Consider the following 139,534-nt stretch of genomic DNA (forward strand, 5'->3'; position numbering starts at 1 on the left):
GCCCTTGCTGCCTGTGTTTCTCAAAGAACAAGTCCCTGCAGGGGGGTGGAACGTGGCCGTCCTGGGAGCTGATGTGTGGCGGGAACCAGCCAGGACAAGGCACAGGGGGTGGGGGTCGGGGCTGGCAAGGGGACGACTGAGCTGGGCACCCCCAGGGCTGCCTCTCCCCTGCCCTCCGGCTCCGGGCCCCCGCTGGGTCTGGGGTTATACCAGTTTGACAGCCTTGGATCTGGGGGCGGGCGTGGGGGGCTTTGGGGTGGGGGGCTTGTGGCGTGTGGGAGGACGTCCCATGGGGTGTGGCATCAGGAGTTGATGTCTGAGGGTGAGATGGTCTCAAGAGGTCTCTCTTCCACCCCACCCCCATCCACCTGCTCCCCTCCCCTCTGGACTCACAGGCGATTAAGTATAGAGGAGTTCTCGAGGGTGGGGCCCCGTGATGGGATTAGCGTCCTAATAAGAAGAGGGAGAGACACCAGGGCTCTCTCTCTCTCTCTCTCTCTGTGTCTCTGCCGCGTGAAGACCCAGCCAGAAAGTGGCCATCTGCAAGCCTCGAGGAGGCCTCTCACCAGGAGCTGAACTTGCCGGCACCTTGACCTCGGACTTCCAGCCTCTAGAACTGTGAGCGATGAATGTCTGGCGTCTAAGCCCCCCCGTCTGCCGTATGCCGTCACAGCAGCCTGAGCTGAGCTGACCAACCCGGGTTCCCCAGACCGTCGTTCCTTAGGGAAGTAAAACCACCAGACTGCCCGCCGTGCACCTCCTATCACGGCCAAGTTGAAGAGTCTGACGATATCAAGTGTGGGCAAGGACGTGGAGCCCCGGGACCTGGCACACGTCGCGGGTGGGGGTGCGGGTTCGGCAAGGAGTTCGGCGGTTTCCTTCCGGACTAAAACAGACCCTCATCGTCCGGCCCGGCCGATTCACGGCTAGGCGTTCATCCGAGAGAAATGAAAACGTACGTCTACGCGAAGACCTGCACGCACATGGCGGTGCTGTTCACAGGCGCCTCAGATCGGGAAGGACTCAGACGCCCGTCGCTGGCAAAGGCATACACGGGTCACAGGGCGTCCGCGCACTGGGTCCTGCGTGGCCCCGAGGGAGGGGGTGCCGATACAGAACCAGCGGGCGGGACCCCAGGAGCACGGGGCAGGTGACAGACGGGAGGCCCAGCAGGCGATGCGCTGATGCTACAGTTTGTAAGAAATTCTAGAAAAGGCCAAACTGCGGTGGGGGGGGGGGGGGGGCCGGGGGCGGTTCCCAGGGGGGCTTGGGGAAGGGTTCCGACACCAAAGAGGCACGAAGGGACCTTTGCGGGAGGCGGCACTGCCCTGCGTCATGAGGGTTGGGGCGGCGGTTACGTGACTATATGCCTTCATCAGAACTCATCAAATTGTGCACTTAAAACGCTGGGGGGCCTTTCCTTTTATAGGTTACCCCTCGATAAGGCTACAGAAAACTAACGGACACGTTTAAATTTGCCGTGACACTGCACAGGGGTCAACGTTGTCCACCTGCACGAGCGAGGCAAGACGGCTGGGGCGGCCCTGACTCGTGCTTTCTGGAAGCCTGGTGTGAAGGGGACCAGGGCCAAGGGCCGAGGCGGGGAGTGCAGAGGACCTGGCCCTATTAAAGGCCTGCTGGGGACGGCAGGGATCGCCTGGTGGCTCTTGGGTTAAGTGTCTCCCTCTTGGTTTCGGCTCAGGTCGTGATCTCACGGTTCGTGGGTTCAGGCCCCGCGTCGGGCTCCGTGCTGGCAATGCGGAGCCTGCTTGTGATTCTCTCTCTCCCTCTCCACCCCTCCCTCTCTACCCCTCCCCTGCTCCCTCTCTCTGTCTTGCTTGAAATGAATCAATAAACTTAAAAACGATTTTTTACATAAAAAATAAATGACTGCTGGAAGGTTCTGGATGAGAGAAGGGGGTGGGGGAAGAGGGAGACGTTCAAAGTGTGGGAGGGGGCGACAGGCGCAGGGAGGGCGGGAGGGGCGGGTGTGGGAGCAGGCGGACAGGATGCTCACCTGGGGCTCCCCGGGGAGTGCCGTCTGTGCTCTCCTTGTCCCCTGGAGTGTCTCCTGCGCTGAAACCTTTGTCTGATGTTAACACAGCGAGCTGTCACCCATCTTGCTACACTGTGTCTCTGTATGTAATGAGGATTCCTTGCAGACACAAATAGCCGCGTCCTTCTGGCCAATCTGAACAGCTCTGCCTTTTAATTGCACCGTTCCGTCGCTTTATTGTGGAAAAATGCACCTGACGTCTGGAGGGCACCGATCAGTGGCATTAAGGTCCTTCACGTTGTCCCGCGACCATCCCCACCATCCGTCCCCAGAACTCCTTCCGTCTCGCCAAACTGACCCTCGGTCCCCCTTGGACGGTAACTCCAGCCCCCACCCCCCAGCCCCTGACACCCACCATCCGCCTTCCCGACCACACCCCCGTTTCCAACTGCCCAGGGCCCGGCGTCCCTTGGGTGGGGGAGGGGGACCCGCCCAACTCACCAAATCCAGGTCAGCCTCGCCCCTCCCCTGTCCGACCGCCTGCCTCCCCATCTCCAGCCTCCTGGCCGCCAGACTCCAGACCCCTCTAGACGCTCCCTTCCCCCCCTTCCCGGGGAACCAAGTCTTGCCCTTGCCTCAGTCTAGCTCCCTGGTCCTGGCCCCCCACCCCCTCCACCCCGGGGAGTCTGGCTCCTACAGAGGAGGAAGCAGGAAGCAGGATGATGACAGTGGCTGAACAGGAGGCCCTGAGGCCTGAGAAGGAGCTGGCAGTCTGGGGGCTGCGTGTGCAAACAGCTTCGGAGCGACGGGAAATGCCTCGAAGGACGGCCGGGGTGCTGCGGAGTTGAGCCGCTTCCCGAAATAATCCAGGGGGCAGCTGTCTCCGATTCTGAAACTGGGTCTGGCTGCCTGAGCTACAGGAAGCCCCGGGCCCCACACCAGCCCCGCTCTGGGAACAGATGGCACTAGGAATATTTTTTCTTTTACCAAAGTCAGCTGGGAAGCAAACAGCTTGTCTGGGGAAAAGTGTGTTCCTCCCCCCCTCTCTCTGGCAACAGACCAAAGCCCCCACCTCCCTCCTCCAGTCCCCACCCCCGTGGGCTTTCTTTCCCTGTAAGACCCAGGCAGCGGAGGAAGGGGGCATCATGGGCCTCTCTCACCTGGGAGATCAAATGGGTCCTCATATCCCCCCCGATGGGTTTATCCTAGGGGCAGCGGGGGCTGGTCGGTCTGTGGGGGCTCGGGCTGAGCTGGCACAGGAGGTTCTGGGAGGCCCGGCTGCTTGGAAAATGGGCAGCAGGGATGGCCCAGGCATGCTTCTCCCGGGAAGAGCCGGCCAGCTGATCTGGGTTGGCCAACAACTGCAGGAATTCATTCATTCATCCGTGCGCATTTCGGATGGGTTGGTATGCTTCCTGTCTGCAGGGGTATCATCAAGGCACAGGTGGGATTTCACATCCGTACAAATCACTGTGCACAAACCGTTCCTAACAGACCTTCCCCGCGCACCTACCCTACGCAGGCCCTGGGCTCAGAGCCGGGGATACAGACGGCCTGTTGGAGGCTCTGTCCAGGAGGAGCTCAGTGCCTCTCTCGGGGCATCGGCTGCCCTGCAATGCTGGAGTCAGGTCCCAGGGCGTGAATCCTGGGTGCAGCCTCCACCTGCCCTGTGACGCAGGGGGAATCGCTCACTCCTTGGAGCCCCGGTTTCCTTCTCTGGTCAAATGGAAGCGAGAAGGGAATTTGCGTTTCGTCGGGTTATGACGAAAGTTAAAGAGGGTCCGTCTCCCACCCAGGCACTGCCGGGCGCACAGCGTTCAGGATTGTCGGATAACATCGCTGCCGTCACCAGAGTCAACTTCACCATTGTCGTCCCTATACCTGCAAAAACAGAACTGAAAGTCCTTCCTTCCGTGGGTCCTGGTGAAAATGCTGTGCCGTGAGGTCAGGGCCCCAGCTCGTGGTGGGAGTTCGGGCGCTAAAACTCTAGCTCATCAGGTAAGCCCTACCTGGGTTTCGCATGTCTCCTGCTCCCAGGCTCTGCTTGTTGAAACCTACAACACTACCCACTGACACGGACCTCTTAGCTGCACTGGGGTGGGGCAGATGCCGACCCTGGGGCCCAGGCCGGCCACCCTGATGCCCCAGGGAGCTGGTGTTAGAGCTGAGCTCAACTCTAGGCTCACGGCCCTGACCTCCGATCAGTTTCCTCAGCCCCTGGGTCCACTGGAGCCTAAGCTGGGGGGGTTCACCAACTCAGCTGAACACACAGAGGCCAACGGAGGACCCCTGGCTCCACGATCCCTCTCCTTTCCCCTGGTTGTCCGGAGAGAGAGGCAACGGTGTGATGTGGCGGGAAGTCCTGGACTCCGATCCCAAGCTCGGCCTCTCAGCAGCTGTGTAATCTTGGGCAAGTCACTGCCCTTCTCTGAGCATGAGTTTCCTCATTTGGAAAATGGGAAGGCTGCTCCCCGCTTAGCTCCATCCCCAGGGTGGGAGTCACGAGGATTAACGGAAGTAACGATGGGCAAGGTTTTCAAGAGTGCTGTTAGCTAAATAATGGCTGTGGCTGACACTTACTGGACCTTCATGTTTCTTCACCTGCCGTGGTCCAGACGGCCTGGCCGCTCAGCAGACCCACTTTCTTTTCCTGCTGGGAGCACAGCTAGCCCACATCTCCCAGCCATGGAACAGACTCCAAGTCACCGAAATGTGAGTGAAGCAAGATGTACCCTTGCGGGGCCTGGTCCCCAAACCTGGTCCCCGTATGACCCTTGGTGCTCATACGGGGATGTTCATCCAGGAGGCCCGGGTGATGCCCTGGTGCGCAGGCAATGGGGTGACATTGGTAGCCACGTGCTGGAAGATGGCGGGGCCACAGATGGAATCGTTCTGGGAGGGAGGGCTGCCGGGTAGGAACACCCGCTTTGAACTTTCTTGAGCAAGAAATGTGTGAACTCACCCCTTGGATGGGCGTTGCAGTAGCTGGGGGTGGGGGTGGAGGAGGGGACCTTGACCACAACGGCTACATTGACTCTGCTGTTTACTTCATTTTATTATTGAGCTGGCGCCTGAAGCCTGGTCTGCGGCGGCTGCCTCTTGTTTGCGTGGACGCTTGCTCATGGTGCTTTTTCCCTTGTGTGTCTTCTGTGAGCTTTGCCGGTGGTCGTTTCTACCTGCTGAGAGTCACTTCCATGTGGGTCCCTTTCACTAGAGTCTTAGTTTGAGCTTTGTGGTCCACATGGCTAGGTATAAAATCCACACGAGGGCTGCTTTGTGGTTATGACTTCAGGGGAGAGTGTTTTTCCTTTTGTCCTGTGCCAGGATGGATAAAGTAAGTGTTCTCTTCAAGTTTCCCCTCTAATTAAAAAAAAAAAAATCTGTATCTATATCATCTATCTATACATATATATGTTATTGTTTATTTTTTGAGAGAGAGAGAGCGAGGGAAATGCAAAGAGAGGAGACACCGAATCCAAAGCAGGCTCCAGGCTCCGAGCTGTCAGCACAGACGTGGGGCCCGAACCCATGAACGGTGAGCTCATGACCTGAGTCAAAGTCAGATGCTTAACCGACAGAGCCACCCAGGCGCCCCACCCCCTGCCAACTTATTTCAACAGTGACATCATAGCCCTTTGGAAAACCGGGCTTTACGTGGGCTCCCTGACTCTTGAGCAGGACAGGCCCAGGCTTTCCTTCCCACCCCAGCGCCGTGAGTGGTCCTGACAAAGGAAGGTCAAGGTGACTGGGCTTGGCAAATGCTCCCGCTGGGCAAAACCAGCTTAGGCAGTGGCTTACCTCTGGAGAATTCCAATTCCATTTTTAGTTCCTTGGCTCGTGAGGGTCTTCCTTGCTCTTGCTTGCTCTGTGTGATGCATATTAATCTGTCCATTATCCATATCTGTATGAGTATATGCACACAGAAAAAAATACCTTCACACGCACGCATACACATGGCACTTTTCTGTTGCTTTGCAGCGTGGCTCGTGCTCAGCGACTCAGTCCATCGTACTGTGGGATGGGGACGTTGTTCTCTGGTCTCACGTAACAGATTTCTAATAGGCAGCAACGTATCTTCACCGATCCCTTTCGCCGTGTTGGCCCCTCCTGGAGTCTCCACATGGAGGGAGGGATCTGCTCCCCCATCACCCCCTGTTCCTTGTCGAGACCCACTCCCCTTGCCCGGGCCTCTCATCCTGGACCCTGACCCAGGCCGCTTTTGTCCGTGAATCATCTCCATCACGGCAGTATACGTCACTAACAAAAGGCTTTGGGTGCTTCCTTCTAGGGACACAATTAGCGTGGTGTTAGCAAGCTGGAATCTTCTCGAACGGCCGGTCCTGGTTGGTCGGGGGGACAGGTCCCACCCGGGGAACAGTGGGGGGCGGGGTGCTGAGGCAGCAGCTCGGGAGGAAAGAAATCGGCCTAAAGGTCCCAGGCAGAGGGAGACAAGGTGCTGGGGAGCAGACACCCTGAGGTGGAGACCTGGCCCCGGCAGCTCACCCGGGGGAGTCAGAGGCCGGGGAACCCTGCGTCGGATCCGGTAGAACTTTCTAACAGGCAAGGCCCATGGAAGGAAGGTATGGGCTGCACAGGGTCCCAGCATCCCATGGCAAGGTGGGAACAGAGCACGCCTAATGGGGCCAGGTGCCCCGCTCAGACCACCCTGGGTCATCCAAATCTGGGCCGTGATGGTCAGACGGGCCGGCCAGCTCATGTCCATCCGCCACTCGGGGCCTCCGGGGACAGGAAGTACACCTGGGTTTCACGCCATGCACCAGGCAGCGGCTCGGAATGCACATGTGCGTTGCTCACCCCGGTGATAGACGCAGACTCTGGATGGCTAACGCGCTCTGGGAGGCCCGGAAGCTGCCGGTCCACGGACCACCCTTTGAGAAGCTCCAGGAAGGCGGTTCCCATCTTGGCTGCACTTGGACTTCTGATCCTGGGCCTTACCTGTGCCCGTTCTCGGTCCCTGGGCTGGGTGCGGGTTGGGCGCTGGGAGGTCTGGACCCTGTCCGGGTGATTCTAACGGGCAGTTGAGCCTCAGAACCATAGTTCTAAAGGCCACCGAGAACGGGGAACTCATAGGCCCTCCCGTTCATCTTCCATCGACAGAGGTTTGGGTGTGGAGAAACACCTGTCTGCTCTGAGAAAAAGTGGCACAGAGCTAGTGACCGGCTGGCTAGGACACAGAGACCCAGAGAGGGGCCCCCCACAGACCCTCAGGGCCTTGTACGGCCACCGTAGGCAGGAAGGAAGCCTCGGGCCTGGCTGGGGTTTATCTCCTCACTGCGTGTTGCAAGTTGCCCTGTCCCGCCTCCGTTCCTGTCCTGCCACGTCTGGGTCAACAGTTCTTGAACTTGAACCCACACCACATGTGAGCTCTCTGTGCCTTGACCCGCTCTGCTGGAGCCCGAGTTCCGGGGCACAGAGCCCTGCTCTGAGAGTGCGGTGCCCACGGCTGGGCCTGTCTTCCCCGGCCGGTGGGCTACTTCAGGGCAGGGCCTGAATCTGCCTCCCTACTGAGTGCCCAGCGCCCAGCAAGGTGGGCACGGGCAGTGGCCGGTGAGGATCTGCTGAGTGAGTGCGTAATGGGCACGCTCTCCCCTCCCTCCCTCCCTCTTCCACCTCCCCTTCTCCCTTCTCTCTTCCCTTCCCTTTTCCTTCTTCCTTCCTTCCCTCCTCTTTTCCCGTCTTTCAGACTCCTTCCCTCCCATTCACGCGACAGCCCCATGGGGCACAATGCCCAGGGACACCAAAGCAGACAGACTAGCCCCTAACCTCAGGGGTTGTCATTCCAGGCGACAGGACCCTTCCCCTCAGTCTCCCCACCTTTAAGGCCAGGTGCTCCGAACTTGGGATTCCCGTGGGATCACCCTCCCTGCTTTGGAACTCTTAGAAGGGCCCCTCCTACCCCATCTCAGACCCCGTGTTTGTGGGGGGCAGCAGGCCCCAGGGGGATTTTCTGGGCATGTGTGGTCTGTGATGCGGTTTGGACAGGGCAGTGACGAATCCTGGTGACACAGTGATGGTTTCTGGAACAAAGGTTAGCCTTTTTTTTTTTTTTTAATGTTTATTTATTTTGAGGCAGGGAGGGACAGAGAGAGAGAGACAGAGACAGAGAGAATCCCAAGCAGGCTCCGCACTGTCGGTGCAGAGCCTGACTCGGAGCTCGAACTCACGAACCCTGAGAGCGTGAAGGCTCTGGGCCTTCTCCCTCCTCAACTCACACCTCCCTCCCTGCCTTCCCACAGCCTGGGGGTCCTGCACGTCTAATCCAGTCCCTTGACTCAGCCACCAAACTGCCCTCTCGCAACGGGGTGCGTAGGGGAGGGTGGAGCTTTAAAGGCGGGACTTCTGGGGCGCCTGGGTGGCTCAGTCGGTTAAGCGTCCAACTTCGGCCCAGGTCACGATCTCGCGGTCCGTGAGTTCGAGCCCCGCGTCGGGCTCTGGGCTGATGGCTCGGAGCCTGGAGCCTGCTTCCGATTCTGTGTCTCCCTCTCTCTCTGTCCCCGTTCGTGCTCTGTCTCTCTCTGTCTCAAAAATAAATAAACGTTAAAAAAAATTAAAAAAAATAATAAAGGCAAGACTTCTATTAAAATCGTGCTCTGCCCTTTATCTGCCTTGACCTTGGGGAGGGGACTGGAGTTTTCAAAGTCATATTTCCTCATTTTTTTGGGGGGGGGAGGAATCTATTAATAACACTTCTTCCCTTACAGTTTCCATGGCTCTCTGGTCACCCCCCGCTTACCTGCGGGTCAACCCAGCAGCAGGAGAGGACCACTCTTGTTAGGCTCCTGGCCTCTGCAGGGGTGAGCTCAGATGGGCCAGCCCACCGCTCTGCCGTGGGAGGAGGGCTAGAAAGGCTGGGGGTGTCACCTGAGGTGTCTCAGGGGCATGCCCGGTCCCCCGCTGGGCTTGGCTGGCCCCGCCGATGGGCCGGTGCCCGAGCACGGCGGCTGCTGGGCACCTTGGGATTCTCCTGGCAGGAGATCGGGCTTCTGAGTGTCCCAGGAGGAAGCTGGTGGCCTTTGGTGACCCGGACTGGAAGTCAGGCGGCGGGAGTCCTCCATGTCTGTAGCTGACACCGTCACCGGCCACCGTGGACTCGGCCACGCTGAGCGTGAGATGTAAGAAGCGGGTGTTTCTAGCTTTTGCTCGTGCGAGGCCGAGACAGAGACCCCCGAGGAGACGCGCAGAGCAAATCGACCTGGAGACAGGCTCCGGCCTGAGATGAACCGGGCCAGTGAGCCCGGCAGGGGAAGGGGCCTCAGGCAGGCCCCGGGCCCAGTGTGGCCGTGTCAGGCTGGCCTCTGGTGGTGGACAAGCCAGGTCCTCTCCCGGGTGAGGACAGAATGTTTTAACGGCAGTTTTCCTGACAAGAAGGCTTCTTCTGGGCCAGCTTGGCACGCCCGGGGGGAGCTGGAGGAGGAGGGCCGGATGCTGGCACAGAGAGGTTGGCCTTGGCAGGCGGAGAGGGGACAGGGTCTGGGGCCGCACCCTGCGACCGGTTCCCGTAGCCCCGCTCCTGCGGGCGGTCCGACAAAGGATGTGCCCCTCCATCTGCGAGTGAGTTTTCGGGGAAAACCTCCCCCAGGTGCGAAGTGCATTTTACAAGCTGCCACCATTGATAATAAAATTACACACAAGAAACATCAGCTTTAGGGGCGCCTGGGTGGCTCGGTCGGGTGAGCGTCTGACTTCGGCTCAGGTCACGATCTCGCGGTTCGTGGGTTCGAGCCCCGCGTCGGGCCCTGTGCCGACGGCTCGGAGCCTGGAGCCTGCCTCGGATTCTGTGTCTCCCTCTCTGCCCCTTGTCTGCTCACATGCTCTCTCTCTCTCTCTCTCTCTCAAAAATAAACATAGAAAAAAAACAACACAGTAGAAACATCCGTTTGGGGCAAAAATACCCTCCGGTCAGCACACGTCAATTCAGTCACTTGCCGTTGGGACTGAAGGCTCATGGGCGTGTTTGGACGTAGGGGCCACTCCCCGAGCGCCAGGTCCTGGCTGTGTGGCCTGGGAATATTGTTTCCAAGCCTCCCGATAACGTGAAATGGGAGTTCTCACACTCGCATGTGGCAAGAGCCCAGAGAGGTGGATGGCAGGCTCCAGGCCACACAGCTGTGGCCTGACAGAGCCAGGAGCCCCAAGTGTGGCCCAGGGCGGGGACTGGGGGCTGGAGCCGGAAGCTCAGAGTCACACGACGTGCAGAGGCACAGGGTGAGGGCCCCCCGCCCCCGCCCCTGCCCTGGGCCAGTCCCCTCTCCGCCCGTTCCGCTAGGGTTCGGCCGAATCTGCACCTGAACGTGTCCCAAATCACCACGCACTGGGTGCCTTAACATAACATTTATCGTCTCCGTCTGCACATCGGGGTCAGAACAAGATGCGGTGGGGTCGGCCCTCCTGGAGGCTCTGAGGGAGGATCCGTCCCAGGCTTTCTCCAGGCTCCCGATGCACCCCGCCACCCTCAGCATCCCTGGCGAGGCCGCACCCTTCCTCTCTTCTCGTCCTCACAGCCTCCCCTGGGCGTCTCTTCTGCGTCCGTGTCTCAAATGTCCCTCTTCTTTCTCCTTGAAGGACACGCCAGTCATTGGACGTGGGGCCCACCCTAGATCTAGGATGACCTCATTTTAATTCTATCCGCAAAGACCCTATATCCAAATAAGGTCACGTTCACAGGGACCGGGGGTTAGGAGGCAGACGTCTCTTTCTGGGGGCTCTTTTCAGCCCACTACCACAGGGAGGGGAGCCTCTCTGGGGCTGACCCGTGGCAGGAAGTAATCCTGAGGGTCCCGGGGAACAAGGCTGGGCCAGGGGGTGAGGCTGCAGGGGCTGGGAGTCATACAAGGGCAGCTGTAGAATGCCCAATAAGCCTAAGCCGGGGCCTCCGAGGCTGCCGGGAAGGAGGGTCCCCAGGGGTGGGGAGGGGTGGGGAGAGCAGGTTCGGCTCAGGCTCCTGCCACAGAGACCTTGAGGGGGCGGGGGGCGGGGAGGGGACAGGAGGGAAACGCAAGCCCGAGGGTGGCACACACTCGCAGGGCCCCTCTGGGCTCAGGGCGGAGGCGCAGGGCCCTGCCACCAAATGCCCCATCGCCCCTTGTCCAATTTCTGCTCCTGGGACTGACTCTCCCCAAGAAGGACATTGAAGATGGCCACCCACCTCAGGGGGTGGCCCCCCCCATCCTCAGAGGCCAGCTGGATCCCGCCACCCCCCCCCCCCCCGCCCCCGCCACTCCGTCCTCTGTCCGGAATGCTGTCCTCTGATAGTCACACGTACGTGACCCGGGTCTCTGAAGTTGTCACGGCTCCGGGTCACCCGTGCGAACCGCCCTGTCACTATCTCACGCCGCCCAGAGCCCCTGCATTGCCCCACACTAGCTGGTAGCTGTCTCCTCCTGCCCCTCCTTCGGCCGTCTGCGTGGGTTCCTGTCGGTCCACTGAGGGCAGGGGCCCTGTGGGCCTTACTGCATCCTGCACCGAGAGCAGTGGTCAACACATTATAGGCACGCAAAAGAGAAGTTGTTCAGAGAAAAAAACTTTCTAACGTGTTGAACCATCTCACGATGATGCTTGTGATAGTGAGCTGCCCGTCACGGGTGGCATTCAAGCAGTAGCTGGATGGGCGCTTGTCAGGGCGTGTTGGACGGACAAAGGCAGGGGGGAAAGCCGAAGCGGAGGGCGGCCCCAGATGCCCTGCAAGGGCTCTGACCCTCCTGCGCTCCCTCCCTGTCTGCCACCACCTTTCTGTGGGATGCTGGGTAATGCCCCCGCCCCCCAACCGGGCCCCAGTCTCTCCACACTTCTAGAAAACAAGAGGTGGCCGTATCTATTTGATTGAACCACCCAGAAGGAAAAGGCTGCAGAAGGAAAGAACAATATTTATTCATGATCATGTTCAGAAATTAGGCTGGGGAGCCACAAACAGGCGTTTCCGACGACAGCCCGTCTTGCCCTGCCTCTCGGGCTCATGCGGCAGATTCCTCGCTCATGTCACGTCCTGCAGCCTCAAGATGGGTTTGGCTCATCTGCCAGCCGCTCGGGTTGTCCTCCGAGGCGACGAATGGGGAGATGGGGCGTCCGACGGCCATCAGGGTGCGTGCCGCTTGAGGCCCCACCTGGGGGCTGGCTGAGCCTCCGTGCGGTTCGGGGACTCCCCCCACGGAGGGGACCGTGCCCGCTGGACCAGGGCAGGTGCGGTGAGGGTGCCGGCTGGGACGGGGGCTCGGCAGATGTCCCCCCCACCAGGACGGCTTCGGCACTCGGGCACCCAGCTCGCTCTCCGTTTTCAACGGGCCTTCGGCCCTCTCTTGAGAGCAAAGCTCCCCGTAGGAGCAAAACCCCTCCCTGTCTTTTGTGAATTCCCCCCCCCCCAGAGCCCTCCAAGCGGGCTCTTGACCCCATGGGTTCCCTGAAACGGCTCTGGATGAACTCAGCAGCGACCCCCACCCTGAAACCTGCTATCAGCTGTCAGATTTCGGCTCTGTCAGCAGTACCCAGCTCTGTGCATGGGTACCTCTCTCCTCCTGGTCGCCCTCCCTCCCCTGGCTGTCCCCTCTTCCCCTGGCTGTCCCTTCCTCCCCTGGCTGTCCCCTCCTCACCTGACTGTCCCCTCCTCCCCTGGCTGTCCCTTCCTCCCCTGGCTGTCCCCTCCTCACCTGGATGTCCTCTCCTCACTTGGATGTCCCCTCCTCACCTGACTGTCCCCTCCTCCTGGCTGTCTCCTCCTCCCCTGGCTGTCCACCCCTCCCCTGGCTGTCCCCTCCTCACCTGGCTGTCCTCTCTTCCCCTGGCTGTCCCCTCCTCACCTGAATGTCCTCTCCTCACTTGGCTGTCCCCTCCTCACCTGAATGTCCTCTCCTCACCTGGCTGTCCTCTCCTCCCCTGGATGTCCCCTCCTCCCCTGGATGTCCCCTCCTCCCCTGGATGTCCTCCCCTCCCCTGGCTGTCCCCTCCTCTCCTGGCTGTCCCCTCCTCTCCTGGCTGTCCCCTCCTCCTCTGGCTGTCCCCTCCTCACCTGGATGTCCCCTCCTCCCCTGGCTGTCCCCTCCTCACCTGGATGTCCCCTCCTCTCCTGGCTGTCCCCTCCTCTCCTGGTTGTCCCCTCCTCACCTGTCTGTCCCCTCCTCACTTGACTGTCCCCTCCTCCTGGCTGTCCCCTCCTCCCCTGGCTGTCCTCCCCTCCCCTGGCTGTCCCCTCCTCCTCTGGCTGTCCCCTCCTCACCTGGATGTCCCCTCCTCCCCTGGCTGTCCCCTCCTCACCTGGATGTCCTCCCCTCCCCTGGCTGTCCTCTCCTCACCTGGCTGTCCTCTCTTCCCCTGGCTGTCCCCTCCTCCCCTGGCTGTCCCCTCCTCCCCTGGCTGTCCTCCCCTCCCCTGGCTGTCCCCTCCTCTCCTGGCTGTCCCCTCCTCCCCTGACTGTCCCCTCCTCCCTGGCTGTCCCCTCCTCTCCTGGCCGTCCCCTCCTCCCCTGGCTGTCCCCTCCTCACTTGGCTTCAGGACCCTGAACACTCACTCCCTTGCAAATGCTTCCTGTGTCTTTGACTTTGAACCCATGCGGTGTCGCAAGACTCAGTCTCCAGACTCTGCCACCTTTTATTAGCCACGGGCTCCCTTAGTGAACCTGCCCTGTGGATTTAAACCCCGTCCAGATGCCAACGACGCCCACAGTGTCCTCCATCCAGCCTGGTCGCCCGTCCTCTCCTCCAACCGGGTTTCCCGCTGCTTCCGCCGTCCCGCTTGGATGTCGGGGCCACGTCTTCTCAAGCTCAGCGCGTCCACCACTGAGCCCCCGGCCTCCCAGCCTCCCCGCCCTTCGGCCGCTCAGGCCCAAGTACCTGTGCTCAGCCGTGGCGCCCCTCTCACAGCCCACGTGCCGTGGGCCGGAAACCACGTTGTCCTCTGCCGTCGAAGCACATCCGGGACCCGACCACTCTCCACCCCCGCTGTTTCCATTCTGGTATAAGGCACCTGCCTCCGTGCGCCCGGCGGTCTGTCCTCAGCACGGCGCTCAGAACAGTCCTTCGAGAACAGGAAGCCAGGGCGCCGGGCTGGCTCAGTCGGTAAGTCGAGCACGCGACACTTGATCTTGGGGTCGTGTGTTCGAGCCCCATGTTGGGCGTAGAGTTTACTTAATAAATAAATAACCAACCAACCAAATAAATACAATCTTAAAAAAAAAAACAAAACCGGGGGGGCTCTGAGCCTGGGTGGCTCAGTCGGTTAAACTTCTGACTTCGGCTCAGGTCATGAGCTCCCCGCCCGTGGGTTCGAGCCCCGCGTTGGGCTCTGTGCTGACAGCTCGGGGCCTGGAGCCTGCTTCGGATTCCGGGTCTCCTTCTCTCTCTGCCCCTCCCCCACTCACACTCTGTCCCTCAAAAATAAATAAATAACAAAAAAAAACCACAGCAGAACCTATCACTCCTCTTCCTCTGCTCAAAACCTTGCAAAGTCCCCCACCTTTCGCCTGAAATGCAAGTCAAAGTCCTTACAAGTCCTACAATTTTCCTGGACCTTCTCCAGGACCCCCCACTGCCTCCTTCACCCCCAGTCTCCATGCCGTGAGGAAGCCCGAGCAGCCGCGCACAGAGAGCCCATGGCCAGCCTTGGGCGGGTGGGGGGGCCTCACGCGGAACCCTCCAGCTATCTCAGCGCCCCAGAGAGCCCCTAGGCTGAGCCCACAGAATTGTCACAGTAAATGGTTGTTGGTATTTTCAGCTCCTACGTTCTGGGGGGTTTCGTACGCAATGATGGACACCTAAACGGCCACCCCCCTGAGGACTGGTTTTAAAATGCGCTTTAATGACATGAACACATACATGCAGATATTATGCACAAATGCCAGAATGTGTTAACATATGTGCAATTTGTTTTATTGGCAGTCTTTTTGTTCTGTTTTCCTATTTTGCTTGGCTCCCTTTCCCCTTGCCCACACATCACACCCTATGTCCTCAAACCATGTTGTCTGATTTGTTGGAATATGCACGTCATTACTTCTTGATGTGTATGGACACAGGGGGAGGTCACTGTGCTGCAAAAATGTGGCCGGGGGGCGCCTGGGTGGCGCAGTCGGTTAAGCGTCCGACTTCAGCCAGGTCACGATCTCGCGGTCCGTGAGTTCGAGCCCCGCGTCGGGCTCTGGGCTGATGGCTCGGAGCCTGGAGCCTGTTTCCGATTCTGTGTCTCCCTCTCTCTCTGCCCCTCCCCCGTTCATGCTCTGTCTCTCTCTGTCCCAAAAATAAATAAATGTTGAAAAAAAAATTAAAAAAAAAAATGTGGTCGGGGCGCCCGGGTGGCTCAGTCGGTTGAGCGTCTGACTTCGGCTCGGGTCGTGATCTCGCGGTTCGTGGGTTCGAGCCCTCTGTTGGGTTCTGTGCTAACAGCTCAGAGCCCGGAGCCTGGAGTCTGTTTCAGATTCTGTGTCTCTGTCTCTCTCTCTCTCTTGCTAGCACTCTCTCTCTCAAAAATAAGTAAACATTAAATAAAGAAAAAAAAATTAGGGCTTGAGTTACGTTTCACTGGTTGTCTGGACTTGAGAAACACTAACATTAATAATGCAAATCAACGTCAAAGTCACGTCTGTGGCTGGGGCATTGGGAAGAGCACAGACAAATCAAGGAACGAAAACTTGCCCAATTCAGCAAAGAGGGCGTTCGTGCCATGGCCAAAAAAGTCTCAACACGTCTTTGGTTTCACTTTCTACTCTTTTCCCGAAAACAGAACGGCCAATGAACGTTCACGTTGGATCTAGACGTGCTCATTGGTTGCAAACCTCGGTGGGCTACAGGTACGAGACTTTGGCAAAAACTCAACAAAAGCACCTTCTGAGAATGATTTGACTGTGTAAAGTTCATAGCCCAGAGTATCGTATATTTTATTATTACTCGTAAACTCAGTGCCACACATCTTTTATGTTAGTCAATTTTATGATAAATATAAAGTGCATGCATTTTCTTTGCCCCCTGGAGGAGGCTGGATTGTTTATCACGGAGCCGCACGCCTCTGTGTCCGTCCCCCTGTGGATAAGCGTCTTTTTGTTTCCTTTCCAACACGGAGCCCCCTTCCATCCATGCTGGGTCAAATGGGGTATGGATTTTTAATTAAAAAAATTGTTCTGGAAAATTGTTTTTCTTTCTTTTCTTTTTTTTTTTTTTTTTTTAGAGAGAGAGAGAACGAGCAAAGACAGAGAGAGAGAGAGGGAGACAGAGGATCTGAAGCAGGCTCTGTGCCGACAGCACAGAGCCCGACACGGGGCTCAAACTCACGAGCCGCGAGATCGTGACCTGAGTTGAAGTCGGACGCTCAACCAACTGAGCCACCCAGGCATCCTATAATGTTTATTTTTGAGAGACAGAGAGACAGAGCATGAGCAGGGGATGGGCAGAGGGAAGGAGACACAGAATCCAAAGCAGGCTCCAGGCTCCGAGCCGTCGGCACAGAGCCCGACGCGGGGCTCGAACCCACAAACTGCGAGATCCTGACCTGAGCTGAAGTCGGGCGCTCAATTGACCGAGCCGCCCAAGCCTTTAGAGCCAACCCTTTAGAATTTCTTGCTGAATGTTTATGGTTTTAGGTAAGTCTCTAACGGGAAGTTGGTTTTCACATACGGCTGCAATAGGGTCCAATCGTATTTTCCTCTGGATGGGTAGCCAGTCAGTATCATTCATAAATACTTGTGGCTTAGTCCAACAATAAAAACATTTATATATTAATTAGTGATTCCCCACCGGATTGAGACCCTGCTCTGGTGTATTAAGTGCCACACACGCTCACTTATATTTCTGTTATTCCAATCCATTTGTCTATTCTCAAGCCAGTCGCGTACGGATTTGATCATAGCGCCTTCACGGTAGGTTTGCAATCAACGTTGGGATGAGGTCTTAAGAGTGTTTCTTCGTCTACTGCCTCTCGGTGACCTTCGCATCCGGGAGGCTCCAGGTGAAAACCGCGGAGACGTAAAATGGAAAACGGCTGGATCCCCCTGTCACCTCGCGGAGGGGAGCCTCCCTGCAGCCTGCCCTGATTGCGTCATCTCTGCATGAGTGGTAGGCAACCCTCGTTCTGGCCTCCGCGTAGCCTAACCCGTCCCGGTAAAATCTGTGTTTCTGCGTCAAACAGCTAAAAGATACGGCATTGGCTTAGCGGCTGGTGGCGGGTGACGAGGAAACAGTGGGTCTGGGGGATGCGGATTCGGCTGCGGATGGGGACGCCTTTACCTGAGTCGGTCCACGTGAACTTACAGCCTATTGAACTTGCAACACTAAAATGAGATTTGAGGAAGCAGGAGCTGACAAGTTTGCCTTGGCTCTTGACTACAGGCAACACGATGTTGCAAGAAAGCCAAGGAGTGGCTCTTTTTTTTTTTTAAACTTTTAATGTTCATTTATTTTGAAAGAGACAGAGAGAGAGAGAGAGCCTGTGCGTGAACGGGGGAGCGGCAGAGAGAGGGGGGTGGAGAGAGAGAATCCCAAGCAGGCCCTGGCTGTCAGCACAGAGCCTGAGTGAGGGGCTCAAACTCATGAACCGGGAGATCATGACCTGAGTCAAAGTCAAGAATTGGACGCTTAACCAACTGAGCCACCCAGGCCCCCCAACAAGTGGCTCTCTGTGAGCAGAAATAAAGAGAACAGAGACATTCCAGAAATCCGGGGCTTAGCAAAGTTGGAAAGCCAACAATAACTTGATAAGGGATTTAGAAAGCCTTTAGGCAGTAAAGGCTCAAACTATCTCGGGGCGAAAAGCAGATGAAAAAGGTCCCGACAGACTCAAGGTGGCTGCGTTATGTTGTGAGCGAAACATGGGGGCAAAAGGCAAACAAGGCAAGTGGAGACCCGTGACCCAGAAAGACCTTCTGCATTGAGAACATGGAACCCACTAGAAACAAATATGTCAGACAGCGACGACATTTTTAAGGAAACCGTATTGGAAAGGAACCCAAAGCTGGGACTAAAATACAGCGTCGGCTGTTCCCTGGGTCCCCAGTCATCCATGGCGGACAGCTGCCGAGAATCGCACAGCCCCCAAAGGGCGCACTCCCCAAGCCCATTTCAGGTGTGACCCAAGAGCCTGATGGCAGGACATACTCCAGGGCCAGAGAGAACAACCAACAAGGCACTTCCTCTGGAGAAGCTGAATCGAGAAAGCTGCCCCCTTCACCATGTCTGCCCAGCAGGCCGTTGCAATTGCCCCAGAGCAGAGAAGGCCACCTGTGTTCATTGGTTCCCGTCTCCACATGGAAGGGTTCCCCGCAGGTGCCATGACCTTGCTCCATCACTGAATATGGGATCTGTAGAGGAGGCAGGTGACGTCTCTTGCGGCCTGTAGGTGTCCAGACCAAGAGGAGGCGGGACACACCCTCTGGAAGAGCGCCGTGAAGGTCACTTGCTCTAAGAGCCAAGATTCCAAGTTGGATTCTACATGTGGGACAAAGCGTGCCTTGACTATCTGGGGACCCCAGGAAGACTACTTTTCCTAGCTGCCTGGCGGTTAGGTGGGGCTCTGTGTTCCAACCAATGAAATATGAGTGGAAGTGATGTTCATTACCTCCGGGCCAAAGTGTCCAAGAGCTGATGAGTTACCCTCACGCTCTGTCCTTCCTCGCCACGGTGACCCTGGTGGCTGCGGGGTGAGATGATGGTGAACAGGTTAGAGGTGCCTGAGCCCCTGAGTGATGTATGCTAGAGGGTTCTCACCAACCCCCGCCAGATTTTGCTTGAATGAGATAGATATATATATATGTATATATATATAGTTTTTATGCTTAGCCGCTGGGTTTAATTTATTTTGGATTTCCTCCCTGTACCATCATATCATCTTGAAAGGTGGCATTTTAATTCCTTCTATTTCGGCCTTCACACCTTCGGAAGATTCCTCGTCTCTGCCTCACAGTGCTGCTGGGAGTTCATATTCGACGTGGGACAGAAGTGGCGAGAACAGGTGTCCGGGGCTGATCAGCTCCTGATCTGAAAGGAAAGCTTTCAAGATTTCAGGACTCCAGGTCTGGAAGGTGTTTTCTATACGTTTTTCACAGGTATCTGCTGTCTGGTTGGAGAACATTCCCTTGTGCTCCCAGCCTGTCCAGCATTTTAAAACTTGAATGGGCCCTGATGTTTGTGTTTTTTTTTTTTTTCTGTACCTATTGAGATAATCACATTCTTCCCTTTAATATGCTGATGCTGTGGATTATGGTTATGGTTTCATTTTTTTGCAGTTTATTTATTTAAAAAAATTTTCTTAAATGTTTTTATTTATTTTTGAGACAGAGAGAGACAGAGCACGAGCAGGGGAGGGGCAGAGAGAGAGGGAGACACAGAACCTGAGGCAGGCTCCAGGCTCCGAGCTGTCAGCACAGAGGCCGACGCGGGGCTCGAACTCACGGGCCGTGAGATCATGACCTGAGCTGAAGCCGGACACCCAACGGACTGAGCCACCCAGGCACCCCTTATTTATTTTGAGAAAGAGAAAGAAAGAGAGGGAGATGGAGAGAGGGGGAGAGAGAATCCCAAGCAGGCTCCATGCTGTCAGGGCAGAGCCCTACGTGGGGCTCGATCCCATGAACCATGAGATCAGGACCTGAGCTGAAATCAAGAGTTGGACGCTTACCCGACTGAACCCCCCGCAGGCGCCCCTCTAGTTATTGTTCTCGGATTTTCTACCAACCCGACATTTCTGGGACCCACCTGGAGGTGGGCCTGGAGTTTGCTTAGTGGGAATAATTTGCCTACGGATTCAACTTATTTAATAGTTACAGGGCTCTTTCGACTTCTATTTTCTAGTGTCAGTTTGGGGAACTTGTTTTTCCCAAGTCTTTTATCGGTTTTTATGTTTTTTGGATGTGTGGTGGGGCCTCCTTCTGGATTCCTGGTATTGAGAACTGACAACATCCCTCCCTTGTCCCACACCTGCCCGCGGCTCCCCATTGCCCATTCGATTCAGCCCAAGGCAGTTGGCTGGGCGTCCGTGGCCCTGAGGGATCTGAAGCCGATCATTGTCCCTTGCCATGTGTGGTCCCCTTGCCCCCGGCATAAGGGACAACTGGGGGGACAGAAGGCAGCTTTCCAGGAGCACACTCTTCATTCGGGGTGTTGATCCTGTCCCCTCCTCGGAGCCGGGCAGGGGAGGCGCATGTGTGTGTGTGTGTGTGTGTGTGTGTGCGTGTGTGTGTGTAGGGATGGGATTTCGAGATGACCGCTCACAAAGACGTGGGGCGCCTGCAGGGAGAGGACTGGCATTTCCTTCCCTGGTGGCCAGTCTGCTCCCCGCCAGCAGCCCTGCTCGAGCCCCCAGGCAGAGGCGGAGAGGCTGGGAGGAGCGGGGCTGAGGAAGGGGAGGTCACAGACCCTGGGACCTGTCACCTCTGGCTCTGCCGAGGGCAGGGAGCTTCCAGGGAGACAGGACGGCTGCCTGGGAGGGAGGGGTCTCAGCAGGGACGCTGTGGGGTGGCTTGCTGTTGCAAGACCACGTCCCTGTGTGTGTGTGTGTGTGTGTGTGCGCATGTGTGTGTCTGTGTGCACGCGTGCACAAATGGCTGCATCCTAGGAGCACGGGGCTCCCCAGAGAAGCCTCCATGTGCCCCAAGAACGTGCCTGCGGCAGCAAAAGCAGTGACATCCGTCCAGCTCCCTGCCCTCCCCTCCTCTGGTCCCTTTCCTCCCCTCCGGCCGGGATGCCTCCTGCACTGGAGAGGAGAGGGGTGTGCCGGGTCTGCCCTCCCTCTACTGGGCCGTGGGACCGGACGCCAGGCCGTCAGGTGTGGGAGGCAGGGCTCCGAATGGCCTTTGAGACCGGAGCTTTGCTCTGGCCACATTGTCAACGGGGCTGAGACCCTGGTGGAAAGAGGCCCCCACACGGTCCCCACAGGCGGCAGGTATGGGAGGCACAAAACCCCCTTTGCCAACAAGTGTGTCTGTCCCTCCTGGAGTGCGGCGGGCGCGGTCGTCCTCCGAGAACCCACGGGCTGGTGGCGGCACTCGGTCACCCAGGGCCACCTTCCAGGCCAGGTGTGGGAATACACGCTGCCCCCCATGCCAGGCCAGGCTCAGGCTTCCCGGAGATAACAAAGGAGCAGGGCCGCCTCGTGCAGCCCCTGTCCCCACCCGCACCTGTGTCCTTGTGGACGCCACCGGCCGGGCCTCGGGGCTCGGCTCCTTTCCGACCTGCTCTTGTCCCTTGGGCAGGGGTCCCCCATCTGGCCTCTCCATCTGCCCTCGGGGCCACGCCCCCGAGGTCTTCCGGATGGACGCGTGTGCCAGCTGCCCGTAATGTCACCCCAGACGCCTCCCCAGCGGAGACCTCAGGCCCTCCTAGCCTCCCGGGCGCAGAGTCACAGATCACGGGGGCAGGCTCCCTCCGGTGCGCTTGAAACATTAAAGCAAGTTTCGGCACAGGGAACAGTTGACATGATCCTCCTTTATTAAAACCTAAGGACATCTTTATAAAAACTACTGTATATAAAGACCAAAACAGTGCAGCAACAGTTAGTGTAAAATACATTATTATTATTATTATTATTATCAGGAATATTACTGGTTTTTTTTTTTTTTTTTTTTTTGGTTTTCCCGGTTATCAGCTCCCAGGGAGACCCGGTGCCTGCTCATGGGAAGTCCGGCCACGCAGGAGAGAGGACGCGTTCTTTCCCACCCTTACCCGCATGCCCTTGTCTGGCTGACCCTGGGGTGGACATACCCACCTGGGGAGGGGTCCTGCCTTGTTGGGGTGACCGAGCCCCTCACCCTCGGCGTCCCAACTCCGTTATTGCACGTTACTCAGGCTGCCTGCCTGCCTCTCTGCCCGTGATGTGTCCCACCAGTCGGAATACACGACACAGGGGGGGAAGCAAAAAATGAGAAACCAAGGTGGGGTTCCAAGAAGACATTCTCTCAGGCCACCAGTTTGGCTCCGCTGGGGGCCCGCGGTGGCAGCGCCGTCTGTAACTTTCAATCACGCGCCCCAGCACGCGATCCCCCCTCCCGCTCCCCCCCCCCCCCGGGGTTCGTCTGACTTCCACGGGATCCTGCACATTTTGGAGGGTGGTTTAGGGCCATTCACAGGGCACCTCATTGCACAAGCCCACTGGGGCCGCTGTTGGCAACGTGGTCCACAGAAACGATGTTCCTGGGAACCCATGACCACTTCTGTGACAGCACTGTGAAAGGTGCCTCCCGGAGGTGGCCCCTGCAGCAGCCCTGAATTTCACTCTGTCAAGGGCAAGCTCATTGGGGCTTTGAGGCAAAGATAGGAGTTTTCGATACAGTGTGATTAACGGTCAAAGCCGGTCACTCACCGAGCGTCTACCCAGCACCAACTATCTGGCCGGGTCTGGTACTGAAAACTTGGGGGTGGGGCAGGGACAATGCCACCTCCAAGGTCACCATCATGGAGGGGATCCCTATTTGTCTTGTGGATCTGGGCCTTCCTGTTGGGCACAACTGGCCAATTCCCAGGGGATCCCAGCCCATGTTCCCTGACATCCCTGTGTTTGGCAGGAACTGCTCCCAGATGTGCGCTGGGTTCAGAGCGGGATAAATATTTGTCGAACTGATGAACGAATGCATGCGTGAACAAGCGGATCTTCTAGAACCTTCTGTCTCGCCTAATTGTTCAACTTCGACATCTGTTTTCCAGGCCGCAGCCCCCAAGGTTGCCTACGTTTGTTTAACTCCCATCTGGTGCCGTGTTTGTGCCGCAGGCTGGCTGGGGGGGGGGGGGGGGCTCAGGTGGTGCTGGCCACATAGCAGGTGCGCAGCGTCTGAGTTCTGGGGGGGGAAAGGGCATTGCCCCCGCCCGGTGATGGGCTCGGGGGCTGCAGGTGGCAGTGAGCAGTGTCACCACTCACTGGGGGATTGGCTCCCCTCACCCTGACCTTACAGATGGCTGTGGGGACCAGACAGACAGCATCCGACACCCGCCAGCTAAGCGGTAAGGTCAGGAGTTCCTGAAAGTCACCTCTGCCATTCCAACCCCAGATTTCCATGGCAGAGGATGGGGGGGGGGGTCTCCCACGGACGTCGCTCTGTGATGTCAAGGCTGCCCCTCCACACAGACAAGAAACGCCCCCGATAACACCACTCGGAGCTGTCACGTCATTCTGGATCGTCGAGGAACCTGCAAATTCACTTCTGAAGAGTCACAGCTCTTCCTGCCCAATCAGCCACGGTGAAAAAATTAAAGTGAACCAGGACACCATGTTTTTAAAGTCTGTGACTCTGGAAAAGGTGGTTTTGGTTTGTTTCCGTTTTTGTTTTTGTGTTTGATGGCATGGGCTCCAGCAGACCCAGCGAATGGGGCGTCAGCTGAGCCGGCGGCCGGGCCGGGGCCGGGGCAGGGGTGACGGGCTGGGGAGGGGTGCGGTGGAGGGTCTGACTCCCCCACCTGCTGCGGACGAGGGTCTGGGGATCTGCGTGGGAGACAGTGCCCGGCACGGCGTCACCCACAGTCTCGCTGTGACTGAAATGATCTAAAGAGAGCTTCTGATTGGACGGTGAGCTGAGAAGGGTCTTGTGGCCGAAGTCTCTTTGCCCCAACCCTGGCTGTGTTTCTTCCTGTCCCCCCTCCCCACCTCCCCCCCCCCCCAAGCCCTTCCTTCCAGCCCCAGGGCCAAGCTTGCCTCAAGGGTGTTTGGGATGGTGAAGAGAAACCCCACCCGCCCTAGCTAACTGCCCACCTGTCCTGGTAAAGTATCAGGAACCACGGAGACACGGGATCCACGCGCGCGTGTGTGCAGTTAAGGCCCGTTTCGTGTCAGCCATCCCCCAGGCAGCTGGTGGCTCCGGGCAGGTCTGCGGGAGAGCGGGCTGCTCCTTGAGGCGTGGGCGACGTCAGAGGTCAAGGTGAGGGCGGAGAGGCCCGAGGGTGCTGCCCAGTCCTGGTCCCGAACAGGCGCCCGACCACACCGATGACACCATACACGGCCGACACTTAAAGCATCGATCGAACTGCTCGTTAATTGCACAGCGTTCCCGGGGGGCGGGGTGGGGGGGGGAGGCCCTTACGGATACGGGGCGCCGGCTACACGGACCGGCCGGCCGGCGTCGGGGACAAATTCTTCAGGAAGGTACGTCGTCTTCTCCTTGCTCTGCTTTTTATTTTTCTTTTTGTACGATTATTACTGGCATTGTTACAAATGACGCGGTGATAAGCCAAAGGGAAACAGAGGCAGCTTGAACACCCGGGTTTGCGAGTCGCTAAAAATAAAAAACACTAACGCGGTAAATCTCTACTGGAGCTCGTCACTACCCCGTATCTGGTTCTCAGGGATGCGCTACTGACTGGCAAGGTGGCCTGCCACAGTAGGATGGGGACGGGTTTTCGCTGGGATGAGCTGGGCTCCTGCGGGCCTTGGAGGAGCCCTTGACACCGGGAGGGATGCACCTGCACACCCGTCCCCGTGCCCGCCGCGCGGGGCGCCTTGTCAGCAGCCCCTCTGGGAGGCCGTGACTGCCGGCCCCTCCCTCTCGCGCCCCCCACCCGACCCACACACCCGTCAGGTGACACACGGGCTCGGAGAGGAGCTGGGAAGGGGCGCTGCTGTGGGTCCCCGCCCGCCACGCGCTCTGCCCGGCACTGGCCTGCTGCGTCTTGGATGTCTACTGAGCTACGTGTGGGAGGCCTCCGCTCCGACGGAATGTTCCATCCCGAGCCCCCACAGGGTTATCAGTCACTCCCGGAAAAGACTGCTGGTGGGGCCCAAAGCAGAGCCTTGCAAACCGTAATTCTCGGGGCTGCGGATCAGGTGGGTCCGAGCCCCGGCTGGTCTAAGGGATAGCAGCCTCCAGGCCTGGGGGGTGGGGACAGCCAGCCAGCTCCTTCCTGGCCCAGGAGGCACCTCTGAGCGAGCAGCTGTGTGGGGGTCACCCACAACCACGGGAAGCCAGACACGCAGCCCCCTACATCCCTGGCCTGACTCCTTCCTCTTCCCGAGGGGTAAACTGAGGGCAGAGGAAGCACAGGACTTGCCTGAGGTCACACTGCCCTTGGGGTAGAGCTGATGTCAGAATCTGGGTCTCTCTGGCTGCCCCACCCCCGACCCTCAGGTCCCCCTGATTCCCGAAGCTCGGCACCTAGGATGCCTTCAGGTGAGGGGTGACCCGCCTGGGAGGGGTGGGGTGGGGACGGCTGCCGAGCACCTCTCCAAGGCCCCCCACGGTGTCCGGGGAAGGGAAGACACGCCCAGCCCTACTCAAGACCCCAAGCAAAGTTTTCCCACGTTGCCCCTGCCAAGCCATACGCTCGGGCACCCCAGTCTGGGGAGACGCACGGAAACCGTGCATCTGGTCCCCCACGGCCTGTGGCAAGCCACGGGGGCCAGCGGGGTCTCAGCCTTAGCCCACGAAACGGGCAGCGTCCCTTCTTTACAGAGCTGTGGAAGGGACAGAGAGTCAGGGTGCACGGAGAGCGCTTCACCCAAGGACGGGCCGTTGTGTGCACAGCCTTACGGCCTCCCTCACCCTCCGCCTCTTCTGCCCTCCCTCTGGGTCCCGGCCACCCTGGATTTCTCCGGCTCCTCGAAACCATCCAGCGTGTTGCTGCCTCAGGACCTTTGTACTGGGACGCCTTCCCCCTGGCTTTAATGCCCGTGGCTGACTCTCGCTTCTCAGCGAGACGGTCACCAACGGACGGTTTGGACTGAATTCTCTCGGCCACGCCCTGGTCGCTATTGGTAGCATCCTCAGTCGTGACCCACTTCTCCCCAGCGTGGAGAGAACGCCACGAGCAGGGGCCCGCCCGCTCACTTGCTGTGTCTGAAGGGCAGATAGTCCGTGTGCAAGAACACTGGGTCTGGCTAGGTGAGGAGGTGCCGTCAGGGGACACCCGTGTATCGAGCAGGGGCCACCGAGCCAAGAGCTGGGGGAGGTCTGGTCTTCGCTGACACCAGCAGGACGAGGGTGTCTACACTGGCAGTGTGGCCTTGGGGGATTCATGTGATCATTTCCGGGGCAATGCCCTTCCGTGTGTGTGCCCTGGGCCAGCAGGGGTGTGGGTGGTGGTAGGGAGATCTGCGGACGGATGTCACAGGCATCGGGTTTCTGGAAGTCTCACCTTAAACTAGAACGGTTTCTAGAAACGTCCCCCTCCCCGGGGGCTCCCACAGCCCCCTGTCCGGCACCGATCTGTGTGTCTGTCTATCCCATCAGATGGTGGCCCCACCAGGGCAGAGGCAAAGCCCGCCTGCCTCAGGGCCGGTCCCCATCACAGCCCAGCCTGGGGCCTGACACACAGCAGGTGCTTAACCAGGATGTGTTGTGTGGATGCGGGTTTCAGGGCAGTGGTGGGCGGAGAACTCGGGGCGACAGCCAGTCCGCCGAGAAGCCAGTGGCGAGATTTCCCAGGGACTGCGCTGGGGGTGCCCTGGGCTGGGGAGCTTGGACTTTGGGTTCCCACACCCCTAAGATCAAACAGAGGGGACGGTCTCCTCCTGGCCTTGTGACCCTGGCACCTTCATTCCTCAGAGCCGTTTCTCCAGGGGGCTCACCACACCCCCCTCCCAGGCGGCGGCAGAGCGTGCGCACAAAGACACGCGGCCAAGTGCCTGGGCCATGGATGGCCCAAGACGCGTCTCCTGTTACCACGTTGTGACAGGAATAAATTCCAGAAGCACAAACCCTCACTAGCATTTGCAAAGCCCCAGTGGCCTCTGAGACACCGCTGATGGCAGCTGGGTCCCAGCTGCCAGCTGTGGCGAAAAGCTTGCCCCGGGACGCTGGTAAGGACCCCCAGCACAGGGGACCTCTGCCCATAAGAAGACTCGGGGACCCCAACAGAGACTCAGCAAACAAAAAGAACACCCCAAATCGCACACACGTGCACGCACGCACGCACACACACACACACACACACTCACATTCAGTATTCTGACACGGAAAGGCCCACAGGCCACGACTGGAGGGAGCGGAGGCAAGGGGCCCACGGGTACATCGCACAGGCTTGCATTAGAGTGGCTCTGTGTTGCCCATCCTGAGTCCAAGTTGGCGTCACCTCTCAGAAGCCACCGGCCCAGAACGGGACTATTGCTTGCGAACGGGTGGCTCACGACCCCCTCCCTCCCTTACGGCCCCCGGCCCCCACCCCTGAGTTTGCTCCTAGTCTTAGAAGTCCGCGGAAGGGGGTTTGGGGCACAGGTGGCATTCCCTCCTGTGCCACCGCTGCAGCCACCTCGGCTCTCCCTGGGGTCTCTGCTGACGTGGTTCTTCTCGGAGGTCGTGCCGGGCGCTTCGGGTCTCACCTCCCCCATCCTGAGGCACGGCGAAAGGGTTTTCTGGGGAAGCAGAAGGAAAGAAAACATCACCTGGTGTCTCCTCCGTGGGGACTCACTGAGGACCTTTCTGCTGGGCCTCAGTGCCAGGAGAAGCCAGGTTTTCCCCGAGTGCGTGACTTCTGGATACTGAGAACCATTTGGCTTTAACACGGGGAGCAGGACGATCACGTCCGCCACCACTATGGCCCCATCCAGGACCAGCACCCGTGGCCCATGCAATAAGACAAGAAAAAAGCACAGTGTCTCAGGAGTGGAAAAGAAGAAACTGAATCACAACTAACAGCAGACAATGTACACAGAAAAATCCAAGAGAATCAACAGGGTAATTGTTAGGACAGAACGCAGATACAGATACGACTTTCAATCCACGAGACATCAGATTCACCTCCAAAGCCCGATGGTGTTTATCTGCGGCAACAATTACCAGAGTGACCACGTGTCTCAGCTGGGGTCATCCCAGATAACACCAGCTGTTCTGACATAATTTTTAATACTGTTCCCCTTCCGGGCTAGTAAGGATTTTCATTTGGATGATAAACCATACAGTCACCCTTGCTATAAAAAAACTAGAAGATATTAAGAACAGGCACCAATACCACTCACGATCGTAATAAAAACCATTGTGAATCTTGGAATCACGTCACTGGATGCGACCATATCCTACGAAGCGATGGGGCGGAAACCAGGGTGCTCCTGGCACAGGGACGGGCCGAGAGACCCATGGGGCAGGGGCAGGAGTGTAAACACTGGCCCACAGGGCACTCACAGCTTTGAACAGCAGCGTCGCGATGGCACTGTGAGTCCTATGTCCCACATCCATTCAAAGGGGTAACGGCCTAGTCGCAGACACTTACCTTCCCAGACTTCCTGGCAGACGGGCTGGTCACGTGACCCAGTCCCGTGTAGGCGGAAGTCCACTGCGGAGGGGATGTGAATCCAGGTAAGAGCGTGAGAAGGAGGGACACTCGCTAATGCAGGTGACGTGGGGGGCCGGGAGGAACCTGGTTCCGGTGCTGGGTCCTGACAGCTCACCTCCATGCCAGGGCGGCTGGGCTTCTGTTACTCGCATCTGATCACGGCTCTTAACCGATAAGCCATCGTCAATCAAGCCCCAGGGTGTGTTGGGGGGGGCCAAGGCCGGGGAGTTGAGGGCGGGGCTCTGACAAGGCCAGCACAGCCCATCCTTCCAGAGCAGGCGAGAGGCCGAGAAGCAGGCCAACCTCCCTGCTCTGCATCCGCGGGGACACGTGCGTGGGCGCAGGGTAGGGGTTCCACAGAGCCTCGTCCTCTGCCCGGAGCAAAGCCAGGTCCAGTGACCACCCCACCACCCCCCCACCCGCTTTACCTTTCTCCATAGCATCTACCAAGTTTACTTACTGGTCCAATTTACTATGTGTCTCCCCAGCTAGAAAGTAAGCCATGAGGGGACCAAAAGGGTTTGAGTTCTGTGTTCACTGCTGTATTCTCAGGGGCTGGGACGGTAATCGGCAGGCACATCACAGGGGTTTCCCACGTGCGTGTGGAAGGATGCACGAACCAAGAATGGAAAACCCAGATGAACCATCTTTCAAGTTTCCCATCGTCTTTTTGAGCCTCTTTTTGAAACCGAGTTCTCGCGAGTCCTTATATATAAATTACTCGAGGACCAAGGCCAACCGGGGGGAGCACAGCAAGGGCCCTGGCAGCGAGAATCTATTTAACGGCAGGACCGTCTGAGACAAAGCCGAGGGTCGTGACTATTATAGGAAAGAAGGAAAGCGAAAACAGAGGGCCGGTGTAAATGATAACGGATAGGAGGGTAGAGGTGAGACGGAAGGAGGGGACAGCCCATCAACCACGTCTTCGTCACTTACGTTCAGGGGCCTGAAGAATCGTTCCGAGGTTTCAGTAAAATTGGACGCACAACAGTAAACAGAAAAAAAAAATCATAAAACACAAGCAACCGAAAGCATTTGGCGGAAGGGAGAGAAGGGGAAGGAAAACAGAAATATTCGGATTTGGACATCCTTCATATGTAGGGAGAAGATAAACATGGTCTAAAGAAAGAGAGAATTAAGGGTGTCCTAGCACAGCATAATTATAAAGATAACCACAGGATCAAAAACACAGCCTTGCAAATTGTCACAAGACACAGACACAAAAAACGAAACAAAGAAAACAGAGACCATATGGCGAAAATTGACAAACCTCCACAAACGCTAGAAAAGCAGGAAGCCCATCACAAACCATGACAGAACTAACGCCAAATGTAGCTGCCACGTCAGGAAATGCTAATGAGCCATACACACTCGCTTAAAAAAAAAAAAGACTTGGGGCGCCTGGGTGGCGCAGTCAGTTAAGCGTCCGACTTCAGCCAGGTCACGATCTCGCGGTCCGGGAGTTCGAGCCCCGCGTCAGGATCTGGGCTGACGGCTCGGAGCCTGGAGCCTGCTTCCGATTCTGTGTCTCCCTCTCTCTCTGCCCCTCCCCCGTTCACGCTCTGTCTCTCTCTGTCCCAAAAATAAATAAACGTTGAAAAAAAAAAAAAGACTCTCAGACCAGATGACAAACAAGGTCTCCTGAAGGCAGAACGGGGTCACGTGGGTGTAACGTAAAAGGCTGGGCAGATGGCAGGGGTCTTGATCCGAATCTTAGGTAAAGCTGGAGTCTAGCAGGAGAAAAAACAGGGCACTGGGCGGGGGTCGATCAAGGATGAGTCACCACGAGGATCTCAGAGTAAGGGGTGTCTGTGCACCAGATAACATGGCCTCTGCCTTACGGGGCCAGAACTGCTGGAAATGTACGAAGCAGGAGACACGCTGGCTAGTATTTGTGCATTTTTTACAAACGTAAATGAAAATACACATTTTTTTGATTTCAAAGAGAGAGAGAGCGCGCACGCGAACGAGAGTGTGCATGCAAGCCGGGGAGAGGGGCAGAGGGAGACAGAGAGAATCCCAAGCAGTTTCCACGCTTGATCCCAGCACCCTGGGATCATGACCTGAGCTGAAATCGAGTCGGACGCTCAACCCACTGTGCCGCCCAGGGGCCCCACTGCTACTCACACATTTTGATTAACCTCTCTGTCCATTACAGAGTAAGTTGACAAATAAATGTGTGTATGTGTCGTGTGCAGATGTGTGCGTGTGTGTGTGCACTCAACACAATCCGCCTTCTGTTCAAAGGGTCTTGAAAACAAACGCACAGAAAATGACTATCAGACCACGAAGAGAGCAAACTCCCAACTTCAACAAGGAGATAACGTTCTCTGATCACGATACACTAGAATTTGAAAGTATTTACAACCAAACCACAAATCAAAGCCAACTCTACCACCAAGACGTTTAGAAACTCTCTAGTAACTCTTGGGTCCAAGAGAGAGCCAGGGAATTAAGATTCCAGAAACTGGGGGCCATAATAAAAATGAAAATAGCACATCTCAGAACCTGTGGGATGCTCAGGAGATGCTCAGAGGAAAATTTACAGCTTTAAATACTGATATTAATAGACAGGACATGAATTAACGATCCCACTCAGAAAATTAAAAAAGAAAGGCCAAACAAACTCCAGGAAAAAGCAACTGCTACCTTAAAAGTGAAATTAAGTTGGGGCACCGGCCGGGGTGGCTCAGTCGGTTAAGCGTCTGACTCTTGGTTTCAGCTCAGGTCATGATCTCACGGTTTGTGACCTCGAGCCCCGCGTCGGGCTCCACGCTGACAGCACAGGGCCGGCTTGGGATTCTCTCTCTCTCTCTCTCTCTCTCTCTCTCTCTCTCTCTCTCTCCGCCCCTCCCCCACTCTCGCAAAGTAGATAAACACTCCTTAACAAAACTGAAATGAACTTAAAGACAAAGGCAGGAAGGAATAAATAAATAAATGCAATTTCTGGTTCTTTGCAAGACACTGAGACGTGAGCTGTGGCTGAATCGAAAAGGCAGGAGGAGGAAGTGACCACTGGCTTTCCATTTCCGCTGTCCCTCGGCCCCCGCAGACAGGCTTTTGTCCCAACTACTCTGCGGAATTTGCCCTTGTCAAGGTCACCCAAGGCTTCCGTGTTGCTAAATCCCGTGGTCGATTCTGGTCCTTTTCTCCCTTCCCCTCCCCCCCCCCCCCCACCGCCCGCCTCCGCCAGTGGGGTTGCCACAGGGTCACTCCTCTTGTCTCTGCGACACTCCGGAACCTCTCCCGGTTCTCCTTCTGCTTCTCTGGTCACCGCTGCTCACGCTCCTCTCCACGTCCCTTCCCCCCTTCCCCTCCCTTCTCCTCTCCACCTCCATCGCCCCTGAGGAGCTCATCTCCTCCCGGGGGCTCAGACACTATACATCGAGGGCTCTCTGACCTCAGGGATTTCCAAACTGTCCACTTGGCATCACCAACTCGAGATTCACCGGACATCTCAAACGTAACCTGCTCTAAACTAAAACCCGGATCTTCTTCCCCAGTCGGACTTCCCACGATGGTCCTGACCTCAGGAAATATAAGTCCATCCTTCCTGTGGCCCGCACCGGAGCCCCAGGGCTATGTCTGGCCCCCCTCTTCCCTCAAAGCCCACTCTGATCCGTTAGCGGGCCCGCCTTCTGCTGTACCCGTGAACCACACGCTCCCTGCGCCCCCTTTTCCCACCGCGGGTCGGGCCCACAGGTTTCCTGCAGTGGCTTCCTTGGGCCCCTGGGCCAGAGGGACCCTGTGAAAACCCGAATCAGATTATGTCACCGCTCGGCTCAAAAGCCTTCAGGGCCCCCATCCCATCAGAGAGGAAGCCAAAACCTTCTCTCTCCATCGCCTCTGATCAAGCTCTTGTCTTCTCTCTCTTGTTCACTCCACCCTGACCCGGATGCCTCATTTCGTGGGTCAGCTCGACTGGGCAGTGGGGGTGGAGCCGGGTATCTGGGCAAACAAGATGCTGAGTGCGTCTGCTCCGGTGTTTCTGGATGAGACTCACATCGGAATCAGGTGACTGTGCAAAGCTGACCGCCCTTCCCGGTCCACCGGAAGCCTGAATCGGACAAGCTGGCTGACCGGGGGAGAGTCCCCTCTCAGCCTGGCGTCTTCCGACTGGGACGTCGCTCTTCTCCGGCCTTCAGCCTGGGACGCGTACCGGCCCGCGCGCACCATCCGCTCTCCCGGGTCTCCGGCTTGCCAACTGCAGATCGCGGGACCGCGTAGCCTCCAAAACTGCACGAGCCAATTCCTTGTAGTAAATCTTTTTATATATCTGCACCTGTACTCACAGGGTGTCAGTATCTCTTTCTATAGCCTACCCGTATCTACAGTGTATATATATCTACAGCGTGTCTATATCTACATATGGAGTGTATCTCTACGTATATGTGTATCTGTATCTGTATCCACAGATTGGTTCTGTTTCCCGAGGACCCAGGCACCCATCTCTTCTCCCAGAGAGACACATGACTTATTCCCTCATGGCCTTCAAGTCACCTGTGCCTGAGACCCTCTCTGGCCACCCTAAGAAGCTGCATTCCGTCTCCAATTCCTTCTGTGCTATGCTGTTTTGCTCTCTAGCACTAACTAAAATCTAGCCGTGCACAGGTGTTACCCACGTAGGTTTAAAATCCTCTGCGCATAAAAGTAGGCGTCTCATCGGTTCGGTCGACTACCATATCCCCAGGACAATAATGATGCCGGGCACACAGCAGGTGCTCGGCGAACCGAGGTGAGCAGACAGATAATCAGAGAGGAGCGAGGGAGCCCGCCCGCTCAACTCCGTCCAACGACATCAGAAAACCTCGACGAAATGAGTGAAGTGCCAACAAAACAGAAATTACCCCCAAGGATCCAGGAAAAGAGCATCTAAGCAGACCAATTGCCAAGTGGAGAGACAAAAACTGTCAAACCGCAAATCCAAAGTCAAAAATAAGATCAATGCAAATCAAAGCCATCATGAGAAAGCATTCCGGGCCACCAAACGGGACCCTTCCGTGTGCTCGCACCCACCACTTCGGCAAAGACCAAAAAGGTCGTGCCCTCCTCGTGTTTGCTGGTTTGTGGGGCTGGTGGGGGGCGGGGCGGGGGGGGGAACCCCTGCCTCGTTGCTACAGTAGCAGAGACATCAAGGTCGTTTCTGGAAGGCTGTCTGACGTGCTGCAGAGTTACAGACGCACATGCCCTCTGACCCCGCAACTCCATTTCACAATCATCCCCCAAATCTGCGCGCGGGCGATGGCGGGAGGTGGGGATCAATGACGTGGCTGTCGGTAGGGCACCGGTTCAAAAGCAATGGCTCCCCACGCGTGGAGAGGGAGGCCGACATCAGAAAGGACAGTCTGTCGCCGCCCCAAGGCCCCACGCCCACACACCTCCCGTCCTCTGGTGTCTGTCTTAGCCGTCGTCGGGGTTGGTGACTTTAATCCTGTCTACGTGCCGAGGCCTCTTCCCCGGACTTTATTCTGGAACATCCAACCACCTCCTGGCTGTCCCCTTGGGTACCCAGCCGGCATCTCGTCCTCGACACGCCCGAAACCGAACTCCTAGGCTTCCTTCTAAACCCGCTCCTCTTCGGTCCCCTTTTCGGCTGATGGTAGCTCTTTTCCCGCACACCCAGGTCCAGCCCGCCAGCCAGTATCTCGTCGTTTCAAAATACACGCGGAACCTAACCGCTTTCCCTGCCGCCGCCCTGGTCCAAGCCGCCGCCCTCGAGGACTTCAATACTCTTAGCTGATTTCTCTGCCCTTACCTCCCGACAGTGCATTCTCGACACGGAAGCCAGAGTTCTCTGTGCTTCTTATATATTTTTGAAATATAGGGGGCGTGGGGCGCCCGGGTGGCTCAGTCGGTTAAGGGTCCAACTTTGGCTCAGGTCACGATCTCGCGGTCCGTGGGTTCGAGCCCCGCGCCGGGCTCTGTGCTGACAGCTGGGAGCCTGGAGCCTGCTTCGGATTCTGTGTCTCCCTCTCTCTCTCTCACGCTCTGTCTCTCTCTCTCCAAAATAAATAAGTATTTAGCAATTTTTTAAAAAGATATAGGGGGCCCCTGGGTGGCTCAGTCGGTTAAACGTCTGACTCTTGATTTCAACTCAGGTCATGATCTCAGGGTTCGTGAGATCAAGTCCTGCGTCGGGCTCCGTGCCGAACGCATAGAGCCTGCTTGGGAGTCTCTCTCTCCCTGTCTCTCTCTCTCTCTCTCTCTGCTACCCAACCCCCCTGCCCACTCGAGCTCTCTCTCTCCAAAATAAATAAATAAATGTTACAAATAAATAAATCTTTTCTGCTTGAAAGTCTCTAATGGCTTCTTATTACCAAGGCTCTGGTGTCTCTCCATGCTGCCCCCCATACTTTCCCGACGTGGTCTCCTGCCTCCTTTGTCTTCCTCTCCAGCCCTCTGAGGGCTTCTTAGTTGTTCCTCCAACATTCCTGGGCGCCCCTGCCTCAGGGCCTTTGCACTTGCTGTTTCCTCTGCCCAGGCTGCTCTCCCAGACATCTGTGCACGGCTCATTTTCTCAGCAACCTCAGGTCTCGGTGCAGACGGCTCTTCAGGGAGGCCTTCCTGACCCACCTGCACCCCCGACCCCCTGCTCACTGCCACACTCTTCACATTCCTTCCTTTGGGGACCGTCCGCCTTCCCGCCGCCACATCTGTTCCCTAAGAGCAGGGCTTATCTGATGCAGGGTTTTCTGCTCTATCCCAGCCCTGGGGACTTAGCTGGTGGGGGGAGGCCTGGATGATTCAGACTCTGGCCTTGGCAGCTGCATCTGGAGAGGCAGACAGTGACATCAGGCAGGGAAATGCTGAGACAGAGCAAGCCCCAGGGGCTCAAGGAAGAGGAAGCGTGAGGACGCTTGTGGAGGAACTCCAGGTGGTTGTCTAGACCTTGCTTGGCTTCCCCCAGGGACAGGGAGCTCACTAGCCCACAGCCCATTGCTTTCTACTGTTCGGTTAGCTGGGAAACCTTTATCATATGGGCCGAAACCTTCCCGTAGCTCCCCCCCCTGCCTCTGGTGGCCCTTCTGAGACACGGAGGCAGCAGGAATGTCCTTCTTACTCGTCTCTGCTCTTCAGCTGACGTGGAAATGAGGCTCCCCTTTCTCTGAAGGGAGGCGGCATTACCCGTGACCCTGGCCAGGGCCTCCAGGAGGCAGTCCCTGCTTCTGGGCCCCGCGATCAGGCCAGCCTCTGTATTTGCCCAGAGAGACTTCTCCGGACAGCAAAAGCTGCTCCAGCGACCGCCTGGGGGGAGGTGAGTGAGGCCAGCAGGTGCGAAATTCAGGCCGGGGGAACCGAGTCGGGGGCGCTGGGGTGGGGCATGCGGGGGGCCTCTTGTCATTGCTCTGTGCACAGGCCGGGCAGTGGGACGTGGCGTTTATTGCATTATACATTTTATGTATGTTCTTTTTTTACGCTTATTTATTTTGAGAGAGAGAGAGAGAGAGAGAGAGAGAGAGAGCGAGGGACCGCATGAATAGGGGAGGGGCGGACAGAGAGGGAGAGAGAGAATCCCAAGCAGGCTCCACACCGTCAGGGCAGAGCTCCCCTCGGGGCTCGAACCCACCAACTGAGAGATCCTGACCTGAGCCGAAATCGAATGGAAGCTCAACGGACCGAGCCCCCCGGGCGCCTCTTACGTATCTTCTTTTGCGCAAAGTGAAATATTTCAAAATCAGTGGCATTAAAAAAAAAAAATTGGTCAGGGTTTCTTCAAGGGTAAAGTTTAGAGGCCTTAGCGGGCACTCGGGGCCTTCCACCACCGGACTCCGACTACTGTGTCCACATCTGTGCTCCCCTCTCCAAAGCCTCTCCAGAACGCCCGAGTTTGCTCCCAGGAGGCTGGGGACACCGCCCCTTTCTCTACGTGGCAAACTCCTACTCATCCTTCAAGACCCTGCTCACAGGGCACCCCCTCCATGCGGCTTGTCTTGGTGACAGTACCACAGGGCCCTGCAGACGGGCTGGGGGTGGTGACTGCCCCTGGCCTTGGGGGGCAGGCCTGGGTTCAGATCTCAGGTCTCTCCCTCGCAAGCCGTGTGACCCTGGGCAAGTCACTCAACCTCTCTGGGCCTCAGAACCCACCCGATTGCCACTCCTCACTGCTGGCCAACGGGGCCTCTCACTGCCAGCTCTGGCCTGGCCCATCTGGACACAGCAGGGCCCGTCACCCCAGGGCAGTCCATGCACGTCAGGAACACTGCACCTCAGAGCAAAGAGTCAGCGAATGTCAGCTTTTGTTCTGCTTTCGTGGCACTCACATCGCGGTCACACAGGGAGCTCGCGTCCGTGAGGGCGGGAAGCCGATGGATCGGCCGGCTCCTGTCCCTGAGAGCCACCCGCCCCTGTCCTTGGGGGCCACCGGTCCTCCCAGGCGCCTTGCGGGTGGCCTGGCCCAGGGTCACCAATGCTCCTTTCCCTCAACACCAGTGTCCACACCTAAGCCCTCACCGGCCGCACCTTCTGCCAGGCCTGGTTGGGTGCTGGGGGCACAGACCTGAGCCAGGGGTGGGCCCTGCCCTTCGGGGCTCAGAGCTGCTGGGGGAGCCGCACGGGGACCCGCAAACAAGAGCGGGAGGTCCGCGCTGTGCCAGCGGGGAGTGCCGGGGGCCGTGCCTGGTGCCGAGGCGGAGGTGGGGCTCAGGGAGAGCCCTCGGGGAGCCGGGGGAGCTGGTGTCGAGCTGAGGCCCCGAGCAGAGTCAGGAAGATGAGGAAGGGACGCAGGGGGAGGGCACGGCCTGAGCCGAGGCCGTCCAGGGGCTCAAATGGTGCAGCACAGACGCTCCTGGCAGGGGTGAGTCTGGGGGGTTGGCGGCCACCAGGCACTTCCGTGCCAGGCGAAGGCACTGGGACGTGACCCTAGGGCCCCGAGAGCAGACGTGGAAGCCACCACTACCCCCCCCACCTCCCCGGCTATAATAAGGGGGGGGGTCGGGGCGGGGGTCAGGGGTCAGGGCGCTTGGGCTGGGTGTTTCTTCTGTGCCAGCGTTTTCCATGCACAGTCTCGCCGAGCTCTCCCACAGCCCTGCGAGGGGGGAATGTTACTTCCTCCGCGTACAGATGGGGACACTGAGGCTCGGGGGGGTCACGCAACCCGCGCACGTGTGGAGCCGGGAGGGCGAGCAGCCTGGGCCACCGGCTGCTGTGTGCGCCCATCGCTCTGACGCAGGGCAGTGGCCTGGCGGGCTGGGGGCAGGGAGCTGGGGGGAGGGGGGAGGGGGCGGGGGGCGGTGCAGAGAGAGCTGCGAACCGGCAGCAGCGGGGGGGAGGGGGACCCACCAGGATGACGAGTGTCCCAGCTGGTGTCTGCGTCCTAATTGGGAGGATAAGACAGAGCACCTGGCAATTTGAATAACAATGAACGCTTCCAGAAGGCTGAGAGAGTCGGTAACAATAACGCTTAGCTGACAGAGGCAGGAGTCAGGAGACCCAACATGACTCATTGCCTGGGGGGGGGGGGGGGGGGGGACCGCAGACAGTGCGCCCCTCCAGGGCGGGGGTACCTCCGTCTGCGTCTGCGTGGCACTGACCATATATCCACTGCACCCCCCCTGCCCCCCCAGCTCCGAGATGCAGGGATGCTCGGATCCACCTCTCACGAGGGGCAAACCGTGCAGGTGCCCGGAGTGAACCTTCGGGGGGTCGGGGGGCGGGGGAGAAGGCAATCCCACCTAGGCGAGAGCAGAGTCTCCCCCCCCACCCCACCCAGGGCAGAGCTCTGAGCCACAAAGGAGGTGGTCTCGGAAGGCTGCGTGGAGGAGGCGGCCTTGTGTAACACACACCTTCGGGAAGAGCTGGCTGGGGCCAACGCCGACGTCAGGCGCTCTAAGACTCATCTGGGAACTGCTGGGTCGTGGCTTCCTGGCGTCCTTCCCTGCTCTAGGCCAGGGCTGGGAGGGGAGCACGGGTGCGGGTCCCAGCTCTGCGCTGCCACGGTGGACCGGGCACGTGGCAGGTGGAAGGGCGGGCGGCACCCCCCCCCAGGTGCCTCCGGCACCCCAGTCACCTGCCGCTCCCTAGGCTTCCGGGAAAGGTGAGACGCTATCCCAGCAGACACCCTACTCGTGGACAAGTCAGACAAATTTTGTGTTTCGGAGGACGCCGGGTCATTTTAAAGGCAGACGATGGCTGTCCTCCCAGCGAATAGAGAGGCCAGACAGATGGGGGAGGGAAGGACGGTGTCTCTGGTGCCGGGTGCTGCCCGTAGCTTCCACAGACGTGGCGTTGTCTCTGTGTTTCAGGGAGCACGCCGACGGCACCGGGGGCAGGGGAGGCTGTTCGGGGGACAGGGACGGGGCATCATGGGGGCGACGGGCAAAGGGCAGGGCATTTGGTCCCCCACATCCCTACGGCTGGCCTCGATCCTCTGAGGACACCCCCTCTTTGAGCCTCTGGATCCCACACCTCCTGGTTTCCTCCAGCCTCCTGTCGGATGCTCCCCCCGACTCCTTTCCAGGGGTCCCTTCGTCCCCCCAAGAGCTCCCACACACTCCTTCCTCTCCCCAGGGGACCCCCAGCCCCTCAGACTCCACGACAAGTCCCGTTGACCAAGTCTAAGCTGGGCTGCAGCCCAGGCCTTCCTCTGAGACCCTCCTTGACTTGTCTGCGGCCCTAACATCACCCCCGTGATGCTCAAAGATGCTCACAGGCCTCCTGAACTTCAGATGTCCCTGCGCAGCTGGTACCAAAGCCACACCCACCCCGGGGTTCCCATCTCAGAATATCCCACCAGTACATCCCCAGCGGCTCCGTCCAGGGTCCCGGGTCTCCCCTTTGGAGCCCCCTCCTCCGTACCGCTCGCCAGCCAGTCTCAGGGGCGCTGTCCCCTGCTTCTGCCACAGCCCTGCCTGTGACACCCCGATGGCCTCTTCGCTGCCCGAGGCAACTTTTTAAAAGACACATCGAGCCACGTTCCTCTCCTCGAGGGGTGTCCCCTGTGCCCGGACTCCGAGCCCACTCATCACCGCGGCCCCGCATGATCAGCCCCGCCGATATCTCCGGCTCCTCCCTCCTGTGCTCCCCTTCTTCCCCCATCCCTGCGCCCCGACCTTCCTTCTGATGCACGGACGCCCCAGCTCTCTCCGCCTCGGTGCCCACGGCCTGTCTTACGTGGCAGGCCGCGGGGAGCCTCAGAGGGGCCGGTGGCCGAGGAGGGCTGACCCGGCATGCGCCCCGTGGATGCAGGGCTGGAGGCCGTTCTGGCTTTCGGGGGGCGGGGGGGGCTGAGGGTCCGTGGGGAGCTGGCTCCGGGAGCTTCGCCATCCAAGCCCTGCACGCGGCCTTGTTCCCGTCACTTCGCCCTCCTGACTTCTGGACGTTTCTCGGGGAGCTCGGGGGTCTTTAAACACCGACATCCTGAAGGTGAATTTTTAGTGCCACTTTGGTAAATATTTAATGCCACTGCTCGCGCCGGGAGATCTGCGTTCTGCATTAAATGCCACAAAGTGCTGGAGACGCTGTGTTCTTTTGTGCCGCCACCCCACCTCTTCCTGCCCGACGAAAATAAAGACTCCCTTTGCCTCCCGTCATGAATTTTTCAAGTGCTCTCCACATCCATTCTGGTCCCCGATCGGCGTCCCCATTAGGCAGATGGAAGGTCAGAGGCTTCTGTCACATGAGAGGAAAGCAAAGCCCCGGCAGGGACGTGGCTGTCCAAGGTTAAGCAGCAAGCCGGCCAGAAGGAATCCAACAGCAGCCATGCCTCCCAGCCCGGGGCTCGGCTCCGGGCACTGGGACGCGCGGGACTCGGGCCGTCCCTGCCCTCACCGCATCCAGCCGGCCCAGACGTGATAACAGACCGCGTGGGCCTGGCCGTCATGCGAGTGGGGAGCAGGGAGAGAAGAGAGGAGGGTGGGAGGCCTCAGGAAAATGGCCACCAGGAGCAAGGTTTTGAGGGAGGAGTAGGAGCTCGCCGAGGAGCCGGGGTGGGAACCCAGTGAGGTGACCAGGCTTGGCTGGGGCCCGACCCGTTCTGTGTACCCGGCCCTGGCTGGGAGCTCGGCCCGGGTCCGGGTTGCGTAAATCCTGGGGAAGCTAACGCGCCTCTAGCTCCCAGGGTTCTTTCTACCTTGCCCGTGACCGTCCACGGCTGCTGGTCCCCTGGCCCTAGCTCTGTCCAAATCTCTGCTTTTATGGTAACGCGCCCCTGAGCTGCTCCGATGCCCTGCCCCCGCCCCCCCCCGCCCCCGCCCTTCCTGTGCCCTCGGGTCGGGACAGAGGTGGCGGGAGGGGGCGAGGCTGGAGCCAGGGTCACACCCATGCACGTGAGCGTGCACACAACACACACATTTATGCACACGCACGGCACACAGACGTGGTATCAAACACACACACACGTACACACACACACACACACACACACACACACACACACACGCATGCCAGTCTCTGGCCTTCCTGGCTGGGACCAGAGCCGGGGGAAGGCTATGTATCACGGGCAACACGTCCCGAGTCTGCCCCTCTCTGGCTCCTGCTCACCGGGACCCGCCCCCGCCCCCGCCCGGGAGGCATGCCCTCCCCTGTCCCCTCGCGCACAGCCCGGGGGGGGGGGGCACCGTAGCCAGGCAACAGGCCCCCACCAGGCCACCTCCAAAACGTCCCCAAACTCGTCCCCCGCCCCCAGCCTAAACTACCAGGGTCTCCTCCCTGGGGCGCAGCAACGGCCTCCCCGCGGCCTCCTTGCCTCCACCCCTGCCCCCCACGGCAGGGGCCTGTCACCAAAGCTCCCATCTGGCCAAGTGGCTTCCCGCTGAAAGCGCTCTGCTGTCCCGGGTTTTCCTTGAACTGAGGGACACGCTCTCCCCCCATCAAGACAGCCGCCTCGTGGGGTCCTGGGTTTCCTGCCTCCTCCGAGGCCACCAACCATGAGGTGCAACGTCCCCGAGATCATGGCTGTTGGGGGAAGAAGCAAGCAGCGCTCCGTTAAATGGACACCTTGGCCGGGGACGCATGTGGATGCCAGAGGTGCCAAAGATGTGCCCCTCAGCGTCATGTTAGTGATGGCATCAGGCAGGGTCCTGGCGAGGACCCAGCCGCTGGGCTGTTACGGAGGAAGGCGCTGAGTACAGGAGCTTCTGTTTCCACACTCCGGGCCAGAAAAGGGGAGCCGAAGGCTGGGGTGGGGGGTGGTCACTCAGCCGCACCGGGTGGGGGAAGGGCCCATCTGCAGGGGCCCGGGGGCTGAGGGGCCGCCGAGGGGGCCTGGGGTCCAGGGAAGGGTCCTGCCTTCTGTGAGCGCCCCGGGGCATGTCTGTGGCCTGGGGTCGGCAGTCGGGAAAGAAGAGCCGGACGCAGACGGAAAATCCGACGACACACTGGGGCCCGGGGACACCTCCGTAGCTGTGCCTCCCCGGCTGTGAGACCACCAGGGTCTAGTGACGCTGTTTTGGGCTTCCTGAAATTCGGACGACTCTGGCCGGCCTTCCCAGGGAAGTGGATTCTGGGAGACGCAGGCCCCAGGGTAACCAAGCTGCCAACACAACAACCTAGCACAATATCCCCTTTTCTTGTCTGGTTGGATGAGCCAGGACAGAGGTCATCAGCAGCCTCGGCTGGGGGCAGGGACCCCTTTCCCTGCTCACAAAGGAGACAGCAACGGGCAAAGCGGAAACTTTGGAGGTCCTCCGCACATCCCCGGACGGCACCCCCCTTATTCCCCCGCCAGGTGGGAATTATCTGCCTCCCCGCTGGTGTCTCAGAGAGCTGAAGCAGCTCGTCCGAGGACACACAGCCGGGCAGCACAGAGCCGGGTGCCAAAACAGCCCAGGGGACTTCAGGCTACCACACCCAGCAATGCCTGAAGCCACAGGTCCCCATACTTGGGGGCAGGCGGGAGTCACTCCTGGAGCCAAAGCAATCTGCCAAGAAGCTCTCCCGGGCCTCCTCAGGGGCGCCTCAGAAACGGCAGTAAGACTATTCTGGAGGGCATTTATGAGGACCGGGCGCCCTCTCGGCCCTCAGGCGAGCGTTGGTTCCCATCATTCTGACGGCAGTGGGATGCCCACGCCGGGAGAGCTGTGCTGGGCCAGTAAGCATCTATTCTTGGAAGCAAATATTTTAGCAGTGAAGGCCAGAGTTTTAATGATGGAGGGAATAAGGAAGGAAAGTTCTCTGGTCCTCCCTGGCCTGCACTGATGGAGATGAATTCCTCCTTCCCCGGCCCTGTGGCGCCCGACCTGGGAGCCAGGCCCATCAAGAGCCCCTGCACTCAATGGTTTGGGGACGTATAATGGCTATGGGCCCGGCCGCGCTTCTCTTCGCGGCAATCTCGCGGTCCGCACGCCCCCCCCCCCGCCCCTCCGCTGCAGCCCAGGGACCCATAATGCGGGATTCCTGTCAAATTGACATGAAGGAACATCCTCCTTTCTCGCAGGCGATGTTCCCCGGATTCGTCCAGGCCTCCGTGGAAACATCTCTTTGTTAACTGCTCACTCAAAGCAGCCTCTTTGTCTAAACAGTAGCTGGCCGCAGTTACTGGGTTAGGGAATCTTAACTGATTCCAAACTATTGTGCCGACTGGGCAGTGTGGGTCCCCCCCCCCGCCCACCGTGGGGCCAGGTGGCCGGGAGCTCGGGCAGGACCGCAGGAGCCCCTCCCAGGGCGAGGCACGTCTGATGAGGCCATCCAGCAGCACGCCCTTGGCAATGGAGCGCCCTGTGGCTGAGAGCCTGCCCCGTGCCAGGCTCCTGGTGGGCACCATCGCCCAGCGTCCCCTTTTCACAGCCGGGCAAACAGGCCTGGGAGGAACAAGTGACTCGCCCAAGGGCACAGGGCCTGTGGATCTGGCCGGCTCGACTCACAGCCTTGGCTTGTCCACCCCACAGAGCTGCAATCCGGACCCGATGAACCTCCTTCTGGAACCTGGGCTCCAAGAGGGGTCTTGTGGACAGTCAAGGCCAGTCTGGTTCATCCTGGAAGTGCATCTTCAAAGAGACTCTTCCAAAACCCTCTCCGAGGTATACTCGCCCTGTGGCCGACTACACTGATTTTCCAGGCAAAGTGGTCAGGATTGATTTTCTGCGCATCACTGGCTGGTGTTCCTTGAGGGCGGGGCCTTGTCTTTCCTATCTTTTATTCCCTGCCCTTGGCCCTAGAGCACGGCCAACTCTCGGAAAGCACGTGCTGAAGGAATGAACGAATCGATGGGGTCTGGCCGCATCCTCAGAAGGGCGCACACGGGTTCGGAGAAGGAAAGGCGGAGGGGGCAGGCAAGTTGGCAAAGGGACTGGCCAAGGTGGTCCCTCCGGGGACCGAGGGCCAGTGGGACGACAGGAAGGTCTGACCAGTCCTCCTGGCTTCTCACCTCCCTTGCTTTCTTTGCTCCGGGAGGGACCGGGAGCTGGAAAGGGCTGATGAATCCCTTTCCAGGACCACCTTGCCTCTTGGCCCAGCTATCACTGCCCCGGACGCCGGTCTGTGGCTGTCTCTGGAAGTACTGGGGTCCCACTTTGGAAAGCACGTAAAGACACATTTGCTTCTCCACACTAAGATTCGCGCCCCGCTGGGGCAGGCAGATAGTGGGAGGTGCTGAACACAGGAGCATCTGAAACGTTGCGAGCAGTGAAATGTAACCAGGGAGCATTTGATGGCCAGTTCTCGAGAGGAAAAAGCCCTGATCTGTAACATCTGCTGCCCGTTTCCATGGTGCAAATCCTGTCAGCATGATGTCACCGGACTCAGAGTTGGGAAGAGATACACAGTAGCCAATATGAGTAAGTTTCACTGCACCCATACGATAAAAAGGCCCAAGAGCGCAGATGGTAGGAAATGTAGCAAAATCATTATTAGGAAGTGAAGCGTTTCGAATATCGATTACTTTCGTGTTTCATGTAATTTATTTATTTGTCAGCTCCTATCGGTTCATTGTTGGAGTGGCTGTCTTCAACACGGGGTCACAGAATTCCCGAAAATTTTAACTACCAGCTCACGTGAGTCAGTGCAAGGTGGCCCTGGGCACGTCTTGGCGATGTTTGTGCGTTTGTCTTTACGCGTACTGGGAAAAATGTAACTCTTAAACCAAAGATACTGTGAAAAATGTAACTCTTAAACCAAAGATACCGTTGCTTAGAGCAAGCCTGAGTTTTCTAAAGAAGCGACTTGATTTAAAGTCAATTAAAAATATATTAAGTAAACAGCATAGGAGAAGGGGAGACGCAGACAAGAGGAACAGCCGGGAGCTGAAGTTTGGGGACTAAAAGTGGCTTTCCGGAAAGGCCTTTAATTAATTATCAGCTGTCTTGGGGGCACGGTAACATAGATGGGCAACCCACAGGAGAGGAAATACAGTCAATTAACAGATTAACGGAAAGGTGTTCAGCCTCCCTAACAATCAAAGAAACGCAAACCACATAAAAATGAGGGGTGCCCCGCGCTCACAAGCCGCTGCTGGTGACAGTCCCCTGGGGAAGGAGGCTGGCGCTGGTACAAAGAACCATACAGCTCTTACCCCCTGACTCAATCAGCTCCCTGCCTGGAATGTATCCAGAGGAAATAATTCGAAAAAGGAAAATCCACAACCACTTAAGTGTGTTTACTGCTGCCCCTAACTTTCTGGAGTCCGCGGACAGGGCAAGTGGGGCTGAGGGAAGTGAGATCGTTTGCCCGAGGTTCCCCACTGCCAGGTGGAGGCACGTGGGAACCCAGCTCCCGCCTCTCTGCGCATTTGCTGTGAGATCTTCCAGGTAAAAGTTGTATTCGAAACAGCCCGTGCGTCGCATTTCCCCTTCCGAGCTGCTGGGTCCTCTGACGGGCGGAGGTTTCCGGAGGAAGGAGGCGAATAGGGAGCTGCCAGACGGATGGCTAGGGACACCTGGCCGCCTCGGGGCTCCGGAGAGATACCGAGGGCTGAGATGCACCTTCACAGGTGATGCTGGAGGAAAGATGGGGACCCCAACGCCAACTACGTGCTCCCCAGAAGCCACACAGAGCCAGCTCCGGGTCGGAACCCACACCGAGTTTCCGGCTCGTGTTGGGTCCGGGCCAGAGAGGGCTGGGTGTGCGAGCGCCTGGAGGCCTCACGGGTCCTCGGGGTCCTGCCCCAAGAGCGCGTGGGGCCTGACTTGCGCAGAGAACCCCCGTCACCCGGTCCGGCAGGGGGCCGCGTGCTCTGTGCGCGCCGCTCAGGGTTTGTTCTCCCGGCGGGAAAAGTACGGGCGGAGGCACTGCCTCCCGCTCCCAAAACGTGGGCTTTGCAGAGTCCGCTGGCCTTGGGTGTGAATCCCGGCTCGGCCTGTGCGACGCAGGACAAGTTGCTGACCCTCTCTGGGCGTCTGTTTACTCCCCCCCAGGTGCGGATGACAAGGTGTGCTGGGGACACGAAATGGCACTGCTTGCTACAGCTGCTTAGCTCCCAGTTCCTCGAGAAGTGGGAGGGCCTGTTATTAACAATAATAATGCAATTAACTCACTGACCTGACCCTTCACAGGGGCCTGCTGTGGGCGGGGCGCTGGGCAGAGGAGGACACATGGCGTTAAGCACTGACAACAGGGGCCGGGGGGTCCGGGCTGAGCGCAAGACGGACCCATCGCGACTCTCCTCGGGTCTCCTGACAGCAGAGGAGGCAGACACCAGGCAAGACAATAAACACAGCAGCAGGCGGCAAGCGCCATGAAGAGACGAAAGGGGGTGAGGGGGAGTAGAGAGGGGAGGCTATTTATAAAATAGGGAAACTTATTTAGACATTTATAAGATAGCACAGCTATTTTATTGGCCAGGGAAGGCCTCTCTGACCAGGTGACATCGGGGCGGGCCCCAGGTGGAAGGGAGGGAGGGAGTGGAGCTTCAGGCAGAGGGCGTGGCAGGTGCAAAGGCCCTGAGGTGGCAGGGAGCTCGGAGAGCTCCAGGAGCTGCAGGGAGGCCGGGTGGCTGGAGCCAATGGGGGAGATGAGGACAGAAGGACCGGGGAGGGGTAGCAGGACATGGGGCGGGCCGTTGAAAGGATTCGGGCTTCGTCTCCTAGCGGGAGTTGACTTATGTCTTAATAGGGCTGTTCTGCCGCTGTGGGGGGCAAAGGATAGAAGCGGGAAGAGATTTAGAAGGTGTTGCCTCAGTCCTGGCAAGGTGGACCAGATGGTTGGTTTCGGGAGAGGGGTGGGAGGGCGGATTCGGGGTCCGTTCCCTGGCGTCCCTGATAGGACGTTGACATGGTAAAGAGTCAGTCACCGGGCCCTCCGGTGTCTGAGGCTGGGGAGAAGAGGAGGGAGACGTGAGGGGCTGGGAGCCCTGGGGGGTGTTACCCAGGACCCGGAGCTCCCCAGGGCTCCCCATCTCTCACTAGCCTTTTCCATCCTCTGGGACTTAGCCTGAGCCGCATTCCGCCCGGACGGCCGTATCTCCACTTCCAGCAAACTCCTACTCATCCGTTGAAACCCTTTCTGGGTGTTGACTGCCCCGTGGCCAGCCAGTACTCGGCCCAGAGGGCTGCGGACCCTGGGGCAGCTGACGGCTGTCCTCAACATCACAGAAAGCCTGCCACCCCCTGACATGACACCAAGGGCGGGGGGAGAGGAGGGCCACTGGTAGAGCGGCTTCTGTGCGCCACAGTCTTCCACGCCTCCTCTTGCTGAACCAGACAGCGTGGATCCTACCATCCCGCTTTCCAGGTGAGGGGAGTGTGGCCACATCACCAGCTATCCAAAAATGGGGCAGCAGGGCGCCCGCCCGGCTCAGTCAGTGAAGCATCCGATTCTTGATTTGGGCTCAGGTCGTGATCTCGCGGTTCGTGGGATCGAGCCCCGAGGCGGGCTCTGCACTGAGTGCGGAGCCTGCTTGGGATTCTGTCTCCTTCTCTCTCTGCGTTCCCCGCCCCCAAAAGAAATAAACAGACTTTTAAAAAAATGGGGGAGCAAGATCTGAACCCAGGTCTGTCTGCCTCTCACAGCCTCTGCATCTGAACACTGTTTCCTGCCTTAAAAAAAAAAAAAAAATAGAGCTTCCTAGAAGGCAGGGCTGTCCTAACGCAGCAGGCGGCTTCTGGAGGAGTGAGCGGGTCCTTCCATCACTGGGCGTGCTTGGCTGGGCTTCCCTCCATCTGGGAAGCCTCTCGTCCTGGGGGCTGAGGGGCCCGCACGGGACACAGCGATGCTCTGAGAGCTGGACGGAGAAGGTCGGCAGGGGCGACGGTCAGAAGCCCCGGGTGGCCTGAGACGGGGAAGTGGGTCACTGACTTATGGACCATCATCTCTCAACGGACAATTAAGGCAGCCATTAAAGCAGTGTTATGAAAACTTCTCAATAATGCCGGCAGCTCATCGAGACAGAACGTTGTATTAAAAACCCTCGATGCGTGGCTCGATGTGCAGATGGCAACAGTCCTAAAACAGGAACAGTCGCAGGGGACAACGGGCTGCGTTTGTGGGGGACAGCCATCGGTGTGTCTGGTCCCCCGTGTTCTCCAGCGAGCACGGGCACTTCTATGATGGAAACTCAGGGGGCGCCCGGGTGGCTCGGTCGGTTAAGCCTTCTAGTCTTGACTTCCGCTCGGGTCACGATCTCACGGTTCGTGGGTTCGAGCCCCGCGTGGGGCTCTGTGCTGACGGCTCGGAGCCTGGAATCTGCTTCCGATTCTGTGCCTCCCTCTCGCTCCGTCCCTCTCCACCCTCTCAAAAATAAACAAATAAACTTAAAAACCAAAAAGGGAATTAGGCATAAAAGGAAACTGTGGCCACTCCCCGGTGGAGGGCTGAGGCAGAGGCGGCCGCAGAGCAGGGGAATAATAATGAAGACGCGTGACCAGGATCTCCGCGCTCTGGCTCTGGGCGGCCGGCCTTCCCCTCACCCTCTCCTGATGACCTCTGAGCCACCGGGGCCTGGCGACAGGTTGTAGGGACCTGTCCGGGTGCCGCGACCCAGGGGGGCCGACGTGGGATTCGAGCTGTGCACTGTCCGTGGCTTTCCCTCCAAACGGTTTCCTTCGACCCCTCCCTGCTGCTCCCTTGTCACAGTTTACTCAATGTTACAAGCGAGAAAATCTGCCAGCCCCAGTCACTTCGGATGTGGTCTGGTCCTTTCTTCTGGACCCTGGGGCCCAGTCTGTCCTAAGCACCCGAACTTAATCCTTTAGGTTGAATTGGGGTCTCTGGGTCTACGGTGGCCCTTGGGGCAGGGAAAGAGCAGAAAAAGAGAATGCCCTGAGCCCCAGAAAACTTTCAGGGGGGCATTTGTGGCCTCTTGTGGGATGTTATCAGTAAAGGGACTCTCACCAGAAAAAAGAACCTGACTATTCTACTAGAGAAGGGAACTTTGAGATGCACTCTGTTCCAGGACGGCTGTTCCCTGCCGAGACCCCGAGGGTCCCGGCCCCTCACCCAGGCCTTTGTTCATGTTCTTCTTCCCACCAGCAACGCCCTCCCTCCTTTACTTTTTGCCTAATTACTCCTCATCCTTGAAGATCGCCTCCTCCAGGAAGCCGTCCCCGATGCCCGGTCTGGACAACGCACCTTTGCGCTTTCTCCTATCACAGCTGGCGGTTCATCGCCATCGTCTGCCCCCGAGTCAGCCAGACCGTACGTCCAGGCGCCTGGCCCAGAAGAAGGGTGCGACCAGAACCGGACCCCACACCCTGGCTTCCTCCTGGCCCCTGAACCCTCCCCGGGGCCCTGGGTCCTGCCGTGGCTGATGGCGCCCGTGGCAGAGACCCAGCTCCTGCCCAAGGCTTCGTCGGGCGTCTGAGGTCCTCGACCTCTGCCTCCGGACTCCTGCCTGCCTTGTCCGGTCCGGCCCCCTGGCTGAAGGGACCAGACCGGAGACCGGGCCCTGACGGCCGAGCAGTTCTCCAGGCCGGTCACAGCAAGCTGCCTGTGTTCAAACGCTGGGTCTGCCAGTGACCAGCGGGGTGGCCCCGGGCCAGTGACCTAACCTCTCCGTGCTTTGGTTTCTTCACCTGCAAAACGCGGATCCATCAAATAAGTGCTTGAAAGCCGGGAACGAGGCAGCGAACCGAGCGGACAAAACCCCTTTTCTCGCGGTCTCGCGGGGACGGGCCAGGAACGTAGGGAGCCCTGTCTGAGTGCCCAGCGTGGCCCCGGCTTGGCCGTGATTTTAAAGCTGCTCCCTAGCACCGACCCCGAGTACTCCTCCTCGGGCCAAGCACCCGCGGGGTGAGGAAGGACAGGCCAGCTGGCTGGCGGTAAGGATGTGGTGCCTGGAAAGGCGTCGACATTCCCTGCAGCCCTACTGCGTGCTCAGCCCTGGGCAAGGGCCCCCTCCTTCGCTCCTCGTCAGCATTGCTGAGGGGAAGGAAGCGCTGAGACTCAGAGAGGGCCAGCAGCTTGCCTGAGGACACACAGCCGATGAGGCCTCTGGGTCTGGGCCCGTCACCCCCACCGTCCGTGGTGCTGCCTGGTCGTGGAGCAGCACCTTCCTGGGCTTCCACCAGAGCCGTGCGTGCCGCGGACACAGCTGGGGAAGCAGCAGGGATGTGCCTTCCGTTGAACTGGGCTGCGGTGGGAGGAGGCCAGGGCTCCGGCCTGGAAAGACAGCGGTTGCAGAGGACGGGTCCAGGGTTTCCTAGTCCAGCTGAGAGCCCCGAGGCTTGGAACTGCGCCCGCATGCAGACGTTCCACGTCTTCTGGATTCCAATCACGGAGGCCTCCCTGGTATTTGACGTGCGGCCAAGGAAAGAAGATACTTGGTCTCCCTTTTTGTCTTCTGACTTTCTGGAATTTCTTGCTGCTGGCTGGCGGCCTGCCAGAAACCGCACACCAGGGATCTGGCCACGGAGCCGGGGAGAAAAAAAGCGATGCCCGAGCTTTACTGGGAGGAAGGTTCTGGGGTCGGGCAAGCCTCCGGGGACCCCCGAGGGAGGCATACGGATGAGTTCCGTAAAGAGCCAGAGGGTGTTCTGGGTCCGGGAGGAAGGAGGCGAGAGCCGCTTGGGGGGGCCTTGCTGGCGGGCAGAGGGAGGCCTCTGGGCCGAGAGGGGCGGTACGTCGGGGCCGGGAGTCTGGGGCCGTCTCGGGTCACGTGACACACCTGCAGTCCTCTTGCAATTTCCGGGGTCGCTGCGGCCTTTTCTGGGGCTGTTTCTTCGGTCTGAAGTGGCTCTGCCCTTTTGTTCCAACCCCTCACGTCCCCGGGTCTGGCTTGATGTTGCCTCCTCCTCCAGGAAGCCCGCCCTGACTCTCCCCTCCCCTGCAGCTCATCATGGGCTCGCCCAGTTTCTCTGGGCGCTCTGGGCGACTGTGGCCGTTCTCTGTCCTGCTCCATCAACCCGGAAGCCTTCTAGGGGCAGGCCGCCCACCCCCCCACCACCACTTAAGGCACCTCAGGGACAGGTCAGAGCCTGATGTAATTTGGTTCCACGTGATCTCAAGCCACATGCGACTTCCTGTGCACACCCAAGGCCGCCCTGAGGGCCGTGGGGACCCGCCCCTCTCCTGCCTAGGGGGCCAGGTTATTCAGTGTCCCCCATGGGCGCCAGAGACAGCCCCCCCAGGCCCCCTGGGCTCCTTCTGCCGATCTGGGCCCAGAAGTCTCTCCGAGACCACCCTGCAGAGGAGCTCCCGGCTCGAACAGGAGGGCTCTATCCCCACTCTTCTAGAGGCGGTCCCCAGACTGGCACCATCGGCATCTCCCAGGCCCAACCCAGACCATGCCCTTCAGAACTGGCAAATCCAACAGGACCCCAGGGCACTGAGTGCCCACTGAAGCCTGAGATACACAAACAACCGTCTTCCCGGGCCAAGTCAGGAATTTCCCCCTGAGCTCTGAAAGACCGAGAGGCCCCGGGGGCTGGCCAGCCTCCTCTCCTCCCGTCGCTGCCCATCCCATAACCCCCCCCCCCCCCCCCCGCCCACACCAGGCCTCGGGCCTCTAGGCCTGACCAGGGCTCTGACTTCAGGGAAGGTTTTGAGGGACGAATAGGAGTTCCCGGGGAGATGCGGAAGAAGACAAGAATAGCACGGGGGGAAGGGAACTGCGTGTAACGTGTAACGGCAGGGAGGTGGGAACTGGCAAGGGCCAGAGCGGGGCCGGGCCCCCGGCCGAAGGAGTGCGGCTGGGGGCGACGTAGGCAGGGGCCTGTGGCGGTTGGCTCAGGGTCCTGCTTGCTTCTGGGAGGCCCGGGGCTGGGGAGATCCGGCTCAAGCTTACTGTGTGGCCTCGGGCCAGTCGCTTACCCTCTCTGGGTCTGTGTTTGCCTTTCTGTAAAGGGGGCGACAGCAGTCACACAGGCCAGCCGGTGGAAGTAATGACGGCGGGTGGCATCTAAACGGGGTGCGGGTGTGGCTCCCGGCGCGTTTCAGAGGGAGATGAGCAGAGCTGCCCGGGCTTCAGAGAGAGAGCTGTGGGGTGGGGGTGGGGGCGGGGGCTGGGGGGCCAGGCTAGGGGCTGAGGCCCTGGGCGCGGGAGGGCGGGGACAGTGCGGGAGGCTGGGGGCCCAGGTGGGCATCGGTCCTCACGACGGCACTCTGAGGTCAGGCTGCCCTTGTGTCCGTTTTACAGGTGAGGAAACCGAGGCTCCGGCAGGCGAGGCAGCCTTCAGGGGCCGAGCTGGGATTCGAGGCAGGTGCGTCTGCCCCTGTGTGGCTGCTGGCTCTCGGCCAGACCCGCCACAGCAGCAGCGAGGAACGCGGGCCCGCGCCGGTGACGGCAGGGATGACGGCACCACCCCTCGGGGACTGTCCTGGCGGCCACGGGCACACAGCGCCACGTGGAGGCACCCGTGCTGGTGCGGGCGGCCCCCCAGCTGCCCCGTCCTTCTCCCTTAGGCCACAAGGGCCCCCGGGGTGGCCACCGGCACAAGGAGAGCCGGCCCGAGGGCTGGCGCGAGGTGACGCAGGTGCGCCCCGGCTCCAGCGGCGTTTGCCAAGCACCTGCTACGTGCCCTGGACACCAGAGGCAGAGAGAGGTCCCTGCCGCGGTGTGGGCTGAGGTCCTGGCCCACGGAGATGGTGGCCTGGTATCAGTGATGGGACTCGCCAGAAGGTGGGAGGCGCTGGGCCAAAGACAAACCAGGGGGAGCAGGTGGGGGGCCCTGGGCCTGGGAGGGGGCCGGAGCACGGCAGGTGCTGGGGGAATGCTTGTGAATGTGGGAAGGAACCTAGAGGGGGAAAGAAGGGGGAGGGAGGGAGGGGGTAGAAGGGAGAGATAGATGGGGGAGGGGGGGACAGAGGAGGGGGAGGGAGACAGGAGGGGGAGGGAGTCAGAGGAGGGGGAAGGACTCAGGAGGGGGAGGGAGACAGAGGAGGGGGAGGGAGCCAGAGGAGGGGGAGGGAGACAGAGGAGGGCGAGATAAAGGAAGGGGAGGGACACAGAGAAGCGGAGGGAGTCAGAGGAGGGGGAGGGAGACGGGGGTGGGGAGGGAAGAGAGAAGGAAGAGAGGAGGAGAGGGAGGCAGGGGAAGGGTCCTGCTGTCTGGGGAGCTTCTGGAGCACAGGGGGGGCAGGGCGACCGACAGAACAGGCAGGTGTGAAGGGCGCCTGTCACCACTCTGAGGAGGACGTGAGCCCGGGCAGCAGCGGGGCGCCTGGGGGGACTGAGCTCGTGGAGCTCGACCGCCAAACCTCCTGGTCTGAGTAACCTCTGAAGCCGGCTCCCCGCGAACAGAGGTCACCCCCGCCCCGCCCCGAGCGCCCCAGTTTGCACACGGGAGAATGGGGCACACGATCCTCACCCCACAGGGCAAATAGGCAACGACATCAGCGGCACGTGGCTGGCGGCTTCCACGTCCCCATCCGCCCTGCAGGGCAGGACCCCGACCCCGACCACGTTGAGTCACCCACCTGTGACCCCGAGAATCCACAAGCCCCCGGGGCCAGGCAGTAGGCCAAGCCCCTCCTCCGAAGGATGCTCCCACTTAACTCCCAAGGTGGACATGCCCCCCGGTACGTGCATGGGGGAAACTGAGGCGGGGCCGGTGCCATGCCTTGCTCAGGTCACAGAGCGATGCAGGTGGGTCTTGAACCGGGACCGTCAGCTCCAGCCCCAAACACGCTAACAGTGCAGGGACAGCAGGGGACAGCCGATGGGATCTGTACCCAACGGGGACGAGCTGGCTGCTTGGGGAACCCAGGGTGACAATCTGGAGGTGGCAGCAGATTCCAGCTCTCGCTCTGGGAGGAGCACTGAGCACGGCCCTCCCCCCACTCCCTCCCCAGCCACACGCCCCGTGTCGCCTGACGACGCCCTGGTGGCCACGCTCACGGCTCTCTGCCCAGGACGCCCGCTCAGCCCTGCCCGGGCCGCGCCCCTCCCCGCCCCGCCGCTGGTCACATCTTCCAGTGTCACTGACGTCTTCCGCCCAGGATGGGGCCGGGGGCTGATGGGGAAGCATTAGCCCCGCTGAACGGTGAGAAGGAGGGTGGCTTCGCCCACCGCGTCCTTTCTGCCAGCACAGAGGACCGCGGCCTGATCCCCGCTCCGTCACCGGCCGGTGGCTTTGGGGAGGCTCCTTCACCTCTCCGCCCATGGGGTCAGAGCAAGAATGGGACACCGCGAACGCGGAGCCAGGGCCACGGCGGGCGCTCCGCGGATGACGCCAGAACCGTGGGCATCCGCCAGCAGGCCGGCAGCCGACGGTCTCGCCAAGGCCACCCCCTCTCCCCGTGGTGGGTGACGTGGAAGCCCGAGCAGGGAGCCCCTCGCCCAAGCTCACGCCGGGTGTCGGGGGCACGACGGGAGCCACAAGGCCACCCGGTGTGAGCCCTCCATCCCCCGTCACACGCTCGCCGGCTTCTGATGGTCTGTTTCGTGAACGCGCATACGGTTACGGGAGCGCCCCTCGGAGGCCACAGCATGGGAAGCGGGGGGGCGGGGGGGGGACACGAAAAGCCTCCGAGCTCCTGGGTGAAACGTCTCCCACTCAGCACAGCTCAGGGACGCGAGCTCAGTCTCGTGTCTGGACTTTATGCACGGTCCCCGTGAGCTTTCTCACGAAAACTTGGCCGCTCGCACGAATGACATTGTCCAGTGGTTCCCAAACTGTGGTCCCTCAGGTACCCCGACCCCTCCAGAGTTTTCCGATTAGCAGGTTCCCAGGGATTTATTTCGACAGACGCCCCAGGTACGGCTGCCGCCAGAGACCCATATTTCAGAAAACCCCACCATCGGGGCCAGGTCTGTAGGTTTGTGTGGGCCCCCGCCTTTCCGCCCCGTTCCTCGGGGTCCTCCACCCATCACCTCGATATCACCAGCGGCCCGGCACGGGGGAAGGGCCCAGAGGGCCGGCTCGGCCGGTACCTGCCAAGCTGAGGTGCACGGGGCCGTGTTTTTGTCTCCTGCACGACAGATGGGGCAATTATTCAATCAATAAGCTGATTTAAGTGCCTCTTCAAGAATTATTCAAGTCATTCATTATTGAAAAGGTCAGTACCTGCTAGCTATCTAACGATCATTCACTAGCTTGGTCGCATCTCCGGCAAGGAAGGACCAGTCGTTAACTGGGCACCTACTGTGTGCCAGACATTTAATTTAACCCTCGGAGGGAGCTGGCAGGGGGCTTTGGGACGATGATCGGGAAGGTGACTTGCCTGAACGCGTTGCTGGGGCTCAAAGCCGGGTCGGGTTTCCCGCAAGGCTCAGAGACTGTGGGAGGGACCTCGTAGGCTGGGCTCAGTGGGAGGATGTGCCCCAGTCCCACGTGACCATGGCTGCAGCCCATCCCCACATCAAACCTCCTGACTGGGATGTCTGCCCTCTGCGTGGCTCTCGTCTCTTCTGTGGGTCTCCCTCACGCTGGGCTCCTGCTCCAAAATGTACAGCCCGCGGGGCACCTGGGTGGCTCCCTCAGTTAAAGCGTCCGACTCTTGGTTTTGGCTCGGATCACGATCTCGCGGTTTCGTGGGGTTAAGCCCTGCGACGGGCTCCGGGCTGGTGGCGTGGAGCCTGCTTGGGATTCTCTCCGCCCCCCCCCCGGCCCTCCCCTCCCCTCCCCTCCCCTCCCCTCCTTGCACTGTCTCCGTCTCTCTCAAAATAAATAAATAGAGTTAAAAAAAAATACGTACAGCCCTCCTCACTCCGTCCAAGTCCGCCCTGCCCAAGGACGGTCGGTCATTCCCTACCTCCCGCTGGCCTGGGACTCACACAGTAGAGAGTAGAGAAAGTCAGGTTTGAACATACCCCTTGGGCGGAGTACCCGGCTCTCCTGGGGCAGCCAGGCTACTAGGCCAAGCCCCCGATATCCCGCTTCCCTTCCCGCCTCCCTTCCTTTCCCCTGGGCCACCCCCAGCAGCCTGCCTGCATAACCTCAGCCGTCCTTGTGGGGCTCAGTGCACGTGAACCTAAGGAACCAACCCAGTAACAGGCTTACTTTCTAACTCCATGCCGAAAAAGCCTATCCCCCAACCTCCAAAAAGCCACTGGCTTCCTTTGCCTAGACCGCGCAAACTCGGCAAGCCATCCAGTTTCCCCTCTTGCCGTGGCAGCCGGGAGACTCACGACTCCATTAAACGCTCAGTGGCGACCACTCCCACGCCAGGCTCTGAGTGCCATCAACTTGCGAGCTCGGCTCCCAAGCTCCGCGTCCACCTCTCGTTTTTGACCTTCTTGCCCAGGCACGTGCTCTCACGGGCACCTTCGAATCCTTCTCGGCAAGTAAGACAAGCAAACGATCAGGCGGTCGGCGAGCCAAACACAGCAAGCAGTAAGGACCCGCTCTTTTCCGAGCTTGTCAAGGGCCCGTGATCCGTGGCGGCCAGGGCCTTGATCGCAACCACTCACCAGGCAGACGAGCTCTGGAAGGTCATCAGTGGTGGGTGGTGAGCATTTCCCTGCAGCGTGGGCGCGGCCTGCGGGGCTTGCGGCAGCAGCCCCGGGGGAGGCTGGGGCTGCGGGGCCGGCTGCCCTGGCCGCGGGGGCCGGGCAGGATTGCCCCACCGCCGGGGGTCCTGTTTCATCCATTGTCCGTGGATGCCCCACCGCGCCAGGTAAACCTTGCAAATGTCGTAGTTCATTGCCGAGTAATACAAAAGATCCAGGACCAGCAGCATGAACACGAAAAAGCCATAGATCCACACTCCCAGCAAGGCGGTGTAATTGCTGGGGGGAAACAGAGACAGACACTGAGAGCAAAGACAGCAACAGCCCCCATCGACAGTTAATCCGCGGGGCTCCTTCGGGGTCCCAAGCCCCTCCCTGGGGGCACGGTGTCCTGGCTCCCCTCCTCACACCCACCCTCCACTTCCTGTCCTCCTAGATCCTTGGAATCCATTCCTCTGTGCCCTGTCCCTCCCCCCCCCCCACAGAGCATCGCCCCCAGGACCCCGGGGGGGGGGGGCAGGGATCCCAGGGAGTTGGGAAAGACCTTCACCCTCATGGGTGCTGCTCTTGGGCCTGCCGGCTGTCCCCTGGGGGTGCCCCCTGCTTGCCCGCCCCCGGGCCTTTGTGTGTGCTGTCCTCACCTCCCGGGAAGTTCTCCTGCATGGATTACTGCCTCCTCCCTCCCTGTCCCCCAGCAGCTCCTCCCTACCTTACTGGACCCAGGGCAATCGCAGGCCCTAACTTCCTGAGCCATACGCCCCTGGCCCTTGGCGTCCCCCCCATGGGCTGTGGGGGATACGGCGGGGGCACCCCTCCCCCGGGCAGCCCCTCCCCCTTCGGACTCTCCCTCTTGCCCTTCCTCAGGAGTCCAGAAAGCAGACGTGGGCTCAGCCTCCCTCCCTGAGCCCCACGCAGCACTCACAGCCCCTGCCGCCACTGCCCTCTCCCCCTCCCCCCAGCACCGCCACAGGGTGCGTGGCTGGGGCTCTCAGGGTCCCCCCGGCCAAGGTCTCTCTTGCTCATTCACCCAGGACTTCCCCACTGAGGGCTGTCAGCCCCAGTTTTAGGCCGCCGGGGCTCACAGCTCCTTTGTGAAGCTTGGCTCCCCGCCACCCTGCCCGACTCCCCCTTGGCCTCCTGGACACTGCTTCCCCCAGGAAGCCTTCCAGACATGCTGCCCCTCCTACAGAACCCTCCTCTGACCCACAGTCCTGAGTGCCCGTCAGACCCGGCCCCCACCCCCCGGGACCGAGTCGTCTGGGTCTATCCGTCCCCCCCCCCGCCCCCCCTCCAGGCCAGGGTCTGAGTGTCCCCTGGGAGCCCAGGAAGGGCTGTTTCCTGGGCTGGGGCTGCTGTGCTCCAAACAGTGCTCGCCAGGGGCTGTGGCTGTTTAAAGAGACTGATTTATTAATCACTCAGAGACCGCCTCCATCTGGTCCCTGCTGCGGGCATCTGTTCAGGTGGGTGAGCGCTGGCGGGTGGCAGAGAGGAGGGGCACTGAAGAGAAGCAGAGCCAGTGTCCCGCCTCACTGCCCCCTCCCCCAGCTCCGGCCCAGACAGGGCCCCTGGGTGTCCTGGGTCCCCACGGCAGGTCCCTCTGGACCCTGCCCGAGGCTGGAGAGCACAGGCCTGGAACCAGGGCACCTGGTTCCGTCTTCAGGTTCCTCCCTGGCCCAGCTTTGCTGTGCGGCCTGGGAGAACCCCTGTGTGTCCCTGGCAGAGACCGTGTCAATTCACCCCGCCCAGTCGTGGCCTCAGCAGCGAGACGGGGGCGATTGCCCTCCGACTCCCGGGCCCCGGGCCAGGGCTGTTCACTTTTGTTCACACATGCTCTTTGCCCGGAACGCCTTCCCTCCCCCTTGCTTAGCCAGTCTTTCCCCCTGAAGACTTGGCTTGGGTGCTTGGAGGTCCCTCAAGTGGGAGGTCTCTGGGTGCCCAAGCACTCAGCACGGAGCAGGCCCCGGGTAAGTGCTCAGGGCTTGGTATCTGCTTGGGGGGAGGGGGGGGGGGACATGCAAGTCCGTATCTCAGCCACCCTCCTTCCCTGGTGTGGCCCCACCTCCAGCCACCACCTCCACGAGGCCTGCAGCAGTCTCGGGGGCTTGTTCGTGCTAAGGTGTGAATGACTGACAGCCAGGCCCCGCGCTGCCGCACTTCAGGCGGAAGCCAGCTTTGCCTGGATACATCTGGATGTGGAATTTCTGGGAGGGGACAGAGGCTGGCAGTCCCCGCCTGGCTCGCCGAGGCAGGAGTCCTGGGGTGGACGTCCACGTGGACAGAGGAGGAGGGCCTGGCTGCGGTCTCCGGCCCTCCTGCTTTCCCCAGCACCCTCTCTCCAGCCTCCCCGGAGCCCCCACCGCATCGCTCCGAACATCAGGTTTTTCCTTGGTGGTTCCCATGGCAGCGGCCTCCTCGGGGCTGAGGGAGGGGAGCGGGAAGCGGGAGGCAGGGCCAGCTGCTTACAGATGCTGCCCCTGCAGAGAGGGAGACCAGGATGCCGGCCCGGGGGTGGTGGCTGGACCGCAGCTGGGCCTGAGCCAGCAGGGAAACGAGAACAGTAACGAAAGCGGCAACCAGCGAACCTCGCTCTTCGCGCTTCTGCACGGCGGCCCGTTCGGCGCTCACGGCCAACACGGAAGGAAGCATCGTTGCTATCACCACCATCCCCGCGTTACAGATGGGAAACTGAGGCTCGGAAGGGTGAAGAGACGCGTCTAAGATCTCACAGCCAGTGAGCGCAGAGCCAGGATTTGAACTCAGAAGTCTGGCCCCAGAGCGCACATTCTCAACCGTGGCGCCATACCGTCCTGGACAGGTGCCCCCAGGTTCCCAGGGCAGAAAGGTCGCCTCGAGGCCTTGGTCTGTGCCGCTCCTCTGCCTGGAACCCGCTCCCTACTTCCCGTGCGCCCGTGTCTCAGCTCAGCCACCTCCTCCTCCAGGAAGCCTTCCTGGGTGTCCCCGGTCAGATCCAACGCCTCCCTGGGGCTCCCAAAGTCACTGGGTTTCCCAGAACACACCGTGTCGTCTTGGCTGTCTTGTGGGATCGTTGGCCCCTCGAGCTCAGAGCTCGAACGCACGTCGAACGCTTCGGTGAGCTGGTGACGACGGAGACCTCGATATATAACTAGCTCCCTCACGAGACCTCACCTTCTCTCTGCATATTCACTAAGAGTTCATAGCGATACAGGCGATCACAGCACGCCGGTGCCCCGAGCTTCTCACTCCCCGCAACAATCCGGTGAGTTAGGAGGTCCAGGTGAGGACACGAGGTCCAGAGAGGCGAAGTCACCGGCCGGCTGGGAAGGGGCTGCGTCGGGATTCAGACCCGGGTCCGTCTAACCTCGGGGTGTGCTGAATCTTGGGAAAACCCCAAGGTCACATCCGGATGTCCGGGGGGGGGGGGATTTCCCACAGTGGCTGGGCTCACCCTGCCCCCCGCCCCGGAGCATCCTGCATCCCACTGTGTTGCTCTGTCCCAACCGGCATTTGGGGGGATGGGGAGTGGTGGCCTGATTCTCCCCCGCTCCCCACCCCCCACTCAGGGAAAGGACGGGCACGGGCGCACCGACAGGAGACGCAACCTTCACGGACTTCCCTGCCAGGGAGCCCTCGCCAGACGCGGTGGGTGGCTGGAAAGCCCAGGCCACGGACAGCATCCCCAGGTGGCTCTCCTGCCTTTCTTTGCCTGCCTTCCTCATGGTTGGCCGGCTGGAATCATTCCGGGTTGTTGTTGTTGTTGTTGAACTTCATTAAAAAAAATGCGATTTGGACATTAATTCCACCCAGATGCAGGGGTCTTCGTTGTGTGTATGCATGTGCTTTGCAAAGGGCAGGATATAAAGCAGAGGCTGTTTTGTGGGGCAAAATGCGAAGCCAGCGGGAGCCCCAGAGAGCAGGTTTTCAGTGTATCTGGGGATATTTACAGCCTCCAATTCTTTTGGTGTTTCCCAAACGACAAACAAGAGCCTGGAGGGGTCTCACTGAGGACCTACTGGTTACAGGAGCAGGTACGTAGGCAGGAGGCCAGCTGTGGCCGGGAGGCAGCTCCCGCCAGCGCCCCAGAGGCGGTCCCCGCTGAGGACCCGCCGAGGCCAGCGGGTCAGAAAGGTACACGGGCCACAGGGCCCCCAGCCGACCTCACCTAAGCTACCTGAGCCCCGAACCCACTCATGAGGCGGCCTGTGGGTCCGTGTGATGAGCTGGTAACCCCGGTGACTACATTCTGGGCCCGAGAGGTCAGGCCCGCGTGGATTCAAAGCCCAGCCGTGCGCGTTTCTCCCTCCGTGATCTCGGGCCACAGCCTTACTCTCCTCATCTGTCAAGTGCAGACAACGGTACCCCTGCTCGAGTGGCGGTGTTGTTTATGAGGCTTCACGCGATCACACGGGGCCTAGAGGGGAAAGGACCCAGCGGCTGCTGGCTCCTATGATGAAGGCACACAGGAACGCTCAATAGGCCTGGGCCCAGAGAGGCCAAGCGACGTGCCCGGGGTCACACAGCGGGATGGAGCCTGTTGGGCCAACGAAGCTGAGTCCACTACTATCAAAATGCTCACTGTCCCTCCCGCCCCGCTGGCAACGGGCTTGGCCCCACGAGGACAGGCAAGAGGAGTCCCGGATAGGCCTCTGATTCTTGAGCCGCGGGGACTTACGGGGTGCCCGCTACCTCAGCATAACTGAGCCTGGAGGACAGGCGCACCTGTCCCCAGCCCTGCTCCGTCCCTGGTGCGCTGGGTGACTCCGGGCGAGTTTTCGCCCTCTCTGGGCCTCAGCCCTGGCGTCAGGGGGCCGGTGGGGCCTTCTTCACAGAAAACACCCCCACGTGGATCAGAGGAGCTAGGGTGAGGCCCCTCACGTCACAGTAAGTGCTCAAAAGCGTTCCCCTCCCCCTGGCTCAGCAGAGTGTATTCTGACGAAGGAACGTCGTGATTCTAGAACCTCTCCGGTCGTTACAAGACTGCCAGTGCTTCTGCAGGCTCCATGCCGAACAGGGCTAGAGGGGGTCGAACAGCCGACGAGAACATCTAGAAGCTTCTGACAGCCCTCAGGGGCTGCGTTCCGTGGCTGGAAGCGTCTGGACGGTGACGCGGGGCCTGCGGGACGGGGCCCAGGGCCCCGGGGAAAGGAAAGCTTCTGGGGCAGAGAGGTTTCACGTGCGGCCAAGTGGGGAGCCAGAATTCATCCACTCCATCCTTGGAGGCCTTAGAGGACCCCTGTGCCTCCTGAGGGTCCCTCTCCCAGTCTCCCTCTCTTGCAGCCCACCTGCCTGGTGAAGGAACACCCGCTCGCCGCACAAGACTCCGCCCCAGGCCACCGCTGTCCCCAGACAGAGCTGACCGCCGACCCTGAGCGCCCCGCCCCACCCCGGGCCCCGGGCGGACGCCCCCAAGGCAGGTCCGGGGCCCCGAGCCTGAGCCACCGGCCCCGGGAAGGCATGCGGCATGCGTCTCCTGAACGCCAAGGGCCCCTGCCCGCGTGGCAGGAAGTGGCACCTTGCCGTGGCCGTGGGCTCGGCGAGGCTGCTTCCCTCGCTCTGCCTGCCTTTCTGCCAGGCAGCCAGAACCAAAACAAACCATTCTGTTCCTCCAGAAAAACACAAATAAATAAGTCATCAGAAGTGCTCTCCTTTTTCCTGTCACCGGCCCTGCCTCCTCGCTGATTCACCAGCGGGGTGGGTGGGGTGGGCGGGTGCCAGGCAGGCGTGGCTGCTAATGGACCCCGTGCATCTTCAGAAAGCCCCACTGGGGGTCACGGCTGCCCTGGTCCCCCTGGACGGGCCGCGGCGGGTGCTCACGGGTCCGGGAGGTTGGCACATCCGGCCTCTTGGCTGAGATCTGGTGCGTTCCCCAGCATCAGACAAGTCCTGGCTTTCCAGGGACCGGTGACCCTAACAAGGGCCCCGGGTGTCCCTCAGGCCCCGACGGTGGCCGGACCCGGTGACCTCACCAGCCTGGGCCCAGCCCCTTCTTTCTTCCTCTCGGAGTAGCTGTGAAGGCAGCCACTGTTAACAAAATAACACAGGCGTCTTGCCCAAAGGGGTCAGGGCCCCAGAGGGCAGGACGGTCCCCGAGGTGGCTACCACCTGACTCTCCTTCACGTCCCTCCGGGCTGTCCCCTCTCTGCCACAGGCTCCCCCTGGAAGCAAGGCCCCGGTCTAGCCCCCTGAACCCCAGTCCCTGAGCTTGGGCGACTGCCTGGGGGCCTCTGAGCTGAGCCCTGGATTAATGATCTCTAGATGATGCTGGCCTCTCTCCTCAGCAGGGCCCCGGTCTTGCCCAGGCCACCATCCTGGCTTCTGTGGTGTCCTATGTCTTTGTCCCAAGCACCATCCATGAGAACAGACCCAGCTAAAGCCCTCGGGGCGCCTCACGGCCCTCAGGAGAAAGCCCACGGCCCCTCCACCCTTACCCTCCACCTGTGCCCCACCGCGCCCGCCCCCCGCCTCTCCCCACGGCTCCCCTTGGCTCTTGATTCCATCGCTGACCGGCTGCCCGGAGCAGGCAAGTTACACGGCCTCTCCGTGCCCACCTTCCCCGCGTGCGACGTGGGCTAAGGATGGGCCGTGGGGTGCCTTCGGCGACATGCCGTGCCCCGTGCCGCACGCCCCGTAAATGCTTTCTGGGGTTAAAGGGTAAGAACTAAGCTAGGCCTCTTCAATAGTTCCAGCCCTGCCCAGGGGAACGGCTTTATTTCAGGGCCCAACTCTTTATCACCGCAAGCAGGCCCCGCGGTGCTGAAATGATGGGGGATTCTGCGTGAGATCCTGTGGAAGGGTGCAGATTATAGAAACCTGTGGGCTTCAAAATGAGGATTCCAGACACCAGTCGCCAGAGCCTCGGAGAAGCCTGCTCGCCTTGCCAAGCCTCTGTCTCCCGTCTGGCTTTCGGCCGACAACGACAGCCCTCGGGGGTCCTAACCCCAGGGCTGGTACCGCCCTCCTCCCTCGGGGAGTCAGTCTTCGGTCTTATAAAAGACTTGGGTCAGATCCCAGGCTCGATTCCAGCCCTTGTGATGGACAGGACTTGCTAAACGACTTCACACACAGAATTATTCTAAGGCCTGAGCAGATGGCAAGATATTCAGGGGAAGCACCCATGCATTTGAGGAAGGAAGGGCTGGAGAGCCGGCCTTGGCGGGAGGAGGGAGATTTGGATGATAGTCAAGGAGTCTGCATCTCCCGCCTGACCAAAGGGAAGAGATTTCCCCGGAGTGATCACGGCACGGCGGCAAAGCATTCAAGTCCCAGCGCTGGACAGAGAGATTGGGGCTCAGACCGCCCCCCCCACCCTTCCGCTGTGGTTCCACAGTCACTCAACAAACCCTCCTTCCTTCCAAGTGGACTTTTCCTTACCACGAAGAAAATACAGCCAGCCTCAGGCTCCTTGGGAAAATATTAGAAGCATCCCAATTAATATCAGGGACAAGAGAAGAATGCCTGATCACTGTAAAGATGGTTTTAGAGGTGCTAGCCAATGTGATTGGACAAGAAAAAGAATGGAGGCACAAAAACTGGAAAGCAGATAAAATTGTCACTGTTTGCAAACAGCATAATTGGGAATGTGATAGAATCAACTGAAAAAGTGTTACAAAGAGAATTTCAGTAAGGTAGCTGAGCATAAAATTCGTATATTTTTATTTATTCACTTTGAGAGAGGGTGAGCGTGGGTGGGGGAGGGGCAGAGGGAGAGAGAGAATCTGAAGCAGGCTCCACACCCAGGGAGGAGCTCAACGTGGGGCTCGATCTCATGACGGTGAGATCATGACCTGAGCCAAAATCAAGAGCTGGACGCTCAACCGACTGAGCCACCCAGGCGCCCCTACAATTCTTATATAGAGGCCATTAGGTTTTGTCATCGAAACGAGAGTCAGTTGGAAGATGCAATGAAAGAAAAGATCCAGCATCAAAAGAAGTAAGGAGGAATAAACGCAAAAGATATGCAATACGATACCCGTGAAGATAATCCCAAAACGCTACGGAAGAAAATTTGAACTGGGAAGACACACAGAGCTTCCTCAACTGATGACGCGGTTATGTCCCAAGAAGCCGGCTGTAAGCCGAAAATATTGTAAGGACACACCGCACACCGCAGCTTCGCCCAGCTGCCCTCAAACGGCTCAGAACACTCCCGTTAGCCTGCAGCTGGGCAATCATCTGCCGCAAAGCCTTGGGTGATAATCAAGTGTGGACCACGTCACGTAGTTTAGGGAATGCTGTTCCGAAAGTGAAAAAAGCAGAATGCTGATTGACGTAGGCGCAGATTGCCGGTTAAGTGTGTTAGAGGTCGGGCCCCATGGTCGCCTGGCCGACTGGAAGTTGTTAAGGCTGCCACTATCCAGCCTTACCAACGAGGGTTGTACGATATGTTGCTGGCCCAGGACGGGATCAGAATTCAAAGTACGCGTCCTACTGAACGCACACAGCTTGCTCACCCTCGTGAAGCTGAAAAATCCCAAGTCGAATCAGCTTAAGTCAGGGACTGTCTGTACTCTGTTCTTGGATTCAATGTCATGGCAAGTCCATTCTCTTTGGATTAACCCATGCATTCAACACGAGCTCAGGAAAAAATGCTACCTGGATTCTTGAAGCGGGGAGCCAGACGACACAAGCTACGTCCAAAGTTCATGTGAAAAAAAGAGCTGGGGGAATAGCCTAAGAAGGCACTGAAACATATCAAAAGCCACAGTGGTTGACAAAGTGAGATGCTAGTGTATGGACAGACCAGTGAAAGCCATGAGAATGTGTCACCATCTAGATACTCAAATTTATATATTTTAGTATGTAAGTCTGGCGTTTCCATCAGTGGGGGGAAGATGGGCAATTCAGTGAATGGTGTGGGGACAGCTGGCTGCCTATCTGGAAAGAAAAAAGAAAAGTTGGATTCCTACCTCAAAACTTACATCCAAATAAATTCCTAACAGATCAAAGATTCGAAAGTAAAAAAAAAAAAAAAAAAAAAAAAAAAAAAAAAATTAAAACATAAAAAAAAGTACAAGAAAACATAAGGGGATTTTTATGAGCTCCGAATCAGGAAAGACTTTCTCGGTCTGAGACAACACCCAGAAGAAGACACCAAAGAAAAGAAATGCACGCGATGTGATCCTATAACAGCTACAGATTAAGCATGAGGTGAAAGCATCACACGTTCAAAGGCACACCGAGAAAATATTTGCAACACATCACATCCCCTTCATATATAAAGAGTGCCTGTAAATCACTAAGAAAGAACAGCCGGAAAAGTCAATGGGGACGGGGCAAAGGGCATCAACAGCTGGCTCGCAATAAAGGAAGCACAGACAACTTTCAAACAGGTGGAAAGATGCTTCGCTTCTTTCGCTCGCGGTAAGAGAAACGCATGTTGTTTCGTTCCCGCACGCCTTTACCTAGCACGCTCCCACTGCCTTTCTGCCGGGGATATCTCTCTTTCTTTATTTACGCTCTTGGTCCCTTCCGTTTGGGCCTCGGTCTCTTGTGTTTAAATCGCCTTAAGGAAAGGGGCTGCGTGGGATTGATCTCCGGGTCACAACTGTCAATCGATATTTGTCGTGCAAATAAATAAGGAAGGAACGAACGAACGAACGCGGATTCCAGGCCCAAGCACCTTCCACGCCTCAAAGCCTTCCACATCCTTGACATCATCTAACTTCTGCAGCAGCCCTGGGAGCTGGGGGAGGTGGGCAGGGAGGTAGCCGTCGGTATGATGTGCCCATTTCCCAGAAGGGAAGGCTAAAGTCAGGCCAGAACGCCCGTCACCTGAAGGCTTTCCCAGACTCCCCCCGGGCCCACCCATCCTGTCCGGTGAGCTGCCAGCCGCCCCCGGGGACGGCGTGTTGGAGCGGGGCCGCGGCCCCAACGCGGTACTCACTTGTGCATGTAGCCCTCGGACCCCGCCGTGAGGTTCGCCTGCATCACCGCCTGAAACTCTGTCTCGTTGCAACAGTATTTGAAAACCGTGTTGTTATGGTGACAGCAGAGAATGAAGGTTTTGTTGTCCGAGAGCCGGGGGCAGTGGAAGCCGAAGTGATAGCGGCCTTTGTGGTCCGTGTATGGCTCACAGACTCGGAAGTGCGCGGACAAGACTGGAAAACAGAGTCACCGGCTCAGTGGGGTGCTTCCCCGAGCCCGGCCGCCCTGGGAGTCCGCCAGCTCAGCCTGGTTCGCGGTGTCGCCAGCCTCTTCCCTCCCCAGAAGGGCTCTGGGGTCCAGTGTGAGCCTCACTTCTGCCAGGAAGCTGGCTCTGGGCTGCTGTCTCGGCCCAGGCCCCCCTTGCTGTCAGCCCTGCTTACACTGTGTCCCCCAGACTGGGGGCCCCTTGCGGGCAGGGTTACATCTTAAGCCTCCGGGGCTCTGCACACAGCAAGGACACGACATTCGCCGAGCGCCTGCTCTGCACGTCACGCGCTGTATCTCGTTGAACCCGCTTGGCCTTCCCACTTTACAGATGGAAAAACTGAGGCTCGGCGGCCTCCAGTGGTCTGCCTCAGCTGGTAAGGGGTGGTAGAGGGAATCCAACCCAGGCCTGCCTGGGTCTGAAGTCCAGCCCTCTCCACTCCCCCGTCGCTGGCTTTAAGAACCTCTCCGACCCCGTGGGCTGGTGGCGGGCCTGTCGATAAGCCCAGGAAGCCTGGGTGGCGGGCAGCCTGGGTGAAGGAACCAGGCTGCCCTCTTGGAGGAAGCGACGCCTCCTCTGTACCACGGCTGCTACTGAACGAGTGCCCGAGACCCGGAGGTCCGCAAGAGCCTGGCTTGGCCGCCCCCCTCTCACGGTCACAGGGCCGTCCCAGCTTCTGGACCCCGCGTCCCCCAGCCCGAGGAGAGGGGCCCCTATTCGGCCACAGAGGCTGCTGCAGGCCCAGGCCGGTATTTACCAGTCGCGCCGACGGTGATAAATAGGACCGAAAGCCTAAGCAGCTATAACAATGGAAAAAAACCTGGAACCTGCTGTCTCCGGCTTAATTAGTATCTTCATAAAAGGGATCGCTGTATCTAATTTGTATCGCTGAAAAGGGGCTTCTTTGGCTGAGGACGTTTCTCCAACCACAAAGCCTCTGGTTTTGCAAAAGCTCCTCAGCCATTTCAAAGCTCTGTGTCTGCTTAGAGGTAATCAGACTGCGGCCCACACAGCTCCCTGGGCGCGCCCGGGGCTGCCGGAGGGGAGTCCCAGATGGGCTGCGGGGCCAGTGGGCGGACGGGCCTCTGTGAGCTGGGGTGCGGGGCCGGCTCGGGGGGCCTCGTGAGATCCTGTGCCCGAAGTACAGCACCCTCTTTCGTGGGGCTGGCATGGCCACGGTGGGGAGGTGGGCCCCCGTCTCAGGAGTCAGGGGAGCCCCCCCAGGCCCCCTGCTCGGCCTCGACCTTGGGAAACGGAAGCCCGTCCTGCGGGGAGACAGGGGTCACTAAGGCTGCCCCGTCCTTGGTGGGGCAGGCACCGTTTCGTTTAGTCTCCTGGACCCCCATTGTACAGAGTAGAAGACTGAGGCTCAGAGCGGTGATCTCCAAGTGTTGGGCCCTGACCTGCTGCGTCTACATCCCCTGGGGATGTGTCAAAGTGCAGCTCCTCAGGCCCCTCGGCGGACCTTCTGAATGAGAAGCGCTGGGGTGAGGCCAGGCCCTGCAGGGGGGCCGATGGGCGTGGGTCCGGGACCCACTGGCCCAGAGGAAGGACGCCCTAACGGCTGGATGTGAGGGTGAGAGGCGGGAAGTGTCCCCGTCCAGACAGGCGAGGAAGCTCAGGGAGGGAAGGGATGGAGCGGGGCGGGGCGGGAGGTGGGGGGGCGGTGTCTTTGAGCTGGGTTTCAGGGGAGCCCGCTGTGCAGAGATGGGGTGGGGAGGGAGGCTGAGTAAGGCAGGGCGCGGGGGCATCCCCCTGGGTCACCCTGGCCACCGGCCGCCACAGATGGTCAGAGTCACCTGTTTTGCCGTTTGGCAAAGACAGGGAGGCCACCCCTGCTTCCCAAGGGAGAGAATGCGAGAGCCGACGGAGCCCAGGGCTAGGGGCCGGGACAGCTGGGTCTGAATCTTGGAGCACACGGGGTTACCCGCGCCATCACGGCCTCTCCGTGCCTCCTTCCCCTCATAGAGGGGAGACCACCGGGGTCCCGGACATAGAGGGGAGACCACCGGGGTCCCGGATGGCTGGGGGCTCTGAGGAGGGTTTTTCGTTTTTGTTTTGAAAGTTTATGTCTTTATTTTGAAAGAGAAAGTGCGAGTGGGCGGGGGGAGGCGGGGGACAGAGAGAGAGAGGGAGAGGGAGAATCCCAAGCAGGCTCCACACAGTCGGGGCAGAGCCCGAAGTGGGGTCCGAACTCACGGACTGTGAGATCATGACCTGAGCTGACAGAGGCACCCGGCGCCCCTGAGGAAGGTTCTGTAAACAGCAGAGCATCGGCCGTGCTTCGAGCAGGGAGGTGTGAGTGGATAACACGGGCCTGTGCCTCCCGGCTTCTGGGTTCAGCGCGGTCCCAGGCTGTGCCTGGGGCCCGAGGACAGAGGGACACTCTGTTAGGAGGCCGGTGGGTCCTGAGGCACCAGGAGAACCAGTCCAGGTGGGGAGGGGACACCAAGGAGAGAGCGAGGACCACAGCGCGTCCCCATCTTGGGGACCAGTCTGGGCCAACACGGCCATCATCTAACAGCAGTGTGACTGTGTCGCCTCGGGCAGCTCACTGTCCTTCTTTGAGCCTCAGTTTCCTCATCTGTAAAATGGGGGGGGGGGGACCTTCCTCCTGTCTCCCGGGTAGCAGGGAGGAACCGATGAGCTAATGCACCGAAAAGGAGTCAGGGACGAGCTTGGTCCCCAGGGCCTTGGCCTGGCTTTGGCTCTGCTGTCCTGGGAGCCCTCATCCCCCAGGGCCCTTCGCGGCCTCCTTCTGAACCAGGCCCTCAACGAAGGGTCAAGGGCAGGAAGCTGGTGTGAACAGTTCTGCCAGAGCACCAGGCGTGCGGAGCCCCTGGGGACGAACGGACGAACGAGAGAGACAGAGAGACAGATGGAGACAGAACCAGAGATGGAGGGAGACACAGAGAGACAGAGGGGGAGACAGAGAGAGAGAGACAGACGGACGGACCGAGACAGAGGGGGAGGACCGAGCTGGCGCCTTGTTCCGATCGGGGCTTAGCCCGCCAGCGGGCCAGCTCTGGTTTGGGGCAGCTGGAGGGCTTGCTTCACGCCCATCTTTGCCAACAGGGGTACGAGAGCCCACCTGCCCCGTCGGGGGGCGCCTGGGAGGCGGGTCAGGACCCCGGCCCCTGTACTAGCCGTCACCTCCCGTTAGCCGGTCCGGCGCTCAGCCTCAGTTTCCGCATCCGTGCAACGGGATGACCGCGACGTTTCAGACCTGGCTTTCGGGGGGTAGGTAGGAAGTCACGGGGAGCCCTCTCCCGGGGCCGGCAGCCGCCGTTAACCCCACCGCGCCCAGGAGGGCCCTCAGCCTGGCTCCCGTGGCAGGCACGTGGGGCGCAGCACACAGGAGGCTCCCCCTACCGGGCACCCATCCTTAGCTGCCCTCACAGGGGGGTCGCCGGGGGCCGAGGGGCGCCTCCCTGCCAGCACCCGGACCCCGGCCCCGGCCAGCGCGGACCCCAGGAAGGGACCGCCTGCGCCCCCGCCCCCCTCCCCGCCAGCCACCCACGGAGGTCCTACCTGCAGAAATCAGCAACGAGAGGACAGCGAGCACGTTCAAGGACTGCTGGCCACAACTGGTCATCATTCGGCTTGCATCGGTCCGTCGAGAGCCGCCTGGGTAACGAGATCCGGGAGAGGCCGGGTGTGGGCCGCCCTGCCTGCGGGTGCAGGCACTGGCCGGCGGGGGGGACACGGGCGGGGACGCGTGTGCGCTGGGAGCCGGGGCCGGGCCGGGGCTGACGGAGACCATGCCATCCAAGTTCCTTTCTGGAATGAATGACCCCCCCACCCCCCTGCCAGGCCACCGTCACCTCCGCTTCTCTGCACGGCAAAATGAGACTTGATCCAAGACGGACGGATGGCTCAGGTGCGGAAGGGACTGCGGCCGGTGGGCCGGCGCCCGGAGCGCAGGGGGGCGAGAATGGCCGTGTAGCGCGGGCGGGGGGCGGTCGGCAAGGGCCGGGGCACCTCCGGGGGCCCGCGGGACCCGGGTCTCCCCGCTGGGCCGCTGGCCGTGCCTCCCATCGGCCCCTCCGTCAGTCGGCCCGGAGCCCGGCACCTTGCGGGCATCGGGGGGCACAGCAGTGGAGGAAACAGACGCCAAGTGGAACCGCGGGGACTCTGGCCGCGCCCGGCGTGCCTTCCGGCGACAGAGCGCAGACAAGCAGATGAATATTTAAAACGCCGCGAGGCTCCCGGGGACGCGCCCTGAGGAGCTGGCGGCCGGGACGCACACAGACACTGGCTCGCTCACGTTCACGGCGGCCACGGGGCACGACGGTAACAGGCGGAGCAGCCCTGGTGTCCGCGGGTGGGTAAGTGGGGAAACAGAAGGCGGCCTATTCACGCGGCGGAAGAGGATCCGGCCTCCCACAGGACGGGGATGCTGACCCGGTGCCACAGCACGGATCAACCCCGGGGGGCGTCGCGCTCGGTGAAGTGAACCTGACACCAAAGGACAAACCCCGTGGGATTCCACTCACATGAGGTCCCCGGGCTCGTCACAGAGACAGCGAGCAGGACGGTGGGCGCCAGGGGCGGGGAGTTCGTGTGCAATGGGGTCAGGGTTTCAGTCTGGGAGGCTGGAAAGGGTCTCGGAGACGGGGTGGGGTGGTGACCGCGAAAGGGCTCCATCACCGCTGAACGGTGCGCTAAAAATCGTTAAAACATGAAGTTTATGTTATGAGTATTTTACCGCAAGAAACGAAGCTACGAGGGGGAGTAAAGCCAGGGGTCGGAGGAGGGATGCAGAGTGGTGCGGGGGGCGCAGACAGGGTGGTCGGGGAGGGCCTCGGGCGGAGGTGACGGCCGGCAGACCCGAGGGAGGCAGCGTGGCTGTGGCCGTTTGGAGGAACCGTGCTGCAGACTAGGGAGAAGCAAGTGCAAAGGCCCTGGGGTGCGAGCAGCCCGGAGGCCAACGGGGGACCGTGGGGGGGCTGCAGGTAGCAGGAGGCCACCTGAGGCAGGGCCTTGGCCCTCGGTGGCCACGTCACATCAGGTGAACCTTGCCAACGTCACCCCCTCCCTGCAGGCGCGTGGGAGTGGAGGCTGCGGGAAAGGAGAAACTCTGGGTCAATGGCGTGGCTGAACCTGAGTCCCAGGGGGCTGTAAGCCGCGTGTGGCTGCGGGGAGGTGTAGGGACTCGGGATGGGGATCACTCTGCTGAGCACCTAATAGGTGCCACGTTCTGGTTCCGCACACCGCACTCTTCCCTCGTGGCACCCCGTTGTGGCATCCGTGTCCACCCAGATCTTAGGTTGCAGATCTAAGAGCCCCGCCCCTCAGAATGGACGCTCATTTAGAGTAGAATTGTTGCAGACGTAGCTAAGGTGAGGTCACCCTGGAGCCCCATCCAGCATGACTGGTGACCTTCTAAGAAGGGGAAATTTGGACACAGAGACATGCCCAGAAGGGAGGCCACGTGAAAACGCAGGCAGAGGCTGGGGTGCTGCATCCACAAGCCAATGAACCCCAGAGATGGCCAGCAAACCTCCAGAAGCTTGGGGAGAGCCTCGTGGACGCTCCCTGGGGCCGCCCAGAAGGATCCAGCTCTGCCCACACCTTGATGTCTGGCCTCCAGGTTGTGAGGGCACACGCTTCCGTCGTGCGAGCCCTCGGTGTGTGGGGCTTGTGCCGGTGGCCCCAGGACCCTGCCACGGACCCTCCCGTGGGAATCGCCCCGGGAGGGGCTGGGATCCGCACTGAGGTGTGAGGGGCACTCACCTGGGAGCCGTACCCAAAGTGAGGATGGAGAAGGCCTGGCCAGCCCCCTCCCCGCCCCGTGGAGACCCCGCGCGCCCTCCCGGCCAGGCTGTACCCCCAGGTTTTGGGGGGCCCTCGCGCCCTCCATCCTGGTTCTGCTGTCCGTGCGATCCTGTCTCTGCATTTGGTGGAGCCCTCCACCTCCCGGGGGAAGGTCTGAGAGCAGGGCACACGCCATAGAGATTCGCTGCCAGAAAACAGTTCTGGAAGAGGGGACCGGGAAGGGCAGGGTGCAGTCCACAGGAATGGCCCTCTGACCCGCCCCCCTCCCCACCCCAGACTGTCCTGGGGCACCTGCTCTGGGCCCGTGCCCGGGGCCACCACAGCTGGTTTGTCCTCGCCCTCCGGAGCTCACCACCCCATCAGGGAGGGCACAGGGGCACCAGCTGGCGTCCGAGGAGGCCCTGAGTCCCATTGACTGGTGGCAGGCAGAGCGGGAAGCCGCCCTGGGAAACCCAGAGGCCGGACACCTGGCAGGGAGGAGACAGGACCGGACTCCAGGCCAAACGCAGGGAGCAGACGGCTGGGCCCGGCCGGCCACTCGGGCCTCCCTCTCACCCGGAGCGCGGGCAGCGGGTGGACCGAGGCTGCTGGGTGTTGTTCTAGAACGTGAGCCAGTGGGGGATGGCGTGAGTGTAAGACAGAGCTGAAACACCTTCATGGGGTGGTGACTCAGGCTGACGTGGCGTCAGCCCCTGGGGAAGGGCCCCCCCCACCTCTCCTGCGGGCCTCTCTGCGCCCACCGCCCACCGCCCACCGGAGCCCCACGGGCTGTAAGCTGCTTAATTGCTCTGAGCCTGGGCCTCCTCCCCGCCTCCCTCAGGGCCCTCCTGGGAGGATGAAGGAGATTAAAGCATTTCAAAGTGCTTAGCAAGGATCTGCACTTAGGAAACCCAAGGATCTATCCGGGAAAAGGCACCGCGGGGGTGGGGAGTGACAGGTCCCCTGACACAGCCCCTCCATGGCTCCATTCTGTAGGTGAGCAGGCCGAGGCCCACGGAGGGCCGACACGGGTCTCCAGACTCCCGGGCCCTGGCCCTTGTAGGATGGGGCGGCCCCAGTTTGGGAGCCAGGCCTCCAGTCCAAGGGCCGGTGGGTTTGTTGAATGAATCCCGGGGTTGGGGAGGGGTGGGGGTTCCACCTCTGCCTTGCACTCCCTCCTGCCAAGCCTGCCCCTACGCAGCCCTCCATATCCTGGGGGGGCTGTGTCCTCCTCTCACTCCTGGGAGCCCAAAGCCTGTGCCACCCTAGAAGTGGCTCCGGGAGGCCTGCCTTGACCCCATCAGCTGGGAGAAGTTTGTCCCTCCAGAGAGACCGCTCGTGTTCCATCACTTCTCTCATTAAAGCGTGAACACGTTTCTTCATTCACAGGTTCTCTCGATACCCACTCACTCACCCCCACTCTGGAACAGGGTCCGAGCTGGGTTCCAGGGACAGGGAAGAGGGCGCGGGCCGGGCACGGACGCCCAGCAGCTCTACCTTCTGTGACCGGTCCCCATGCTCTCTTCCATCAGGCCATGAGGGTCCTGGGCCGGGGCCCTGCCAGGTGGGGGGGCCACGGCCACGGAGCCTGGGCTCCAGAGTCTGGCCAACACCGGCCTCGGGCCGTCAGGCCTGCCTGGGACGGGCCGGGAGAGGGGTACTGAAGCTGGCCTCGGGGCCAGCAGACTGCAGGCGTGTGGGCCCAGGACGCACTGCGGTCACATCTGTCCCCCCGTCCAGAACCGGTCTGCTCAGACTCCACGGCCCGGCCGTGCTCCCCACCCCCACCCCGGGGCTGCCTGGGCATGAGTCAAGGCAGGGGGATGGGAGGGGGCAGCGGAAGCCACAGCCTTGTGGGTGGGGGCGCGGGGGCCCACGGAGGGGGCACTGCCCTACCTCCCCGCGTGCCAGAACCGAAGGCTGAGTCCGTGGAGGAAGAAATACCCATCGCTGTCACGCGGGAAGTTACGTAAAAATTCCATTTCTAACGAGACAGCAAAACTCAGAAGCCGTCCCCGGCCGGGTCAGAAAGTGGCTTTGGAAGGTCCGTGGCCTCGGTGACCAGCTGTGCTCCTTGGTCTGTTCCCAGGGGTGACGCGATCCACAGGACCCACATTTACAAAGCCCAAGCCTTCGCGGGGTCTGCAGCGGGGGACGTGGGTTCAGGGACTCTGGGTTCAGGTGAAAAGGGTGTGTCGTGCCATCAGGTACTGCCCCCCGAGACCCCCACAGGTGACCCTGTGGAAGGGCGGGCACCCTTCCTCCCGCCGGGCGGCCCTGGGTCCGGCTTTCTCTGGCTGAGCACCGCCACCCCCCCCCCCCCATCCCCTGAGTAGCGGGCGCTGACTTTTCACTGCGTAATCTCAGGTTATTCCGTCCCAGGCGGGAGAGGCAGATCACCAAACGTGGCTCGTAAAGACGGAAACTGAGGCTCAGGGTCACATAAGCCACTCAGTGGCTCCGACAGGAGGCCAACCCGGCCTACATCTTGCTCTCCATCTCAGACCTGCAGGAGTTTCCAGGTCCTCCCCGGCACCCCCGAGAGAGCCCATTTCCCACAGACAGATCAGATTTATTGTCCTGGGTTCTATCTCCTTGGAAATTGGTAAATGGCTCGTTGGCCAGCCATAAAACTCAAATAACTGGGAGAACGTTCGGGATGAGCAGGACTCCCCTGAGCTCTGACCGAATCCAGAATCACGAGTCGGGCACGCATCTCTGCGGTCCACCCCTCGGGTCAGCCGGGGACTGCTGTTCCCAGATTCGAGGATTATTTTTAAACAGCGAATTTGGCGAGGCTGGAGAGGAGAGGAAGGAGGGCATGTGGCGAGAAACAGAGCTGAGGAGGGTGAATGAAGTCCCCCCGGGAACAACAAGCGATCTGGTTTCTCATCAGCCAGGCTGGGCGAGGGAGGGATGAGGGGCAGGGCCTGGGGGCTGTGCTGACGGGGTTGCCAAAGCCACCCCAGGCCGGGCGCCCGGAGATTGCCACATCCTCTCTGGGCGTCCACCGGCCCCTTTTCAGGCCACCCCACCCTCCCCCACTGGACGTGGCCAAGCGCCTCCTCCCGCCCGGACGGGGTCAAGGGCAGCGTGGCCTGGAAGTTGGGTGCGGAGCTTGGACCACGCCGTCTGGGGCCAAGTCCTGGCTCCGCCTTTGTAACCACACCCCAAGTGGCCTGGGACAAGGCTCCCCGGTCTCTTGGGACCTAGAATGGGGATAAAAATAGTATCTAATCCACAGGACCCTTGTGACAATGGAGTGAGGTGATTCATCAGAGCGCCCGACACAGAGCCGGTGAACGGCAGGCTGCCTCCGTCCCAGCCTCGCACAGCCATCCAGGTCCTGGTGGGCCCACTGGACCCATCGGACCAGCAGCGCACCTCCTCGGCAGTCCTGCCAGCCCCGGGCTCAAGTCAACGCTCACTCCTGAGGCCCTGCGCGGTCTGGGCCTTGCTCCCACCTCCTTACTCTCTCTGCTCGTCAACTGTCAGCCCTCTCCGCTGGGCCTTTGCACATGCTGTTCCCTCCACGCCTGGGACACTCTTCCCCTCTCCTACAGCCGGACAACTTCGGCCCAGCTTTCAAGGCTCGGCTGGGGCGTCCGTCTCCCAGGAAGCTTTTCTCCCCCAGACCCTCTCACTCCCCTGGGTGGGTTCCTGAAACTCCGGCCTTGCCCCTGCCTCAGGATTGTCATGGGGGCTCCCCCGTCACCAGCGCGGACAGAACCGTGCTGCCTGTGTGCTTGGTGCACTGCCTTGACTGCAAACCGGGAGAGGGGACCATGGGAACGCAGGCCTCGCCCCTGGGACCTGGCCACCCGAGCCCGGAATCTCCCGGCACTGGGAACAGAGAACACGTGACCAGTGACATGCCTGTCACCAACGCATACGCGTCCCACCGTGCCCCTCCCCCGCAGGGGTGCACGAGGGGCGGGCGAGGTGGAAGGAACGCCTCCAAGGCCAGGCCCACGGCAGGGCGAGGACAGGTCCCGCCCCGGCCTCCTGGGCGCCCGGTGGCGGAGATCAGGGCACAGGATTAGGCTTTTGCTCCGCCTGGCCCTTCCCTGGGCACCCCTTTCCCCGGCTCCCCTGTCCCCATCAGGCCAGCCCGCGAGGCCCAGCTCAAATGCCACCTGGTCTGGGCAGCCGCCTCGGCTACGCCCCCCCACCCCCACCCCCACCCCCACCCCACGGTCCGGGGAGAGGCCCCTCTTCTGGAGGCCCGTTCAGCGAATACCTAATGGGCTCCACTGGGGGCCAAACCCAGTGCAGGGCAGACATAAAAGCAAGTCGGACACAGTCCAGCCGCCACGGGACTGTGGTCTGGGGGGGTAGAGCCCGGAAGCAACTGATCCCACCATGAGTTAGTGGCTAAGCGTGGACCTTCTTCCTACTTCTAGTGGGGGTAGGACCACTATGGATTAGCGCTCCCCAGGGCAGGGCCCTCTGGGGACTCACAGACCTTCCTGCGGGCGGCAGGTGCCCAAGAGACAGGCGCTGGCACTAATGGGGAGGCAGCAGCTGGCAGCTGTTGAGGGCTGTCCCCAGGGCGGGGATGAGTGTCACCCGGGCGCTCGCTCGCTTCTAGCCCCGCCCCAACCCGAGGCTGTACTGACTCCCTTCCCAGGGTGCAGGCGGTGGGGAGGGGGCAGGGCCCGGATTCAAACCCCGCGCTCTGCTCCGGGGCCCTGTCTGCGCTCACCGATGAGCGTGTCCACACGCCAGGCAGCACGCACGCGCACACGCGTGCAAGCCCACGCGGCGGCAGTGGTGACTTAACCTCCAGCAGGTCCCCAGGCTCCCAGGGCCCTCCCTTGGCGGCGCAGACGTCACCCCGAGTTCGCGAATGTTTGTTTTCAGGACGACACCCACTTCAAGGCCGTGACCGTCTCGCTCCGAGATGTGAAGGCTGGGGATGAACACTCCAGGAGGCGAGACGCCCGCGTGGAGCCAGATCAGAGCGGGTCCCTTGACCCCTGCCGTCGTGCTCGAAGCCCGTCCACCTTTCCTTCAAACACAGATGGTGGCTTCCGTGGCGTGCCCGGCACGGTGGCCCTCTGAGCACACCTGCCTCTTCCGCGGGGCCGCAAGCCGGACAAGGGCTGGGACCCAGGACCGCTGACATAATTCGCAGGGCCCGGTGCAAAACGGAAAACGCGGGCCTTTGCTACAAAGTTAAGTCGGTATCTCCGGACAGCGAGGGCAGGACGACTGCGTGAATCGCAGCCCCGCGAAGCCGGCCCTGCTGAGACCGTGCCATTGCTGCTTGTCGCCATAAGCAGCGTCGGGGTTGGCACACAGTAGGCACTTGGTAAACACCTACAGGAGTGGTGAATGAGTGTAGGCATCGTCGGCCCCGTTTTTCAGATTAAAAAAAAAAAAACCCTAACTTAGCGAGACGAAATGGTTTGCCTGGACCTGGAAGGTGGCAGGGCCGTGACCCAAACCCGGGGCTGTGTGACTGCAAACGGGCTCACGGTGGGTGCCGGGTGGGGGGTGACATCACCTGGCCTGGAATCCGAGCCCTGCCGTTCGCCAGCCGGGTGTCCTAGACAAGTTACTTCACTGGCCTCGGGTTCCTCGTCTGTGAGACGGGAACCGTGCCCCACCTCGCTGGGGGACTGGGGACAGAAAGGACCAGAAGCACAGCAGAGCACCTAGCATCTAGCAAGTACTCCGAAAGGGGCTCCTGTCTGGTGTCGCCCACTATTCCCAAAGCCAGCGGTTTAGAGCTTCCCGTGTGCCCCTTAGCAAACGGCGGTGTGTTTGAAACCATGCCTGCCCGTGAATTTCTGAAGTTCTTCCCTCCATGCTGTGCTTGTGCCTTTGGTCAGCGCCAATAGCCTTCGCTCTGACGGCTGGCTCATCGCTTCCCTGCCCGGTGCAAGCTTCTGGGGCAGGGGGCACTTCTGTGCCTCTCAGGCCCCCACCATACTTAGCATCCAGTAGGCACTAAATAAATATTTGCTGCCCAAGGAGTAGAAACTGTGTCCACACTCGCTGGTCCGGATGCCAGATTCACCTTACTGCCAAGAGCAGGCTTTCAGAAAAAACAGCGTAGATCCAGGCAGAGAGCAGCAACATGCCTGCTCCTCCCACGGAGACCGGGTCCCGATTTCTACCGTCATCGCCAGTGACCTTGGGCATTAGCCTCATGGTGGAAGCCGGTGACCTTAGCCAAGAAACCCCAAACCCCAACTCTGGGGCCAGGGAACCCAGGTGGGGCATGATAACACCTGCTCACCTCTCCATCCAGGGAGGAGACCTCTCTGCAAACTGTAGGGTGGGGTGCTGGGGTGTTGTAACCAAAACAGTGTGCAGGTTACCATTAACTTAGAAACCACTGCTGTCTCCTCCAATGCCCCCCTCAAGAACACATTCTTCCAGTTTCTCCTTGGTAGGGCTCTCTCCCCTCTGCCACGCCCTCCCCCCAGCCAGCTGGGCTCTGGGTTCAAGTTCTCAACTCGGCCTGTTTCTGTGGCCCCCTTCCCTGAGCCCCTGCCCTGGGCCCCTTCTGCACACTTCCTGCACGGTACTCCCTCGACTGTTGGAGGCAGGCACTGCCGCTCTCCCCACGTCACAGGTGAGGAAACTGAGGCCCGGGCAAGGGCACACAGCTGAGGGAGGCTGAGCCAGAAGTCCTAGTCCTGCCGAAGGCCCCGGGTGTTGTGCTCTTTCCCCTAGGTGCCACCCCGGGTCACAGGGCAAGCGGCTCCCCCCGCCCCCCACTCAGCCTCAGTTTCCTCCCTGGTTAAGGGGAGGGCTTAGCTGAGGCCATCGAGGGGCACTCTGCAAGTTGACAATCCTCTGCCTCCGTCTGTTCCCTGGAATTATCTGGCGGCACCATGGAGCTAAAACAACCCCTGGAAATCCCAGCGGCATTTTTTTCCCCACTGGAGAAACACAAAAATATCACATGAAGAATGAATCACTGTGTCAGGGCAGGAAGAGGAAAGACAGGCCCGCGGAACGCCTGTCTGGAGGGTGGCCTCGATTTCTCTCCCGACGCCGGGGCCTCTATTCCGGCCTCTCTCGGTGTGCGGGGCCCTGGCCCCGGGACCCCTCCTCACAGGGGAGAACAGAAGCCAGAGACAAGCCTCGGGTTCCCACCTGTAGGTGGAGATAACACACCCACCCTGAAGGGGTGCCGGGAGGGACCACGGAGGCATGCACGGATGCATTCATTCATTCATTCTTTCTTTCTTCCATTCCATTCGAGGCATGACGCTGGGCTGGGGGCTGCAGCCCGGTGGGCCGAACAGACCCGCCCCATCCTCACAAAGCCAACCAAATACCCACATGTGTGACTCAGGGCATTGGAGCAGATGGGGGGGGGGGGGAGGGGGCTGACCTGGTCTGGGTCGGGGGCACCCCAGGGAAGCTGAGCTTTGACAGGTAAACTGGCCCGGTCCAGACCAGGAGAGGGTGGGCCTGGGGGAGAGAGCATTCCAGCACTGAGCACAGCTCGGCAGAGGCCAAGAGGTGCAAAGGGAGACGGGAGGGGAGGCAGAGGAAGGGGGAGGAGACCCCGTTCACCTATCAGGGCCCAGGTGAGCGCTCCGGGCACAGGGGACGTGCCAACGGGCATCATTCGTGAAGACCACCAGCGACGAAGGGGGCTGCGCTCCTGGGCGGGGAGGGGACAGGAAAAGAGACCACAAAGCGAGTGAAGCGGGGTGGGGGGGGGCATCTGAGCACCTACTGTGTGCCAGGCACTTTCGTGCATTCTTGGGCCTGCGTTGGAGGGGGGAGGGAGGTGCTGGCCATGACTCTGTGGGGGGCCCCTCCGTCTGTCCACACGGTCCTCTGCTGGCCAGAGCTGGGTGAGTGCACAGGCCACCCCGAGGAGCCGGGTGGACAGGGGAGGCTGAAGGATTGACAGCTGGGCCACAAAGGAGGCCGGCTCCCTCCCCTTCCCTTTTACCCTTGCATTCCCACGTGGCCTGGGAGAACAGGCACCCTGCGGGCCACCAAGTCCAGACTGGGCTGGGGCCCCTGTGTCCCGCCACGGCCCAGGTGGGCAGAGGCCCCCAGCACGGGGAAAGCGGGGGCCGTGGGGCCCAGGGGAAGTGCCGCCCCAGCCTGGCGGGGTTGGGGGCCAGTAGCCTCGGGACCAGGAGGAGTCGGGATTATCCGCGATTTACAGGTGAGGAACCAGGCATTTCTCATCTCAGCTCGGCCCCGGGCCCACCCGGCTAGTCGGTGGCAGAGCTGGGACTCGGACCAGAGTGGCCTCCCGAGGGATGGGTGGGGGGATGGGGGCGTTTCCGGCAGAGGAACGGGGGGGGGGGGGGGGGGGGGGAGGCGGACGGACGCGGGGGCTGTTTCAGTGCCACAGACGCGTTTACCAAGGGGAGAGGGAGCCGGAGGGCGGGCTCGGAGCCTGGGGTCCCGACAGTCGGGCTTGGGTCCCGGCTCGGCCACTTCTCAGCTGTGTGACCCTGGGCATGCTCCCGCACCTCTCTGAGCCCAGCCCGCCTTGACGTTTTTACAATTCAAAGCCAGATCCCGAGAACCATGATATACAGACAGGTGGCTGGAGCGTCCCAGGACTCTCTGTGACCACCCTACGTAGGACAAGACCCACCGGCCAGCCTGGTGGGCCGGGACACAGGACGCCTGGAGGAAACCCGAGTCCTCAGCAAGCTCGGGGAGGCCCGGGGGAGGCTGATGTCACCACATCCTCAGAGTGGGTGCCCAGCTCTGCACGGTAAAGGGCACCAACGCCCCTCCCAGGCTCAGGGACGGCCCTGCTGGCCCGCGGGGACCACGCACGAGAATGTCCTCGGTAGCGCGGTATAGAAGGGCAGAGCCCTGGGGACAGCCCAAGGGGACAGACGGGAAAATGCACTGCGGTGCGCCCAACACCGGAACCCAGCCACGCCGGACGTCACGGGGCATTTTAGCAACCCAGGGCTGAGGGAGAAATTCAGGTCCCCAGATCAAACTCGGCATGGTCCACTTTCCGAGACTAAACACAGCTGGAGAGGAACAGGCGCTCTGGAAGGAGGCATGTGGCCGTGACCGGGCACAGAAGGGAGCGAACATAACGCTTGGGTCCTGCGGGGGCAGGGGGCGAGGGAGGGCCCTCGGGGCCAATGTTCCAGCCCTCGCGTTGGGTGGCGGGTTTGGGAATGTTTATTATATGTCATTAGGAGACAAACGAGTAAAAAAAGAGGGTTTGGCACGGATCACAGCGGGAGAGCACCAGGGGAGGAGCCAACCTCATTCCCTGGCCCGCAGTCCAGGCAATGTCAAATCAACACGCGGGGCGCCGGGGTGGCTCAGTCGGTCAAGCGTCGGCTTTTGGATCCGGCTCAGGTGATGATCTCACAGACCGTGAGTTCGAGCCCCCCGTCGGGCTCTGTGCTGATGGCACAGAACCTGCTTAGGATTCTCTCTCCCTCTCTCTGCCCCTCCCTGGCCATCTCTCTCAAAATAAATAAGTACACTTAAAAAGCACCGTTTTAAAATATAAAATCAATGCTAAAAAACATGAACAAAAAAAAAGATTATGCCCCCTCCCCCATCAACTGTAAACAGTCCCAACCCCCAGGCACTGGGGAGCCAATCCCCCAGGCGTGACGGGCGGGGGCGGCTGCAGGGGGCTGGCCTGGCAGAGTTCTCCAGAAAGGCTGCCTGTGCTCGGGTCTACCTCCCAGGCTCTTGGCGTGGCGCTGGGGTCTTCCCATGCCCCTAAGGATCTGTCTCCACGTGGATTTCCAGCCTCCTCCCGGTGAGTGTCCTGTCCCCTTGAGTACTCCCTGGTCATAAACTCTCTGCGCCTTGGCTTCCTCGCCTGCACACGGGGGACACCGGTCATGACCCCTCCTCCCATGTAACTCCACAATCTGACCTGCCCTGGTGGACCCACCTGACCTGACACAGGCACAGGACCCCAACGCCACCTTGCACCTGCCTGGACCGGTCACCCGCCTCCGGGAGGTCCGGTGTCCCCTCTGTAAGTGGGCGCCCTGCCTCTCCCCGCTGCGGGTCACGGGGAAATGAGGGAGACGGAGGTCGAGTCGTGCGCGAGGTGCCCTTGGCCATTCACAGGGACGCCAGGGGATCCAGGGACGGCAGGACGGGTGCCACTGACCGAACACACTGCAGACAGCAAAGCCCCCGCGAGGCGCCAGGTGCTCTCAGCCGTGCCCTTGACCCTGACCCCCCATGATGGCGCTCTCCCACCCAAGGAGGATGAGAGCACCACGTGACTTGCTCAGGCGTTGCTGTCACTAACAGCGGTCCCAGCGTGGAACCCAGATTCAAAACAGACCGAGCCAGGGGCACCTGGGGGGGCGGGCTCAGGTCACGATCTCGCGGTTCGTGGGTCCGAGCCCCGCGTCGGGCTCTGCGCTGACGGCTCGGAGCCTGGAGCCCGCTGCGGATTCTGTGTCCCCCCTCGCTCCATGCCCCTCCCCCACTCACACTCTCACTTTCTCTCTCAAAAATAAATAAACGTTAAAAACCCCGACCGAGCCAAGTAACCGGGGTGTGATGCACCTGGGCACGTTCACCCTGGGGTGAGGCACCTACATCGAGGATGCTCTATGTGGTGGGGAAGAGTCAGAGCCTCTACCAGCTCAGGACCCTGGAGAATCGAGGGACCTCTCGGACCCGAGGCGTCCCCTTCTGTCTACTGAGGATGGCGTGGACTAGAACGAGAAGCGCGCAGACTGTCATAAGGTGGCTGGGCCGGGGTGCCTGGAGTGCGGTCCTGCGCCCCACCTGGGAGCCGGCTAGAAACACGGGACCTCGGAACCTGCACCTTCACACCGGCTTTTCGGGGGATTCTGACACCCGCTCACGCAGGAGAACCACTGGGCTGGTCAGAGGTCAGGAGACGGTTTCTGGAAAGGGCCTAAGGCACCTGTCCTCTGAGCCGCTTGGTCTTCATTGTAACGACTCAGCCCGGCCATCGTCGCCCGTACCCCATCCCGAGCACGTGGGTGAGGCTGTGTTCCAATGAAACTTTATTAATAAAACCAGGCGGCCCGGGGCCGCTGAGCCCCTGCGTCACAGCCTCGATACCCACCAGCCTCCGGGGCACCTCCCGGGAGCTGGCTGGAGACACGGGCCCCTGGGCCGCCCCGCCTGCCAACCGGGCCTGGCACCTGCAAGTTCGAGAGGCCCTGGGCCGCAGCACACGCTGGGGAGCAGGCAGCGGCCTCTCCAGGCGGCCCCCGGGCCCTGCTGCTTGCTTGCTTGCTTGCTTCCTTCCTTCCTTCGGGGTCTGATGAGCAGGGACTGGGGGGGGGGGGGCCGCCAAGCGAGTTCTAACAAACCTCAGCACCGACTCGCGGCTAATCTACAGCAGCTGCTGTTGCAACCAGAGACTTGTCAGCTGTGATTAAGCGAAGTTGCCTTCAGGCCAATCAAGTTCAAAATTATGCAAATAGGACCATAAAGGAGACCACAGGGAGGGTGCGTGCGCGCTGGCTCCCTCACTCGACCTGGCGCTCTGAACCCCACCCCCCCCCCACCACCGCTGGTCTGGGGTGGGGGGGGCCCCCGCCCGAGTCACCCCTGGACCCGCTCCGCTTCTGGGGGTTAACGAGCCAGCCGCCCACACTCCGCATAGTTGGCACCGAAGCTGCCTGAGCGGGAGGTGAGCCAGCAGCCGGCAGGAGCCCAGCCAGGCCCTGACGCCCCTCAGAAGAGCATCTCTGCCACCCCCGCTTGGCCGGTCTGGCCCCACGGGAGCCGATTCTGGCCTCACCTGGGGCCCTCCACACCTAAGAGGGCTCCCTGGTGGTGGTGTCCTGACAGCCGACAGCCAGGGGAAACAGGACACTCCCAAACGTGGCAGGAAGCGGCGCCTAGCCATCTTCCCCGAGCGCTTACGAAACGCTGCTCACCCCTGCGACCCAGACCTGGACAGCCTCCTCCGGCTCATCTCCATTCGCAGGGCCCCTGGCACCCCCCACGTGCGCCCCGCAGCCATCCCCAGCCCCGTGGTCCCCCCTCCCCTGGGCTTTGCGGCCTCCCTCTGCCAGCCCCTCCCAAGACGGACCTCCCAGGAGGAGTGAGGGGTCGGCCACCAGACCCCCGTGAGGGGTGGAAGGCACAGGGGTTCCGCGACAGAGGGAAGGCCCTCCCGCCCCTTTCAGACACACTCCCCGAGTCCCCATCCTGTCCAGGGGAACAGCAGTATCACATCGTCTTAGGTGACCTGGAGAGAAGCCAGCTCTCAGGCCTGAGGTCACCATGGTTGGCTCTGTCAGGGGTGGGGTCAAGAGCGGGCTTCTGGAATCGCAGGGAACTGCTCTGAGCCCCCCCCCCCCCCCAGGGAAGACCAGTGCCTCAGGCCTACACAGCCCTCCCCCCGGCCCTGGAGGCCCATCCAGGTTCACCCCGGCAGTGACAGGGCAGAGTCTGGCCCCCGGAGGGCGAACCTCCTTCACACAGGGCCTCCACGGGCTGAACCTTGCCCAGCAAGGCCAGCTCCCTGCTTTTCAAGACGGAACATTGCTCATAACGGCGAGAAACTCGCTCAGTTTTTTAGCCTAGGTTGACATCGAGGTAAACAGTGTTATGGAGGTCTAATTAGTGTGCCGCTTGGGAGAGCGTGGGCTCAAAGATTTCTGGGGAACGGAGAGGTCCCATCCAAGAGCGTTCATGAAAGAGCTCCTCCAGCAGGAAGCCCGGCCAGGGCTGGGCCGGGGAGGGCAGAATTCCACGAGGCGGCAGGTGCCGGGCCCGAGCCTGGCAGAGGGTGGCCAGAGAGAGGACAGGGGTGCGGGCTGGCCTGAGGGAGGGCGCACGGCTGCCCTGGGACCCCTTAGCCTGTCTGCGCCTCCCCCTTCCCTGCGAAGGCGGGTGCTAATCCCGGCTCCCGGGGGTGGGGTGAGGATTAAATGAGATCGTATATGGGAACCCAGGACCGTGCCGGGTGGTCAGTCGGTGGCCAGGAAACAGGGCTCCCCTTCTCTGCCCATCCTTCGTGGAGGTTTGCTTAAAGCAGTTACGTGTTCTCCTAGGTGAGGTGGTCGCACGTGACCCTGAGAAGCGCTCCAAGGGGGATGATTAGCCTCAGGTGGACACGAGAGGCCTCCCAGGGGCTGTCATTTCGGGGGGGGGGGGTCACATAGCTTATTAGAAGCAGACCTGGGACTGGTACCCAGGTTTCTAGATTCTTGGCCCAGGGCTCCCTCCACAGTGTCCAACTGGCCACACCTGCCACAATGCACCCATCTCCGGCACGGTGGAGGGAGGGGGCGTCTACACTTGGGGCTCACACGGCTGTCTGTGCCGCAGCATCCCCTCCCCGCGCCCCACAGTCAGTCGGGGGGCCCCTCCTTGGACAAGAGCCCAGGGGATCCAGGCTGTGGAGGCAGAACCCAAGCAAGAGTTAGCCTGTATGTAACCACTGGCCTTCCGTACAGCGGAAACGGGAGAAAGAGACTATTTCTTGAGCACCTACTACGTATCCAGCCTTCGGACAGCATTTGACAAAGGCCGCCTCCTTTAATCTTCAAAAAGGAGGCGGGGCTTCTGCTCCGGGTTTGCAGATGAGAAAACTGAGATGTTGTGTCACCTGCCCAAGGTCACGGCCGGCTGGCCCGCTGAGCTGCTGGCATCCAGCCAGTCTGGTTTCCAAGTCAAGGTTCTTTCTGGGCCTCTGGCTGTTGGCCTTGGGCAATGGGGAGGAAGGGGAGGGGAGGGAGGGAGCTGCCGCTTTCCTGAAATGAAACCGCAGAGAAATTCCCCCTCTTCCGAGGCCTGGGGGAAAGCAGAGGAGAGACCATTTTTGGAATCAGCTGGTCCCATTTCCCACCGGATGCTGGAGACCCGGCCCTCCGCCCACACTCAGGACTTCCCGGCAGATCTGGCCCCTGACTGAACTCCTTCATCCACAGAACTCAGCTCATCACGGCCCCAGGGGGAACATTCTCCTGGGGGACAATCAGACTGGGAAGCTGGGAGAATCTGTGCTCCCGGCCCTCCCCTCTGTGCTGCTCTGGCCTCACACTGAACAGGCTACTTTTTTTTACGTTTGTTTCTTTTTGAGAGAGACAGAGTGTGAGCGGGGGAGGGGCAGAGAGAGAGGGACACAGAATCTGACACAGGCTCCAGGCTCTGAGCTGTCAGCACAGAGCCCGACGCGGGGCTCGAACTCACAGACTGCGAGATCATGACCTGAGCCGAAGTCGGCCGCTTAACCGACAGAGCCACCCAGGCGCCCCGGAACAAGCCTCTTTTAAAACAGTCAGCATTTGGCTCAAGCTATGAAAAATGAATCCACGTTTGGTGTGTAAGGGGGTGTAGGCTAGGCCACGCCTGGGAAAGGAAGGGGTGGTGGGTGGGAGGCCCCCTGGGTGTCCCGGACCTAGCTCCTGGCCTCAGGGATGGGGGGATGGGGAACATCCAGGTACTGGGGAGACAGATCTGGTTCCAGTGCCCTCACCTCCGCTACTAGACGTGGGACCGTGAGCAGGTCGCTCCATTCAAACCCCCAGTTTCGTTCCTGCCTCCCTCCCGTCCATCTCGCGGGCAGGAAACTTTCAGTGAGCACCTAGTAGGCGCCACTTCTCACTCCAGCCCTGAGGATGCAGAACTGAACTAGACAGACACCTGTCCTTGGCACATGGATGCCTCCGTCTGGAGCGGAGAGGGGGCTCTGCATGCCTCCCCACCTGGGGTCTGGCACAGGAGGGGGCGAGCTCAGGGTGCCCACCTTGGCGACGCCCACGCCTGAGGCCCCTGCGGACTGACGGCCCCCCGGTGGAGGCCGGGGCTAGGGCCGGTGCCCCTCTGAGACCCTGGTTGCCCAGCCCTGCACTGGGCACGGAGCGGAAGGCGGCAGGCGGTGGGGGGACGGGCGGCGAGGAGGCAAGAGGCCCCGGCCCCGGCCTCGGACAGTCCACAAATAAACTGCTCATCCCCCTTCCCAACTGAGAGAGACAGAAAATAGCTTTCACACTATATTTTCTGTTTTTTTTTTCCCACTTCACTGCTTCTAAATCGATCCAGAACAGATTGTCCAATTGTTTGAATTTCAGGAGAAAAGTCTCCTAATCTTTCCTCGGTCCTGCCGAGAATTCTGCCGCGCCCTAGCCCTCTCCTGGTCATCTGGCTGGAGGCGGGGGCTCTCCCGGGGCTGGGGGGGGGGGGGGGTCTGTGCTCTCTGGTGGCGCTCATGCCCAGGACTCCCCGGAAACGTCCTGTCCCCGGAAGAGAAGGCTTTGCTCCTCCAGGAAGGACCGGACTCGAGGGGCTCTGCAGGCAGTGGGGCCACTCGGGAGCCCGAAAGCCTGGGTAGAGCTGGAAGCCGTCACCCGCCTTCCTCTCCCCTGCCGGTCAGGAAAAGTACCCTGGGTGCTGGGCTGAGCCACAACCTAAGCAACCGTGAAGGGCCGGCATTATCCCTGTTGAGCCAGCAGCAGGGCAAACACTCCTTAAGTTGCCAGAGTCAGGCCACTGCCTTGGAGGCCAGGCCACTGCCAAATGCTACTGCCTTTCCACCAATGCCACGGTCAGCCACGCCCAGGCGCGGAAAGCTTGCAAACTCCTTTTCCTGGGCTCCATATGCGTCGTCCCTTCTGCCTCGATGTCCCTCTACCCCTTGCCCCTTGACCCGGTCATCCCATACTCTGCCTCCTGGGATGCCACCTCCTCCGGGAAGACCTCCTTGCTGCTCCGCCCCCTTTCTCCAGGCAGCATGCTCCTCCAACCGCTGTCCTCACCGACACTTGCTCAGTCCCTCATGCAGGACCCCGACCCGGGGCGGAACAGGCAACGGTGCCCAGACGGCGAGCTCCAGGCACAGCTTCCGGAGTGAATAACCGGGCAACGTGCACCTGAACAAACGGCTTGCGCGCTCCTGTCTGACACCCGGCCCCTTCCAAGGAGGCCACAGATGACAGTGCAAACCAGGTTCTGGATAGTAAAGGTGCCATTGCCCTTGACCTCGAGGTCCAGATGATGCTGGGCAAAGCCAATGCAGCCCCTCCCAGACCTCACCTCCTCCCCAGGATCTCGCTACCCTGCATCTGTCCCCCTAAAGAGAAGGAGCTGGGTGATGGTGACAGACCAGTGGAAACACGTGAAGGGCTTGTTTCCAGAACACTCTGCCTGGCCCCTCAGGGCCCCCACCTGCGTGGGATGCAACCCTCCCAACCCTGGGATGGGCAGGCCTGGCTCAGGCGGGCTCTGCCCTCCCGCCTGCCCCTTCCCCGACCCCGTGCTTCGGGCCTCCTGGGGAGGGACTCGGGCGGCTCACAGGCTGGTGCTCCAGATCTCTGCCTGCAACGTGCCACCCTGTTGCAAAGCCTCCCGTGCAATCTGTCCCCCACCGTATGGAGTCCAAACACCTCCTCCGACTTCCCGCGCAGCTTCCCAGATTACAAACTACGCTCAGACACGCTGCCTCTGTGCATCGCCACCCCCCCCACCAGAGCAAGCGAGCGCCCCTCCCGAATCACGCAGGACGAGACAGAGGTTCAGAGGCGCGCCCGACGCGAGGCGGCCACGGTCGGAACTCAACTCCGTCCGGCTCAGAATCAAACTGCCGGGGGCACCAAGCGGCCCGGGCCCCCAGACTTGGGCCACCACCCCTGGTCCCGTGGAACGGGGACAACAGACGTTTGCCCGGGAGATGGCTACAAAGCCCGTTCTATCTCATGGCTCGTGGCCCTCAAAAGGAAGCCCCCTCCCCACTGCCCCTGATCCTTGGCCTGTGATGCTTCCTGAGAGCTGTCGTTCCTTCCTCCCTCTGTCCGTCCATCCCTCCACCCATCCACCCACTCACCCGTCCATCCCCCTGCCGGCCCGCCCCTCCACCTTGTCCGTCCTGTCCGGGCACACCTGGGCTAGGAGATGTGTACACAGCTAAATCGGGAGAGACGTGGTCTCCATCCTTCGAGGACAGAGAGAAACTCCACTGCTCTGTGCCTCCTGGATGCTTCGGTTATTAAACACGACAGTGGTGACAATGACGGTACTATCTCCTGAGCACTTACTAGGGGTCAGGCTCAACGCCAAGCACGCCTCTTGCATTTATTCATTTAACTCTTGAAAGAACCTTGTGAGGTGGCCGCTGTCCCCATTTTCTAGATGAGGGCGCTGAGGCCCAGAGAGGTGACGTAACTGGGGTTTGAGCCCCGACGGTCCCTCCAGAGTTCTGGGGCCGTAAACAATGGTTGTCACTGTAACTGGCCCAGGAGCCCACAGTGTCAGGATTCTTACCTGGAACCCTCAAAAGCACCCCTGTAACTTATCACTACCAACGTTATCCACCTTCTTAGGCAAAGGAGGAAACTGAGGCCAGGAGTGAAACAAGCAGCCGGGCCTGGGGCTGGGCTGTGAACGCAGGAGGGGGGACCGGGGCTGGCCCCCGTGCTGCCGGGCTCTGTGGTCTAACGGCTCCCTCGATACGTTCGTTCATGCAGTCAACAACCACCGCCACGGAGTCCCCCGCTCTGGAGGTTCAGGGACGATCAGGTGCGGTCCCTGCCTGGCTGCTTCAGGAAGGGCCGGAGCGATACAAACAGCAACAGTGACCTTCCCGCTCGTGGCGATAAAGCGAGAAAGCAGAGAGCTGGCGGGCTCGTGAGCGCACGCTCCGTGCACACGAAGCACCTTCTGCAAATCCTATCTGGTTCTCACCGTAACCCGTTTCGCAGATGAGGAAACAGAGGCCCAGGGGCCACGGCACTCGCCCCAGGTCACAGAGCTCGGAACAAGCCGAGGGGAAACTTGTCCAGGGTGGAGGATCTGTGCCAGGAGCCTCCCCCCAGCTCTGCCCGTTGCCCTGACAACGGGCCTCAGCTCCGAGGCTGGGCCCACTCCCCAGAGGACTTGGGGTCCCAGGGACTCGATTCCAGGAAGCCGGCCCCAGACGATGCCACATTCCCGCCCTGCTCCCTGAAAAAGTGAAACAACAAAGACCTCGGGAACCAGCTGGACCTGAAGGCCTCTGGGGCTCAGTGGTGATGCCCGGCTTCCTGCAAATGGGCAGAGGGGGGCCCTCCCCCATTTTCTGGAGGTGGAGACTGAGGCTCGGAGCCCGCAGATCTTGCCAGGACCCACGTCCTGAAGCCCAGCCTGAGCCTACAGCCCAGGAGGAGCAGGGCTCAGAGGGAAAGAGAGGAAACTTTCTAGACTTTGGGATTAGTGTCTGTGGTTCCCATTGAATTTTTAGAAGTTCCGTACAGCAGCTTATATTTGTTCCTCTACCCCCCTCCCCCCCAGCCCGAGCCCACGGGATCCAGAACCTTGAGTTTCAGAGTCCTGTCTGCCTAAGACCCTGGACGCCTCGATTCCCCTCTGGGCTCTGTTCTCCTTGGGGAAAGGGAGACCCAGAAGTTGGCCTTGGGGTTTCCTGCGGCTGCTGGAAGATAACGGATATGAAAGGGCTTCGTAATAAAGGAACCTGCAAATGTTAAAATCGGAAGATGCCACTGGAAGCCCAAGCCAATGTGAGACCCGCTTCGGGATCCTCCTCAGGCTCCTCCTCTGTCCTGAAATGCCCCCTGCCCTTCCTCTGCCTGGCACACTCCTACTCACCCTTCAAGACCCAAGCCAAAAGTCACCTCCTCCAGGGAGCCCTCCCTGCCCCGTCAGGCAGGGTGGGTGGGACCTTGCAGATGCCTGCTTTATTCTATTCTGCCCCCCCCGCCCCCGCCCCCACCACAAACACACTGCAAAACCCACCCGGGCAGGGTCCTGGTCTGATCGTCTCTTGCCTCCTGGGCCTGGCACCGTGTCTGGACACAGGGTAGGTGCCCCGGAAACGTGGAAGGAAAGCAAAAGCTAAAGGCATTTTCTGTTCGTCTACAAATCCAGCTGCACACCCAAGATTCTCCCCGCAGAGGAAAAAGGAGCCCGAAGTGAAAGCAAATCACCATCATTTCCTTAACCAGCTCAGGGAGCCGCGGAGGAAATTCTCACACTGGATTATGGGAGGGATTTTGCCTTTATTTTTAATTTGTGCCAATATCTAAGAAAGCGGCACTTTATTCTGAGCCCATCATGCACCGAGGAGCTTCGAATCTGCCGCAGGAGGCAAACTTTCCCGGCCCAATTTCCCGATGCACGGCTCTTCTCGGAGGCTTGCTTGCCAGCGAGGAATAATCAGATTATGTAGCTGGGTTTTAAAAGATCACGGTTTGTCTCATTTTCCAGGGAAGTGTGAACTAAAAAAAAAAAAAAGAAAAAAAAATTTTTTTTTTCCCTCCCGGGGCTCTGTTAAGAGCTTCCAGAACTTAATTCAGTGTTAAATGGGTGTAATTTGGGAAACTCATGCATTATTTCTTAATTTCTCGAGGCGAGCCTGCACACATCTGCTGAGGTACGTGTGCGTGCGGACAGATGGGCGGTAATCGGGAGTGCACGCCCCGGTCGGGGGAGGGGAGGGGGCAGGCAGTCGAAAACACGCGAAGTAAACGCTCCATTCATGGTTGACGTCTAGAAATCTGGGATGGGAGGCATTAGCATTGCATCTCGGCTCCTGCTTTTCCGCCTGCGTGGCCGGGGCGGGGGTCTGAAGCCTTTTACTGGAGTGAAATTCACCATCTAAGGGTGGGGGGGGCGGGTCTGAAGCCTTTTTCTGGAGTGAAATTCACCATCTAAGGGTGGGGGGGGGGTCTGAAGCCTTTTATTCAAGGGAGTGAAATTCACCATCTAAGGGTGTGTGCAGCCCCCTCCAGGTCCCCCCCATCCCAGGCAGCCTCGGGCATCCCAGGCAGGGTGGGGGGAGCCTCTGAAAAACGCCTACCAAGTCTCCATCTTATCCCTGAACACCCCCGGCCTTCTAGGATGCTCGTTCACCGTGACCTTGAGCCTGTCACAGGCCAGCTCGGGCCTCAGTGTCCCCATCTGTATCTGGAGAGGCAGACACGTTTCCAGGTCCCTCTCGGGACCCACAGCAGCAGCCTCTGGGACTTCCCTCTAACCGAGCACATATGCCGGGGTCCCCATCTTTGTCTGACCCCCCAACTTCAGGCTATGGAGAGTGGGGGCTTCCACACCCAAGACCCCCCGCCAACCCTCATGTCCCGCATCGCTGAATGGGAAGACAGGCTCACCGGGTGAGTGAGTCACCAGTGAGTGGCCAAGTCAGGAGGACCAGAGAAGGCTCTCCAGAAAATTTCTGACCTGGCCACGGCCAAGGGGAAAAGGAGGGAGGGGCTTGTCACAGGTGGGCCTAGCTCATACGGGAGGGGGGTACATTAACAGGGTCTGGGGTGTCAAGACAGCCACAGTCCCAGCCGGCGAATGATCTGTTTAGACGCTCAGTCATCAAACAATCTGAGCCCTGGTTCATCTCTGGCAGGGACTCCCTGGGGACAGGTCTGAGGCCTTGGGATCTCCTCCATTTCCCCGCGGGGGGGGGGGGGCGGTCACACATAGACAAGGGGTCAAGGAATGTGCGTGCTGGAGGCAGGGAGTTAGGAAGGAAAAAGAGAGGCGGGGAGAGAAAAGGAGGAAACGGCTCGGTGCAGGGTGAGCCCAAACAGGGCTGGGAGCACCTGCTGTCCCCAGGAGGGCGCAGCCCAGGCCTCTGGTCACCCTCCTCGCTTTCGCTGGCTCCAGATGTTCAGGACACCACCCTACAGAAGAGCGTGTAGGAAACAAGGCCCTCCTGTTCTTAGAGGTCGACTGCTGTTTTGGTGAATTCTAGAAAGGGCCGCTGGGCTGGGAAAAGGCACGTCTTGAGGGAGCTGGGGCCGGGGCTCTCAGTTCATCCTAGGGTCAGTGCCGATCTGTTGTGTGACTCAGCTGGGGAGACGCAAGCCAGCAGAGGCTGGGTTAATAGAGGCAGAGCATTCCCAAGAAGGGAGGTGATACCTATCACTGGAGCGTGAGACGGGCCGCTCTCTGGACCAGTCCAGAGCAGAGCAAACAGAAGGAGGTGAGACCCCAGAGACCCGCACGGCATCTGGGGAGCCGCAGGACAGCCACGAGACAGGAGCTGGGCTCCGGGCAGCGCAGTGTCGTGGTTAGGAGCGTGATCCCGGCGGGGTCACCCGTCACTGCTGTTCTGTCGTATGACAGCATCCATAATCGCCGGGGCCGGTGCTTGCTCAGAACAGCACCCGGCGCCTAGTAGGCTTCCTGGCTTTTGCTACCAAATGCTGTCCTGCTGTGGGGAGGTGCCACCTTGTGCCCCTGTCACCGAAGCCGCGGATCGTAGGCAGGCAGCTGAAGCGGCCAGGTCTGGTGTCCCCGGCTCCCTCCCTCTCCCAGAAGCCAAGGGCCGGCGACCGAGGCACTGCTCTCCCGCAGCGTGGCCGGAAGCGGGAGGGCTGTCGAGGGTCTGGCCGATTGATTGTCCCAGAGGGCTGGACACCAGACCCGTCTCATCTTCCCCACCTGCCCTTCCCTCTGCCCGCCCCGACCTTGGGCGCCCCTCCTCGCTGCCCCACCCCTGCTTCTGAACCCTCGCCCGGGCCGGGGCTGGGGGGCGTCCAGCTCCCCGGCGCCAGGCCTGCTCGGGCTGCACCATCTGCCAAGCGTCTCTCTAGTCCTGCAGCATCCCCCCCCCTCCTCCCCCTGCCTGATCTGCATCTTCAACCCGTAGAGGGTCTCTGCCCAGAACACCTTCTGCTCCTCCCGTCTGGCTGATTCGGGCCTGCCTTCTGGAAGGCTCCCCGCCCCCCTGCACCCCTCCTCGGGCCACCCCCTCCCCCGGGGGGTAGATCCTCCCCACCTGCGCCCCCGCACCTCGGCTTCCCCCAGGCAGGGCTCCAACCCCACTGGCTCGTCGTCCGGGGGCTGTTTCCTCAAAAGCTGCCAAGGGCAGAGGTGGGGGGGGGGGCTTGTTGGGTTGTGTGCGTGAAGTGAAGGAATGAATGGACGGATGGAGAGCAGGTCCGGGGAGTGGCTCTCGGCATCTCCCTGGGGCAGGCCCCCCCTCCCCTCCTTCTCCCCCCTCTCCCCCTGCAGAAGTCTGAGCAGCCCTGGCCGTGCCCCCACCCGGGAGAGGGGGCGTGGGGCACACGCACACCGCAGATGATGCTGGCACACGCACACACACACACGCACAGCTCCAAGCCAGACTGCTTCTCCTGACCTCCCCGCAAGCCCAGTACCTTCCAGACGCCTGACACGGAGGAACTCGGCGTGACAGTCACGTTAAAGAACCTGGCAGGACCCCCGACCTGGGGCTTTCACCTTGAGCCCCGAGGTACAGGGGCCACCTGGCTACAGGGAACTTTCTGGCCACCTCTTGCCCTGCACTCACCCCCCCACTCAGGACAGGCAAACAGCCTCCCTGGAGGGATGGATTCTCTGCAGGGAGGTGTCCTGCCCCGAGCAGTCACAGATTCAGGGTTGGGGGGGACCCTCTGATTCTGGACAACCGTGACCAGCGTGGGGACTGGCCTGAGCTGGCCCCAGGGGCCCCGGGGTTATTCTGATTCTGGTTTTGAAAGCCATTTCCAACCATTTCCCGAAGACTCTGCCCGTCGGTGAAAATGTCCCAACGTCCCGCTGGCCCACATGCTTCCTGGTCACATTCAGACCATCGGACAGGTGAAGAAAGCAGGGCTGACGGAGGAATCCCCCTCGGCCTGGCTCTGAGTGGGGCCTAACTTGCTGGCTCAACAGTCTTTCCATCAAGGCCCAGAATGAGATTCACAGGACACCAGTGACCGAAGATATCTTAGACACACCGGGGTCAGGGTCCTCGATCTACAGACTAGGGCACTGAGGCCCAGAGAGGGGCAGCTAGCTGCCTGGGGTCACACAGCCAACAGCACCCGATCAGAACTTCCAGGGCCTTCTCGGCGCGACCTCACAGAGGTGGCATTGGCTGCGAAGCCACTTTACAGATGGGGAAACAGAGGCTCTGAGGGGTCAAGCACCTTGCTCAAGGTCACCCAGCCAGGGAAGCCAGGGCCAGATAGAGGCCACCCGCTGTGATTCCTGGCGAAAGGCACTCTCTGCTCCTCCCATCCAGGTCCCGGGTTCCTTGGGCAGGAGCCGTCACTAAGCCAAGGGATCAGAGAGGCCGAGAGGCAGAGTAGACACAAAGAGGCATGCAGACACATTCCCACGGCAGATTATGTAACTCCCCTTCCCTGGCCCCATCGCCCCAGGGGTGCGGCCCTGAACCCGCGGCGCGCACACCGACCCACCGGCCCGGGCCCACCAGCCGACGCCGGCTCTCTCCAAAAAGAGGACAGTTGGAGGCGCCAGGACGCGCTGGCATGTCTTCCTCCTTTCTTTTTTCCTCCGCCGGGCTAACCAATACTAATACTAATAATGATAACAATAATTAGAATAAATATAACCTGAAGACGCTTGGGGTCTCGTTACCATGGCAACCGCTGGCGTTAATGAGCTGCCGAGGCCGCCGCCGGGCCACCCCGCCCCGGGCGCGGGATCAATATTGATTCGGCCCCGAGAAGCGGCGGCGGCGGCTCCACTGGGGCCACGCGGCAGGCGGGGAGCCCGGGGCGCGCTCTTGGAGGGGTCTTCCCGGTGGCCCGCGCCGCCCGGCTGGGGCCCCCGGAACCGGCCGGGGCCCCAGCGTGCCTCCGGAACTCTGTCCGGCGCGCACGGGGCTCCCGGCCCGCTGCGCTCCCGGACTCGGTCCTCGGACGCCGGTCCCCACCTCGGACGCGCGTTCCGGTCCCAACTGCCGCGTACCGGCACGACGCGCTCCGGACCGCTCCTCGGAGCCGGGGCCGGGTCCTCTGCAAAGGCTCGGCGACCCCGACCTTGAGCGGCCCCGGCGCGGACCCCAACGCCGGGGCGCCGGCGACCCCACACGGCTCCCGCCCCCGGACTCTCCGCCGGGCGGCCCCGGCCCCTTTTCCAAAGCGCGCCGGACCCCCCCCCCCTCTCTTCCCCCCGAGCCACCGAACGCTCCTCTCCCAGCGCGCCCACCCCTCCCCGGCCCCGGCGCCCGCACCCCCTTTCTCCCGGGGAGCCCGGGCGCCGAAGACCCCGCCCCCCCCCACGCGCCCGAACCCTCCCCCGCCAGGAGCCCCGCCCCCGGCCCCCCTCCGCGAGGCGCTCGGACCCCCGCCCGGCGCGCCCCTCCCCCGCCCGGCCCGCCCGCCCGGGGCGCCGCTCACCTCGTGCCCGCCGCCCGCTCGCTCCTCGCTCCGCCGCCGGGAGCCGGCGCCCCGCGGGGCTGAGCCGCCTGCCGGGGGCGCGGGGCCGCCCACGCCCCCCGCCGCCACGGCCGCCGCCGCAACAGTTGTCCCGGCCCCGGGTGGGGGCCGCGGGGACCGGGGGGCTGGGGCGGGGGGTGGGGGGAGGCTCCGAAGCGCGCGGGGCGCCGGGGCTCGGGCCGGGACTCCGGCTGGCGCTCCGGCCGCCCGCCGCCTGCCCCGCCGGCTCCCGCGGCTACTGGGCGGCCCGCGCCGGCCCCGCGCCCCGCGCCGCGCCCGCCGCCGCCGCCGCCGCCGCCGCCGCCGCCGCCGCGCTCATGCTCGCCGGCCCCGCGCCCGCCGCCGCCGCCACTTCACTCTTTGCCGCTCGCCGCTCGCGCCGCGCCCTCTGCTGCCCCCTGTCCGCGCTCGCGGCTCCCCGCCGGCCGGCCCTCTCCCCGCGCCGCGCTCCCCCTCTCCCCGCGCCGGCGTGCGCCCCGCCCGCCCCGCGCCGCTCGCTCTTTCTCTCGCTCTCCCGCTTTCTCGCCCTCTTTCTTCCTCCCTCCCGCTCTCCCCTCCCCCCTCCCTCCCTTCCTCCCTCTCGCTCTCCTCCTCCTCCTCCTCCTCTCGGTTTCTTTCCCAGTCTCCTTCTCCCTTCCCTGGGCGGCTCGCTCCTTCTTCCATCCCTCTTTCTCTCCTTCTTCCTTCCTCCCTTGCCACTTTTCCCTCCCCCTTTTCCTCCGCGCTCCCTCCTTCCTTTTCCCTCTGCTTCTCTCCCACCGGCGGCTCGGATTCCCGTCTTCCCAGCCCCCCCCACACTCCCCGGCCGCCTTCCAGGTGCGCCCCGTCCCTTCTGCCCCGAGGACCCAGTCCTGGCGGCCTTCCTGCCACAGGAGCACCCCCCCTCCCTGCCCCTCCAGGGCCGGCCTTGTCTCCCCAGACCCTTCTCCGTCCAGGGAGACATTCCTTCTGGCCAGGCCCTCCCTGCACCAGGTGGTCAAGGGCAGGGTCGGCTCGGGGAGGAAGTCGTTCACATCAGACGAGATGCTCAGTTCGGTTTCCTGCGGGGAAAAGACCGACTTCTCTGAACCCTTGACCTCCTCTGGGGCTCCCCTCTCCTGTGCCGGGTCCTTCTCTCTACCCATCCTCCCCAACAGCCCCTGTTTCCTATCGGCCCCCCATTTCGCCCTTCACCTGCAGGACGCGGCTGTGCTGTGTGGTGGCCTTGAGCCAGGGAGCCAACTCAGTAAGCCATTTCCCCACCTTCTGTGCGGGGGCCCAGTGACCTCCAGTGGTAGGGACCGTGGGGGGACATTACAGGGCCCCCACAGGAGAAGTGGTGATGAGGACGGCTATCAGCTGCTCATCTGGGGAGGGAGAGTAAGCCTGAGAGCCATGGAGGGCAAGTCAGTGCCCCCCGCCCAGTGCAAACTCCCCGGGTCTCTCCCACCTTTGGATCTTCACGTTTATAGATGACTGAACTTCACCAGAAACTAGGCTGAGCCTTCGTACACCACAGCACCGCGTGGCGTCCTCCCCGTGTTACAGATGAGGCGGCTGGGGCTCAGAGAGGTTAGGGCACCTGCCCCGAGCCACCCAGCCGGCAAGAGGCAGAACCGGGGCTCCAGCCCAGATCCCCCTGCCTTCCAATCACGGGCTCTCCGCCTGAGACGGTTTTCTTCCCTAAAGAGGTCACGGCAGCACCTCCCTCATGGCATATTGTGGGGATAAATGAGACAGGGCACGTGTGATGCCCTTCACCTGCACCTGCAGACCCTCGGGGTAGTGGCGGGGGGGGGGGAGCGTGATCATCCCATGTTGTGCATCATCCCATGCACAAGACAGGTTGAGGAACAGGCTGGAGTGCTCATGGGAGTTCAGGTTGACAGGGGACTGTCCTCTGTGGGCAGAGGCTGTGTCCTGGGGTTCACTGACTGAGACCTTATAGAGTGGGGTGTGTGCATGTGTGTGTGCGTGTGTGCGTGTCTCCCTGGGTGAGGGATCTGTGGATGTGTGGGGCCTTCAGGAGGTTGCAAAGCCTCGTTATTCAGAACCCCCCTCCCCCATCAGGTCGCCGAGCGGGGCTCTGGGCCCGTCCTGTGTCTGGTGTGCGACTCGCGGAGCTGGGACCAGCTCAGTGCCCTAGGGAGGCTCACCGTCCAGTCGGGTGATGACTCAGGATGTTAACCCTCCAGCAGCCCCGGTTTTCTACCCGCTGGAGCACAATCCCGTCCTGGCATCCAGGGCCCAGCCCGCCTTCCCAGCCTCCCCCGCAGCTGGGCGCCCTGAGCTCCAGCCACCTCAAGGCCGCTAGGGGCTGGGGTTTCCCAAGCCGGCCCCTGGGTGGACTCCTCAAGCCTCCACTACCCCCTGGGCTCCAGGGCCTGAACCTTCTCCTTCCCCGACCTTGGACAAAGCCAGGTTGCCTCCCTGAGCCTCCGTTTCCTCGTCTGCAAAATGGGGGTGATTTTATCCACCTCAAAGGGTCAACGTAGAATTAAATGAGCAACTGTGTCATAAAAGAAGTGAGCACCTGGCACTTAGCTGGTGCTTGATCTGCATCAGTGTCCCTTCTGTTCTTCCAGGAAGTCCCCAGTGGGCAGGAGAAAGCATGGGCTTTGGCACTGGTCAGACTTGGGCTTGAGTCTCGGCTTGGCTGTTCACCAGCCGTGTGATAGAGGGCAAGTTTGTTCACTTCTCCCAGCTCCCGTGTACTGGTTTCCGACGGCTGCCGTAACAGGGACCCCAGACTTGGTGGCTCAGAACGACACATATTTATTCCCTTGTAGTTCTGGGGGCCAGAAAGCCCAAAAGCAGTGTCCCTGGGCGTCCACGGGGCTGCCCCCCCGCGAGACTCTGCTCCTGCTCCCGGTGGCTGCCAGCAGCCTGGGCTCGTGGCCGTGTCACTCCCTTCAAGGCCAGCACCTGCTCATCTGTCTGTGCTCCTCCTCACGTGGACGGCTCCTCTGGGTCCCCTCGGAAGGTCCCCTGTGATTGCACTTGGGGTCCTCCGGTAATCCAGGGTAATCCCCCGTCTCGGGGCCCTTCTTTAATTATATCTTCAAGGCTCCTTTTTTTTTTTTTTCCTTCTTGCCAGATCAGGGAAGATCTCCAGGTTCAAGGGGCTGGGGCACAAGAAGGTATCTCTGGGGGTGGGGGTGGGGGTGTGAAGCATCCTCGGGCTCCGGAGCTCCAACCAGCAGGCGGTGCTCCTGCAGCAGGCGGAGGCGGAGGGGGGGCTCTGAGGGCTTCTGGGGGCCGGGTGAGCCGAGCCCGGACCCTGGTATCCGTGCACCCAGGCCACAGATACTCGTGTCTCCTCTGGGGGCCCGGCTGGGGGAGGGACAGTTTCGGGGGGGGTGATGTGTGTGCAGGTATGACACAGACCGCCGTGGGAAATGTCACCCCCGTTTCTGAGCCTACTGTGTGTCGAGCTCCACATCCCCTGTCGCCTTTAATACCAACCCTATTTACTATTTCTCTGCCTTCGGGAGGCCTGTTCCCCCGCAAACGCTGCTGCTCACCGGGGCGGGCAGGCGGGAGGACTGGAGATGACTCACGCTCTCTCTCCCCGTGAAGAGCAGCCTTTTCAAAGGGCTGGCTGGGGAGGGAGCTAAATTTAAAGCCAGGCCTCCCGACAAGATCACCTGCCACATCAGAATCACTGCCGTTTAATTAGAAGTTGGGGGCACGAGGCGTTCAGCAGAGGTCCGTGAGGGAAGCCCCCTTTGGGAGGGAGCGAGGCCCACGGAGGCCGAGCCCCTGGGCTGGGCAGGGGGAGGGGTGCCAGCGTGCGCACCCCCCAGCTGCTCCCCCCCTTCCCGGCCTCTGAACCACCTGAGCAGACTCTCAAGTCTCTCCTCCCTCTTCAAGATCTTAGGGTTCCGACCCCGAGTCCCTGTTCCCCCAGTTCAAGACAAGGCCCCGGGGCTCAGAGACATTGGAAACCTCACCCCCCAGAGTCACCCATGGAGGATGTGGCCAAGCCTGGATTTGAACCACTGGTCTGGCTCGGGGCTTGTATTCTGGGCCATCTGGCCACTCGGTCCCTCCTGTGGGGAGGACGGGGGTGGTGGGCAGGCCACTCACCTCTTGCTGGCTGTTGCCTTCTCAGTCCAAAGAGGCTGCCCCACCTCTGGATAAAGCACTTTGAAGGGCCCTGGAGGGCATCACGTCCACCCGCCTCGTTCACGGAGGACACGAGCCCCGGGAGAGTGGGAGGAGCTGGCCGGCAGCCGGGCCTCTGGGCCTCCCAGCCCCGCCCCCTCTGACGCATGAGGCCAGTTAGGTCACGGCCACCCTGGGACCTCGCTGCTTACGCTCTCCCAACTGGCCACGGCAGTCACGTGTTGCAGAAAAGCTATAGCTTCCCCGTGGTGGCAGAGCCACGGGGTCGGTGGGACGGCCCAGCGATGGGGGACCAGGGCCCCAAGCTTGCACCCGGCGGCCCGGGCCAGGCTCTCGGCCTGTTTGCTCACCCGGAAGACGTGGTGAGTCTTGACCTGCTCAGAGCCAGGCACATAGTAGGTGCTCAGGGTGTGAAAGCCACTGCCGTGGCCGACTGCCATTCTGAGGATCTGGGAGACCGGATGCGGTGAGCTGGTCGCCGATCGCCCGGTCCAAGAAGGCTGTTCCATGGGCCAGACGGGCCACGGCGACACCAGCATGTGCAGTGTCCTGCAGGCCGTGAGCGGGGCCATAAACTCACCAGGGGGCCTCTGCGGAGTCTCCCGCTCCTCCCTGCTCCCGCCTGCCTGCCTCCTGGCCACAAGGTGTGAACACAGTTTCTATTCTGGCCCTGGCAGGAAGCCCGGCAGGGCCACTCAGAGCCGAGAAGAGACCGGGTTTCTGTCTGCATCCAAAGTGCACGTGGCAGGCCCATTTCTAAAATGTTCCCACCACCTCCAACCCCCCCCCCCCACCCGCCCTGCCGTTACGCTGGATGACTTTACGTGCCCAAAGGGGTTTTCTAGATACGATGGAGGTTACTGATCAGTTGACCTCAAGGAGCTGATCCTGTGCCCGAGCTGATCGCAGGAGCCCTTCCAAAGCTGGTGTCAGAAGAGGAAGTCGGAGATGCAGCCCCCAACCCAACCAAAGGAAAAGAATCTCCGTCCTGGGCCACCAGGAACCGCATTCGCCAATCCTGAAGGAGCCCCGGAAAAAAGTCTCCCAGAACTTCCTCTCGAGGGCCCGTCTGGGCTGATACCTTGATTTCTTTTTTTTTTTCTTTAAAGTTTAGTTATTGGGGCGCCTGGGTGGCTCCGTCGGTTAAGCGTCCGACTTCGGCTCCGGTCACGATCTCGCGGTTCGTGAGTTCAAGCCCCGCGTCGGGCTCTGTGCCGACAGCTCGGAGCCTGGAGCCCATTTCGGATTCTGTGTCTCCCTCTCTCTCTGTCCCTCCGCTGCTCGCACTCTGTGTCTCTCCCAAAAATAAATAAAACATTAAAGTGTATTTTGAGAGAGAGAGGGGCAGAGAGAGAAGGAAAAAGAGAATCCCAAGCAGGCTGCCCGATACGGGGCTCGATCTCACGAACCAGGAGATCATGACCTGAGCTGAAACCAAGAGTCAGACACCTAACTGACCGAGCCCCCCCAGGCACCCCTGGGCTGATGCCTCGATTTCTGCCTTGTGAGACCCCAAGCAGAGGACTCGCTGAGCCCACGCGGCCTTCTGACCTGCAGAGCTCTGAGGTAATAAACAGGCGCTGCATTTATTAAGCGCTAATAGAAAACCCAATACACTCAGCCACGACTTGGTGCCAATTACTTACTTAATTTTGATGGGGCGAGGATGCTTACAGCCCATGCCTCCCGCTGCAGACCCCCAGGGTGGTCTTTGTGCAGCCCAGCCCTGACCTAGCCCACCCCTCTGCCTGCGGCCCTTCTGTGGTTTCCTCGGGCACCGTGGGTATTAAGTCCCGACAAGCCTGTGAGATTGGAGCCGACCGATGTCCTCAGTCACTACGACAGTCTCGCAGGTGAGGGACTCGGGAGGGTCACACCGTGACTCCAGTTCTCGGGAGTGGCAGGAGCTGGGGAAGCAGGGCCCTGGCCGTGAACCCTGGCCTCCTGAGAGCCAGCTGGTGGCCACGGGCAAGTTCACCTCCAGAGGCGGGAGGAGCGGGGGGGCTGGCTCTCAGGAGGCACCGCGCAGGCCCACACGGGAGGCAGAGAGGCCGCGCTGGGGACAGTGAGAGACCTCCAGCCAGGCCTCAGATGCCCGGCCGGTCTGTCCCCCGACCCCGACACGCATCTGACTGATAGGACCTCCCTTCCCGTGTCCGTCCGGGTTTGGACTCTGCTGCGGCCCGTGGCTCCGGGGCTCCGGTGTCTCACCAACACCTCCAACCCGGCGCACGGATGACGGAGATTAATACGATGCAAATTGGTGGGTTGAACCGAGCACCCTGAGCTGAGGCCTAATTTGCACGCAGCCCGGCCCTCCCCGCGGGCAGGCCCCGGAATAATCACAACAACAGTGATGATCCGGATCATTGGCACGTACAGAACCTCTTCAGCTCGGGGCCGTCCATCGGCACTTACGCCCAGAGGAGACGCGGGGTGTAGGGGCGGGGGGCCACCCTCGTCTCAGGGCCGCAGGAGGGGGCCCGGCGAGGTCCCGGGACAGGCCTGAGGTCACGCTGCCGGTGAGAGGCAGGCCAGGGGCGGAGATCGGAGGGCCTCGCTGCCCCGGCGGCCCCTCCTCAGAAGCTCCGCCTTGGGAGACTGGGGCGAGGGCTTTGCTCTCTGGAACGGTCGCTGGAGAGGTAGGGCGAGGCAGCTGAGGCCCAGATAGGGGTCTCCACCTTGCAGCGGCATGACCCCGGCCGCCTAATCTGTCTGGGATGATGATCTACCTTTTCTCTCGAGTTAAGTGGACAGCTTCTCGGGGCGGGAAGTGCGCCTTCCCTCTCCCTGCTGCCTGGGTGGGCACAGGGTACCGGCTCCGTAAGCATATGCACTCAGTGGGTGCTCTGTGCCCCCCGGCGTCACGTGGATGCGCCCCCGAAATCGTCACTACCATACCAGAAGTTGCTTCTGCACACTCCTGTTTACAGCTGACAAAACAGGCCCAGAGAGGTTAAGGGACTGGCCCAGGATCACACAGCTAAGAAGTGGTAAAGCTGGGATTTGAACCTGGGTCTGTCCATCCCCTGCCCTGGCCCCGTGCTCTCAGTGCCACGAGGAACAGAGTAGAGAGCCCTGGAACGGGAGCACGTCCTGGCCTTCAGGGCCCTCCGGCTCAGACGGCGTGGGGCTCTGGGGGCTCAGCCGGGTGCCGCTTCTCGCGGGTTTAACCCAGGCAGGTTGGGAGGGGTTGGGAGGCAGGTTGTCTAGGGTTCTAGGGTTCCACAGGCCCCCCGTGACCTGGATCGGAACTCCAGGCTTCTCTGACTTTGGCCTCTCCAAATATTGTCAGTTGTTTGACTTAGCCTCCCAGAGCCACGTGTCCTTGCAAGATCTCGTGTTTCCGGGGAGGCCCGGAGAAAGTGGAGCCTTTGGTGGTGGGTTCAAGCATCTGTCTGAATTCCGTTCCGGTGAGACTGTCCACTGTGGGGAGCGGGCCCCGGCCCGGACAGCTGGGGGGAGCCCGTGACCCTGGCCCAGTAGCCCCTGCCCGTCCGGTCAATGTCCTGGCACAGCTTATTCACAGTCAGCATCCACCATGAGTCGGACCCTCCGGAGGGAGGGCTGCTCAGGAGCCTGAGGGGTGCGGCTGGGGTGACGAGACTAAGAGGGGGGTCACAGGCTGGGACGCCCCACAGGCCCTGTCCCAGGGCTCTTCTGGCTGAGCAGGGCCAGCCCACCCCCGGCTCCTGCAGAAGGAGGGGAAAGTCCAGCTTCTGGAACCCGATTCGTATACCCCATGCCGAGCCCAGACTCTGCAAATACTCCCTCATGAGCATCCCCAGCCCCCCATAAGGGAGGCTCTGTTAGCTTTGCCCCATTTCAGTTGAGGATGGGGGGGGGGGATCAGAGAGGTTAAGTGCCTTGCCCAGGGTCACACAGCAGGTAAATAGAGGCCTGTCTACCTTGTGTTAGAATTCCAAGCTCAGAACCGTTCACACCAATATCCCTCTCTGGGTCAGAGAGAGTGAGGCCTCACTCTGGTGCCCTGGGGGTGCCTTTGTGTCCGTCCTGCCCACAGGGACTAGACCATGGCGGGGCCAGGCTCCCCGCGGTCGCTTCTGTTCAGGCCTCGTGCTGAGGTCTCCCCAGAGACCAATGCCCGGAGCCGGAACCCAGAGCGAAGACAGCATCGGCTGTCTTCTCCTTTCAGAGCCCTGTGGGAGTGTCCTGGCCAGGGATGCACCTGCAGAGATAGGACCCCAAACCATGGCCCAGGAGCGCAGCCTTCCAGGATTAGCACCAGGAAGCCCCACCGCAGATGAGCAAACTGAGGCTCAGAAGTGTCCAGTGACCCGCCCAGGGTCATCCGGCACGTTAAACCCTCCCGTCACCTTGATGTATTTTAACGTGAAAATTACAAACCAGCCGTGGCGCACGACTCCTGGGTCCGCCTCATGTCGCAGCAGGCCCTCGGATGAGTCTCTTTCCCTCTCTGAGCCTCGGTTTCTTCATCTCTGAGATGGGGACAGCAGTTCCTATCTTTCAGGGACCCTGTGATAAACGGCCAGCTGAGGCCATGTTGGGAATGCCCTTGTGTAAAGTCCGGCACGCGGCGGGGACCCTGCTTGGCTAACCGCACCCTCTACCCCCGCAGGTCACCTGTGCCTGTAGTTCGGTCTTTCTCTGTCTTCCACCCACAAGGCCACAGCAGAACCAGCTTGGGGACGAGCACGCTGGGAGAGTAAGGGGGGAAACAGAGTCATCAAGCACGGCGTGGGGGGACTTTGGGGCACCTCCCCACAGGTGGAGTCCGCAGGGCCGACGATCCGAGAACACCCTTGGCCAAGAGCATGGGGCCTGGCGGTCAGAGAAGGATAGAATGGTGGCCACGGATGCAGAGGCCACTCCGTGTGGGTGCTCCGCCCGTGACCCTGTCGCGGCCGGGGGCTTCCCGAGGGCCGGCCTGGGTCCGACCCCGCTCCGCGTCCTTAGCGTCGCAGCTCAGGGCCCAGCCCCGAGGTGGCCTTCGTTCAAGAAGCTGTGTCTGTGGTTCTAACCGGCCCGGGCGAAGCGAGTCTGCAACTTGGCCCCGATATTTTATTAATAAGCACGTTTGGCACTTGCCTCACACCTTTCATCGGCAGCTCTCCCAGGCGTCCCCAACCTTAATTAATTCTCCCCGCACCCCAAACAAGCTGCTCTTGCCTTGGCAGATGATGATGTGGGAAGTCCTTAAAGGTGCCGTGATTAATCCCACCGCGCAATTAGGTCCCTCTCTTCCCCCCGCAGCTACTCCCTCCCTCTCCCAGCTGTCGGGGGGCCTTGAGACTTCAGACCCTCCCTGACTTCAGACCCCAACAACTCGTGCTGGATTTGGCCTCAGCCACCGCCCCCCCCTCCCCAGCTGTCCCAGTCCCCCCTGTGCCCTTTCCACATGGCAGCCAAGGGGATCCCGCCAAAGCACAACCCCAATCCTGCCTCCTGCCTGCCCCAAGCCCTCCCCTGGCCCCCCCACACCCGTGGACACCCAGCCTTCTTGCACCCAGTGTCTCATAGCCAGCCACCGAGGACACACCGAAGGTCTCCCGTTTTCTCCACGACAGGTTGCCTCTGTGCTGCCTCTTCTAGAATGCAAGTGACTTCTGCAGGAGCTGACACGTAAACAGTGCCCTGGAGACGACTGGCTCCGGCAACCCTTCCTTAAAGCGACTGCCTGCCTGCGCCCCAAAAATGAGATCGGGGCTCCTTCGGGGATTAATTAATCAATAAGTTCCACAGGTACTGATGGAGATTTTGCAGCTGCCAGGCACTGTCCTGGGTGCCCCGGGACGCATCCGTGGACCCTGGGCACCTGCGGGCGAGGATCTCACCGCGGCATCACTTACCTGCCTCAGGGCTGTGGCCCTCCCCCACCTGGCTGCCCCCCCTGGGCCGGGTCCCCCCACCCCGGCTGCCCACCCTGGCCTGTCCCCTTGCCTTCCGGAGCAGGGCAGCCCGTGGACCAGGCACTCTGTCAGCCTGTGCAAATTTGAGTCACTTCTCTCTCGGGACAGCAGGGCGACCTTGCCTGTGGGCCCCGGGAGCTAAGAATAGCCCGGGGAGCTGAGAACCCGCCGTCGCCCCTCCCAGCCCTGTGTGCGGCCGGGGCGAAAGGACCCTGCGGCCCGCGGAGGGGACAGCTGCTCCCGGCATGTTTGGGCGCGCGGCTGAGCCCTGCCAGCTGTTCGGAAGAGGAGAGGAGCCAAAGGAAGGGGGGAGTTTCCGACTCCAAAAGTGCCGAGCCCACGCTTGGCCGCTGTGCCTCCTGGAGTACCGGGAAGGTGCCTGAGCCCTGGCTCTGCCTGTCATCGGTGAGTGACCTTTGGCAAGCCACCTCCGCCTCCCAGGTGAGGAAATGGCACCCTTGCTTCAGCCTGGGGAGCTGGTCCACGGCCCCTCCCTACCCTGCGCCTCCGAAGCACCTAGCAGGTGCCCGGTGTGGGTCTCGTGCGTCCTCGTGGAGGGGCGGGGTGCAGAGACTGGCACACAGGTGAGCTCCGCAGGGCCGGGCTGGCCGGGAGAGGTCATGGCCACGCTCTGTGTCCCCGAGGGGCAGGGCTGGGGCCGGCAGGGAGACCGTGTGGGCCGATTGGGAAGAGTAACCCCAACCAGTGGAGCTGAGAGAGACGGTCCCGTCGGGTAGAGAGCTCCCCGTTTCTAGGGGCTACCAAGTGTTAGCTGGTCCTCTGCTCTTAAGGGGGATCGAAACAGTGACTCACATATATGTGGGCCGATGTCTCCTCGGGGGTTTCACGACGCTGGGGTTTGTCTGGACCCGGGGCCAGTAGGGGCAGGCTGTGTAGACTGTTGGCTAAAATCCGAAGTGCATCTGCCAGGCTGCTCCAGGGGGCCCCCCTCCATGTTTCCACTGCCCCAACAGGCACGGGAGGGGGGGAGACGAGATGGGATGACGGTGGCCCTGCAGACCCCCGTCCTGGCCCCCAGAGCTGGGCGGGGGGACGGACGTGAAGCCACGACCACAGGCCGGGCGAACGTGGACGGGGGGGACCTGATCCCCAGATGTGGCCGGAGGCCCCTGGGCTCGTCTCAGGAGCCAGAGAGGACGAGGCGAGGCCGTGACGGAAGCAAGAAGATGCTTCCTGTGCCGCTGGGCTCTGGGTGAGCGATTCACTGGCCAAATTCGCCCGGTCTCACAGAGGCGGAGCCTGAGGCTCCCAGAGGGTAGGCGAGAGCTCCCCACGACGGGTGCACCTTGCGGGTTTACTGGAGGATGCGAGGCAGGTGGCAGCGGGGTGGGGTTGGCGGTAGGGCCCCGGGGGGGCTGTGTTCTCCTGTGGCTTCCTTGCCTGAGGGGGAAACATGCAGACCTCTGGCTCTGTTCAGGGCCCTCGGTCCCTGTCCGCCTCCTGAGGTCACGCAGGTGTGGCTCCCTGTCCTGCCCATCAGGCTGGGGGCGGGGCTTATGCCTACCTGGGCCTGCATTCCGGGTCTCAGGGACCCTGAGGCGCCTCTGTCAACACGGAGACGGAGACGCATGAGCTGAGCACGGACAGGTTTAGACCGCGGGCAGGGCCTGGCGGGGTCCCCTCCCGGCCCCAAGTCTGGCCTCAGGGGCCTAACGAGGGACCCTCCTCTTGCAGCTAAATTCCCATTTGTGGTGAGCTGGGGCGGCCCCGCCCCTCCCCTGCACTCCCTGTGCCTCCCGGCAGGTAGCAGGTGCTCACTGGCTCCTGACCTCCCAGCCCCTTTTGAGAACCCTCCGGGGCCACTCAGTGGTGGCCACAGGGCTCCTAAGGGTGCCTCTCGGCATGCAGAGAGCACCTGACCTGCGCGCAGCCCTCGCGTAGAACTCATGGCAGCTAGTGGGGCCACACGCTGATTGGAGACACGAGCCGGCCACAGGCTGGCTTGTCCAAGAGGGCCCAGCGGCCGCCGGGAGAACCAGCTTTCTAAGCCTCGGTGCAGGGCGCCTGGGGGGCTCAGTGGGTTAAGCATCTGACTTCGGCTCAGGGCATGACCTCATGGTTCGTGAGTTCGAGCCCCGCGTCGGGCTCTGTGCTGACAGCTCGGAGCCTGGAGCCTGCTCGGATTCTGTGTCTCCCTCTATCTGCCCCTCCCCTGCTTGTGTGCTCTCTCTCTCTCTCTCTTGCTCAAATATAAATAAACCTTAAAGTAACCTTAAAAAATAAAATAAAATAAACCACAGTGCAGTCACAGAGGCTTTTGGGTCATTTGAGGACCAGAGACTCACGCAGTCAAGATATTCGGGGCAGCGCTGTGACTCAAATGCCCCTCTGCATCCCAGTCTACTCGCGGCCAGCAGCCCGAGGGACCCCTTCGCTCCCGGGTGCTCAGGCTCACCACGGCCCCATCCCAGCCAGAACCAAGGCAGGCTCGTAGCCTCCCTTCTCTGCAATACTCTCTCTCTCTCTCTCTCTCTCTTTTTAAATGTGCATTTATTTTATTTTTGAGAAACACAGAAAGAGAGAGAGAGAGACAGAGGCAGAGAGAGACTGAGAGAGAAGGAGAGAGAGAATTCCAAGCAGGCTGTGCTAACAGCACAGAGCCCGAGGTGGGGCTTTTTCCCTCCCGGGTCTGTTTTTGCGGAAGCACCTCCCTGCCCATCTGGGCACTTTTGCTCCTTTGTCATGTTGTTACAAATACGCCCAAGTTCTGGAGCAGGGGGGCTGGGGGTGGGGGTGGGGGTCCTGTATCTGCTGGCTTCCTGCTGTGCTTCCTGGGGGTGCCCCCCCCCCCCGCCTCCCCCCCTCCGCACACAGTAGGCCCTTAGCAAAGCTTTGCTGAACGCTCGGGGACATTTTGCAGAAATGTTAGGCAGCTCGCCTGCTGCTCCCGACTGTGCCAGTGTTTTTAATATTTTTGTTCCATTTATCAGAAATCAAGCCTACGTCAAGCACGGCAATACATCTAAATTGGTTGATTAAAGCATCAGGAAGAAAAGTGGTGCTTGGCGGCAATTAAACCAAAGCCACGGGAAGATTTGGAAATATTGTGATCTCTTCTGCGGTTTTTGCAAATAGGGTTTCTCTTCCTAGTGAGTCCGTGGTCTTTGTTTCATTATTTCTGGGGGTCCCCCCCCCCCCCCCCCGGGCTCCTCCCCGCCCAGGGTTGCGGGATACACTGTTACAGAAAGTGGCTTTCAGTCCTGACCACGCAGCTCTGTTTGCTTTTGCCGATTTGGGAGCCCAGGCTTATTGTGCAGCCAGGAAAGGCCTGGGGGCCTGGGTGTGACTCAGGGGTTGGGATTCAGAGGTTGAGGCTTCTCTCACCATCGCATGGAGGGATCAAGGGGAACCAGCCTGGCTGGGCCAGAGGCTGCGTTACATGAGGCAACCCACGCACTTCCAGACCTCCTTTCCTGTGCCTTTCTCATGTGTCCCTTTCCTCTACTCCACTGTCCTCCTTGCTGCTCCCGGGACGTGTCTTGCACACGCCTGCCTCAGGGCCTTTGCACGGGCTGGTCCTGCTTACCGGCTAGTTCTGCTGTCCCCCAATATCTCCGCCCACCCCGGGCTCCTCCTTCCTTCCTGCCTTGGCTGACACACGTGCCCTCCCCGAGGCGCCCTCCCCTCCTGACACTTCCTACCTGCCTTCTCGGCTTTTCCCCCTGAGGGGTTCGCTGTCATCTGCTACATTGCATGCGTACTTGCTGCTTTGCGAGGCGTGAACAGGTTTAAGAGTTCTTGAGGCGGTGGGGGTTCAGATCTGAAGGCTGAGGGAGGCACCAGGGCCCCCTCCTGGGTTTATGGTTTGAGGGTGGGGGTGGGGTGGGGGTGGAGCCACTTGCCCTAATGGGGAACCCAGGCGACACTTCCCTGACCAGCCACTGGTGTCCACAGTGTCCCCATTGTCCCCCCCGCAGCTGGCCTGTCCCCAGCGCCCACCTGGCACTCAACCTGACCTCACTGATTCCATGGTTGGCCCAGTTTCCCGGAGCCCCACCTGGAGTCACCGTTACGGGTTGAATTCGACCTCCAGAACCCACAGGTTGAAGTTCTAACGCCTCAGAACGTGGTGCTTTGGAAATACGACTGTTGCACATAGAATTAATGACGGAACCATAAGGTCATTCTGGAGTCCGCCCTAATCCGAGAGGACCGATGTCCTTATGAAGGGGAAATTTGGACCCAGACTCATTCACAGGGAGGTCATGTGAAGCCAGAGGCAGAGATCCGGGTGATGTGTCCATCCACATACCAGGGAATTCCCCACATTGCCAGCAAACACCCACACCCCCCCCTGCCTCCCCAGAAAGGGCGAGAAGCCCGGGCAGATTCTCCCGCTCAGCCTCAGAGGGAAGCAGCCTGCCCACACCTTGGCCTCAGACTTCCAGCTTCTAGAACCGTGAGAGCTTAGCTTCCCGTTGTTTGGGGCCCCCTCCCCTTGCCCCGGCCGTGGTGCTCTGTCACAACGGACCCCGGGACACCAGCCACGTGGCCCCACTCACCCGCACGCCCCTTCCAGCCCCCCCCACCCCCGCCCGGAACCCCTCTCCAGGGCCGCCCTCGCTCATCAAAGGAGTCAGTTCTCTGAGTCTCCGGTTCCTCGTCTGAGAAATTAGGATAAGAATACCCACCTCCCACGGCTGTCACGAGCCCTCAGCAGAAAACGCTGGAAAACACACCTGGCTCATCGTAGGGCTCAGTGACGGCTGGTGGCAGTGGTGTGCTGGTTATTTTTATTATTGGTGTATTAATAGCGTTCTTGTAATTAGCTGTCAGTTGCCGGGTCCGAGCCGGCCCTTGTGGGGATAAAAGTGCCTGGCGATTGGGTCTCTGCCGGCACCGCGTGTGGGGCAGGAGGCGGCCTGTCGGCGGGGGGAAGGGCTGCCATGCCATCACTTATTCAGACGGACCGTTGCCGCCTCTCTGTTCAGACACATCTGCCCCTAAGAGGCAGCTACGCCAGCAGCCAGCGCAAGGCAGCAAGATCAGGGCTCCGTCGCGGGGGCCCTGAGCCGGCCTGGGGACGGGGGTGGATGCAAGGAAGGCTTCACAGAGGAGGTGACTTTCGAAGGAGGCATAAAAGGAAAGGAATCCATGCACCTGGCCCCAGCGCCTGCATCGACGGTCGTCCCGTGACCCTGCAGGAAAAAACACACCACTCACGCTTGTCTGTCCCCCGGGAGGGCTCAGGCCGTCACCTTTGCAAAGTCCCACTGCCCCCAGGCCCTTCCCTCTAAGTCAGCCAAGGTAAGGACCGCAGGTTGCCCGCAAGGCCCATCCGGTGAGTGGGTCACCTTCCAGCCAGTTCCAAGAAGGCTGCCTGCCTGAGGGAACGAAGATGAAAACTCCGGACAAACGTCTAAAGCATTTCACAGACTCCCTGCCCCGCTCTTTCCGTTGGGGGTGGGGGGGAAGGGGGACAAAAGGCCAAGCCGATCTTGCTGAGGACGCACACCCCGCCGGGGCCGAGCCCAGACCGTCCAATACCTTCCCGGTCCTTCCACTCGATGTCGGCTCTGCGGCCGGCCACCTGCCTGTCCTTTTGAGCACCGAAACAGAGAGATAAATGGGGAAGCAGAGCCGGGCAGATGTCACCGTTTCTGAGAGCTGCTGCTCTCTTACCACCTGGGATTTTGTTTTCCCCCTTGGAAGCCAGAACATTCCAGCAGCGTGCGGTCTTTCTCTGCTGGCAGATTGAAGGCATCTTATAAACAGGCGCCTGAGGCGGACAAAGAGATACCTGTTTGCCGAGCGAGCACCAGTTCCGCTCGGGGAGCTGCCTCCTATGCTGTGGGTGTGGTTTCTTCTCTCTTCTCTACCCCTTTCACAGATGTGGTTGAAGGTGCAGGGAGAGCCCCCTGCGCGGGGAGCCAAGAGGTGAAGTCAGGGCTCTGAACGCCAAAGCTTGCCGCAGACCGGGTCAGAGTAAGATTTCAGGGATGGGCAGCTTTGCCGGGGAGGTGGCCGGGCTGGCGGAGGCCGGGGAAGGGGGGGGCGGGGGGCTTGGGTTAAAGGGAAAAGTGGCACCAGATGCTTGTTGCAAACAGCAAGGAAGATTTTATTCAAGACTATTATTGCTGTAAGGGTCAAGAGATTGAACTCCGTTCCAAATACAGCCAAGACAGCTGGAGATTTACAGCCGTGGAGCAGAGCGGGGGGGGTCACCGGATGGAAAATTACTAAGAGGGGCTTGATTAGACATCAGGGAGAGGGGGATTCCTGCTAAACGGCCCCACAGAACTCTTCCTAGGGGCCGAGGACTTCGATACCGAGGGCGGGGGCTGAGGAACAGAGAGAGCCTGGATAAAGCGGCTTAGCGAGATTTCTTTGCCGAAGCTGGACTCGGGCCGAGCGAGGCCTGGGACGCTGGCGCCGCCTGGGGCACCTGCCTGCTCCCCAGGGGGCCACAGCGCAGTTGATGCTAAGCGCTCTAGTGGCCACAGAGCTAAGCCCGGCTCATCCTGTTGATGATGGTGGTGGTGATGAAGACAAAGGAAGAGGAAGAAGAGGCGGAGGGGGGCAAGAATTAGGCCCCCCCACCCCAAGCCATGGCTCCCCGGCCTGACCACTGGGCCTTGCAAGGCTGACTGAAGGGGAGAGACCTCATCTACACCCGCATGAGCTGCATGAGCTGCACGGGGGTGTGTGCAAGGGGCCTGGGGCAGGCCGGTGATGACACACTTAAAAGCTTTTCCTGTTTTGAAAAGAATTTCTCATGTCACCTCTCCCTGACCCTCTCATAGCTCTTAGAAGGCCCTGCGTCTATTCCCATGCTGTGGATGCAGAAACTGAGGCGGGGAGGCTGAGAGAGGCCAAGGGGTCCGCCTGGGGCTCGCAGCCGGCAAGGAACTCGGGAGATGTGAGTCTGGGCCTGGGGACCGTGCGTCCAGCTCTCTGGCCACGAGTCCTCACCCGCAGTTGGGGGAGGGGTGGGGGTGGAGTGGGGGTGCGGGGAAGGCATTTCAGGGAGTCGGACAGCTCAGGCCAAGGCTGGGAGGCGGGAAGGGACACGAACCCTTAGGGGGTTGGGTAGGAGCGAATGTTGGGGGAGCACAGAGCAGAACCGGGAAAGCTCTTTTCCTTTTTGGGAAAAGCGTCCCTGGGATGAGGCCAGGGCCACCCAGGGACACAAGCGACAGAGCCCTAAGTGTGACGGGAAATTCCTGCCCCTCCCCGCCCCCCGGGCTGCGCGCCATAATTTGACCCCGACTGTTTCTCCATCTCTCAGGTGGGGCCCCTGATGCCGATTAGCCGAGAACCACAAAGGAGCAGCAGCCCGTGAAAGGGGCACAAAATCATGGCTCCTCCCCCGGGGCGATCGCCACCCCGCAGCCTGGGGGGCACCCCGAGCTCCGACACAGCAGGCCCGGCCGGTCACACGTCATTTGGCAACACAGTGCCAACGGGGACAGAGACAGACGGGCTTGCCGCTGTAGGTCCCCGCCCTGCGGGCTGTCCGGGCACGCTGTCTACACCGGGGACCCCAGGGGTGAGGCCTTCAGAGCTGGGGCCAGTGTCCTCCACGGGCACTTCTGCGTGACGAGGTGACAGGCTGGAGCTGCTCGCTCGGATGCAGGCAGGCGAGAACATGTGGGGGCCAGATTTGCGCCCCACCAGAAACCCCTCCAAGCTCCGTCGTGACTCAGTTCCGGGACAGCTGGGGGCTCGGGACGTGGGGAAAGGTCAGCCCCACCCAGGCCCCAAACCAGAGGGGAGGGCGGCCTGGCTCTTGGCTGGGCGTCCTGGGTGTTCAGATGTGTGGCCAGCCGCCCTCCGGCAGAGCGGGTGTGTTCCTCCAGGGCAGCGACAGTGCCTCGTGTCACCCAGGATTCGACCAGCGGTGAGCGGACCGGGGCTGCGGGCCGGTCACTGTGGCTACAAGATCACTAGGTGTCAGTTCTCTGTCCCTGAGCGGGCTCCAGGACTGGGCAGCTGGCCGGTGCCTGCAACCTGATGTAAGGCGACTGACCACGTCGTGGCCCCTGCAGGCAGCTTCCGGGGAGTCCGGAACTTTCCCGGACCACTTTAGGAAGCCGTCGTGGCATGGCGGAAGGCCAACAGGCTCCGGAATGCGCCAGGCCTGGGTCCCAGGGCTGTCTCGGCACCTGGCTGGCTGTGTGGCCGAGGCAAAGTCGGGGTCTCTCCCAGCCTTGGTTTCCCTGTACGAGGCAGCGCTCTTGGTGGTGCTGGGAAGGGGCATTCTGTTTGGGCTTTTTTTTTTTTTGAAGTTTATTTATTTACTTTCAGAGACAGAGCGTGACGCACCCACGTGGGTGAGGGAGGGGCAAGAGAGAGGAAGAGAGAGAATCCCAAGCAGGCTCTGTGCTGTCAGCTCAATCCCAGGACCCTGGGGTCACGCCCTGAGCCGAAATCAAGACTCGGACACTTAACTGACCGAGCCCCCCGGGCTCCCCGAGGGGGGTGGCCGATCTCACAGGGGTTCCCGGGGTAGTGGTCCTGAGACTCATGACGGGTGCCCCATACATTCTAGAATTACGAGCAATCACCAGTGTGCTACCAGCTTGATTGTGAACCTGCCCTTCCTGTGTGGAGCCCTTGGACCTAAGTCCTAAGCCCTTGAGTCCTAAGCCCTCGGACCTCAGAACGTGACTGTATTTGGAGGCAGGGTCTTCAAAGGGGTCGTTAAGTTAAATGAGGTCATTAAGGAGGCCTTAATCCAATAGGACTTATGTCTTTATGTAAAGGGTTTAGGACGCAGACCCGCCCAGGGAGAGGATGGCCGTCTGGAAGCCAAAGAGAGAGACTCAGAAGAAGCCGGCCCTGCAGACACCTTGACCTTGGACTTCCTGCCTCCAGAGACAACAGATGACGGCTCTTCACCCAGAGGATCCCAAATGCTCAATGGCTCCCGGCACCCCTGACGGGGGCAAAGCCAGAGTTTGCTGCCCCCGGGCCGGGCGTCTGCCCCTGGGGGCCGTTTGCAAGGAAGCATCTGGGCACAGATGTTATTGTGGGCACAAATCATGGGCAGAAACGGCGAAGTGAGCCGCGCGGGTCCGCTCCACGGAGGCCCGGCCCCGATGGACCCTCTTCCTAGGCTGTCTGTGTGTTTCTCCCACCACCCTAAGTGAGGCAGAGAGTTTTGTCCCTATTTCACGAGGCTAAAGAGCAGGCCTGGGACCACTCAGCCAGAGGGCGGCAGTGCCTGGGGCGACCCTGGAGAAGGAAACACACGGCGCGGGGGCGGGGGCGGGGGTGGGGGTGGAGGGAGCCCAGCCCGGGGCACTGACGGGAGACAGGCGTCCCTGAGGGCGTCCACGCAGGTTAGGGCGGTGGGGTCACGGGAGCTCTCGAACACTCCTCACCCGCTGTTGTGCAGCGACAGCGTGCTCGAGGCGCGTGAGGCCTGGGGCAGCCCCAGCCCCCTGGAGGGGCCAGCCGCTGGGTCAGGGACACTGGCCCGGCTGGTGGGGAGGGTTCCCTGCGGAGCGGGCTGGGCTGGAGGTACCTGGACAGCACCCGGCGCTCTTCTAGGGCCTCCCGGAATCCTTCTCCGGCTCCTGCCTGGACCCCCTTCGGCCGACGCCGAATCGGCCCTGCTCGGGGGGTGCTGGGGGACGCAGGGCCAGATGGTGGCCGGATTAGAAGACGGGTGGGTCCTAGAAGCCGGGGCAGAGGGCAGAGCATGGCCCAGAGGCTGCAGGCTGCGGAGCTCGTGGGGGGTGTCTCCAAAGACTGCTCGGGGGGCCCGCCCCAGCTCACGGCCGCCTCTCCTCACCACCTGCCCGGCAATGCGACGGAAGGGGGACAGAGGAGAAGCCAAGCAAGCCCCTGGCCCCTAAACCAGCTGAGCTGAGCTGTTGCAGGCGGGAACTTTAGATTCCATGAGATTCTCCTGCTAAGTACCCTGCGATGCGTGTGCGAACGTGGGAAGAACGAGTCTCTTGAATAAATAAACTTTTTTTTTTTTTTTTAAAGAATGATGCTCTTAAAAAAAAAAAAGAAATTCGGCAGTTTGGCCCAGGTGGACCCTAAAAAGGATGACGTCTGTGAAAATGGAGTAAAGACAGAAGTGCTCCTGTCTCAAGCCTTTGCTCAGGCAGCTGGCGCGCCAGGGGCGCCCTCCCCAGGCCTGGGCCAACTGGGCGTCTACACGGCTCCCCGCGGGTGTAGACCCAGCCTTCCCGGTGGATCACAGATCTGCAGGAAGGGACCTCGGGGTCTTCCTCTGGATCCAGCCCGAGGCTCTGATGCCTGGCTAAGCCTTCCCCGACCACCCCCTGCGGGGGCTCTTGGTGCTTCTGCACCTGATTCCCGTGCCTTGGCACGAGGTGGGAGTGCCACAGAAATGCGTGAGCCCTGCCCGTCACCCAGATGGGAAACTGAGCCTTGGGAGGAGCCACCTGCACGGGGCCAGACGTGGAGCTGGCTTGTGCGGGGCCCCTCCCGGCTCCCCGGGTCTCAGCCCCGGCACGGGGGCCTGGCGACTCTCCGGGAGCAGAAGCGGGTCCGAATCCGCTTGTGACCCAGCAACTTGCAGGACTCGCTCCGCACTGAATGAGGGCGCAAAGGAATGGACCCCGGTTTGGGGGGAGCAGCAATAAAAATAAAAGGACAAAACCGACTCCTCCCCCACCCGCCACGGGTGGGGTTCTCCTGCCGCCGCGTCAGGGAGACTCCGAGCTCAGCCGAGCGCCAGGCCCGCTCTCCAGAGGCCACCGAGGCACAGGGAGGCTAAGGGACGCCCCGAGGTCACCCGGCCGAGCTGGGGCTGGCCCCCACGTGGACGCAGTCGCCAGCATCTCCTGGGGACCTCCCGTGACCCACAGCACCCCTGCACCAGCAGACGGAAACTCCGTTGATGGACCAGGCAACCCGCAGCCTCAACGGGGAGACTTCGCTCCCAAGAGAGGCAGATGTCCCCCCACCTGAAGCCTCTTGCTGTGTGGTGATGTCACACGGCCGAGGAAGCAGCTCAGGGAGGCGGGAGGCTTGGGCTCCAGCAATCACGTCACCGACCGTGGACCTACGCATACCCTGCACGCCAGACACGGTTGTACGCGTTTTGCACAAGTCACTGAACCCTTCCCCCAACCCCGGGACGGAAGGACAGCGAACGGACCCACCCTGCAGACGGGAGACCCAGCCCCAAGAGGCCGGGGGCGCCCCCCGCCCCCAGGATCAGGGAGAGGGAGGCGGCCACGCAGGTGGCAGAGTGCTCCTTCCCTCCCCTCGGCTGTCTTGGGCATCCGTGACTCAGTTTCCCCACTGTGAAGGGTCTGGGCGGTCTGCAGCCCTCTCCGGTCTCTGGCACTCTGAGACCCCACCCCCAGCTCCTCCTCCTCGCTGCTGGCCTCCGGCAGCCCCTCGCCCCCTCGTCACCTCACGCTGGACGCCCTCTCGGAGTGGAGTAGGCTGGGTTTGTGAACAGATTTTCGTGTTTAGAGCATTTTAGGTTCACAGCTAATGAAGCGGAAGGTACAGAGTTTCCTACATATCCCCGCCCCCGCCCCCGCCCCCGCCCATTATCGACACCCTGCACCAGAGGGGGACATCTGTCACCCGAAGCCCATCAGGGTTTGCTCTTGGTGCTGTTCCTGCCGTGGATGCAGACAAACATACGACGACACGCGGCCACCATTACAGGGTCCCCGAGTCTCGCTCTGTGCTCTGCCTGTTCATCCCTCCTCCCCCATCACCCTGGCCTGACTGGTCTTTTTAGTGCGTCCGTAGGTTTGCCTTTTCCAGAACGCCACAGACCTGGAATCACACAGTCTGTGGCCTCGTCAGACGGGCCCTCACTGAGCAACATCGGCTGGGTTTTAATGGCACCTTGGCTGGGGGGGGGGGGGTGCGAGCTTGCGTGCCCCCCACCCCCAATACCACCAACCACCCAAGACAGGATGCCCAAGGCCACTTGAGAAGATGGCTCACCTCTCACTTCCCCTACCCCGTCTAACGAACCCTACCCCTATTTTCTAGAGATAATAATGATCTGGGGTGCCCGGGTGGTTCAGTTGGTTAAGCGTCCGACTCCGGCTCAGGTCATGATCTCATGGTTCGTGGGTTCGAGCCCCGCGTCGGGCTCTGCGCTGACAGCTCGGAGCCTGGAGCCCGCTTCGGATCCTGTGTCTCCCTCCCTCTCTGCCCCTCCCTCCTTCTCTCTCTCTCTCTCTCTCAAAAATAAATAAACATCTAAAAATTAAAAAAAAAAAAAAAAGAAACGATAATGATCTTAGATTGCAAAAACGGCCACCTCTTCTCTCCCTGCCTCTTCCGTTGAGCTGGGTAGTCCCTCCCTCACCGAGGCTGGGCTTGCCCTTGGGACTTGCTTTGGCCAAGGAGACACGAGCAAGGGCGGAGAAAACAGAGGCTTGGAAACCACACGTGCACTGGGGTTTGCCCTTGTGTCGTACTTGGGATGTTGAGAGCAGCAGGTGAATTGGCCCCAGCTCGTTTGTTGGAGAGGCCACGTTGCGGGACGAAGGTGCCTGCGGACCACCGGTCAAGTGAGCGAGGCCACCCTAGGTCACTCTATCGGCAGTCAACCTGCCAGCTGACCGCAGGTGCGTGAGGGGGCCCAGCAGGAATGAGCTGAGCTGACCCAGACCCAGAACTTCTCAGCCAACCCACAGAGTCATGAGCTAAGTTGTTTCCTTCTTTTAAGTTTTATTTATTTTGAGAGAGAGAGCGTGAGCAGGGGAGGGGCAGAGAGACAAGGAGAGAGAGAGAGAATCCCAAACCCTGTGGGCTCAGAGCCCTCTGCAGGGCTTGAACTCACGAACCACGAGATCACGACCTGAGCCAAAATCAAGAGTCCCACGCCTCACCGACTGAGCCACCCTGGTGCCCCCAGCGGTTGTTATTTTTAAGCCACAAAGATTTGGGGATGGTTTGTTACACAGCAGAAACTAACTGATACAGCCAGTAATATCTGATTTGAGAGTTGGACACTGGGTATGGTATTCAAAACTTCTGGGTACCGGGGGAGTCGCTTTCAGCGCAGACTTGCCTGGAAATTGCTCTCCACGTCAAGAGCTCAGAGCGCAGTCCAGCCTCGTGTGCCCACGGCCAGCTGCCCGCCCCTGCGGGGCTGGGCCTCCGTGAGTTTCAGGACCTGTCCCCGGGCGGCTGTGCGCCCAGCCGCTCTGGCAGGCTGGGAACAGCGCCTCCTGCAGGTAAGCGGCTGGTGACGCCTTCACAGGGAGCCTCCCAGGTCACTCTGCTCACCGCAGCCACCCTCTGCCACCCTGGCCACCCCCTGCTCTGCTGTCATTACTTTTCAGGGCACTTGCGATCGCCTGGCATCTGGTGCCATGGCCGCCCCCCCTCCCCCCCCCCGCCACCTCTGCCGGGATGTCAATTCCACGAGGACAGGGATGCTTGTCTGTTTTGTTTCTCCGCCGTGTCCCCACTGTCTGGAAGGGTGCCTGACACGTCATGGGTGCCCCGTGACTGTTGGGTAAATGAACTAGTAAAATAAGATGATTTTGAGCCTCACCCCATCTTTCCAGAAGGGCAGACAGAACCCTATTCTGCCAGCAGGAGAAACGGAGGCCCCCCCAAAAAAGCAGCTTGCCTGAGGTCACGTACAAGTAAGCGGCGAGGCAAGTTGGAGCCCAGAACCCAGCCGGCCAAGGACAGGGACCCTCACGTGCGTGTTCAGCAAACGCTCGTGGAGCCCCGATCATGCGGCAGGCGCAGTGCTAGTCAGGGCGATATAGCAGTGAGCCAGCTCCTTGTGGAGTTTGCGGTCCCGGGGGAGATGAGGGGACACCAAACGGTCATCACCAATAACGTACCGTCGCAAGCTGACGCGTGGGGAGCTTGACCCGAGCAAAGGACGTTCAAGCTGAGACCTAAATAATGGTGGGGAGAATCAACTGACCACACGGATGTGGGTGGGGGGGGGGGGGGAGAAAGAGCATTCTCAGGCTGGGGAACAGCTTGTGCAAAGGTCCTGGGGCAGGACCTCGGGATGTATTTGAGGCAATGAAGGACTTTCAGGGTGGCCCAGAGAAGGGTGGCCAAGAACGGGACAAGAACCCGTGGGGCCTTGGTGGCCACACTGAGATATTTGGTCTTGACTGAGGGTAGCTGGGTCCCTTGAAAGTTTTATCTGGAGTGCGGTCACCAGGCCTGAGGCCCTTAGAGCTGGACACCAGGGGACTCTTTTGGGCCACTAGCTCTGGTCCCCTGGCAGCCCAGGTCCCGTCGGGCTTGCGGGACCTCGTAAGGAACACCCAAACCTGATGCCGTGGGCTCGTGCTGTGTGCATGACCCACAGATGCCTCCAACACTGGGAACCAGTTTGCCGTGGCTCTGTGGCCAGAAACCGGCTGGAGGTGCCCTGAGTGAGGGCAGCAGCACACACAGTGTGCCTCGAAGGATGGCCTCGGGGGGAGTGACAGGCTTGGGGACACATTTCAGGGTCTCGGGGATGGCGGTGAAAGGGTCCCCCCAGATCCTTGTCTGCCTGGAACCTCAGAACGTGACGTTATTTGAAGCTAGGCTATTTGCAGACGTGATTGGTTCAGATGGAGGTCCATCCTGGAGCAGGGTGGGCCCTAATCCGGTGACCGGTGTCCTTCTAAGAAGGCCCCGTGGAAAAGACCGACAAGGAAGAAAGCAGGGTCTGGAGGGATGTGGCCACAAGCCAGGGAGCACCGAGGATTGCCACGCAGAGCCAGAAGCGGGAAGAGGGGGGAGGAGTCTCCCCTAGAGCCTTCAGAGGGAGTGCGACCCTGCCGACACTTGGTTTGGGACTTCCGGCCTCCAGAGAGTACATTTCTGTTGTGTTACGCACCCCCCCCTACCCCCGCCAGTCTGTGGTCATTTGGAACAGCAGCCCCAGGATGCTGACCCAGCATCCGGGTCTAGCCCGGGCCCCGGGGGGGGGGGGGGGACACCTGGAATGTGCGAAGAATTTAGGGGGCTACCGGGCACCAGAGCGTGAATCACCTCCTGGTGGTGAGTTGGCCACTATATTACTCTCTGGGCTAGGAAGGGCCCTGCGGCAGAGGGGGTGGGGGTGGGGCTGCATCGGGTGACCTGGCTCAGCCAATCAGAGGCTCCCCTGGGACTCTGCATCTGGGGCTCGTGGGGCGAAGAAGCAGGTGTCATGAGGGCACATTCTCGGGGGAGACCTGGCCACCCAGAGTCTGGCAGAGCCAGTGCTGAGCGCCCAGGTGGCCACCAGGCTGTTCTTGGCCTCTAGGCCTCTTCCTGGCCGGGCTCTGCGTTTCTCATTCTTAGACTCCCCGAACATGCCTCCTATAAAACACTTTTTGCAGCCAAAGGCCCTGACGGTCACTTACGGCGGTTGGGAAAGGGGCGGGACCCACTCAAGGGGAGCATCTGAGCCTCAGCAAAGGAGAGGACTTTCTCTTGCTGGCTGAAATGAGTGAGTCAGATGTCCGGTGACGGGCAGCCGCCCTTTCCCTGTGGCTCCTCCAGCCGCAAAGCCCCCAGGGAGCAGCAGCCCTGAGCCTGACCTCACGCTGGGCGCCGGGAGGTGGGGGCGGGGAATCGGACCGCCCCCGAGATGCTCTCGTCTGGGTAGGGGGAGACAGACGCAAGGGTGGCCCACCCAGCGTGCCGTCGAGTCAGGGAGGCAGTCGAGAGAAAAATGACCCCTTGTCAGGAGGAGTGGGAAGGCTTAGGAAGGCTTCCTGGAGGAGACAGCCTTACAGTTTTGAGGGGTGAAGAGGAGTCTGTTGCGTGGGTAGGGTCTGGGGCAGGCAGTGGGTAGGGGCTAGGAGCTTGGCTGTGGAGCCGGAAGCTGCTGGGGCTTTGAGAGAACCCGAATCTGGTGTCTGAGACCCTAGCCCAGTCACCTCCCCACATGACCCCGTGGACCCCCTCCTCCGGCCCCTCCCCTCTGCCTGAACCCATCCACAGCCCCCCCCGAAAATCTCCCTCTGAGACCAACGAAGGGCTCCCAGGAGGGCAGTTTCCCCACACTCTGCCACCAGCAGGCTCTCCCAGAAGTGCGTCCGTCCCACAGCCCCTGCCCTACGGGGACCTTAGTCCCACTGTCACAGGGGTGTGGCAGCTTGCCGGGCCAGCTCTCTTCCGTGTGGTGTGAAAAGGGGAAGTCGGCAGCCGGGAAGGGGCTGGCCGGGTAGGGGCGGGGGTGCTCCAGTGGGGGGTGCAAGAACTTGTCGGGTCGTTGGTCTATATCCTGTGCCCCCCCAAGGGCCAAGGGCCGCCGGGTCATAACAAGCTGTGTGTATCTTTAGTTTCCTCTAAACCGCTATGAACACCTCTCTCCACGGCAGCCCCCCCCCCTCCCGCCGCCACCACCTTGCCGGGGGGCAGGCTTACCTCTGGCCCTCGCCCGCTCTGACCCTAGAAAGGGGAGGGGTGTGAGGATGTGGGCTGGCCAGGACTGAATGAGAGCCGGGCACAGCCAGGGGCCCAGGGAAATGGTCTGGGGAACAGCTCTGGGACTTGACCAGTGACCCAGTCAGACCTGGGCACAGATATGCCAGCTGCTGGCGGAACAGATGGCCTGGGGCCTGGGACGCACCTTCCGTGGAAACCCAGCCTCACTCCCCGCTGGAGCCCAGCTGGGTACAGAGCAGCAGGTCCCAGATGCCCTCGGACGCAGGAGACACCTGTCCCCCCACGGCTGATTATTAGCCAAATTCACATTTCTTTAGTGAGTTCATTCCCCCAGTGACCTGAGACCATCTCGGTGCTGGGCAGCATGGGAGACCAGCAGACGAAGCCCTGGCCGTCGGGGGACGTGGACAAGGACGTGGATGGTAGCCACAGAGTGGTCGGGGCGATAATGGGGGGACACAGGGAGGTTTGGGCGCCCAGCCTGTCTGAGTCCAGGAGGGAGCAGACACCAGCCTGGCCTTGGTGACTATATGCTCGGTGTCCCAAGGGACAGACTCTGCGTTCAGCGTTGACTCCCCTGCCCTCAAATACATCACCGCATCTCTCTGGATCCAGCTATAGTTGCCATGTCTCCTGCCACCAGCATTGCCTCCTGCCTGCCCTCCTTCCTGCTCTAACGAGGAGAAAGGTGAGATCATATGCAGGAAGCATCCACTTCAGGGCATGGGAGCGCTCCCGTGGCAGCCAAGACTGAAGTGGCCAATGCGCCAGAGAAGAGAGAAGCTCATTTACGTGAGGCAGAACGTCTCCCCTGTTTGTCTCCAGAGACACCTGCCATTTGAAGAGGTGGGAAACCAAGATTGGAGTTCAGGGACCGCCAAGGAGGGGGGGGGGACGCCGTAATCTCCGTTGGACCCTGAAGTTAGTTAACCCAGAGGAGTAAAGGTAAGTCAGAGGTGAAGCAAGCCCAGGACAGACTTCGGGTGATCTGTCATCGAAATGCTTTCAGAAGCCAAAGTAAACCCTCTCGAAAGGATTATGACATTGCGCTTGCGGGCTGAAAGAAAATCACTGCCAACCTAGAATTATTTACCTACAAGTACATCTACAGTGCTCAACATCCACCGAAAAATCCCCAGGCTTGAAGCGACTGGAGGAGGAGGAAAACAAACAAAACAAAACAAAACAAAACAAAACAAAACAAAACAAAACAGACAAATTAAACGACCTCCTAGAGATCCAAATGTTGGAGCCATCGGATGTGGACGGTAACATTATTTGTGACTAGTATGTTCCAGAAAGTGGAGGACAATGTGACGGATTTCAGCCCCAAGCTGGAGTACGCAGGAAAAGAAGCAAATGGAAAGTGTGGACCTGAACGGGACAATAACTGAAAGCAAGACTCGAAAGATGGAGTTGAGGGCAACGTAGGCTGGGCTGGATGCAAGAGGAATGAACTGGAAAAGAAGCCATGCGGAGATATCTGTGGTGAGGCACAGAGTCGCAAAAGAAGGAAGAGTACCGGGGCACCCGGGTTGCGGGGGGGGGGGGGTGGTGCTCAGTCGGTTGAGCGGCTGACCCTTATTTTCAGCTCAGGTCACGATCCCAGGGTCGTGGGATCGAGCCCCGTGTCAGACTCTGTGCTGAGCACGGAGTCTGCCTGGGATTGTGTCTTTCTCTCCCTCTGCCCCTCTCCCCCTGATCACGTGCGCACACACTCTCTCTCTCTTTCAAATTAAAAAAAAAAAAAGTGAACGACACAGAAAAGCTAGTAAAGGGCCTGAGGATCAGTTAAAAGATCCAACGGGCATATAACTGGGGTCCCTGGAGGGGAATTGGGAGTGAATCAGGCAGAAACAATATTTGGGAAAATACTTCCTTTTTTTTGTAATGTTTATTTATTTTTGAGAGAGGGAGGGAGACAGAACGTGAGTGGGACAAGGGCAGAGAGAGAGAGGGAGACACAGAATCCGAAGCAGGCTCCAGGCTCCGAGCTGTCGGCACAGAGCCCGACGCGGGGCTCGAACTCACAGACCGAGAGCTCGTGACCTGAGCCGAAGTCGGACGCTCAACCGACTGAGCCACCCAGGCGCCCCTGGGAAAGTACTTTCTAAGGAGCTCCCAAATCTGACAAAAAACACACCACACCAGGATTCAAGGAGCTTAATGAACCCGCCCCCCTGAAACCACAACATAGCAAAAAGGCCAAAAACCAAAGACAAAGAGAAAGTCTTCTGAGCACCAGAGGGAAAAAGACACGCTACCTTCACCGGAACAACGTTAGGACTGGCAGGTGGCTTCTCAACAAAAACGATGCCACCCACGAGACCCGAAATTGGCATCGTGAGGGGACTAGGGGACAAGAACCATCAAACTGGAACTTTAGGAGAATATCCTTAGGAGAATATCCTTCTGCTTAGGAGAATATCCTTCAAAAATAAAAGTGAAATGAAGGTATTTTCAGACAAATGGAGCTTCGAGAACGTACGTCTCGTAGCCCCCCAAGAAAGCAAATCCTATAAAAGAAGCTCTCCAGGCAGAAGGCAATTAACGGCAGGCATACTGACAAGGAAACTTACTAGTACAGGGAGGGGGGAGACCACGAACAAGGGTTAACACGCGAACGTGTGGGTAGAGCAAGTGGGGGGACACACACGGAGGGGGCAAGTCCAGTCACAATGCCCTGAGGCCCTCGCCATTTTGCATTTTCTAGGAAGTGGTAAGAACAGTACCTTTGGTTAGGCTGCAACAAGTCAAAGACCCTGGAGGTAACCACTAATAGACGACTTTAACGACGTACAACCAACGAGCTAATGGAAAGGGGAAAATGGGAGCAAAAAGGTTTCAGTCGTCCAAAAGAAAGAAAGCGAGGGAGTAAAAGAACACGGGATGGGCGGAATACATAGGAAATAAATACTTTTATGAAAAGACGGCTCACAGTTCTAAAAATTTTTCTTAACATTTACTCATTTTTTGAAAGACAGAGTGCGCGCGGGGGAGAGGCAGAGACAAGAGGGAGACAAAGAATCGGAAGCGGGCTCCCGGCTCCGAGCTGTGAGCGCAGAGCCCGATGCGAGGCTCAGACCCACGAGCAGCGAGATCATGACCTGAGCTGAAGTTGGTCGCCTGACCCCAGGGCCCCGGACATTATCTCACAATTGTAACTGGTTCAGTTTTAACCCAGCAGTGTGCCGCTTGGAAGAGAGATCTTAAATACGAGGCTGCCTAGGAGGGGTTGAAAGCGAAGGGGCGAAAGAAAAGGTTGTGAAAGTCTAATCAGAGGAGAGTGTGTTTAGCTACATAATGTCAGGCAGAGTAGACTTTAGGGCAAAATTCCCAAGTAGAGACACAGAGGGACAATTCACCGCACAGATCAGTAATGAGAGAAGGCCAATTAACTAAGAAGATAAAACAATTCTACATGGGTACAGACTTCCCAACACAACCTCAAAATAAACGAAGCAGGGGTGCCTGGTGGCTCAGCCGGTCAGGGGTCTCACTTCGGCTCAGGTCATGATCTCACGGTGCACGAGTTCGAGGCCCGCGTCGGGCTCTGTGCCCATGGTGTGGAGCCTGGAGCCTGCTTCCGATTCTGTGTCTCCCTCTCTCTCTGCCCCTCCCCTGTTCATGCTCTGTCTCTCTCTGTCTCAAATATAAATAAACGTTAAAAAAATTTTTTTTTAATAAATACCCTTCCAAATAGCCAATGGGTTGGACGATGAAAATCAGAAAATGTTTTGAAATAAACACTGATGAAAAATGGATCCCCTAAATATGGGATGCCGCTAAAGCAGGGCTTAGAGGGAAAACTATCGTCTCAAAACTTGTCGTTTGGGGGAAAAAAGACGGAAAAGAAATGATCTAAGTACACATCGTGAGAGGCAAAGAAACCCAAACAAGCAAGCAAACAAAAACAAAGGAAACTCAAAGAAATTGAAAGGAAAGAAGAGAGGGATCTCAAAATAATAGCATAGAGAATAAATACACCTCTTCCTGCCAGTAAATTAAAATTTTCAGCTGAAACGGACAGACCCTTAGAAAAACAAACTGACCAAAACTGACCAAGAAGAAATAGGAAGTTTGAATAGTCCTATATTTATTTTAAAATGTAATCAGTCACTTAAACTTTCCCACAAAGAAATCTTCAGTCCAGATGGCCTCCCTGATGAATTCTTTCAAACACTCGAGGAAGAAATAACACCCATCAGAAACGACTTACGCACAGAATGAAAAAGTGGGACTATTTCTCTACCTGTTCTAGAGTCAGAGCAGAGCCCTCCCCCTTAAATCCAGAGAGGACATTACAAGAGAAGGGGTAGAATGCATTTCCCAAAGGCAACATCCCACTGTGTTTACCCCACCCCCAGACTCCTCTTACAACGGGATGGACATTCTCACTCTGGGGAACTTCCCTGACCACTGGAGAGCCGTAGAAGTGATGTCATGTGATTTCCCAGGCTGGTCTACAAAGGGCAAAACAATATATTGTATGCCTCTCTGCCTCTCTCTCTGTCTCTCTTTCCCTCCCTCCCTCTTGAGACACCTGCTCTTGGAATCCAGCCACCATGTTGTAAGGAAGCCCAAGCTAGGCCCCCCGGCAGCAGTCAGCATCGACCACTGGCCGCCTCAGATCTCCTGCGATCCCTGTCCTGTCCCAGCCTTCTAGTCTTCCAGCTGAGGCTCCAGACATCACAGAGCCAACACGAGAAGTCCCTGTCTGAATTCCTGAGCGACCCAGAAAATCCACTAGACATAAAATGACTGCTCTAAGCCAGGGTATTTGGGCGCGATTTGCTATGCAGCAGTAAGTAACTAACACCGAAGAAAAGTGAACAGCCAATTAAAGGCCAAAAGTTAAAGATGCAAAAATCTTAAATAGAATATTAGCCAAGTAGAATCTAGCTATCTGTACAAAGAACAATACATCATGATTGGGTTTACTCTGGGACTGCAAGACTGATTTGACATGGGACAGGCAGTCAGTGGAATTCACATCGGGGGAAAATAATACATGACAATATCCTTACCCGATAGATGTAGAAATCGCGTGTGATAAAATTCAGCACTCGTCCATAATCTTTACAAAATGCGTAGGGGTTTATGAGTAGAAGAAGCTTCTCTAATCTGATCAAAGTATCTACAAAATCTTTAGCAAACATACTTAATGAGGAAGGATTGAAAACTTGCCCCTGAGGTCAGGCACAAGTCAAGGGTACCCACTATCACTGCATCTGTTCAACATTAAGGTTTTAGCCAGAACAATAAGGCAAGAAGAAGGAAAAGCACAAGGACCGGGAAAAAAAATATGAAACGGTCAGCATATAGAGGTGACAGATGATCCAAAAGATTGTACAGATAATGTTAGAACGGATCAACTTAGCAAGATTGCCGGATACAAGGTCAATGTGCTCAAAGCAACTGTATTTCCATACGCCACTCACAAATAACTAGGAAATGAAATTTTTTGAGAGAGAGGGACAGTGCAATGCAGGAGGGGCAGAGAGAGGGGAGGACAGGGGATCTGAAGGACGCTCCACGCAGACAGCAGAGCCCGACGTGGGGCTTAAACTCACAAACTGAGATCATGACCTGAGCCCGAGGCAGACGCTTAACCGACGGAGCCACCCAGGCGTCCCAGAAATGAAATGTTGATAAATCATTTGCAATGATGTCAAAAACAAAAGCACCCAAGAATAAATAATGAAAGACGTTCAAGACACCCCCCCGGAAAAATCAGAACTTGATTGAGAGAAACCAAATAAAACCTGTTTTAAAATGGAGAGATATACCATGTTCATGGATGAGGAGGCTCAATATTGTAAAGCTTTTAATTCTCCCCAAATCGATCTGTACATTGAATGCTATCCCAGTCAAAATCCCAGCAGGGGTGTGTGTGTGTGTGTGTGTGTGTGTGTGTGTGAGTGTGTGTGTGTCTGTGTGTGAATTGACAGACTGGTCCTACTATTTACATACAAATGAAAAGGACCTATAGTATTTTTTAAATCTCTAACAAGAACAAAATGGGAACTCATAGGGGTGAATTCAAGAGTCTCTATCAAGTCCCGGGGCGCCTGGGTGGCTCAGTCGGTTGGGTGTCCAACTTCGGCTCAGGTCATGATCTCACGGCTTGTGGGTTCGAGCCCCACATCAGGCTCTCTCTGCGACAGCTCGGAGCCTGCAGCCTGCTTTGGATTCTGTCTCTCCCTCTCTCTGTCCACCTCCCCTGCTCTCTCTCTCTGTCTCTCAAAAATAAACATTTTAGAAAAAAGAGTTCCTATCAAGCCCATTACCAGCATTCCCTTGAGCATGGTGTGCAAATGCAAGGTTTATGAGGGAGTGACCCCTCACTGAGGCGGGGTCAACAGAACCACCGGAAAGAAATGGGCTCGGGGAGTGGCAGGTGGGGGGCGGGGGAACGGGGGCAGAGCACCTACTGTTGACAGGCCTCCCTCCTGAACACTCTGCAAGTTCTCTCTCTCTCTCGGAGTCCTCAGTGCGGCTCGGAAAGAGTGCGTCACCACCCCATTTTACAGACGAGTAAACCGAGGCTCGGAGAAATGAAACCACTTGCCCAAAGTCACGTAGGGCCGTGATTTAAGCCTAGATGCAACTCTACGACCTGTGTTTCCAGTCATGGAAACTGGGCTCAGGCCCAAGGAGGGGCCCCAGGAGTGGGCAGGGGCCACACGGGTGGCTCTGCGTCCTGGCGAAGCAGGGCACCCCCAGCCTGGCGCCTCCACGGCAGGGCTGTCACCGCCTTCCTCCCCCTGCAGGCCTGTGGGCTCTGCAGCCCCCCTAGCTGGCTCTCACACAGCCCGGGCCTCCTCTGCTTCCAAATACCACGGATCCTGGGTGGCCGGACAGGGAGGCGGGGCCGGGGCCGGGTCTGCCCCTGTCCTTGTTCTGCCCTGAGGGGGGGGCGGGGGGGGCGGGGGGGCTCCTAGGGGCGGGAACTAGGGAGAGACAGGGCGCTGGGGCAGAGCAGTCCAGTCACCGGGCGGCCCCAGCACATCACTTCTCAAGCCCCCCCTTGGACAGGTGAGGGGCTCCCCGGATGACCCCGGTGGGGGAGGCAGCCCTCAGGGACAGGAACATGCGGCTCCCATCTATCCACTTGGTGCCCCCAAGCCTCCTGGCACCACGTGGGAGCAGGGCGGAGGCAAAGGGGAGATGTCCTGAACCCACGTGGTGGTTGCTCAGAGCAGCTGGGGCATAAGGACTCTGAACCGTGGTAGTGAGCACCCTGTCACCAGAGGTGTGCAAGCCTCGGTGCTGGATGTAGGGGTGGGGCTCCTGGGCCAGGGAGTCCGTACGTCCTGAGAGGTGAGAGGCAGTTTGATACAGGGGGTGGGGGGGAGCCCACGGGCATCTGTGTCTCAGTTTCTCCCCCTGAGAATATGACAGTGACAGCAGGCCCCATCCCGCGGGGCTGCCGTGAGGACTGGGTGCACTCCTATGTGCAGAGGCAGAGTGCTGGCCTGTAGGGACACCAGCTAGGGTGACTGTCACATGCCTGGAGGGTGAGGACAGACAGGCTCAGGCTTCACGCCTCACCCCGGGAGGTCGCTTTTCCTGGCCCGCAGCACAGCCGAGAGGGGTGGGGGCTGGGGCACACATTAGCCTTGTTCCCGGATCTCAATGATCAGTCCTAGACCACAGGGCGGTTTCACTAAGTGGGGAAAACGTCCATTAAGGTTTTTAAAGCAAAGCTCAAGACGTCATCGCCTCCTTGTCAGGATCTTTCCTGGGGCTGGTGGCCCCTCCCCCAGCCGCCACTAAGGCCCCAGCAGGTGACTGGGAGGAGGGGCCGGTGAGCCAAGGCCCTGCGGCCGGCCTCAGGCGGCCCGGCCACACTCGAAACAGTCCAAAGGACTTCAAGATGCCCTCTCTAGAGCTTTCCGCCACGAATTGATCCGGCCTCTCCCGGCTCATCCGTCCCCGGCCAGAATAACCTTTAAGAGTCTGAGTCCGGGGGCGCCCGGGGGGCTCAGTCGATTCAGAGTCTGGCTTCAGCTCAGGTCACGATCTCACGGTTCGTGAGTTCCAGCCCCGCATCGCAGGCTCCGTGCTGACAGCTCAGAGCCTGGAGCCCGCGTGGGATTCTGTGTCTCCCTCTCTCAAAGATAAATAAACATTAAAAAAAAAAAAAATCTGAGTCTGATCTTGTCTTTCTTCTGGCTAAAGTCTCCAATGGCTCCCCAGTGCTCTCTGGATAACATCCGAACCCTCTGGGTGAGGATCAGCTCTCCGCCGGCTGGCATCTCTCTGACTGCCAGGCTGGGTGCGAGACCCTGGTGGGTGCCCTCGAGCTGGCCTCCAGGCTCTGCCCTTCCCAGTAGGTCGCCCGGCCTCCCGGGACCCCAGCGCCCTCACCTGTAGACGCTACAGAAGGAACAGCTGCCTGGAGGGGTTGCCGAGAAAATGATGAAGCAACACAGGGAGAGGTCACCACGGTGCCACGGGGCCTCCTCCCGGCCAGCCCGCCCCCCACTCGCTCACTGCTTGGCCTTGCAGTCCCCTGGTGGTGCCTCCCTCCTGGTCCGTTCAGGCTGTCCTCTTCCAGGAAGCCCTCCCTGATTACCTAGAGTAGCCCCAGTCTTTCCCATCACAGAAAGGAGCGCACAACGACATGAGTTTTCCTGCCGCATTGCGGACAATGTGCCCTTCGAGGGCAGGGCCCAAGTTCGGCTCCCAGGCCCGGCCCAGAGGGGTGCCACTGTGGGCTGGTTGATCCAAACTCTCCCCCGAACGCTCCATGGCCCTCAGGCCCGCCCCCTGGTCTGGCACTGAAGGCCCTCTACAGTGGGCTCCAAGAGAGTCTTCCAGGCCCTTCCACGCCCAACCCTCCCTGCTTTGACTCCATCCGGGCTGGCCCACCTCCTTGCTGCCTCGGCCCTGAGCTGGAGCGTTTGCTTACAGAAGCTGGCAGACGGCGCCGTCCTGGAGGGAGGGAGGGGACGGAGCCCGGAAGCCCACCTGAGCCCCTGGGGACGCGGCTGGCAGAGACTCAGAGGCGGGGCCCCTCTCCGTGTCGCCTGGGAAGGAGCAGGAGAGCCAGAGGGGGCTGCGGTTCAGCCCAGCCCTGCCGACCTGCCCCCAGGCCTGTCCTCCGACAGCCCCCCCGCTCCTCCAGGCCCGTGTGAAGGCGAGGGAACCCGCCTCCCCGCTAACTGCCCCAGTTCCTGTGTTTTGCGAACTGCTGATCTCCCCAGGCTCCCGGCTGGCTTGCCTGAAAGAGTGTTAAAGCCCCTGGTTTCTGCCGGTGGGTTCCCGCAAAAGACAGCGCCTCTGAGGGGTCAGAGGTGAAAGCAGGCAGAAGGGTGAGGAGGTCGGCCGTGCAGAGAGCCCGGAAAGAGCCTGCTGGGAACTTCCAGAAGTCTGGAGAAGGCTGACCGTTGGGTCTGAGCGGCCGGGGGTGGGTTGAGATGGTGAGGCCGCGGAGCCGCGCAGGGAGGAGAAATCACGTGATGCCAACAATATCCCAAAGAGCCCCTTGGCAGGTGCAAAGCCCTGGGGGCTGAGGGGAAGCAGGGGGCCGACTGAGCGGTGGGGGGGGGGACCCCAGAAGCAGGTGAGAGATGAACGGCTAGAGAGGGTGGCCGGACAGAGCGGGGGCCATGGAGAGACTTGAACGGATTCGGGAGGTTTCTGGAAGGCGGGGCCTGCGGGATTTGCTGATGGACTGGATGCTGGAGGTGGAGACAGGAGGGGAAGGTACCATTTTGTGGGAGAATCAGATCAGGGGGACGGGTTGGTATTTGTTCAATGTCATCCCTGCCCCCCAGGAGCCCCCAGCCACGGGAGGTGAGCTTCGCTCGCCTGGGACGCCTGCCAAGCTCCGGGGTCGGAACTGTCCGTCCACCTCCCGGATCTCAGCGGAACCGGGGGGACCCCCTGCCCCCCCCCCGGCGGCCTGGCGGGCCTCCTTGTTGTGTGCTTCCTGCTCCAGGGGGCTGGCGTGGTTGCCCCATACCCGTGGCAGAGGTTGGTGAAATCCCCCTGAAGGTCGCTGGGCCCTGTATCGCCCTCTTCCTTCTGCGTCCACCTCCCCATCGGTGAGCCCCCACCCCCGGCCTCACCCCCGGCCGCACGCCGAGGGCACCCACGTGTGCAAGTCCTGCCCACCACCTCCCTGAGCCCCAGACCCACACCCCCGGCGGCCCTGACCCCTTCCCTCGATGACCACGGCATCTCAGAGTAAACGTGTGACCTTCTTGGGGTTTTCCATCCGGTCATGTTTCCCTGGGCTCAGAGGCTAGAGACAGCCGTGACAACTCCCTTGGCCGCCACAGGCAAGGCGTGGGGGTTCTGGTGTCACCTCCGCTTGTCTGGAGCTGCGGGCTGGGCAGGTAATAGCCTGCAAGGTGGATTCGAGGGGCTCCCTCCCCCCACCCCCCCGACCCCCGGAGACAGGGCCTGGGGCCGGCCTGGCAGAGGGAAGCAGGCCTGCGGGCAGGATGCCTGGGCGGGGGGTGGGGGGTGGGGGGTCCCCAGTCCGGGCTCCTGTGCCAGCTCAGCTGAGGAGAACGTGAGGGCTCAGAGAACATGCTGGAATGTACCCATCCTGTGATCTGGGAAGCGCTGCACCCTGGGGACAGGGCATCCCGGTCAAGGTCAATGGGGACCGTGGTGCAGGAGCGAGGGGCGTGCTCAAGCCCGTGGGTCACAGAGCTTCGCCTGCGTGGGCGGCTCCTGGCGCTCGTCCTGCCTCCTCCCAGGTGGCCGCCCCGCCCTCGGGGACCGGGGAGGCTGGGGCCGGGGAGCTCAGCCCTGGGGGCCACGGGCTGTGTTGAGTTTAATCCAGGCGGAGCCCCAGTGGCCCAGTGAGGAAGAGGCTGCAGCCAGTGCCACTCAGCTGGTTCACACAGAGAGCCCCTCCCCGGGGAAGCGTGTGGGGAACAGCCACGGCCAGCCCACGGGGTGCGTGTGGCAGTAACGCATGAGCCCTGACGCTCCAAAAGCAGGTGTGTGTGTGTGCAGGTGTGCACCCGCGTAGTGAGCGTGTGTGCGTGCCTGGGAGGGCCTGGGAGACAGTCAGGAGGCAGGAGAGGCCAAGCGTGGAGGCCGTGGCCTCCCGGCTCCCGCCTGTCCTCACCCAGCTCTGTCCTCTGGGGAACAGCACCCCCCCCCCCCAGCAATCCACTTGCACAACCCAGGAACCCTGGCAGCCCCTCGGGTCCCCCCACCACACCTCCCACCGGCTCCGGTAGCTAACTGACCTCTTAGCGCCCAGATTTCACCACCCTGCTCCACCCCATTTGCCGCACCGGGACGGAGGGGACGGGGTCCCCACAACCTCTTCCTGGGCCTCCCGGTCGCCCTGCCGGAAGGCTTCTTTGCCCGCATGCGCCTGACGGCCTCCGCTCCCTGCAGAAACCCGCCAACGCCCCCCCTCAGGATAAACACTCGGATCCTCCAGAGACTTACGACACGTCATTCAAACTGGGACTTTGCTCTTGAATGTAAAAGGGAGAGCTCGGAACGACGGAGTTGGCACAACAGGTGTGCATGGGCTGTCCTGGGCCGTCCTGGACGTGTGGTCACCTCATGTTAAGCCTTCGTGTAAGGGGGAGACTGGCCACTGCCAGTCTAAATGCTGCTTAAACCATCCCCTCGTCCCCGAGACGAGGGACCCCTGCCCTCCCAGGGTGACTTTACCCATTCCTCCTCTCCGTGGCCCTTGGCTATATTTTAACGTCTCATTTAGGTTTTAGTTTATGACTGTATTCTGTTCCCCTCACTGGAACATGAGGCCTGGGGCTCAGAGACTTGGTCCTGCCTCTTTACTGCTTACGGGAGCCAGATAACAGCCCCCAGCAGTGTCCACGCCCGAATCCCCAGGCCCTGTAAAGGGGTCACCCCACCTGGCAGAGGGACTTGGCAGATGTCGTTAAAAGCACGAACCTTGAAATGGGGGGGGATTATCCTGAGTTGCGCAAGTGGACTCAATTTAATTCGAAGAGTCCTTAAAGGCAGAGAGCCTTTCCTGGCCGGGTGGGGGCCGGCAGGAGAAGGAGAGGTCAGAAGGGTAACGGGGCCTCCCCTCGGACTTCCAGAAAGGAACACGGCCCTGCCCACACCTTGGTTTTAGCACAGTGAGATGAGCCAGACCTCTGACCCCCAGTCCTGTTGGAGAACAGATGTTACTCTTTCTTTCTTTTTTTTTTTTTTTGGAAGACAGAGAGAGACGGGGCACAAGCAGGGGTGGGGCAGAGAGAGAGGGGGACACAGAACCCGAAGCAGGCTCCAGGCTCCGAGCTGTCGGCACAGGGCCCGACGCGGGGCTCGAACTCCCGGACCGCGAGATCGTGACCCGAGCCGACGTCGGAGGCTCAACCGACAGAGCCCCCCCGGGAGCCCCAAGGTGTCACTCTTTCAACCACCAAATGTGTGGCCGCTGGTTACACAGCGATCGAATGGCTAAAACATATGGCAGAATCTCCCTGCCTAGAAAGGCGCCTGCTGTATACAGAGCTGCGTCTCCATACTACCCGCGGGGGGAGGCCAACAGCCCCCCCTCGACGGTGCTCCCGCCCTCCCACGCTTAGAGAGCTTCGGAAACCTTCTGGAGCTCACGCAGCCAGGGAGTGGCAGAGGTGGGACGCAGGCCCGTTTCCCCCCGGTGGGGGGAGCGTTTCTGCCAGGGAGCCGGGGAAGCCAGGCTGGGAAGGAGCTTGGCGCCAACCTCCGCCTGTGCCGAACCTCACAGCTGTCCTTTCCCTGCACGCCGGGTGCCCGTCGAACGGCTGCCACGCAAAGTCACAGCCCCACCTGTGCTGGAGGACGGAGATGGGGAAGCTCCACAGGAGGGAGGCCTTCTGAGGAGGAACTTTCTAGAAGGTGGAGCTGTCCGTCCTCCTAAGAACATCCCGCCTGGGTAGATGGCGAGGCACGTGACATTGCCCGGCGGGCTGTGCCCGAGATGCCCTTGGGGTGGTCCCGGATGGGAGGGCGGGAGAGGGAGGGACGGGCAAAGCTGAGATGCCTGCGGCCTTGAGCTCAGGCCACGTGTCGGCCGCAGGGGTTGGTGAACCAGGCACTTTCTTGGGGACCGGTGGCCGGGATGGGGGGTCCAGACATACAAATACACATGAGTGTAAGAGATCGGCCAGAGGAGCACAGAGGAGGAGCCTGACGGCCCTGGGGGTGGCAGGGGGACTGGGAGAGTGCTTCCCATGGAAACCGAGGCAGGAGGTGAGTCGATCTCCAGGAGCTGATCCGGGGACCATGGCGGACAAAGGCACGGAGGGGACCTCTGGGCGTGTCGAGCCCTGAGGCCAGGGCGCAGGACTGCATCCAGGGAGGGCCTGCAGAGGCGACAGGGGGGAGCGGATCACACAGGCCCTCCCAGGGGTCTGGAGTCCAGTCTGTGGAAGATGGGGAGCCACAGAACAGTTTCAGCCGCAGGGAGGGAGCTGGGCAGGTCGGGGTCTCGGGAAGCTGTGTCCGGCACCTGGGAGGAGGCCAGGACCCCCGCCTCCAGCAGGATGCTGTTTATCAGAGGGCCCGGCCAGCCTTTCCAAGAAGGGCAGATACGAGGAGGAAAGCCCCCAGGAATGTTCCAGGAGCGGCGGGGAGAGGCAGGCCAGCCCTCGGCTTCCTCGCCTGTCTGCAACATCCCCTGGAAGGGCTGGGGCGGGAGAAACGGGTCTGGCCCAGAGGCAGCCCTCCCTCCCCAAGTCATCTGCAAGAATTCTCGATCAGAAGCAGAACAGCAAAAAAAAAAAAAAAAAATGGAATTCAAACATAGTCAATCCCTCCCTTTGCCCGGATTAGCTGCCAGGAGTGTAATGATTTTCATTAATACCGTCAGCTTTCCTCAAACTTGATTATAATTACTCTCGAGCCACATTCCCCTCCGCGGTGCGGGGCCGAGTGCATGTGCGTTAATCACATCAACTGATCACAGCCTCGTGCTGATGGCCTGAAGTCACAGCCCGAGGCCCGTGGGAGAGGCCAGAAGGGGGTGGCCGGGTGCCACTCTCCCTGGGGCGGGACATCCATATGGATGGAGGAATGAATGAATAAGAATGCCTTTCTGATGAGCCTCCCCCTCCCCCAACCCCCGGCCTGCCTGCCTCCCTCCCTCCCTTCACAAGATCGCTTGGCATTTATCACTCGTGGGGCCCTCGCCACAGCTCCTGGTGGCAGGAACACGGTTTGCACGTCCCCCCCCCCAGCAAGAGCCTCAGCTCAGAGAGGTCAGGTGACTTCCTGAAGGTCACACAGCGTGTGGGAAGTCAGTTTGAAACCGGAGTTTGGTGATCCTTCCCATCCCCCCCCCTCCCCATCCTGACTGTTCCCCTGGGAAGCAGGGTGGGTAGGGCTGGGTGCTGGAAGGAAGAAAAAGGCAGAGGACAGGGGCAGACGAAGTGGGAGGCAGGTGTCCTGGCCAGGCCATGCTGGAGTCCTGGTGGACTGATGGACACCTGCCCCGCCCGCCCCACCCCTGCAGATGACAGTCTTGGAGCAGCCTTCAGTTCCTGTGCCCTCCGCCCTCTGGATCAGTTTTAAATGCAAATGCAAGCCTGTCGCTCAGGGTCCTGGGGACCAAGCCCCAGCCCGCACCTGGCCCTTCCCCTCCTCCACCTACAGGAAGGACTCCGGTGGCTCCAGCTGTTTGCCAAACCCCCCACCCGCCCCCCACCCGCCGGCTGTGGGTACCCTCCCCATTTGGCTCCGGGCGGGGACCCCTTTCTGGTCTGGGGGGGTCTCAGGCACATGGAAACAGTCCATTGACAGAGTCAAAGGCTGACTGACCCGTAGGCCTGGCCCCACAGCAGTTCTGCCACCTGCCTGCCACCTCTAGGCCTCAGTTTCCCCATCTGCAAGGCTGGGCCATCCCAGCTAACCTGGGGAGGGGATGTGAAGGCACTCAAGGCACTTGCCCGGGGCCCTGGGCAGCCTTTCCTGCCCTGCCCCCATGCCTCTGGGTAAGTAACTTTCCATGAGGACCCGGTTGCCCCCCTGTGGACTGTTTTTATTGCTATTTATTTTTTGAGAGAGAGGGAGAGAGCATAAGCAGGGGAGAGGCAGGGGTGGGGGGAACAGAGGATCTGAAGCAGGCTCCCGGCTGAGCATTGAGCCCAACGCGGGGCTCGAACTCGCGAGCCACGAGACCATGACCCGAGCTCAAGTCAGATATGCTCAACTGACCAAGCCACCCAGGGGCCACCTGCCTGCCCCCTCCCCCCTGCAGACTTTCTAAACCAGAGAACATATATTTCTCTTCTCCGCCCTAAGACTTTCTCTGAGGCCCAGGCACTGCAGGTGCCCAGAAGCTGAAGAGGCTGGCCCGAGGACGTCACCGTTCTGTGCCACAGACACACCCAGTGCTGTGCAGCTGGGCCTCGGGACCCGGGGTTCGGGGCACCACCACATGTCACCGTGCTGATGGAGGGGCAGCGGGAGGCCCCCCAAATCCTGCTCTGGAGCCCAGAGAGCAAACCAGCCAGGGAGCCAAAGCCTCACAGCCAGCCGAGGGTTACCAGGCAGAGAAAAGGCACGATCACACGGCTGACGGGTTAATTCCTGGCCACTGCCCTGGACAAAAACAAATACGCCGGGTCGCCCCTCCCCCGCCCCCCACCCCAGCTCTCCTGGAGCTGCCCTGGAGTGGGTGAATCACACATGCCTGACAGGTGACTGGATCTCACTGGTTAAGCTGGGGGTAAAAAGCAACGCCTTAATATTTACTCTAGGGGAAAAAAAAACCTCAAAATACTGTAATTTGATTTGCTGGAGAAAATAGCCAAGGCAACCTGTTTGGGCATCTTCCTGCCCAAGATGGCACACGGGGCTCGGGACCCTGCCCACCCCCACACCGAGGTGTCTAAAAGCAGAAAGCGTGCGTCTAGCGAGGATGACCACGGCCAGGCTGTGCCGGTGAGGGAGGAAGGGGCCGCTGGTTGGCCCCCTGCGGGCTGGACCGCATCGGGCTGGAGCGACTGGAGTCAACCTCAGCCGGGGGTGAGGGGGAGCGTGGGTCTCCCTGGCGGGACCCGGGGGGGAGGCAGCTGGGCGTGATGAGTTCAAAGGGTGTCACCGGTCAGGGGGCAGGAGTCAAAGGGCCCATCTGGGATGGGGGGGCTCGTCTGGGTGCTCCTCTCTTGTTAGCCAGAGTTGCTGGCGACCGTGACTTCTGACCTCCCCCAACCCGGAGCCAGCGTGCCGGGGCGGGTCCTGCCTGGATCCTTCTCATGCGGGAGAACTGTTAGGATGCTGAATATCGCTGACGCACATGAAAACGGTCTCGCAGCGAGGCTGACCAATCACACAGTCTCACCTGGAGATCAAGGTGGTGTCCTGGAAGACGAGGAAGGACCCCCCCACAACACAGGACGGAACGGCCGAGAGGCAGAAGTGAGCCAAGGACCAGGCACCTGGACACCTGATCTTGGGGTTCAGTAGCGTCCGAGAGCAGCTCCCAAGACAGTGAGCCAGGGACGACGGGGAAGAGAAATCCCAGCTTAAGAAATAACGACAGGAGCAACGTTTCTCCCCGAGCCGCAGTCAGATACACGCGGACAGATCGAATGTGCCCGACGAGTGTGCACAGGGCTGACGATGGAAAAAACCCACACCTGGTGCAATTCAGCAGGGCAACAATACTGGAAAACTCTGAAGGCTCACGTGGGGCAAAGCATCTGAGGAAAGGGAATCAAACCTGAGTAGGGCTTCTCCCCGTCAGCCAGGGAAGCAGGAAGAGACGATGGAACAAGGTTTGAAAGCAAAAGAGACTTCTCCAGACGGAGGGCGAGGCGGCCGGCTTGCCCCACACCCCCAGCCCCATGAGTCTGGGCCGCATATACACATGCTGCTTGCAAACCCCAGGCCCAGGAGAAGGCAGTGGGGACCGGGTGATGGGGCCGCCGGGCGATGCAGAGCCGCGGGGACAAGTATCCACAGAGCTGCGCGCCAGGTAGGTTCTCCACCCAGGGGTGTGTTTTCAAGAGCTGGGATCATACGTCCCGTCTGCGGTTTCAATCACGCTTCGTGGCTCCTCGGGGCCTAAGATTTACGTAACGCTTACGTCGTAAGCCCTACTGACTAATTTCCAACGCGTCGACGTGAAGGCACCTGAGGAGGCACAGTGGTTGAGGGTTCTGCCTGGATCGTAGCCACCCTCAACCTCGACGGGGGGGGAGCAGCCCCACGCAGCAGGCGAAGAGGGAAGGCGTCAGTGAACAGAGAAGCCGGGAGCCACGTCTCTCCTCCTGCGCACAGGGGACGCTCTGCCCGGTGCCTCCGGAGAGCTGCAAACACGTGGGTGGGTCGTGGGCGCAGTCGAGAGCGAACCAGTTCCTTCTCTCGTGCGAGAGTCAGACGCGAAACCCAACAACATAGGAGGGAGACGCCAAGAGTGGCCAAGAACGGCCGGGGCCACTGGGGGCTGAGCTCTGGGACAGGA

General features: G+C 60.4%; 1 protein-coding gene across 4 annotated transcripts; it reads right to left on the reverse strand.

Moving 5' to 3' along the window:
- Positions 1 to 18,824: 18,824 nt before the first annotated feature.
- Positions 18,825 to 99,961, reverse strand: SHISAL1 (shisa like 1). 4 transcript variants are annotated; one of them, XM_047867890.1, is made up of 5 exons: positions 94,970 to 95,271; positions 69,501 to 69,596; positions 65,724 to 65,937; positions 55,823 to 56,140; positions 18,825 to 18,960 (listed from the first exon to the last, which is right to left on the reverse strand). In XM_047867890.1, coding segments are annotated over exons 1-5 (657 nt in total). In that variant the 5' UTR covers positions 94,998 to 95,271; the 3' UTR covers positions 18,825 to 18,959. The 4 variants fall into 4 exon arrangements, with proteins under 4 accessions (XP_047723846.1, XP_047723848.1, XP_047723847.1 ...); XM_047867892.1 differs by lacking the exons at positions 18,825 to 18,960; positions 94,970 to 95,271 and adding exons at positions 23,574 to 27,250; positions 99,866 to 99,961; XM_047867891.1 differs by lacking the exons at positions 18,825 to 18,960; positions 94,970 to 95,271 and adding exons at positions 23,574 to 27,250; positions 95,759 to 95,808.
- Positions 99,962 to 139,534: the final 39,573 nt, after the last annotated feature.

Source organism: Prionailurus viverrinus, chromosome B4, assembly GCF_022837055.1.
Source record: "Prionailurus viverrinus isolate Anna chromosome B4, UM_Priviv_1.0, whole genome shotgun sequence".
In the NCBI taxonomy this organism is placed as follows: Eukaryota; Metazoa; Chordata; class Mammalia; order Carnivora; family Felidae; genus Prionailurus; species Prionailurus viverrinus.

What these genes read in the sequence shown, in the direction of transcription:
- SHISAL1 (XM_047867890.1), bottom strand. Translation starts at nt 94,997, where the DNA reads ATGGTAACGAGACCCCAAGCGTCTTCAG. An exon ending in GAGACCCCAAGCGTCTTCAG is followed by an intron (nt 69,597 to 94,969) that starts GTTATATTTATT and finishes CTCGTTACCCAG; the next exon opens with GCGGCTCTCGACGGACCGAT. An exon ending in TCCGAGGGCTACATGCACAA is followed by an intron (nt 56,141 to 65,723) that starts GTGAGTACCGCG and finishes GTTTCCCCCCAG; the next exon opens with CAATTACACCGCCTTGCTGG.